At 30.9% G+C, this 137,418-nt stretch overlaps 6 protein-coding genes, 2 long non-coding RNA genes and 1 other non-coding gene across 12 annotated transcripts; 5 read left to right on the top strand and 4 right to left on the bottom strand.

Annotated features, from left to right (window-relative positions):
- Window positions 1-824: 824 nt before the first annotated feature.
- On the top strand, window positions 825-7,380 carry LOC114178232 (lysine-specific demethylase JMJ25). 4 transcript variants are annotated; one of them, XM_028064028.1, is made up of 13 exons: window positions 825-1,736; window positions 1,840-1,985; window positions 2,749-2,854; window positions 2,946-3,078; window positions 3,170-3,233; window positions 3,323-4,049; window positions 4,270-4,593; window positions 5,188-5,745; window positions 5,821-5,893; window positions 5,975-6,060; window positions 6,440-6,559; window positions 7,015-7,059; window positions 7,149-7,380. In XM_028064028.1, exons 1-12 carry the CDS (start codon window positions 1,053-1,055, stop codon window positions 7,018-7,020), a joined length of 3,027 nt encoding a protein of 1,008 aa, XP_027919829.1. In that variant the 5' UTR covers window positions 825-1,052; the 3' UTR covers window positions 7,021-7,059; window positions 7,149-7,380. The 4 variants fall into 4 exon arrangements, with proteins under 4 accessions (XP_027919829.1, XP_027919828.1, XP_027919827.1 ...); XM_028064027.1 differs by having other exon boundaries at window positions 7,143-7,380; XM_028064026.1 differs by having other exon boundaries at window positions 7,015-7,380.
- A 13,011-nt stretch (window positions 7,381-20,391) lies between these two features.
- LOC114176404 (transcription factor MYB102-like) lies at window positions 20,392-22,091 on the bottom strand. Its single transcript, XM_028061447.1, has 3 exons — window positions 21,727-22,091; window positions 21,478-21,607; window positions 20,392-21,394 (listed from the first exon to the last, which is right to left on the bottom strand). Exons 1-3 carry the CDS (start codon window positions 21,857-21,859, stop codon window positions 20,575-20,577), a joined length of 1,083 nt encoding a protein of 360 aa, XP_027917248.1. The 5' UTR covers window positions 21,860-22,091; the 3' UTR covers window positions 20,392-20,574.
- Window positions 22,092-42,669: 20,578 nt separating this feature from the next.
- Window positions 42,670-47,096, top strand: LOC114178740 (vesicle-associated protein 4-2-like). Its single transcript, XM_028064801.1, has 7 exons — window positions 42,670-43,133; window positions 44,693-44,763; window positions 45,028-45,109; window positions 45,210-45,322; window positions 46,220-46,297; window positions 46,524-46,643; window positions 46,739-47,096. Exons 1-7 carry the CDS (start codon window positions 42,863-42,865, stop codon window positions 46,799-46,801), a joined length of 798 nt encoding a protein of 265 aa, XP_027920602.1. The 5' UTR covers window positions 42,670-42,862; the 3' UTR covers window positions 46,802-47,096.
- Window positions 47,097-67,901: 20,805 nt separating this feature from the next.
- LOC114178020 (sugar carrier protein C-like) lies at window positions 67,902-71,143 on the bottom strand. Its single transcript, XM_028063693.1, has 4 exons — window positions 70,931-71,143; window positions 70,486-70,808; window positions 68,632-69,261; window positions 67,902-68,527 (listed from the first exon to the last, which is right to left on the bottom strand). Exons 1-4 carry the CDS (start codon window positions 71,061-71,063, stop codon window positions 68,060-68,062), a joined length of 1,554 nt encoding a protein of 517 aa, XP_027919494.1. The 5' UTR covers window positions 71,064-71,143; the 3' UTR covers window positions 67,902-68,059.
- A 24,856-nt stretch (window positions 71,144-95,999) lies between these two features.
- Window positions 96,000-98,595, bottom strand: LOC114178831. The gene is made up of 2 exons (XM_028064944.1): window positions 96,475-98,595; window positions 96,000-96,337 (listed from the first exon to the last, which is right to left on the bottom strand). The coding sequence occupies exon 1, from the start codon at window positions 98,172-98,174 to the stop codon at window positions 96,477-96,479; it is 1,698 nt and encodes a 565-aa protein (XP_027920745.1). The 5' UTR covers window positions 98,175-98,595; the 3' UTR covers window positions 96,000-96,337; window positions 96,475-96,476.
- An 8,031-nt stretch (window positions 98,596-106,626) lies between these two features.
- On the bottom strand, window positions 106,627-111,594 carry LOC114177272 (protein TRANSPORT INHIBITOR RESPONSE 1-like). The gene is made up of 4 exons (XM_028062547.1): window positions 110,335-111,594; window positions 108,447-108,939; window positions 107,388-108,177; window positions 106,627-107,217 (listed from the first exon to the last, which is right to left on the bottom strand). The coding sequence occupies exons 1-3, from the start codon at window positions 110,820-110,822 to the stop codon at window positions 107,422-107,424; spliced, it is 1,737 nt and encodes a 578-aa protein (XP_027918348.1). The 5' UTR covers window positions 110,823-111,594; the 3' UTR covers window positions 106,627-107,217; window positions 107,388-107,421.
- Window positions 111,595-121,779: 10,185 nt separating this feature from the next.
- LOC114179968 lies at window positions 121,780-123,327 on the top strand. Its single transcript, XR_003603556.1, has 2 exons — window positions 121,780-121,906; window positions 123,153-123,327. It is a non-coding gene; the product is annotated as an uncharacterized LOC114179968 (long non-coding RNA).
- A 363-nt stretch (window positions 123,328-123,690) lies between these two features.
- On the top strand, window positions 123,691-124,461 carry LOC114179969. The gene is made up of 2 exons (XR_003603557.1): window positions 123,691-123,852; window positions 124,102-124,461. It is a non-coding gene; the product is annotated as an uncharacterized LOC114179969 (long non-coding RNA).
- A 2,855-nt stretch (window positions 124,462-127,316) lies between these two features.
- TRNAA-AGC lies at window positions 127,317-127,389 on the top strand. The gene has a single exon. It is a non-coding gene; the product is annotated as a tRNA-Ala (tRNA).
- The last annotated feature ends 10,029 nt before the right edge of the window (window positions 127,390-137,418 follow it).

Genomic DNA, 137,418 nt, shown 5'->3' with positions numbered 1-137,418 from the left:
ACTTTATCAAACCATAAAAGATTTTGCAGCCAAAAAAGTTAATCTCTTCACACAAAAGAATGGATGTAAAGAGTTGATGAATTTCTGATATCTTATGATTTTTCAGTTTCTTTTATAAGCCATATGTTAAAAAAACTAAGATTGATTGAACTGAGTGGGATTATTACCAAAGGCAAAATTTTTCATCTTGATATTATACTCATTACTTTTATACTGTTTAAATTAAAACGATTTTTATACCAACTAGTCCAAGTTGTTAATAATTAAAACCTAGAATGTTAAAAGAAGACAATGATGAATGGCAAATTGCTTCTGATTTTTTTCCCTTCCCTCTTTCAAGGAAGTCATTCTTCACACAAAAGTGTAATACAAATCAACTTAAAAACACTGATCCTGTGCAAATCAAAAACTCAATAATTAGCTCATCCAAACACTACAGAGCAAAAGCAGAAACCTTTGTTATAGTTGTAAATAATCAAAGGCTGATACTAAACACATTGATCACTGCATAGTCCATTCATGAATTTAGGCACATAACTTTGATCAGAAGCAGGATGATACTATCATTGATACTATCTGGCGGTTGATTTCAGCACAAGAAACTAAAAAAGTGGAAATCTGCTAAAGGAATAATTACATAGTTTGGAAGCAAAAGCCGGTTATGAAACCAAGATAAAAAAATAAGATAAAAAAAATAAAATCTAGATTTTGACAGAAACACTTCGCATTCAGATTGAATGAGATGATAAGATCACAAGATTTGGATTAGTCCTGTTCTTTTCTGATGCAATCAGCGAAGATTAAGAGACCAAACAGGACTTTGCGATTGAAAATAATTACTGGAACATGCCATTGCCAAGGCCATTCATACTCACTGTTGTGTTTTTTGTTCCCAATAAATGACAACAAACACTCTCTCTTTGGGCCTGAAAAACAGAAAAACCCTTTTTTTCTCTTCCTCTGCGCTCTCTGCAGAGAAACACGGTTTCTCTGCGCGCAAAGGTGAAAAAAATTAAAAAAAATATCCCAATTCTCTCCGAAAATCGAAATCAATGACGAAAAAACCCAAGGCGGAGGGAGCGGAGGAGCCTTTGCCGGACCACCTCCGTTGCGGGCGCACCGACGGCCGGCAATGGCGGTGCCGGCGGCCAGTGAAGGACAATCTTAAGCTCTGCGAGATTCACTACCTCCAGGGTCGACATCGGCAGTACAAGGAGAAGGTTCCGGAGTCCTTGAAGCTTCACCGGAAGCGCAAGACGAGCGACGAGGAGCCTAGTGCTGTGGACAATGTCGAATCTAGGGCAAGGAGAACCTCGAGAATCGTGAAGAAGAAGCGCAGGCTTTCGGAGGGTTCCGAGTCGCTGGTGGCGGCGGCTCCTTCTCCCTCGAAGAAGAAGGCGCTGAAGCAGGGCGATATGCAGTTGGAGCTCATAAGGATGGTTCTGAAGAGAGAGGCGGAGAAGAAGAACAAAAACAACAAGGGCAAGAAGAAAAATAAGAAGAAGAACAAGAAGAAGAAGAAAAAAGAGGAGGAAGAGGAATTGTGTTATGGTGCAGGGGAGTTGAGGAGGGAATTGCCGAATGGTGTGATGGAAATCTCTCCGGCTTCGCCGACTCATGATTACGACAATGTGGCTTCGCATTGTGACGTGAAAGTTGGTGTTGATTCTAAAACTGTTACTCCGCGTTACTTTAGGTCCAAGAATGTTGATAGAGTCCCTGCAGGGAAGTTGCAGGTGTGTTTTGCCGAATATTATTTGCACTCACAGTTCTAACTAACTGACAAATTGTGATTTTTGTTTTGGGAGTTTTGAATTTTTTTTCTGTGTTCTTCTGTAGATTGCGCCGTATGGATCGAATTTGAAGAAGCGTACCAAGGGTAAGAGGAAGAAGTGTCATTGGTGCCAGAGAAGCGAGTCTTGCAATCTCATCCAGTGTTCGAGCTGTGAGAGGGAGTTTTTCTGCATGGATTGCATTAAAGAGCGGTAATGAGAATGAGAATGAACCTTTGTGAAATTATCTGTGTGTGCTTGTTCCAATGTTTGATATTGTGTTGAATTTTTGCTTTGCTTTGTTGGTATCTCATGTGCAAGGTTCTTTGTCTGCGTTATGGGATATTTATGATTTATTTCCATTTCAGAAGTTTCTGATTTTGATTCTTTAGAGCCTCACCAGTGATTAACCTTTTGAGGGCATGCTGAAGCATGAATTTGAGACACGTGGTTTGATCAATTAATTGCCTAGCTAGAGATTCTTCTAGTAATTTGTAATGTTGTTAAATAACCATTGTTGCACCACAGTAATGTTATAATTTGGCTGTTTTTGACCCTTCCACCTTGGGTAAATTGAATGAAGGCCCGCTATGGCAGTGCCATAGGCCGCAATGGCATGTTTATATGGTTAAGTTTTTGCCTTCCACCATATTCTGCCATTGATATTTCCACAGCTTATCCTTAGAGCAAAGGATGCCCCTTTTTATGTAGTTAAGATAGATGTGCGTGAAGTTTATCCCTCTCAACGGTGTTTAATATAAATCATTACAATTTACAAAGGAAATAACAGTTTCATGCAAATAGAGTCATTATTTGTTTTTGCTGATTTTAAGAAATGATAATAGCAGAAGGATCAATAGTGATTACTGCTTACATGTTTACCAATATAATTCCTGTTTTCTGTTCCTTTTAAATTAGGAATCAGGTCATAATCATAATATGAGAGATTTGGCAATGTTTTTCTATACAAATTTAGGTATTTGGACACTCAAAAAGAAGTTAAGAAGGCATGTCCAGTTTGTCGTGGAGCTTGCACTTGTAAGGATTGCTCAGCAAGTCAATGTAAAGACAGTGAAAGTAAGGTCTGACATCAAACATGAACGCTCTTCTGCTTGAATAGTGTTTCATTAATAGCATATACTGACACTTCGGTTTATGGCCTGTTCTTTTCAGGAATATTTGACTGGTAAGAGCAGAGTTGATAGAATATTGCATTTTCATTATTTGATCTGCATGCTCCTTCCAGTACTAAAGCATATAAGTGAAGATCAGAATATTGAGCTAGAAACAGAAGCAAAAGTTAAAGGTGTAATTTTTTTTCTTCTAACGTTGATTTTTTCTGAAGCAGCATTTTGTTTATTATAAAACATTATCTTAGATGGTTTTGTTGGTGACAGGAAAAAATATTTCTGATATTCAAATCAAGCAGGTTGAATTTGGCTGCAATGAGAAAAATTATTGGTAAGTTTTCTTCTATAGGGTGGGTGCTGTTGAGAAAAGTGATGTGATTTTTTGGTGCTTCTGGTTGACTAATGTAAACCTTGTCCCAGCAATCACTGCAAGACACCCATTTTGGATCTCCATAGAAGCTGTCCGAGCTGTTCATATAGCCTATGCTCAAGTTGTTGTCAGGAATTCAGTCAGGGAAAAGCTTTTGGAGAAATTAACTTATCTACGTTCGATCGACATGATAAAATGAAAAGTAGCAGTGCTAGTGAGAGCCAGACTTTGGACGAGAAGGCCATATCTAGTGGCAATTTAACTGATACTTCAATATTGACTGAGTGGACCAACTGTAATGGCATTGATAGTCTGTCATGCCCTCCTACAGAGCTTGGTGGTTGTGGTAATAGCCACCTTGAGTTGAGATCTGTTTTCCCCTCCAATTGGATCAAAGAGATGGAAGTAAAAGCAGAAGAAATTGTTTGCAGCTATGACTTTCCTGAAACTTCGGATAAAAGTTCAAGCTGCTCATTGTGTTTTGACACCGATCACAATACTAACAGATACAAGCAGTTGCAAGAAGCAGCTTTAAGAGAAGATTCCAATGATAATTACTTATTTTGTCCGACAGTGTTGGACATAAGTGGTGATAACTTTGAGCACTTTCAGAAACACTGGGGAAAAGGTCATCCTATATTGGTTCAAGATGTTCTCCAAAGTACATCAAACCTCAGCTGGGATCCACTGATCATGTTCTGTACTTATCTTGAGCAGAATATTACGAGATATGAGAATAATAAAAATGTACTTGAATCTTGTTTGGATTGGTGGGATGTAAGTATACCAACTAATTGTATATTATATGTGTCACAATTCTTTTAAATTAATTTTTTCAACTGATACTGTTATTTGTCTAAAAAGAGTCATAACTATCTTACAATAATATTTTTTCATTTCAATGCATTTTTATATTGTGGACTGAAATTTTGTTTATAGTTATTATTGATGCCAATGAACCAAGTTGCAGTTGTTGAAAGTGTGTTATTATTGGCAGGTTGAAATTAACATTAGGCAGTACTTTACTGGGTCTGTAAAACGCCGTCCTCAAAGAAATACTTGGCATGAGATGCTCAAACTAAAAGGGTGGCTTTCTTCCCAAATATTCAAAGAGCAGTTTCCAGCTCATTTTGCTGAAGTAATTGATGCTCTACCAGTTCAAGAATACATGCATCCCTTGTCGGGCCTTCTGAATTTAGCTGCAAATTTGCCACATGGGAGTGCAAAACATGATATTGGACCATATCTCTATATTTCTTATGCCTCTGCTGACAAAGAAACTGATTCTGTGACAACACTCTGCTATGACCCATATGATGTGGTATGTGTTCTTCCTTATTATGTTACACTTCATTTCTTAAAATATATATATGATGGGATACTGTCCTGCACTTTGACTCGTTAATTTATGAATTTAAACTCTATTTTGTTGAAGTGATTTCTGATATGAATTAAGCTTCTTTTGAAATTTCCTTGGTGAAAAAAGTGTATTTGTGCATATATCCTGTCATGAGAACTTAAAGTCGATCTGATCTTTTGTAGCATCCTCATGGCATGTTTGCTTCGTTGTCAGTTCTTTATTACAATGATAATTCTGTATCTTATATATATATGAAACGCTTTCTCAATACAAGTTGTAGTGAATCTTTTGTTCATACAGTTGTCCATATCCCACAGTTACTGCTTCATTTGTGTACTTAGTCTAACTCATTTATAATCAATTTATTAGGAATTCTTCTATCTATATAATATGCATTTGACCTTTGTCTCTGGTACTGACCTGTGCCTAGGAATCATAAGTTGTAACTGATTCCTTTCCACGTTCTCTCAAATAGCCGTTGCTTGCACTTAGTTTGTGAAAGGAATGTTGTGTTGATTCTCCATGATGTTTTCTGTGTTTGATTTGTGATTCCAGGTTAATATTATGACACATACCACAGATGCCCCCCTCTCTACAGAACAACTTACAAAAATAAGAAAATTACTGAAAAAGCACAAAACTCTGTGTCAAATGAAGACTATTGGTACTGAGGAGCCACAGGAACAAAAAGTGAATGGAATGAAATTATTGCATGTTGAAGAATTGGAGCAAAGAGGCTTGCAGAGTATGGTTGAAGAAGGAATGAACTTTTTCAGGAGAGTCAATAGAACGTCTTGCATCTCAAGTGAAGCTAAAAGAGTTTCTAGTCAGAGCATGGACAGCAATGTTTCCCAGAATGGAGACTGTGATTTCTTTTCTGAATCTGATTCCGGACGCACTTTACTTCTCCTTGGGACTGTTCAAACCAACGAAATCTCTAAACAAGATATTCCTAGAAAACCCTTTGAAAGCTCAAAAAGACATAAAAATAAGTTTTCTGAGCATTTGGGTGCCCAGTGGGATGTCTTTCGCAGACAAGATGTACCGAAGCTCATAGAATACCTTAAAAGACACCATGATGAATTTTCTTGTACCCGTGACCATCTCAAGAAGGTAGGTTCAAAATAAGACAATTCCTAGGAAGAATTTTGATTGAGTCGATGATTATTCATTTTCTCTTTGCTGCAGATGTTTCACCCAATTCTAGATCAGAACATTTTTCTTGATAGTACTCACAAAAAGAGACTAAAGGAGGAATTTAGTAAGTAAACATGCTTCTATTTGTTTGATCATTCCCTACAGTTGTAGATAACTTTATTGACCATGCCTGTCACGATCACAGAGATTGAACCTTGGACTTTTCAGCAACACGTTGGACAAGCTATCATCATTCCTGCTGGATGTCCATACCAGATCAGGAATTCTAAGGTGTGCATTACTGTAAAATCCACTCTCTTGCTAGCCTGAAAAGCAGAAGCCTTGTGGAATATTGCTTGTTATTGAAGTCGATTTCCATTTTCTTGGACTTATATTTTTAATGTTTTGAAAATTCCTTTCAATGTGCTATGTTAAGCTGCACCATTTAGCAAATTATTTCTCAGAATATATGAATATATTATAGGCACTTACATTTATACAAATTTGTAAGGAAAGCAAAAGGATGTTTGCTTGCACAGTAATAATATTATAGTGGCTTTCTTTCGTACGATTGCTGTTGAATTATAACATTATCTCAATATTAGTTTTTGTATCCCTTTAACATACTCTTATATGAATGTACGACACACATTTGTTTCTTGATCTGCAGTGTTGTGTTCACGCGGTATTGGAATTTGTGTCCCCTGAAAACGTTACCGAGGGTATCCAGTTGATTGATGAGGTGAGACTATTGCCTGAGGAGCATAAAGCAAAAGCAGACATGCTGGAGGTAGATCTTGTAATGCTATCATTTATGAGTTCCTGCTTTCTCCTATTAGTTGCATTGCATAGAATTGACAAAGCCTTTCTCTTTTTGGCATCCATGAAAATAGGTAAAGAAAATGGCGCTTCATAGTATGAATACAGCAATTAAAGAAGTACGTCAACTTACAAGCAAAACATGATTGCACCAGCTAGAATATATTATATGTCCCCCTTGCACTAGGGATCTCATGTCTCAACCTCACTTGCATATCTTCATTCTTGTATAGATTAATGCCCAGACACATTAATATCTAGTTAGGTACTTATTAAAATTATTAACTTCCGTCTCATCTCTTTATTTTCTGCTCTCAACTGAATTTGGAATAAATTTTATGGTTTGTATATAATTCTTAAAGTTTATTTGAAGCGGAATGATATATTTAGAGTGAGAAGAAATTAAAGTTTAAAACTTTTCAGTAGTTTTAAATGCAGGTAGGTTGATCTGAATGCAAAGTCATACCCCTGGTATGCTGCTTAATATAACTATGGCGCCTCATCAATTAGTTTAAAAATGCTTAAGATTTTGATTCTTCTATTCTGTGTTTAAGCCGCAGTTTTGTTTGGAGACTGTTACGCTACGATTGAAGTGACATCAATTTGGCGCAGTTCTGTTTATATCATTTAAATTTTGGTAGGTCAGCTCTTTCATGTGGGGAATATGGGCTTTTCAGAATCTATTACAAAGGCCATATTTCTTCCTGCATAACTTTAACTTGCAATCTTATAAATTTTTGTATTTCAAATTGTGTAATCTGAAATATTTTGTAATTCAGAATTTGTTGTTTATTTTGTATTTTTGAATGTATAATTTGAAATTCACAAATTTAAAAATAATAACTGTATTCTGGATTACACAACTGTAATACATTTATATTTTAGATTATATAATTTGAAATATATTTTTTATTTTTATATTTTGAAATGTATAATTTAAAATACAAAAAGTTATATTTCAGAATATATATTTCAAAATGTAAAAATTTATTTATAGAGATGTAGGTTGAATTGTGGAGGTGCATGAAGGAATGGATTAGAAGTAACCTTTTTTGTGAAACTGGATTTAGTTTGTATTATGATACTGATACTGATGTCAATCATATCAGTATTCCATACCTTAAGACTTCTTTTCGCATGAATACAAAGATTTCCAGTAACGAAATGGAATATATAAATATATAAACAATCGATTGGGTTATATATATATATATATATATATATATATATATATATATATATATATATATATATATATATTTAATAAAAATAATTATTATTAAATTTAATTTATAAAGAAAAAAATTAACTTTATTAATCACATCATATATAAATTTTCACAAATTTAACACTCACATTCAGTCAAATCGTACTATCTTTCTTTTCTTTTTTATAATTCAGACAACCTCCTCTTCATCCATAAATCAACGTAAATTCACTCTCTTCAATTCACATCGATCCAAATCCAGACATAATATTAAATATACTATAAAGTTATTTGATTTATTCAATGGAGTAGCTATTTTTCTTTTACCTAATAGTCATAAGAAGAATATCAATGCTTTAATTTATTTCAGTTTTTCATTAGCATTAAAGGTAGTTTTGTGGCATTTTTAAAGTAGTGTAGTTATTAGATTCCTATTAGAGACACTTATATAGTTTGCCAACTAAATGATGACTGTCATCATATCGTTTTAGGAAATTAAAATACAAGTTTTTGGAGTTCCATTCCATATCAGTTGCTAAGTACATAACACGTTAATGCTAAGAATGTTGTATTGAAGTTGAATCAAGCACAAAATCTCTCAATTTTCAAAAATAAATTTAATTTAATTTAATTAATATTCATCGCATCGTCTAGCTTCAATAAAAAGCTGCACAACAGAAATATTGAACAATATAAATTAACAAAGGATAATTAATTTAATACTATATATACTTGTTAATCAAAACTTTATCTTAAATAATTTAGCCATATGCCGTTCTGGACAGAGATGGCAAATAAACCCGTCCCTGTGGGTATTGCCCGAACTCGTCTCCGTTTTGACGGGAAATTCCCGCATTGACTGGGTATGGGTATGGGTATGGGGAATCCCCGATTTTTTCAATTGAGTATGAGGATGGGGATGAGGATATACATATCTCCCATAATACTCGTCCTCGCCATATCTCTATCCTCGTTTAAATTATTAAAATATTCACAATTAATTAAATAACCATATATATATATATAATTATGTTAAAATGATGTATGTTAATAAAAAAAAATTGTATTTCTAACATTTGAATATTTCTATTATTTTTTAATATTTTTATTTATTGTATATTTTTCTTTCACATGAGAATATTTAATACTCTTCATTTAAGTTTTTAATATCATAAAAATTTCATTTACTAGGTAATATCAAAAAAATTACTTATTATTATTATTAGTTTTTGTTTCATTTGAAGAACTTTTTTGTTTCGCTAAAACAATTTTTGTTATTTCTCAACCATTGAGTATATATGTTGATATTTGAAAATTTTTCTTAGATCTCTAAGATATTTTTCATCTTATCATGCCCTTAATTATACATTTGTTTTTCTTTGTGCAATTCCTTTCAATAGTCTCCAAATTGTTTATAAGACACACATTTGTTAATTTTTTAATATTTTTGTTTTTTGTTTACTTTCATCATGTAGAATACTATTTTGATATATTTTATCTAATTACTTTTTAGGTTTAATTATACCTTTAGTCCCCATTTTCGTAGCAAAATCTCAATTTGGTCCCTCTATTTGTCCCTTCCGTCAGTGGTACAGTAACATCGTTAAAGGGGTGTCACGTGTCAGTTTCTGGATTTTTTGATTTTTTTTTTTTGAATTTTTTTTATTTTTTTGATTTTTTTTAAAAAATAAAAAATTTGCCACGTGTCAAGCTGTCGTGTCGTCGTGCCACGTGGTAGTGATAAAGTGATGTGACAATGACAATGACACGTGTCACTTATATGACAGGTGTCATTTCCACTTTCTCAATTTGGTCCCTTTATTTTAATTTTTGTCTCAATTTAGTTCCATTTTTGTAAAAATTTAACAACTTTGTCCCTCTTTAAATTGAAATCAAATTTAATTTCTATATAAATATACACAAATATTTCTATCAAAATTGATATTTCAAGTAAATATTTTTAACAAAATTAAGTTTATTTAATTAATATTTTACATTGAACTTTACTTAAAATTGTTTTAAAGTTGTTAATAGATAATAATGTTAATAAAAAAAATCATAAATTATATTGATATTTTATTACATCATACTTTAATATTATTTTTTTATTTGAATTTATATTTCAAATAATTGTATATTTTTAAAATGTGTAAAGTTCAATAATTTGTACACAAATGTTTGAATTGATGTAAAAATAACAATTATAAAAACTTTAAAAATAATTTTAATTAATTCATGTAACAATGAAAAACATATAAATTTAAAATTTGAAAACAATTTTAAGTAAAGTTGAATGTGAAACACAAATTTAAATAAACTTAGTTATGTTAAAAATATATAATAAAAATATCAATTTGAATAAAAATATAAAATTTAATAAAAATATTTGTATAACATTTATATAAAAATTAATTTTTGTTTCAATGTGGAGAGAGAAAAAATTGGACTATTTTTACAAAAATAGGAACTAAATTGAGACAAAAATTAGAATACAAAGACTAGATTGAGACTGAGAAAATGACATTTGTCATAATATTGACATGTGACATTATCACTGCCACATTACTTTGTCACTACCACGTGGCACGACGACTGTTTGACACGTGGCATTTTTTTTTAAAATTCAAAATAAATAAATAATAAAAAATTCAAAAAATCCAAGAACTGACACGTGGCACCTCAATTAACGCTGTTACTATACCGGTAATGGAAATGACTAAATTGAGATCAAATTTCCTAAAATAGGGACTAAACCGAGATAAAAAAAATAGAGGGACCAAATTGAGATTTTGTTACAAAAATGGGGACCAAAGGCATAATTAAACCTATTTTTTATTTTCTAACTCATTACAATTATAATTGAATTTTTTCACTATAATTGTATAAATAATTTTTATTTACTAAAATATAAAAATTTAATGTAATTGCTATGAATATTTTTTTTATCACCATCTAACATATATTGGAGTTGAAAAGATACAAGATCTATGTTAAAATTTTATTATGTTTATTAATGTTTATTATTTATTTTTTGCGTCATTTTGATCAAGTGATGAATTATAACTTTTATTAGTGTATAAAAAAAGATTCATTATAATTTAAGAAATTGAAGTAAACAAACATTTAAAATAAAATATATTTTAATTTGAATTTTTTTTTCTTTTTATATTTCTTTTAAAAACTATTTTTAAATTTTATCAACTAGGTTTCATTAATGTTTGCAAATTTAATAAATGTTTTGGTTCTCATGAAATTTTATTTGGTATTCTAATATAAAATATAAACGATTATAATTTATTTCAAAGTATTTGATATCGAAGAAATAACTATCATCCTAATATTGAATATTTAATAATATTATATTTCCTTTACCGTAATTTTTTATTATTTTATAAAAATTATTCAAAATTAATATTAAAGTAGTAAGAAAACGGGTACGGGTATGGGTACGAGATTATACCCGTTACTCGGTGGGAATGGGGATGAGACAAAAGTTTGATACCCGTTGGTTTTGGGTATGGGGATGTGGATGAATTTTTTTTACGGGAATGAGTATGGAATAACGAAACTCGTCTCCGCCCCGCCCCGTTGCCATCCCTAGTTCTGGAGTCAGTCATGTCATAAAAACTTACCCTTCTTTGGATCCGTTTGGTTAAACTTTTTTTTTTTGATAAAGCTTATTTCAAAAGTAGAAATAGAAACAATAAGTGCGTATTTCTTTATAACCAACTTGAAATTGTTTTTCCTAAAAAATAGGCGTAGTTAAAGAAAGAAAGAAAAAAACTTTTAATTAAAGAAAAGCACCTTTTTTTTACTGTAAACAAACACAGCTTAACTTTTGTTTGTATGAGAATCATTTAAAAATAAAACCCTTAACAATATTTTTTTAAACATTAACAAAGACACTCTTTATCCTATTCCTTATGCTAGTATCTTTTGAATGAATGTGCATTTTTTTTCCCAAATAAAAATTGGTACAATTCAATAATCATGCGATTAATTAGTAAAATTTTATAAATATATAATTGTTTTGAGACAAAAAAGTTTGTCAATTCAGGGAACATGGAAATAGGTGGTAGGGTGGTAGCTGTAGTTGTTACATTGACCTAATGGTGCGTCATTAGCAGTTATCGAAGTGATTTTGGACGTAATAATTTAGACTTGTGCATGTTTTAACCTCACTTTTGTTTAAGTGTCACAATATGATAAGGATAGAATTGGTGCTACAGAGTGTAGGTAACAGGTGTACTTTTTCTAAGACTACATGTTTTGTTGCACGCAATCTTTTAACTAATCAAAACAGGTTTACCACTCAATCACTTCATTAAACTAATTATTGGACTGATCGAACTCTACTCCGTAATGTCGCATTTCTAATCGGTGGATTGCGACAAGGTTCGTTCTTCAAATCAATTTCATTTTGATAAATCCGCCGAAAGTTTAAGTGTATTTTTCTGGAATAGTCGCTTCTTTTTTGCGGGTTGAAAATTCATATTCCGACTTTGAATTATGATTATATACCACTTTCATTTCTGAACTCTTCAAAATAAACCTTTTGTAAATTGTATATTAATTAATCAAGTGGTGAAAATATAAAGCATATGGTTCTTGTTAGACGAGTATTTACCGATATTATTAAAAAAATTTATATTTTTTGTCAATTTTGTTTTAATATATTTTTTAGAAAATACTTTTAAATTTTGTTATGAATTTTTTTTTGCAGGAAATTGTTGTAATTTTTTTTTAAAATATTTTATATAAAACACTTTTCACAACAAATTTTATAGTTTTGCAGAAAATAATTATTCACGGAATAATTACCTGTCAATCAAGACTTTTAGAAAAAATAGCAAAAAAAAGTCTTCTCTTGCGAAATTTTAATAAATTTGCAAAAACATTTTCATGTAATATGAGAATATTTAGTAATGCATGTATTGAAACATTATAAATGTATTACAAAAATAAAGGGTTGATTTTAAAAATGTTATCATAATTCAAGAATGAATCGGTATAAGTTTATTGGTGTATAGAGTATTTGGTTAGGTGTGTGTTATCCAAAGATTCACAATTTTATTCAGAAAAAAAAATTGGGTTAAATTTTTTTTTTATTGTTTAAACTTTGACATCAAATTAAAATTTGTGTTTCTAAACTTTACAAATGGATAAATATGGTTCTCCTAACTTAAATGTGTTACATTGTTTTGACTCTTAAACGACAAATGTCGTTTGAGCACAGTTTGACACATTATAACTTAAATGTCAACTTGAAAGGTTGTTCTACATGTAAAAAATTAATAATTTTGAATTAGGAGTACTATATTAAAATTTGAAGCAAAGATGAATTTTTAATTCACATCATAATTTAGAACTACAAATATATTTTAGCCAAAAAAAAATTACATGAAATTTAGTTTTTGTTAGAAGAATTACATGTTAAATAATAATATTTTTATCGAGTATTTGTGTACTTAGATATTAAGATGTGAAATAATGTTAAATTTATGGTTTGTTCTAATACAAGGGTTAACTTTATGAGAGGTTATTTTTTTATTCTGTGATTCGTAACATCATGATATTTTATTCAAGCTATGTAAATGCTAAATTGAAGAAACACTTCCTGAATTGGAATCTCACTTGTCTAAAAATTATGGCGAATTGAATAATTTGTTTGTGTAAAGTGATGATGATTACTATCACTTTCACTCCTATTATGACCCCAAGAGGAGTGTTCCTATATATGTGTCGATGCTAGCTAGCCGTTTTGTCTGAAGTATTCCAACAGGAAAAAGCCACTAAATTATGCATCATGCCACCATTCTTTCTTTCTTTCTGTAATCTGACTTTTGTATCAATGATCATCTTATCCACCCAGACCATGTTTAAGTGCGGATTAGGTGGACCTTTTTATTCTTTATAATGCAAACTTTGACCATTCAAATCTGGTATCTGGTGTTTGATCTCTTTTGAGTTTGTTTTCAACCTGGGGGTGGCTTAATTATTCACACAAACTACAACAAGTCTTTTACTTTGGACTTTGGATCTCTGCAAATTGAGTTACAATATTTTTATGCATATTGTTTGAATTTTTCTCCTCGATGTTTAGTGAGTGTGAGTCTGTCAATGATATTATTATAATATACAATACTTTTCTATGCAAATTAATGTCTACAGTGTCTTTGTTTGAACTATCAGTTGACATTCAAAATAATTGGAACTCAAAGAATCAAGCTTTCCCGCGTACCAATTCCCCCATTTCTGACTTTCTACACATGAAAATACAGAAATTAAAATATGACAAATTCAAGTTCTATAAAGGTATACTCACTCTCCAAAACCTTAATTAGGTTTTCGCTTTTACACAAATGTTGAACTTCTAATGGAGTGTTATCAAAATCTGACCATGCTAAGATTATTCGTTATTACAATTTGAAATCGTTAAAACTTTTTGGGTAATTTGCCTGGTTCCAACCCCGTAATGTCTGAAAAGCTTTTGCTTCTCCATTGACAAACCAAAAGGCAATTGGTATATTGGTAGACAAACTTCATACGCAAAATGTTAAGAGTGAAAAGTGGGGAAGGATAAACTAACTAGGAAAAGACATATTAGCACGCAAAATTTTGTTCTCTTAATTTTTTTTTTCATTTTAATTTAGTTATTTACTTAACCTAAAGCAACATAATAATTTTAAGTAGTGTAAAAAATTTTACATTGATCAGAGATTAAATAATTTTATAGTATATAAAAAAATACAAATTCATATTACAAAATTCACTTTTTAACAATAGTTATAAGTTTGAGTTTATCTTATTCATATTTGTTATTTGTTGAATCGTGTTATCCGACAATCCATTAATATTTAATCTCATACTCGATATATATATAGATACGAAGAACTGCGTCGGAAACCACGTATCCCCATCATAATTTATCACTGGTATAAACATAAGCAGAATATAATAATAAGGCTCTAATAGAGAAAGTTGGGTGCGAAGGCAAGGTTTTCTGGGAAAATTGCACATTTTTTTTCTGGAATATATGGTCACCTGAACATTTCATCTGAAAACAGCTAAAGAAAAGACAAGAAAACATCGAGTGATCATTACAAGGGAAGGAGGTAACATGGGAGGAACTTAAACAAAGACATAAACCCACTTTTGAGTTTGTTTTCTGAACTAGCTTTTTCTTTGGACGGTCGAGAAAGAAAGCGATAGAAGGTCACGTAGAATTTCACAAACCCTCTTCTTTCTTTGCTTCATTTCTATTTGGTCGGTGGCTGGTCCGCACAACCGTATGCCCTTGTCTTACGTAAATTATTATACAAATTCTATTATATTTTCATATTTAATCTTGTTTAATGACACATTTTATTATTTAAATCTTATATTGTACTCATTTTAGTTTTGAAAAACTAAATATAAATGAACTTAAGACTCTAGGAAAACATATCTGGTGAATGAAGTTTTAAGATTTTGAATTACATATTTACTTGTAAGATATAGCATCTGGAGATAGTCTTGGAATGTACTAATATTTTGTGTGTTTAATGAGTAATGTGGTTTGGTTTTGGGACAAGTTGAGAAAGGCAAATAGCATAGTTGAAGTTTCAACGATGAATAGGAGGAAAATAAAAGCTTGTATACGCAAAAATGACGAAGAGCTTACATGCAGAGGCTTGGTGACCTGCGGAATCGGTAACCCAGCCAGAATGAGAAGCTTCTAATCCTGTAGGTGACTCGTGTCAATTTAATGCCAACCATATATCTTCAAAATATGTGGCTGAACGTATGTTTGACCAAAATATGTTCCATGAGGAGATATTAATATATTGGTATGTATAAATCTAACTTCATTAAACTCACTTAGTTAGATTTAAAACTTTATTTCGATAAAATGTTATCAAATATATTTTTACTCAGATTTATTACATCTATAATATCATTTATTACTATAATTTACTTTTCTTTTTTTCCTTTCCAGATTGAATATTCTTCGGTTCACTTGGTGCAAAATTTATTTTATATAATGGTTATTTATACCAATTATAATCTACCTTTTATAATATTTTATAATAAGTGACGTAGTAACAGAATTGTAAATAGATAACACTATTTATGTTAGTCGTAGTTATAACTGATATAGAAAGTGGGTACTCTGACTAGGGATGTCAACGGGGGCGGGTAGGGTACGGGTAGTAGCTCTTCGTACCCTACCCACTAGATAAATATCCGTTCCGTACCCATACCTATATTCGTCGAGTATTCGTTATGCGGGTATCCGCCTATTTTTTTCATATCCGCGGGTATCTATGGATACCCGCGGGTATTTACAAAATTATTAAAAAATAAATATTTAATCATAAATTCAAATAAAATAAAATAAAATACATCATTGTCATAAATTTTAAATAAAGTTCAAATAAACTCAAGTTCATACAAGTCCAAATAATTATGAAAGTATATATAAAATGGCGTTCAACACAATGAAAATTCTTTAATTAATGTTTTGATCAAAAAGTTCACTTTCTCCAATTGATTCCTAAAAAATAAACAAAATAAACAAATAATAAACCTCAATTGCCACGTGCCAAGTATTCTTGTTTTGATTCCATCATTTGACAACAAACATACCATAAACGTCATTGTCTATATAGGATTTGATGTATATGTCCAATTTCAAATAAAGGAAAGAGAAGAATGTCAGGAGTGTACTTGGAAGAAGACAACGTACCAATACTATTGAAGTTTGAAGAATGAGGACAGAAGACAAGATGTGCAACTTAGAAAAAATTAGGCCATAATATTTTTTACTAATATATATATATATATATATGTATATACATATATATATGTATATACATATATATGTATATACATATATATATATATATATATACATGTATATATATATACATATATATGTATATATGTATATATGTATATATGTATATATATATATATGTATACATATATATATATATATATATATACATATATACATATATATATATATATATATATATATATATGTATATATGTATATATATACATATATACATATATATATAAGGGTACTTTTGTGAATTAAAGTTTAGCGGGTACGGGTATCCACGGGTACGGATACTATGATACCCGTACCCGCCCCGTTAACATGCGAGTATCAAAAATACCCGTACCCATGGGTAGCGGGTATCCATTTTTAATATCTGTTTCTTACCCATTGCGGATTTTATCCGCAAATATCCGCGGGTACAAATTTTTTTGACATTCCTAATTGTGACAAACTTTAACAAATAAGAAAACTTTCTATACCAATTATAGTTATAATAGAAAGTTGAAGCAATGACATTTTATAATAAAGAAGAAAAATTTCTATACTAATTCTAGTTATAACCAGTATATAAAATAGTTTCTCATTTTTTTATTTGTAAACACAAATGCACACTAAGGGTTCTCATATCCCTAACCATCATTCTCCTCTGTGTTCTTGCTCTCAGCATCCTAAAACATAAACACATTGCCTTCCTTCTATTTCCCTCTCTTCTCTCTCTCTCTCTCACACACACACATTTCTTAAGACTCTTCAAATAAAATACAAAATGATGTTAGTAGTGATGTTGCATTGGAGTGTTTCTATTAGGTGGAATAAATGGTGGACCATTTTGCAAAATCGAGATCAGATCATCACGAGGGGACGAACAGGGTGAAACTCACAAGTTACAAAGGCGATAACGTGAATGAAAATGCGTTTAAGGAGAAAGCCAAAATTTCTGACCCCGAAAGGATGATTAGAGCATATAGTCAATCTACTGCCACTTTGAATATTCTATACTAATTTTCACTTTAATTGGTATAGAAAGTGGACTTTCTATACGAGTTTTGGAATTGAAAGGGGAATCTCCTCCATTGTTTCTAGGGGTAGTCACTGTCATATCGTTTTATGTGGACAGGGATGCTAGTTTTACCTGCCCCACGATGGACGCCAATGTTCCGGTCTCAAACAAATAACCAAACCAGAACGATAATTTCTTTATAACTTTGGCTAATCACTTAAAAGCTTTCTTCTCTGTTTATCTCTAAATCACACTATGTTTCTTTTTTCTCCTTTCGTACCTCTCTTCCTATCCCAAGATTTCTAGTATATATAGGGCAGTCAGTTGTGGAATCGTTCTCTACTTTCGATATTTCAGCTAACCAACTAGCCCACTATCTTCTCCTGTAATCCCGCATGCATATTGTTCCTAAAATATAGGGATATTTTAAAGATATTTTAAAAGCACGTTGTATTTGTTGCATTTTCTTTCTGTTCCACGTTTTCTTTTGGGCTGTTGTTGGACCATATCACTGGGTCATCTGCCTGTGTACAGACACATTTTTACAATTTGCCCGAGTTGTTCAACTTCCATTGGACGAGCTATCTGACTTACCATTGGATGAGTTATCTGACTTACCATTATGAAAATCTTTGATGAAGTGTGTATTACTCGAAAAACCAAATCGGAATCCGATCTGGAGGCGAGGAGGGTACAACGGAATACAGACTATATATATATATATATATATATATATATATATATATATATATATATATATATATATATATATATATATATATATATATATATATATATATATATATATATATAATTTGTGTTAAAAGTTTGTTAAAATTTTGTAATGTTATATTAATCGATAGAGAAAGAAAATAAACTTTAATAATTTGTAATCGATTAGGGTGATTTTCTAAATAGATTTAATTTTGAAAAGTGTTGTGTGACATAAACGTGTTATAGGTTCCATAGTCAAAAGACACGAAAATGTTGGAAAAATGAGCTGCAGGGTCGGTCCTGTTGAAGTAGAACACGCTGACCAGCCAAACATATGTCGCCACTACTTCTTGTTTACTTAAGTTCTCCTGTTTGTGTAGTGTATTATTTTCATGCAACACATGACAGCTAAATAAAAGATAAACGTGCATTTTGTTATATTCTTTAATTAAACACCCATTTTCAACGAAAAATTTCTTGCAAATTAAAAGATTGAATATATACATTCTTACTTAAATAAATGTGGATTATATTTAATTTAAAAGAAAAGGGACGTGAGAGTGGATAATAAGAGTGTCCAGTTGCTGAAGGTACCAAACCGGTTCCTTTCCGTATAATTGAGGCCACGTGTCCCCACTGATGATGCAATTAATAGTATCTCGTATGTTCTAACCTTCCTAAAAAAACAATAGAAAAAACAGCACAAGATGCATGCCATGATTTTCAATGAAAAGCAATTGATCCTTGTGTGGTGGGCCACGTATGCAAGGTGTTTCGGTCAAAACTCCCATACGAAACCATACTTTATCACTGCTTTATTCGTTGTCACTACGTGAGAGGACAGGTACCTCATACACGTGTCATGGACAGGTGTCGTCCTCTCCTGCTCCGGCCTCTCTCTCCGCTCACTTCGCCGCCATCTTCAATCTCTCGAACACCAAACCTTCCTTTCCACGCTCAAATCTGCCTAATCTCCCTTCACAATATATTATTCAAATTTATTATTATATATTGGTAGTTTTTCATTTGTCTAAACAGCCATTTGTGATTTCTATTTTATCTTTTTATTACAAATCAATTTTTAAATATATAATCATCGATTTTAATGATTAAAAATATTTTTTGAAATTAATTTTTAATTAAAAATCAATTTAAACTCCAGTTCATAGTAAAAACTATTTGAAGTACCAATTTGCAAATCAATTATAATTTTTTATTCATAATAAAAATTATTTTAATTATTAGTAATTTTAAATTTATTAATTGATATGTAAAATTATTTTTAGTTACTAAAATGCCATTATTTAGAAATTTTATAGTAGTGTTTCACCTTTACTTCAATATAAATACATGAGTATAAATTAGTGAAAATTGGGTAAAAAATAATGATATAATTGACTAAAAAGATTTATTATTTTTAATCTTAAAGAAGCACAAATAAATAGAAAAAAAATGTTAATTAGAAAGCAAAATGGAAATTTTAATTAAAGTTTGTTATGTGAAATTTTTTTATATAATCCTCTAATATGAATCAACCAACATCTTTGTATACCAAAAAATCATCCGTCTGTACATACCGACAAATAAACATTTTTGTTGATAAGTATAATTGTCAATGAATTTTAAGTCATCATTAAATTCTACCGATAATTAAATTATCGACAATTTTTTAACCCTTATTTATTTATTGTAAACTAACAGATTTCGGTCTACACTAACAAATTTTGATTGTGAATAATTTCAGTATTTTTACAGTGCTATTTCAACGTAATCAATTATTTAGTGTTAAAAATGTAAATATATAAATATTAAAAAAATCTTGTATAATAATGTTATTTGGCTCGAAAAAGATTGATTACGTGTTGCTTTTCCTTTTACTAGCATATTCAGTGCATTGTTTATATAATCCGATGCTAAAATTTGGAAGAAAACAGAAATATACAGTAACACAGCAATCATAGAAACTTTTTAAACAACAAATAATTGGGAGAGGATAAGGACCTTTTTATTTACTACTACTTCCTAACACATAGAAAGCCTCAAAGAAGAAAGTAGAAAGTCAACTATCAATACCATTAAAAACATAGAAAAATGTTACATGTATGAACACAATCCCTCGTTGCAATTATCTAGCAAACCCAGATAAATCAATGCTAGTAGGAATTAATTAATGAATCATTTGGTTGATCCATTTTTGTTTGACATGATTGTTTCATTCTGTGAATGCATTAACATTTATATGAACTCATTCACACCTAACATGTCTGGGATTTCAATTAATCTCAACAAGTTGCTGCTGACATAGCTTTCTATCTCATCCTCAGTACTGCTACTTCCATTCACGTACGTCGAGTTCGAATTTAACGGCGTGGGGCTTGACGAAGGCGTTGACATAACTGAAGCAAAGCTGAAGTTCTGGGAATGGTTATAGGTTGAGGATTCAGAAGGGTCCATAAGATTTGCGTCATAATCAGAGCCATGGTAGTTATAGCTTGGTAATTGAGCAACATAGCTAGCATCGATTCCGTTGCACTGTAAATCGCTTGGTTGAGAATGATGTTGGAAGCAAGAGTCATGGAAAACAGAAGGGTATTCAACCAGGTGTTGTTCTTGAGCGAAAGGCATCGACAATGAAGAACAAGGGGGGTTCATTGTATTGTCTAGTGTTTGACATGGTTGTTGAGCAAAGTCCTGGGTTTGTACGAGGTGTTGTGGGATTTGGTTAATTTGTGGATCAGAGAGGAAGCTGTCTTGGCAATTTTGTGCACACATGTTGAGGTTTTCACGATGCTGAGAAGAAAAGAGCGATGAAGCAAGCTTTAAAAGTTCAGGGTTCACCATTGTCTGTGTACCGAGGAGTCTTTGGATGTTCATGTGTGTTGGACCATAAAGGGATGAACTTAGGATGGAAGAGAGGTCCAAAAGATCAAGCCTTGGCCTATGCGTCACAGGGTCAATTCCCATCCTCAGAAGCCTTTTTCTAATGTGTGTATTCCAGTAATTCTTGATTTCATTGTCTGTTCTTCCAGGCAAACGAGAAGCAATAGCTGACCACCTACACAATCCAAAAATATACCATGTTACAAAACCCTTATTTCATCACTTCAATGAAGAACAATGTTTAACGAAGAGACTTACTTGTTACCAAGAATGCTGTGTAGTTGGATTATGGTCTCTTCCTCTTCAAAAGTGAATCGACCACGCTTTATGTCTGGTCGGAGATAGTTTGTCCATCGGAGTCGACAACTCTTGCCACACCTCTGCAACCCTACTCAGCAAGAAAAAAGCAAAAGCCGTTTATTTTAGCTCAAGTACAAACAAAGTGTACAACAAAAGGCAAAAACGTAAACTTTATTATGTTCCTTTTTGTTACAAAACATGACATACCAGCATTCTTTGGAAGTACTCTCCAATTGCCGTACCCATGTTTCTGAATGTAATCAACAAGTTTCTGGTCTTCTTCTGTTGTCCACGGTCCTTTCTTGAGACCATTTTTGTCACAACAAGGTGATCTACCCATTTTCTGGTGTTTCTTAGTTTTGAAGTTTGCGTGATGAAGAGAGGGGGAAAATAGAGAAAGAGTTAACTGTGATGTTTTTGTACGAGACTCAGAGGAACATACTTGGGTGTTGTATAAATAGCAATTAAGGAGAAGAAGAGTAAGAAGAAGGGGAAGTCAATTGGATTTGGTGCCGGCCTCTGTTATCTCTTCTGCTACGTGTCTCTTTTTCGTATCGTTTAATAAATTTTCTTTACGTGTTTTTTTCTTTTATTTCCTCCATCTTGCATTGTAAATCAAGCGTTTACTGAAAAAATAAAAAATAAAAAGAACATCTTTACTTTTCTGCACACGTTGAAATTTGATGGTTGTTTTCATATGTGCGCTTCGTATTCGTACATTTCTGATTTACTTCTAACATTATCGAGGAGTCAAACCATCGTTTTCAGCAAAGTGTGACGCTTAGCTTTCTAGATTCATATTAGCTGTAAATCAACACATCGCAGGCCACGTAACCCCCAACAACACATGTCTTTCTTTCGGATACCATGTTGTAGAGGAAATCTTCTTATTTACTTCTCATTTATACTTAATTATATAAAAAATAATTACTCAAATGTATATTTACATGTATATGTGTGATTATTGTTGATTAATGCTGTAGTGAATCTAGTCTATTATTATAAACAAGGTCTTGTGTTTGATATATGATGGATGGAAAACTTGAGTTAATAGATCCAAAATATATGTTTTAGAAATGAGGAAGTTAAGTTTTAATTATATAACCCAAATTTCAGGTTACGATTCTTTTGTTTTTTTTTTTAAAGATGGAAACATTTATACTAAAAGTCAAATCACCCAAAAGGCAGTTGCGTTTTAAAAACATTTCATTTAAAAAGATACCTTTAAATTGAAGTTTTATTTTGAAAAAAGTTAGAAATATTAATCTTCCTCTAATTTATACAAGATTAAAGCATGATTTTATTTGTAAAACAAGATCGTTTTGAATCTGTAAATGTGACATCAGTTAAAATTTTTTGTAAAATAGAACGAAGTCATCAAAATTTACGATAGTTAACAGAGCTTAAGTCTAATTTAATTCTATAAAATTAATCTGTAAGATAAAGTTTGTACCTTATTATTTACCCTATTCCTATTTTATAAGTACGAATTCAAAACATTCCTGTTTTCTTTTTAAAAAGAAAAACTTAAAATATGACATCAAGGTACACTAATATATAGTGATAAAAGCCACCATTGACGTTGGTTAAAACGGAAGAATTGTTGGTTGATAAATGCATGGCAACGTGCATGCGTGTGTCGAATGAAAATGCTGTAAGTGGACATACAAATTCAGATGTTGCAATATTATCTCTTGTACACATTAATATTACAGTAACAGAAAAAAGGTGAAAAAGAGATGTTGTATAAATTATTATATACATAGATGTGCATTAAATGAAAATTCCTTAAAACATGTTTTTCTCGTCCATTTTGTCATTGAGTTGTAATGATGATAATATTATAGTTGAATGAATATTTGAAGAGAAGAATTTGTGGTGTCGATCACCGCCCCTTATAGAGATGTGAGTGTGTTTCAGGCGTAGTCAAAGTTGGGGTTGTGTGTGTTTTGACTGTGAAAGTTAAAAAACACGTTTTAATTTATTTTCTGAGTTCCCAGTCTGAACTGGAACAGAAAGAAGAAGGAATAGTGTGCAGGTCGGAAACGGAAGAGAGCATCCAACAAGCCTCACCTTTTTCAACAACAAATCAATCATTTAAGAACTCGTGGTTTTGTTTGCTTATGCTATTCTCAATATTTTATAATGAAAAAAATTATTACTTATTTTTCAAAAACTCTCTACAAAATGTACAAACATATTTTAAAAATCAATCACGCGCGTAATTCATTGCACATGTTCCTTCGCTGTGTTATTTTCATACCTCATTATTTAAGCCAACATTTTTAAAAGCGCATTTATTCTTTTCAGGGTATGCCTTTATAGTGGTAGGGTACTACGTGCCATGAATTTCAATCGAATCGAGTTAAACCTTACAAGTTTTTATTTATATTTATTCTGAAATTATTTTAAACGTTAAAACAACACATATTTATTGTTTATACCGAAAATTGACTTCTGATCTCGTATTTGCCTGAAGTTGAACTTTTTAACCTTTATATAGGAATTATCTTTTTTTTCTAACTTAACAAAATAATTATCATAAAAAAATACACTCAATTTAGAATAATAAGTATTCACATATTTCAATTTTAGTATTAAAAAAAGTTCAATTATATTTTAAGTCATTGATAAATTTGGAAATTTTTAATTGAGTTACTCATAAATTAATTTTTTTGTCTATTAAGTACTAAATAAATTTATCAAGTATTTAACAAATTTTTCAACTGTTTTAGTTTTTTTTGTCTATTACTTTTTATGCTGTTTTGCTTCAAAGGAACTTGGTTTAAACTTCAGATTTTATAGAATGATAAAAAGAGGACAATACAAAGTTAATAAGACAACAATTCTTGCAAAATATAGTTGTTTGTCTTTCCAAAGTGTTACTTTTTTCCTTAAACTTCATGATAATGGGATTCCTCGTCTTTATTATTTTAGGATTGGCTCTTGTGGGTATTCCCATGTATAAAAAAAACGGGGAATAATAGTTTCTTGTGATTTACTACAATAACAAGTTTAGTATTGATACTAGTTTAAAGCTCATCAACATACTTATAATCACTAATGGAATATTCAGTTAACAGGTAAATTTTCAGGTTTTTTTTTTTCAATTCCGGACAATTCAGTTGGCATAATTACGGAAATAGGCGTTTCTTTTAAAAATTACAATTATAGGCAAAACGTGTGGGGGCTGGACGTTTTTTCATGAAGAAATCGTTAGGCCCCGTGTGTTTTTGGTTCAAATCGGGTCAATGGGTGAAATCGTGTGGGAGTGGACGACTTTAAAAAAGAAATCAATCGTGAGGGGGCAATACGTTTTCACCTGAAATCGTGTAGAGGGAACGTTTCTTATTTGTCATCGATTATCTTCCAATCACTAACACAAAAAAGTCTTTTAACGTTCGATATTTTCGACCTTTGACGTTTGCCCAAACACCGACATTGTACTGGGTGATGTCAAAATAACGTCAGAAAATAGAGCAGACATCACTTAACGTCGGGGCAATAGGGGTCCGACGTTATCCAACGTCGGGGCCAAAAGCAACAGACGTCAATTTTTGCGCTAAATGGAGCTAAAAAACAAAGCAATTTAATTTCTGTTGGACTCTGACAGACGTTAAATAACGTCGGCCATGGTAAGCTCAAACGTTAAATAACGTCTATCAGAGCACAACCAGACGTCAAACTGCTCTGTTTTTTTTTGAAATTTTGTTGTTTTTACAACATTCCCACACTTGAAAATCAGTAAATTCTCATAACAGTTTCATAATAATTTCAGCACAATTCTGGAGTTACAGTTAGATCTAATAACACTTAAGTTTCAACATATATTCTAAACTAATATAAATAACACCAAACTAAAAGTTTCAACATGATATTTTTATACAATAAAGTTTTTGAAAGGAGTTCTAATTCCTGTGGTATCAACTCCATCTTTCCAATAGATATGTTGCCCACTCCTTTTTTAGTGTGTGGATAATGTCATCTGGTAGAGGTGATGGATTCTTGAACTGCTGAAAAAGTAATACAATTTCATTATGTATGAATATCATTCTTTAAAGTTTGATATGATTTATAACATGTGAAATATATATATATATATATATATATATATATATATATATATATATATATATATATATATATATATTATTACCTCTATCCATTCATCTTTAATTGCAGCTCGAATGATTGTTCTTATCTAAGATATGACATAATATCCACATTTCCATGAATCTTCTTGCTTGTTACACTAAACATTACAAATAAAATAAACACATATCAAAGTCATAAGTTGACATACAAAAATTAATAACTTTAAACTGAATGAGTTCTAACCTTTGGATATAATACTTTAAGTTGTTGACCTCTAGGCTTACCCACAATTCTAATGAAATTTTGGAAACATAAAACATATGTTAGTTTTTATAACTAAGTAGATACATAGGTTAGGATTGAAAAAAAAGTAATACTTACTCTTGTAACATGTTTTTGAAAGCAGGTGGAATCTTCCTATGGCATAAATAAAACCATACAACTGTGCATATTCTTGGAATGATGACACATAGTTGCCAATGATACCTACCATCAATCACAAGTACTTAGCAGAAATAATTAATAATACTTAATAAAATATTACTAGCAAAAATACCTACGCATCAATGTATGACGCAAAGTAGATCTCTCTATTTGACTCAACCATCCATGTTTGCAAATAAAGTTTGATGTGGTCATGTGAGTTTCCCGAAGGTTGAATGATTTGAGGTTCAATGAATCCATAGATGGTAGATCGACCTTGGTCCACAATGAATCCATAATAAATCTACATACATAAAATAAAAAATAATGCAACAATAATATTAAAAAATCAAATACAATTAGTCCAATTTTACAAATAACAATAAATATAATTTTATTTCGTAACTTTACAAATATTATTATAAAAATTCAATTAAAAAAAGAAATAGGCCAAAAAAACTAAAAAAGCAATAGTCCAAGATAAAAATTATAATTGCAAATAAAAAATACAAGCAATTATATACGTACAATGAAAAAGAGATAACAAGCAAAATAATCTCAAAATGATGCAAATGGGGATGAAAACACATAATATTCGGTTGAAAATGCCTAAAATCAATCCATAATCAAATCTCAATCAGTTTGGTGGTGAAAAATGTTCGAAACTCACCTAGAGGAGGTCAAAATAATGGTTGCCGACGGGAAGGATCGCGAAACACTGCAAATGGGGATGAAAATGGAAAATATTTGGTTCAAAACACCTAAAATCAATCCACAATCAAATCCCAACAAGTTTGGTGGTGAAAAACGTTCGAAAATTATCTGGAGGAGCTCGGAATGGTGGTCGCCGACGGAGAAGCTTCGCAAAAAATTGGTGGCGCGACAAAATAGTTAGGGTTTTTGCGTTTCGCGCAGAGAAAACCCAAAAATTGACGTCGGGGCTACGTGGTTAGACGTTACTTAACATCGATGCAGAGGGGGTCAGACGTTAAATTAAGTCAGGGCAGAGTGGGTCAGACGTTAAATTAAGTCGAGGGCAGAGAGCTCAGACATCAATTTTTACATAACGTCGGGGTACTGTGGGTCAGACGTTAAATTACGTCTATGTTGGAATGGGCAGACGTTAAAAAAGTCAAATAATTTACAAAAAGGCCACCGATCATTTTTAACGTGGGACTTTCTCTGGGCAGACGTCATATGGGTGACGTTATAGGGCTTTTTTGTATTAGTGAATATAATCGATTACTGCATGCGTTGCAGTGTTTCTGGGTTTAATGTAATCGATTACGAACATATTATAATCGATTACGCCTTTCGCGTGACGACTGGCCGGAGTAGCGTGGCTGGAGGCGAGACGCAACGGTGGCAGCACAACGATGATGGAAGAACAAGGGGGGCTCGCGTGGTGGTGTCACCAGAACAGTTGCAGAGAGAGATGAAGAATATGCAGCGCGCGCGAGGAAGAAGAAGAGGGGTTCGTGTTTTTGTGCCCTAATTAAACTATATGGCCTCAGTTCAGTTGATAACCAAGGCATATAGTGTTATTTGGCCCCGGTTCACTGCCACCCGAGGCCAAAGACGTAACGGGTAATGGCATTTTTGAAATTTCTGGCCATGTTTTTGGCTTCGGGTCTGTTCGACCGAAGCATATAAGCACCTTTTGGCACCAGTTTTATTTAAACTGAAGCCTATAACACCTTTTGACTTCGGGTTTTACTTGAAACGATGCATAAAAATTGTCTGGAATTACAAAAATGTCACCACGTCATTATATGCTTCGGTTTCTTGCCAATCAAAACCTATAAGATAAGGTAAAAATATAATTTTGCACCAGTGTTTGTTATGTATATTTATCATTATAATAGTATAAAAATTGTAAATAACAAAACAGAAGTCATCATAAATCATTGCAATTTTTCTATAGTCTATTTGCATACCGATTGTAAAACAAACTGATTTACTTATAAAAAAATCACGTATTGTCCCCTTGTTTGATTTATTTTAAATATCTTTTATATTTATCTGTATTCCTTTCTTTCTTATTATATAATATATTTTTTCCTTTCTTTATATCTTCCAGACCAAATGCATTATCAGTAAACAATATAAATCTGATTTCTAGGGGCCAAAATATGAGAGAAAAACCGAATTTCTAGTTCAAAACACTTAGTCCAATGTCTTAAGTGCTTTACATCTTATCGTGTTTTATTTCAAAGCATATTTTAATCATATTATCTATTTCAATCATTTTGACAATACATAAATAAAAAAAGGGAAATACCTAAACGTCAGATTAAACTTTTGACAATTTTCAAAGACATGAAAGAATGTGAACATAAAAAATTACTCTATACGTTCATATTTGTCTTCCCTACATACTTAACTTTAACCCTAGTCTTTAGGTCTCCTTTCATTTTTTTATCTTGTATCAATTCATCTCCAAAAATACAATACAATACAATGTAAACTTTTACTTTAAACAACTTTGATTTACTTAAAATAATCGTGACACTTTGAAAATATGTATATCTTTTAACCTACTTTTAACCTATTTCCATAAAACTTTTTCTTCCACGTTCAATGTAAACTACATAGATACATATATTATTCCATGTTACGGATTATATATTCTGAGTATATCATAAAAGTTCAGAACATAACCTTTTTAAAATATGATTAACGTAAGAGATGAATATTTTTAACATTGTTTGAGTTTAGGGAGACACCTAATTTTGTTTGCGTGGTGCACTGAAATAGCTGAAAATCTGAGACGTGTCGTCAAAGAAGAAGGTGCACTCGCTTCTCCACTCCCAACAGTGAGACAAGACAACGTCATACATTATCATATGATTTGGAAACTGCCACGTGACCAAATCTAACTTCTGAATGCCTACGGAACAGGGAAAATCAAATAGAAAAAAGTTTTGTGTTCTCAGAGTCTCGTGATGCTTATCAAAATCTTAATAATTTCTACAAAATACCAAATTATTGTTTTATAATTAATTGGTCACGTCTATTTTTGTGATTTGTCTTCTGCCTATTGCGGTGAAGCTGGCGTCTATGACCTCAATTTATTTGAAAAACCACTCACTTTAAAGAAGAAATGTTTGTTTCTTTATGTTTTTAAAATTATAAAATTACTGTAATGGTCAATGGCCTTCCTTTTAGACGTTGATGTTCTTGTTTCTATCAGACTTTTATTTCGTATTGAAACTCCAAAAGATGCCTATAGGTAATCCAAAAGTGTGTTCGTCTAAATTTACCTTATTCTTTATTTTTCTTTTCATGTTAGCATGAACAAGAAGTTATCTTGGAAACCTTGTCTCATCAAACCTTGCCCAATTCACATAAAGGCATACAAAAGTCAAACTCTAATTTAATCATCTACGGAAATTTTCACCCCATATTTCGTCCAGTCATCATTTATTTGTTTAAACACCACAATAAAATATTAGAGTTCTTAATTTAATTCATGATTCATGATCAGTCCTAATTTACCTTTAAATAAATCTTTTTTTAGAGAGTGTCAAAGGTCGAGTCAAGCAATTTCGGATTGAAGGTCGGATCATGTCATCAAAGGTTAAAGATTGAGTCGAGTCATCTCAAGTTGAAAGTTGAGACAAACTTAAATAAAGACAGGTAGACCCGGGCTAAAACGGGTGTCAAAGTGAGCCAACACGACTTACACGGGTCAACTCACCATGAGTTAAGTTAAAAAAATGACCAGTTCAATCCCGCTCATCTTTTGTGAGCCAAAATTTTGCGAAGTGGCCCGACCCACCACGAGTTGGTGGGTTTGCTCACTTACAATTTTTTTTTACAATTTATTTTATATATTTATTGCATTACAATAAAATTTAATTAACTCGATTTATTTTTTATAATAGTGAAATCAAAATGTTCACCTAATTCTCATAGTATTATTATAAAGATAGTAGTTAAATATTAAAGTATTAACCTATATATATAGGAGTGGCAAAACGGGTCGGCCCCAACGGGCTATCCCGTCAGTCTTTGTTAAAAGGGATGGGTTGGGTTGAAGATTTCAACCCAACAGCCCGTTTTGGCCCGTCCCGTCAAGCCCGTCAATTTGACAGGCCAAAATACGTCAGCTCGTAGGCCCGATTTTAAAAAATAAAATAAAATAAAAATAATTAAAAAGATTGTTTTTTATATTATATAGTTAAAAACATTAACAAATCAATTAAAAGTTAAAAAAATATTATATTTGATTAAATATGTTTTTAATATTAATTTATATGTATATATAAACAAATTTTGAAAACAAATTTAAAAAATTAAAAAAAAAAAAACTGACGGGTCAACCCGACACGTTAGCTCGTCTTGTACGGGACAGGCTATAATTGTTAGCCCATTTTTGTTTGATGGGTCAACTTGGTTTTACCCGTTTTTTTACGGACCACAGACGAGTCGAACCAAAATAGGTTGTGCTGACCTTTTTTGTCACCCCTACTTATATAATTTGGCAAACAAATAAATCAAACATTAAATTATTTAAATGTTATTAAGCAACATTTTAGTATTTAAAAATATCAAATTGTGAACCTATATAATTAAAAATAGTAAATAATTATAATAAAAAATTATAAAAATAATTAAGTGTTGTTGGTAGGTTGTGGGTTAACCCGTTGACCCGTGGATTAAGTAAGTTGTGTTTAATTCAATCAGCTTTTTTACAGAAATGAAATTTTATCAACCCAACCTGGCTCAAACTCGTGGTGAGCCGGGTTGGCTCACAGGTTGAACCCATTTTGACATCTCTAGGAACGGTCGAAAGGAGTCAGTCCAAACCGAAAGTTGAGATAAGCCAATCCGAGATGAATGTTGGGACAGGCTGGTCCAGACTGAAGGTCGATATGACCCAAGCCGAAGATTGGTACGAATCGACTTAGGCCAATGGTTAGGGTAGGTTGGCCCAGGCCGAAGCTCATAACGATCTAGACCAGGCTGAAGGTTGGAACGGGTTGAACCAAGCTGAAGGTCGGAACGTGCCGGTCCAAGCCGAAGGTTGGGACATGTCTGTCCGAGACAAAGGTCTGAATGGCTTGCACTAGGCCAGCCTGGGCCGAAGGTCCAAACAGGTCTCCCTAGGCCAGAGGTTGGGACAATCTTATTTGTTCAGAAGGTCAAAACGGATCACTCCAATACAAAGATAAAGAAAGTTCAACTCGGACTAAAGATTGAATCAGGCCAAAGGTCCAAATAAAAAGACTCAGATTACATATTGAGACGAAACAATTCAGACTAAGATTAAAACAGGTGAGACCCTGAAAGTCGAAATAACTTGTTCCGAACCGATTACGATATATTAGAATACAACTTTTACTTGTTAGTAATCCTTTCTAAACTCTCGCATGCTCTCATTATATTACTATTGAATTTGGTTCTCATTATATTACTATTGAATTTGCGTCTCTAAGTTATCTCAATTGTTGTTACAAATGTACGTTTATACAACAAAAATATTATAAATTCATAGAACACTTTTAAATATATGGAGAAATATGCGTATAATATTTCTCTTTATCAAATCAAAATTCTCATTTAGATAAATGGTAAATAATTTTAGTCTTAAAATATATTCCATTATACAGTATATGACGAAACTAGATACTATAATAAAGTTGACAAAAATTTTAATAAATCAATCAGATTAATATTGTTGAATTTTGGCTTCAACACTGTGAAACAAACTTATGCCAAGACACGTTTCGTTCGAGAAAAAAAAATTTAAGTTTTTAGTCTCTAAATTTTAACGTCAAATTGAAATTTGTCTTTTGTCTTAAACTTTGATATATTTTAATTCTTAAACTTTAAAAATAAATAAATATGTCTGAAATGTGTTTCCTAGTATATATTGAAATAAAAATGTGTCAACCGGTATAAAGAACTCAAATACTACCACGAAATGTATCTGACACGTTAAATTTTTTTTAATGTAACTGAGTTGAAAGGACTATATATATCCATTCATTTTTAAAGTCTGAGGATCAAAATATATCAAAGTTTCAATTAATAATAAATTTCAATTTCGTATCAAATTTTAAAGACTAAAAACATACTTAATCGAAAAAAAAACATAAACCTCTCTTCATCCACTTAATCCGACATTTATACCTATATATTAAACAAATTTCTCTTTTTCTTATATATATATTTTTTCCAATTTTATCCTTTGTAACAGTCATTTAAACCTAAAATAATTACATTTTCATTTTTATTATTTAGATGGTTGTTAATTTAAATTTTGTTTGATTTTTTTAATCTTTTAATTAATTATTTATTTAAATTTAAATATTAAATTATTTATCTATTATTAAAAAAGTAAATAAACATGCAAGCCACGTAAAAAGAATTCACTAAAAGTCATATGTCCTATCCCGTACTACATTGAGGCGTGAAATGTGAGAACTCTATGAAGAGGAAAAAGCGAAGTTGAAAATTTTTCTATCAAAGCTTCGTGGGAAGGTTTGCTTAACTACAGACACATGGACTTCAATCTAAAACCTAAACTACATGAGTTTAACAGCTCACTTTATTGATGAAGATTGGAAGCTGCATAAGAAAATTTTGAATTTTTCTCAAACAACAAGTCATTCAGGGGAGCTCATTGCTAAACATGTTGAAGCTTGTTTGAATAACTGGGAGTTGAAACGAGTCCTTAATGTCACTGTGAATAATGCTACAGCAAATGATGTTGGGGTCCAATACCTCAAAAGAAGGATGTTATCATGGAATTGTCTTGTCTTAAAGGGAGAATATGTTCATATGCGTTGTTGCACAGATATATTAAGTTTGATTGTGAAGGATGGGTTAAAAGAGATAAAAGATTCAATTTCAAAAATTCGGAGTGCAGCTAAATATGTGAAATCTTCTCCAGCTCGATTTGCTAGATTCAAGGCTTGTGTTGAACAAGAGGGAATTTCTTATAAAGGTCTTGTTTGTCTTGATGTTGAAACCAGATGGAATTCAACTTATCTAATGTTAGAGGCAAGCTTGAAGTACAAAGATGCGTTTGTCTTGCTAGATATGCAAGATAAGAAATTTGGTGCTGAAATGGCCAAAAGTAGTGGTGTGCCACTAGAAGAGGATTGGGAATATGCGAGGTCTGTTCTACCATTCTTAAAGATGTTTTATGACTCTACCATGCGCATTTCTGGTTCTTCTTACGTCACTAGTCATATGTATATGAAGGAAGTGTTTGGAATTGGTAAAAAGATTCGGCAATATTCTGAGAGTAGTGATGTAACATCCCGGTCGGATATTACTAATTTAAGTAATAAAAATTAAGAAATATGATGAAAACATCATTTATTATACTTCGCTTCCCAAAAACGCGGGAAATTTTAAAACGTTTATTAATCGAATGTTATCCAAAAATCCATAATTTATGAAACTCCAATACAGTATCCAAATTCACAAATCAATAGGACACTATTTACAAATTTCATAAAAACAATAACGGTAAAACTCCAGTAAAAGCTTTTCCCAGTTAACCCTCTCTCCGATGCTATGCCTCATCAGCACCACCTGTAACATCATTTGCTCACGTGTAACGCATTACACGATCATCGCCAAACACAAGCAGATAGGGTGAGCTCATAAATAATTAAACATATAAGTTAATAAAAAAGTCAAGATACACCCATCTATTTTATTCTAGTTAATTCTTGGCCCAGACCTTAATCCCCAAGGCTTTTCAACCTTCACAACAAATAAATAATTAGCCTCGGATTCAGGGTTTATGATGCTCACACGAACCTGCCCGCTCGTGGTCTTGCCTCTACGAACCTCCCCGCTCGTAGTCCTGCTCTACGGACCTACCCGCCCGTAGTCCAACACACGTGATCCACCAGCTACGTACCTCCCCGCACGCAGCATCTCTCAAGTGTGAGCACGGAACATACGAACCTACCTCGCTCGTATCCCCACACGAGAGTAACATGATATGAACCTCCCCGCTCATATCATCACGTGTTCACCACCATCCATGAACCTACCCGCTCATGGCACAGCATCCCCTGATCCAAGTTTCACAACACAACATGATAAAGAAAACAAGCAAAGCACACCACCCTACACAAGGTATATACTCAAGCTGGTCTTAGGATTCCAATGCTTCCACGAACCTGCCCGCTCGTGGTCCAACTCTACGAACCTCCCCGCTCGTAGTCCAACACACGTGATCCACCAGCTACGTACCTCCCCGCACGCAGCATCTCTCAAGTGTGAGCACGGAACATACGAACTTACCTCGCTCGTATCCCCACACGAGAGTAATAAAATATGAACCTCCCCGCTCATATCATCACGTGTTCATCACCAGTCATGAACCTACCCGCTCATGACAACATCAAGCATATCCCAGACCAGGACCCACACCACAAACCATGCAAAACATATCACAATGCACCCTACCACTACACCATCACCTAGCGTAGCCTAAGCGCCGCTAGGCGAAATGGCAGTACAGACCGCCTGGCGGTTCCACATCACCGTCGGGCGCCACAACTTATAAAACATTCTTGTTTCATACTATCGCCTGGCGGTTCAGTCTACACCGCTAGGCGCTACACCAGTAATGTGACACTACTGGTTTTAGGTACTCTAATTCATTTCCTAGAATTCAACCATTTAATTCTCAAACATCCAGAAATCAACATACACATTCATATATTCCAAATTACAACATCACAACACATATGCATCTTTCAAGTATAAGCACACATTCCTCTCTTTTATAATTCATATATACTTACCTCTTAAATCAATTCCAGCACACATTTTATTTTCCCCTTCTCATTTTTCCCAACCCTTTGCATGCTTACAATTCCATTACATTTAAAGTATGATTATCATGTTCCCATACTTTTCCAAAAACCCGTCATGATCATGCAACACCCGGTCATAGTGATATAATCAATTGTGGCCTTATTCCCACACTTATAACATCTTACGTTCGAGCTAACATATATAGGTTCATATATTCAACATGTCTCAACAAGCACTACCAAAAACATACTCATCAATCATGCATCAATATATTTATATATATACATTCACCAATCAAGGCCATACCAGCACTTGATCACACTTAATCATCCATTAGTAATCATACTATTAGGGAATTCAACAACCAATCATGAGTGACGTATATCTCCCTCTTTAGGCATCCAATTTGAATCTCCACCGTTCAAAGTGAAGAACAACATGTTGTGAAACACCTTACAAAATTTCACCCAAATCGGACGGTTAACGAAGCGGGAAATACAGTTTTACGAAAACTGCGCAGACCAGAAAAATCGGGGGCGCCTGGCGGCATGAACTAGCGCCGGGCGGTTCCTGTTCCACGAAAAGTACGAAAAACAGCGTTTTTCATGAATCAGACACCACGCTTCACTGATATGGCGCCTAGCGGTAACCAACGTGCCGCCAGGCGGTTCCTGCTGTTCCAGGAACCCCAACATTTTTCTTTGCACCTGCGAATCTCAACCCTTTCAGAACAACTCTGAGTTCAACCAATTTATGACTTTATAGGATACGATTCCATCTTTTAGGATTACAATTCATTCTCTAACACTTCCCATACCCGAATTCATTCACCCTTTCCATTTAGATTAGTGTCATTTTCGAAATCCCCAATTCATCAACCCTAAGATAACCTTCATGCAATCTTCTTCTATATTAAACCCCAATTCCACGAATTTCCAATGAAATACTATGTTTAATCATTCATAAATATTAGAAAGCAATTTCTCCTTGATAACAAACCTCCCAGAACCTGTGAAACATCAAAATCGAGCCAAAAGTGGCTCGCGTCGCCTAGCGGGTATTCGTCACCGCTAGGCCCTTCATAAAACCCAGAAAACTGGGTACTCTAACATGCACCGCCTGGCGGTTAAGCCCGTTCCGCTAGGCGGTTCCATCTCCAGAACCCCCAATTACCCAGAAATAAGATGAGTCGCCTGGCGGGTATTTCTGGAAAATTGTAGAAAATACGAAAATACATGAAATAGCAGAGTACATGCATTCAAATTCTCATACATTTCATACAAATAAAAACAATAAATAAAAGATTCGGTTCCAGCTCCCCTAACCTCTGATCCTCGCTCCAAACACGGATTGCACGTGACTTTTAATTCAAACTCAGCCTTGCTCTTGCCTCACTCTTCCACAATGGTTTCCCACTCCAATTCTCCTCTACAATTCGTGCCAATCGCCCAGAAGTCTGTGATTTCGTATGCACTCCCCTGTCTCAGACCCTTAATCCTTTAATTATCCTCTCTCACTCTAATTCATTCCACCCTTAATTTCACTTAACCTTTTAAAACGAAAATTACAATAAAAGTGTGTGTTAATGTCTACTTAATATCCCTCACAGTGTATTTTTCCAGCACTCACGGCTGCCTTCTTGGCTACTAGGTTTTCCAAACCTTTTCACATTCATGCCAAAGGAAAAATTGGCAAAAAGAAATTATTTAGTTCTCAACAAGGTTTGAACTCACACCCATGCACATACCAAACCAAGGCCAAACCATTCAACCAATCCAAATTTCATGATAACTCCTACAATTCTAGGAATTTATCATCACCCCATGCATTCAATATATAAACACACAAAAACACATAATTTAAATAACACCCAAGTGGCACACATAGGACTCGAACCCAAGTCCTCACACACAATAAAGTACTCTCAACCACTTAAGCTAGTACTTTTCCATGTCATAGTTCCTCACATTAATTGCTTTAAATGTTTCTATTACCCACCATAATTAAATAATTATTTAAATAACTATTTAATTTTCTCGGGTCTTACAAGTGATGTGAGCATAAGATTGATGGCAATGAGGATGAAGGGTAAGTATGACAAATATTGAGAAAATCCCAATGAAATTAATATCTTATTATTGATTGTTGTTGTGCTTGACCCTAGGAGTAAGTTGGATTTTGTTAATTACTTCATTGACTATATATTTGAATCTAGCATGGCCAGTGGATTGAAATCAAAATTATTGTCATCTTTAAAAACACTTTATGATCAATATCAAGGGGTTGAGGAGGGTTCTCAAAGTAGCCAACAAGAATCTCAACTAGATGATGAAGATGATGATCCTCATGGCATGAGCTTCTACCTAAGAGCTACAGGACGTAGATTTGATTATATATCAGAGCTTGATAAATATTTGAGAGAGGATCTTGAACCTTATACAAAGTCAGTTGAGCTTGATGTTTTACATTGGTGGAAGGTTAACTCAACTAGATTTCCTATCCTTGCAAACATGGCTTGAGAGGTGTTAGCCATTCCCATCTCTACCGTAGCATCAGAGTGTGCATTCAGTACAGGAGAAAGGGTGGTTAATCCTTATCGTAGTTGCCTAACGCCTAAAATAGTGGAAGTACTTGTTTGCACACAAGATTGGTTAAGAGGAACACCTTTCTCTATACTTTTTAATGAGGATCTAAAGAGCTTGATGAATTTGAGCAAGGTGAGTTTATATGAAAACTTTATATACTTTTTAGTTGATATTTTTAAATTTATTTTAAGTTTTCAAAAATGATGAAATAATTTTTTTTGTAGATATAACTTCTCAAGACGAAGTGGGACCTTCAAGTGCAATTAATTTAGATGATTGAAGATGTATTAAGATGTATTAACATTTTGATGTTGTTTATGGGAGAACCTACTGGAAAACCTATGTCCTGTGTATTAAGATGTATAAATATTTTGATTTTGGTGTATTGAAGTATGATGCATATTTCAAGTATTATTTCCTAAGCACTTTCAAATTATAAACTTTATATTATTATTGCGTATTACAATCATATGTAATTAGTGCAATTCGGTTCAAAATAGTGTAATTCAGTTCATAAATAGTGCAATTCAGTTCAAAATCAATGCAATTCGGTTCAAAAATAGTATAATTTGGTTCAAAAATAGTGAAGTTTATTCAAAATCAATGTAATTCGGTTCAAAAACGGTTCAAAAATAGTGTAGTTAAGTTAAAAATAAGCGCAGTTCAGTTCAAGAATAGTGCAGTTCAGTTAAAAAATAGTGCAGTTCAGTTAAAAAATAATGCAGTTCAATTAAAAAATAGTGCAGTTCAGTTCTGACATAGTGCAGTTTATAAAACAGTTCAGTTTATAACAGTTCAATTCAGTTCATATTATAGTGCAGTGCAGTTCAGTGCAATGCAGTTCAGTCCAATTTATTTAAAAAAAACTATTCAGTTTAATTCGTCCGAACTATTTTTCAGTCCAGTGCAGTTTATGCGAACTGTTTTTTAATACAGTGCAGTTTTTGGTAGTTCAGTGTAATTTGATTTATTTTGCCCAACCCTAATCCTGTGCATGCGCCGTAACGTAGTTACCTGGGTGAGTGTAAATACTTTTACTAATACACAACTTTTCTTTGTTATGCCAAAAACGAAAAAGGAACATAAACTCCCTAAAATTTAGGGAAGTTTGTACAGTTTACTCAATAAACTTTTATGCTGATAAAAAGTTAGTAAGAATATTTTTTTCCAAACATACATTGATATTATATTAATAATATATGAAATGGATTAATCATCATCGTTATTATTATTATTATTATTATTATTATTATTATTATTATTATTATTATTATTATTATTATTATTATTATTATTATTATTATTATTATTATTATTATTATTATTATTGTTTCACCATTTATAAACATTTAGTTCAGTGAGAATGTTAATTTACCTGTTAGAAGTGGTTTTCGACCGAATTTTTATTTTCTTTAATAAGGGGAATAAATCAAGCTCCAATAAATTAATTGAAAAAAAAAAGTCAGATTTCAATTCGATTGGACCTAGCCTAACAATGCAAACAGAAGCAAAAATACAAGACTTTTGCTATTTACACTCCCCTGTGTTAGTAAATACAGTTTACTTTTATTTTTTTCCTAAAAAAATAACCTTTTGATACCATCTATTTAATTTTTTAAAGACAAAATTTTTGCACTTCTCATATTCATTATCTTTTATACCATGTTTTTGAGGTCTCATCTCTGTTATTCTTTAAACTCCTCGTAGTTATATTTCTATTTTTTTTTCCTACTCAAAATGATAAAATTTCATCATAATCAAATAAACCTTAATCTAATATAAATCCGTTTAAACAAGTAAAATTTTATTTCAATTTTTCAAACATTTTTCTTAAATCTTTTTAAGCAGCGTAGAGATTATTGTATACGTTAATGTATATTTCTTAAGTTTTCCAAGTCTCATATTAACTAAGAGAGAAAATATCTCAATTTATATATTAATACCTAGGTTGAGTTTTTAAGATAGCTACAATGCAACGAATTTGTACATGTAAAGGTTTGATTAGTCTGTTTACTTGGAACTTTTTTTTATTCATAAAAACTATTTTGAATTTTAAAATTACTTTATTTATAAATGTTTATATTTTACATACATTTTAAAGTGAACTAACTCGACTCATACATATCGACTAACTCCAGGTCAAGTTAAAAAGGAGTGAACCAAACACAGTTATTTTTTGGTGATTCAAAAATTTTATAATCGAATCAATCCACTACAAGTTAGTGGGTTGGTTCACTGACCCATATAAAAGAACAAATATTTTTTTAATCATAGTCAAATTTGTAGATGACAATTTTGTATTAAGTGAATCCGTTTTTCATCCATAATTGAAAAAAGTTTCATTCTCAATTTGATCTAACTCGAATCCGTGGTGAGTCGAGTTCACCAACAAATTCTAACCCGTTTTAACATATTTAACGGAATCTTTAAAATGTATATTTAGTTATCAACTTCAATTGATAATATTTTAGCATGGATCATCATTATCATCACCATTATTATTATTATTATTATTATTATTATTATTATGCAATTTTTTAACTATTTCATAGACACGTTTAACAAATCAACTTAATTTCGTATTTGTTAAATAAATACAAATATATATCTATCTATATATATATATATATATATATATATATATATATATATATATATTTGTGTTTTACAAATATATACAAAGTTGTTTTACAAATGAAAAATATGAGTCATAAATATATCGTGCTGTTTTGTAAACTATTCCAAAAAATAACTTGTAAATTAAGCAATTCTTGTACATGTACACTCTCAATTCTTTGTATCTTAGTATTTTCTTAAGTTTTTAATTTTTGCTTACAAAAGGATTGCGACTTTTCTTTTTCTTTCCTTGGCTTTTTGAGTACCCTTTATTTTTCTTTCCCAAGAAGAGAACTTTTATTCCTTTTTGTGATTTTCACCTGAAATTGGATAAAAGTCTGTTATAACACACGATTAAGTTTCGTGTTGGTAGGCGTAAATGATAAATATTTGCATATATATTTTTTATTATCTATTTCACTTTCTTATTTTCTAAGGAATCTAATTAAGTTGGTTAAGCAATATATGAACTATTATTGTCCTAGTATCCATGCTTATTTTTTATAAATGAAATAAAATTTACTTAAATCCCTCACTATTAATCTAATTTTTCCTGTAAACAGTTTTCCTTCGTGTTGTAGTACTGGATTAAAAAGTGCATGTTTATAGTATATTTAGCATTTTTAATTCAACATTAAGTAATTTTACTCGATATAATATATTATAATTAAATTATAAGCATGGATTTTTTTTCTAGAAACATGGATTCAGCATTAAAAAGTGCTAAAAAGTTGCTAATGTATTTTTTTTCTAATGATAATATTAAAGCTTATAAATAAATATTATTTATTTAATATTTTACATAAATAAATCACTAACATTATTATCAATGATGAATTATATAAATTAGAAAACATATTAGTTTCTGATTTTTTTTCTGAATTTTAGAAGACCGAATGATTAAATATGTAACCATATTTTTATAAAGATGCAAATTTCATGTTTAGAAAACTACAGAAAATTAAAGTCTAATTATTATTAAAAATATAATATAACTCTAAGGATGTATTTGCATTCCAATGATGAATTTAAGGAGATGATGAAAGGAATATGAGGTTGTTTATTTTAAGGAATGGAGAGATAAAAATGAAAAAATTTGAAGGTAAAATTTATAAAAGTTTATGAATGATTTGATAAATATAATAGATATAAAATAATATTTTAATAGATAAAATTGTTAAACGACAGCTTTTTTCCTATGGAGTGTTGAATACAGCTTCACCCAGCCTTCAGCAATGACAGAGACTTCACAATACAGATTCTACAGATGCAGGAAATCTCTTTGGTCGAAAATCCATGCATTACTGCATTCACATTTACAAAGCAAAAAAAGTAAAATGCAGATTTCAAGAATGCAGGAAATCTCTTCAGTTGGCGAATCATTATACATGCATTACTGCATTCACAATTAAAATTTCACAGTTAGAAAGTAAATGAAGGTAAATTTGGATTAAAAAAAATGATAGGCATTTAAGTAAAAAAATACTTGCTAAGTTGGAATTAAATAAAAATGATGGACATTTACTTAAATGGGTATATGTTATGCTGTTTTTTCCTCATCATCACTTTATTCATACAAGGATTATAATATTTCATTCTCTTTCAAATTTATCCATGCAAATCATGTATAATTCATTCTCTTAAACAGTAAACTTCTAAAAGCAAATATAAAATAAGTCATATATATGATTAAGTAAAAATAGTAATATATGTAATGTTTATGGAGAATAATAACAAAATAAATACAATGTTAACTCTTATTCAATAAAATCATACTACCAATGTCAATATATAAGATAAATAAATTTGATTCTATGCATTCATAAACTAATGTATTATAAATATTTATAGTAAGTTGTCCTAGAATGGGAAAGTTAAACAAATAATTTTTTGAATATAGAACGTGAATATTTATTTTGATGTGTTTACATTTATTATTTTGTAAATGAAAAAAAAAGTATATTCTTGATACTAATTATAATCTATTATAATATATATATATATATATATATATATATATATAATTAGTTTTTTAAATAATTAAGTTTTATATTTCTTTTTTCATATATGGGGATAAAAGAATTATGTGCGATTAAAAAAATACGTTAGTTAGATATATAAGCATCATAAACCGTAACGTTTACTTATGAAAAAATCAATTTAGTGAATTTTGAATACAATGACTGAATTAAAATAATAAAAAATATACAAGAAGTAAACAAGTTAAATTTTGTAAAGATCTTTTTCAAAATGGATTTGTCACAGAGAAGGGGAGAAAGTTGAAATTAGAAATGTGGGAAATATTTTTCTTTTAATATTAATGAATAAAATATTGGTTTTGAAATTTCTTATAATTTTAAAATGAAATCTTATTTGTTAGAAGAATGAAAATAACTTAATAGGGTGGAATAGACGAGAGAAGTCAACCCATAACGTGTAATAAACACTAACTACTACTCGCGTTGCTTCAAAAAAGGACCCCACCATGTCTTCTGCGCTCTTGGCTTCACGTTTTTCACTCTTCCACTCATTACACTGTCCGAACCAACCAAACAAACAAACGGTTAAAGAAGAAAAAAAAAGGGAGACCAAAAACGCGTGGACGTCAAACGCTTTTCGCCACTACATTTCATAATTTTCCTCACATCCGCGTCTGTAACACTTTTCACATTTTGAAAACAGAGCCACAAAGAGAAGACGGAGTAAACGACGGTGTTTACAACCTTTAACTCTGTCATATCTCGACTCAAAGTCAATCCTCTTCTTCCTTTTTTTTTTCTCCAGTTCATCTCTGAGCGATTACCGTTTCCGGAACCGGAGAGGACGAGAGCATGGCCGTAGCTGATCCCAAGCCTCACTCCGAACCTAAGGTCTGGAACTTCTTCAAGCTTCCCTTTCGCCATTCCACCTCCGCCACCACTACGACGTCCTCTTCTGCTAACCTTCACCTCCATCACCACCATCACCACCACAACCCTAACAATCTTCCCCTCGAGGGCTCCACTTCCCACACCTCCAATTCCGTTTCCTCCGTCGCCAGATCGCTTCTCCCAACACGACGCCGTCTCAAGCTCGATCCCTCCAACAAGCTTTACTTGCCCTGTATAAATTCGTCTCCCCCTTATATGGTCGTTTTTCTTTATGTGGCTCTGCTTGCATGCAATAATTGCTTTCATCGTGATCTAATTTGGATATTTGGCTTTAATTTCTATTTACTGTTTTTAATTGCAATTTAGTAAAGGTGGTTTAACGCTTTAATTGGACTCTGCCATAAATGGAAGTCTTTGGTTTGGGCGAATATCATTGCCCCATACTCTCGGCGTTTATTTATTCTGTGTTGCATGTAGTTTTTAATGATGTACTTTCCTTTCTTGCTCGTTCATTTGTGGCTTGTTAGGTAACAGTGTTAGTAATCACAGTCCATTTCTTTCCGAAATTGAAAGCGGGCTGGAGATGAAATTTGGGGAAAGGCCTTGTTTGGATAATTTTTTACGTGGACATGTTAGAAGTTCATGAAATTAAGAATGTAAATGAATCGAGTTTCTTTCCTGAGAAATCGACTTGTGTATTTTTATTTTGGGACTTGAAAGTAGTAAAATGAGATAGCTTATGTAAAAAGAATTATGTACATAAATTGGTTTTAGGTTAGGGGTATAGATGGAAGTTCAATTCATTTTACTTGTTTATTCCCCTCTCGTAAGGACTTTTGGAAAAGTTTTTTCAAACATGACACGATAGTAACAAAGGTAATTATTCAATGTTGATAGTTGCTGGTTTTGATGGTGTTTGAGTATGCTTACCATCTTTTTTTAAGTGGATAGCGGTATTCTAGGGATAGAAACTATGTATCTATAGTTTATTGCTTAGGTAGAAAGTCAAAAGGTGAAAGAATGTCCAAGAAAAGGTTTGGCATTAGTTCCAGGGCTAGTTTTGTTGATTTCAGTGTTGAAGATACTTATGATAGAAAAGAAAGTGATCGTTTTTCCTAATTTCAATTTTTGTTCCTTTATAATTGTTAAGTCGTTTTCCTTCAAATTGCTTTGACAACAATAGGCTAGACTAGAGAAGTGTTCATCTTGAATTCACAAGTCTTGCAAACAAAATAGATGTGAGATGAATGCCAGAGATGAATTGCTTTCTGAAGTTTAATTACTTATTAGTTTTTCTGCTGCTCTGAGTCTTGCATTTTCACTGTATTAAGCATTTCATTTTTAATGGTAGTAACAATCTTAATTTCCATGCAATGGAAGTTATTAGGTGCTGCTACCGTGCTACCAAACATTTTCCTCTCTTGAAAAAGTTTCTTTTTGCATTTAGATGTCAAATATAACCATGCTAAAAATTTGCTAATCTTTGATACCAATCACAAATTACATGTAGTGGAAAGTATCAATGGTGTGAGAATCATAAAGTTTGAATGTAATTGGTCAAATTAAGGAGATACAGGAGAAAAAAAGTTTGAAATTCTCTTTGGTTCTCTTGGCTTCTCATGTGACTGCGCTTGTGGGTGCAGAAATATGGACACACAGAGTTCTCTTTGGTTTGGTGGCTTTCAATCTATTTTTTCATAACCTTTTTATTCCAATATTCAATTTGATTGGTTGATTTACTTATTGTTATAATACATAATTTGTTTCTTAGTTTCTTGCTATATTGTGCAGATGAGCCAGGCAAACAGGTTAGGAGTGCCATCAGGATTAAAAACACCAGTAAATCTCATGTAGCTTTCAAGGTATGGGGAAACATGTCCAGCTATTATTTGTTCCTGTTTTATAAATTAATTTTCTTCATTTGCAATATCTGAAATTTTGTTGTCTGAGGTACTTCCATGATGTCTTTGAACTCAACTATCAATTCCTGCTGTTACTAAGTTACAGTTTTGCAGGAGAATAAGTCATTAACTTATTGAGTTCACCTATTAATCTATTAGTAATAGAACTAGGCTATCTATTCTAACAAAAATTCTTTGTTTTCCATTTAAAATATGCATGTTCAGTTTCAAACAACTGCTCCCAAAAGCTGTTTCATGCGTCCTCCTGGAGCCATCCTTGCACCTGGTGAGAGTATCATAGCCACAGGTAAATAATATTTTATTTCTGTCTATATCAATTCTTAAAACAAAAGATCATCGTAAATACAAGGCCTGGTTATCTTACTATTTGTGTTTTGGTTATCTAGTGTTTAAGTTTGTAGAGCAACCAGAAAATAATGAAAAGCCTGAGAAAACTGGACTCAAATTTAAAATCATGAGCTTGAAGGTGAAAGGTTCAATTGATTACGTCCCTGAACTGGTTAGTTAATTTTGTTTTGGCTGAAAACTTACTATTGCCATGAATAAAGATAAAATGTTGGTGCTATTGATTTTAGTTTCATTACTATTGTTGTATGCAAAGTATCTATTTTACTGCAATAAATTGTTTGTTCTTTAGGCTTAGTTATATATAAATGGAGAAGGCAAGGTTGTCAAACTCTCAAGTTTACTCTTAAACTCTTGCGAGATTTCGATCCTAGGTAGATGAAATGAGTTAACTCACTATCAAACTCTTTTTGTGAGTTCACTCGGGTAAATTCTTTAAACTCATATCAACTCACATAATCTTTCGAGTCAAGAAGGAATTAACTTTGAAATCAATGTAATTTTCCCCCTTTAATGACCCTATGGGGACAATATTTTATTTGGACTCAGTATTTGAAGAAATTTGAAATGCTTTCACTTTAATAACTTCTTTTTTATGAATTTATATATGTAGATTCTCAAGTCTGGGTGTATGAGAGTTCCATGAGTTTATGTAGATTCTCAAGTTTAGCAACCTTGAAAAAGGATGTATATTCTCTGGTTTTTGTTAATTATTCTATGCATATAGATTTTGTCCTTTTAATCATTACAACTAAATGGCCTTTTAATAGATTCATGTGCATAGTATTATGAGCTCTGGAGGTTTTTTGTATTATGATTAATAATAAGAAGGCTCACCTTCTCATCCATGTTTGTCTGTCTCTCTCTCACACACACACGTCATCCAATTCTGCACAAACAAAATTTTAAGTTCTTCTGTTGTATATGCTCATTTCATTTCAGTCACTCTAGCTTCTCAAAATCTCTGCTTCATCTGAAGATATCTTCTATTCTGTTTGAACTTATTCATCTGTATCTAAAATAATATTGTTTTTTTGCTCCCTGGAATCAGTTTGATGAGCAGAAGGACCAAGTAGCAGTGGAGCAGATTCTGCGAGTTGTTTTTCTAGATCCAGAGCGTCCTTGTCCTGTGAGTACTGAATTTATTTTCTTCACTGTTAATTTTTGTATTTTGAGCCAATGTTAATACTAGTTACACATTTCCCGTTTTCTTCACTTGTTTCTTAGCATATCCATTGCTTTACTGTGGATGAGACATACAGTATCAACTATTGATGTTTGGTATTTATGAGATGTCTGCATATAATGTAATAACTGATTGCATGCTAACAAGGGTCGATTTTTTTCTTGTTAAGGCTTTGGAAAAACTGAACCGACAACTAGCTGATGCGGATGCTGCCCTTGAGGCACGTAAGAAACCTGTGGAAGATGCAGGTCCAAAAATTATCGGGGAAGGGCTCGTCATAGACGAATGGGTATGTTTACTTAGCTTTTGATTAGAAGTTTTCCTTCAGTTATGTTACTTTTGGTAAATGTTTCATCTGTTAATAACCTATCATAATGTTTTCAGAAAGAGAGGAGAGAAAGATACCTCGCAAAGCAGCAGGGTGAAGTGGTTGTAGATTCTGTATAGGGCGTTGGTCTGAATACCTATAGGAAATGATATTGCCGCCAAGGAAAATGTTATATTAAGAGGAACAATTATCAAAATTACAGCTTTTTTTAGAAAATTTTCAGGTGAATCGCAAGTGTACTTTGGTGAAAACTATGCGTGTGTGTGTGATCTGATCAATCTCTATGTAGATAAATGTCTTTTTGTTTTTAGGCTCTCTTTTTTCCGTGGGAATAATTTTGATGGATTGATGTGAAATAGTTCTGTTCAATTTCTCATGTGATCAATGATTTGCTCTTGGTCTGTTTTGCTACGATTTCATTCGGATGTAGATGTGGCTGAGATTCTCGACAACTGAAGATAGTAAGATATTGATCTTAGTATTTTCGTATTGACCATAAAGTAGGTAATAATGTTTCATCGTATCTATCTTATGTACTTCGTAGTTGGCAGTTTTTTCGTGTTTTTCTTTCAAAAATAAATTTTTTAAAATAAAAATTACCTTTTGAGTATGCCCCTTCCGTCTATTAAAAACATTAGTCCTTTGTACTGTTCTGGGCTTGACGTTTCGGGCTGACACATCTTGAGACATTGGTCAACTTCGTACATGAACCGTTATCGGCAGGCAGTTTCTTCCTACACCCCTATCATAGCTTCCGAAAATTTTTATCCGGACTGTGATGAGTGTCTTCCGGAAAAGGTTTTCTAGAATTGACTTAATGTGTTCCGGAAAGTAAAATCCGGGGTGTCAGAATAAATTTAATGGGAGTGGAGGAAGAAGTTGCTTACCGGCATTAGACGAAGCCCCCATGGATAAAGGGACTGTAATGGTTTGAATATTAATTATAATTTCTTGAGTTAGTTCGTACTTTATTCCTCAAATTTAAAATTGGTCCTTTTAGTTTTCATAATTTGAAAATTGTTTGAGCCTTCTACCTTAAGTATAGTCTAAAAAAGTTTGATTCTATGATTTTATGATAACTTAGTTCGATCTTACATTTTTATCATTAAATACCATATTGGGCGTTGATTTTCCTTGTGAAGTTTTCATGTTAATACCACAACTATTGCTCATCTTCATGTGTATTTATATGTTTGGAGGCACTTCAAGGATGATAGTTGGACCTTTTCTTAATGCCTTTTAGATTTGGATTGTCATCATAGATTGAAGTAATATTCCTACTATTATCAATGTGAGGGGAATTTGTTATGATATATAATGTCTTCTTCTTATTTGTTACAATATCTAATATATTCATTTTTGATACGATATTTAGTATTTTTATGTTTCTACTTCTTTTTCTTCCTCCTTCTCTTCCTATTCAAATTAAGTTGGTGACGAATTTTCAAAAATTCAATTACCATTGAATTTTAAAAAAACATTCGTATCGATAAATTTATCAATAAACTTTACCACGACATGATTACAACTAAAACTAAAACTTTGACATTCATTTTACTAACTGAAATATCCATTGATAATAAAAATTATGAATTTCCAATAAATTGTATTGATAAATTTTATCGACATATACATTACTTGTAAATATTTTCATTAGTAATTAAGATGTGCTGATATATTTTTTTTGTCAAGAAAATTTTGTCGTTAAGATGGTAATTTTTTGTAACTTTTTTATGATTATTCATCGAATCACTATATTGTAATATAATTTACCATATTAAGTTAAACATAGAAGTTTTTATTTTTTTATATTATTTTATAGTCATTCGATACATTTAAAAAATAATCAAATGTAAAATTAGTTTAAATCTTGAAATTATTTTGTCTGTATTTTAGTAATTTCAATGTAGAAAAAAAGTCAATACTAGTAATACTCATAAAAGACATACTTATCTTTTTCATTCATTCTCCTCTCTAATTATCAAATATTGGGAATCAGATAAACAAACTTAAAAGCGATATATATATATATATATATATATATATATATATATATATATATATATATATATATATATATATATATATATATATATATATATATATATATATATATATATATATATATTTCAAGCAAGTTGTGCATAAAATAAATTGAAACCCGTATATAAATAAATAATCAAAATAAAAACAGTTACTCTTTAACTGAACGTGTTATTTTTCTTCTTCTTTTTTCACTATACCTTTTATAAAATTATTTTATCATTAATCAAACAACTTTTTATGAAATTTAATCTCAATGTCTATTTATTTTTTTTAACTTGAATCAAATGTATAGTAATTTATTCTCATCACCTTCTAAACGAGCAATTAAAAAACTCCTCAAATAATTTATAGCAAAATATTTGAGTATATACATAATTTTAAATCACATATAATCTTATTAATATTTTAAATTATTTTAAAAATATTAATAATTAAAACTTTGAAAGTCAACTGTGTGATTTTACTTCTTAATTATAAGAAAAGTTGTGAAAAATATTACGGCCGTTACGTATTACTGAGTTCAAGAGGATGACTTTGGATGAACATTTTTTTTTTTCACTCTCATGCTTCTTCCTGCACCCCCGATGTTTTTCTGGAACAGCGGAATATAAAAAAAAATTTGAAACAAGGGTTTCCGAATACTTTTTTATCCGGAAATACATTTCGTAACATTCAATCCAAAATGTATAAAAAAAAAAGTAAATTTTGAAAGACTGTCTCGAAAAATATTTTTGAATCCAAAAACATTTTCCAGAATATTTAATCCAAAAAATATTAAAAAATAGAAAATTTAGAGATTTGTATTATAATTTTAATGGAGGGACTTTGGAAAATATACATTTTATGGATGCCGAAAGAAAAAAGTGGGTGCAGGAAGAAACATCCCTCACAAGGTGTCTTTTGTTCACCTTCACGGGAGTGTTAGAAAAGTAAAAAAGAAAAAAAAAAAGGTCCATATTATGATTTTAAGATTATGAATCAGGAACATGTTTCAGATGTTACTACAATCTTAAATACGTTCTTGGGTTTGAAAACAGATTTTGGATTGTTTTATTTTGAAATATATATCGGATTGGATGATAATACATTTTCAGTTTACATAATCTAGAATCATGTTTCAAATTGCATAAATTAGAACTTATTTATGTATTACATATTTTGAAAATATATTTTAGATTGTATAATTAGAAATGTATTTTTAGATTATGTATTTCAAAATCATATTTTAAATTATATAATCCATAACACGTTTCTGAATTGTGTAATTTATAATATATTTTCAAATTTAATAATATATTCAAATTTGAATAAATTTTTGAATTATACAATGCTGAATGATTCTAATTCATGAATGATTTGGAGTTTTTCCACAATTACGGAGGTGCAGGAAGAAAGTATGGGTTTTCTGGGTTGTACTTTTCATTCGGTTGAATGGGCTTCAATTTGAGTCAAATCCATTTAGCACGCCAGAGGTGTCGAAAAGTTAAAAGTGGGTTATGTACAGTAATTTTTTTTTGACATAATTTTTTAAGTTTAGCATATCTACAGTCTCATTTTTGCCAGTTTAGAAACAAAAGTTTTTTACTTTAAAAATCTCATTTTTATTATAATTATAATTTTATCATCGTAAAAATGTATTTTATCACATAAAAGTGTTTAAATGAACAAAATGTTGTCGTAATATTGCTGGTTAATTAACTTACTTAACATACAAATAATTTAAGGTAATAAACTAAAAGTAATCAATTACAAATTTTGAAGTTGGGTTTAAAAATGGAAACCAGATTTGAAAACTCTAATCTATTGTGTTATATTTTTTTATTTTCTTATTATTTTAAAATGTAATTTTATATCTGGGTTGAATTAAAATTACATTTGCTTATCATGATCTTATTTGAAATTAAAATTAAAATTATATTATATGAAATGTGTATGTATGACTTATCGTAGAATTTATTAACAAAGTATTTGTAATATACTTTAATGAGAAATTATTGGTACTAAAAAATATGCAATCATTTTTTTTTGTTATTTTTTACATGTATTTAAGTAATTTTATTAATGGAATTAGGTTGTGATGTAGATTTAAACAGTGGTTATAATTATTATTTTTTTCAAAACTTAGCTAGCATTTTGGCATCATAGAGGGAAACAAATTGAATATTGATTATTTATACAAGAAACATATTAGGTGTTAAGTTTAATTTCACACACACACTAATAGTTACAAAACACTTACCATCCTTTGCTCTATTACATATTATATTTGTTGATTAGTACAAATAGATAAAGTTAGGAAGTTTAATAATTAAATGAAAAATTTTAGACGAGATTTGATGTAATATCCCATTCATGTCAAATTATATCATGGAACTTAAGATATTTATTAACTTAATGTTAATAAATAAGTGCAATCGGTATAGTTAAAGAAGCATTGGTATAGTCAAAGAAGCATCTATGAAGATTACATGACCAAAATTGTTACATAATATAATATATAATGTTGAAAATTGAATAGTTTATTTCATTTTTCATCGATACGAGATAAATGGTTAATCATCACTTTCATACTGTCTTGAACGAAACCAATGTATTGAAAGGAAAATATTTAGTTCAACCATTATGAAATAATATTTATCTACGTATATCTTTAATAAAAGTGATTTTATCTATATTTTAAGATAATAGTAAGTCAACTTCTAAAATTACTTTGTTTAGAGACAGATTTTAAGTTTTATTTAATTTTACAAAACTAATTTGTAAGACTAAATTTATACTTATGTATTAGAAATTGATTCTATTTTTAGTTAATGTGAGATTTATAACACTCAAATGATATAATGATATAATGTTTTTCTAAAGTTATTATGAGAAATAGGTTTTAGGTTGTTTAGGAGATTTTTCGTAAAAGAACATTGTGTAGGGCAATATGCGGTGGCGAACATGTAGTCCCCATGCAACTAAAGTGGTGTGGGAGGGCCCTAAAAAAAGATGGCATATGATACCTACATTACATAATCTCTATTAATTCCATTGCATTAATAAATTCCCCCTTATCCAAAAACATATCCTTTCAAATACAAAACTTTAATGAAAAAGATGGAGAAAGTGTTGGAGTTTCACGCTTTTCTCCTTCTCTTAGGAGCAAAAACCGTGACTCAATTCACTCATACCTTTCCTTTTTGTTTTCCGAGATTTTGTTCCGAATAATGAGATCATATATGTTGCATCATTTCACGCTTGTCCACCCAAAGTTCTTACAATCTCATCATTCTTATTATATAAAAGTTTCAAACAACAAACAAAAAAGTCCCCAAAAAGCATGTGAAACCTTTATTCCTGTTGCTCCCACTCAAAATATATAGGTTGGAAGAAAGTAAGAGATATAAGAAAATTATTTCTCCTTTTGAACCAAAATGTGAAAAAAAAAATGTCTAAGTTTTTTAATAGTTTGTAATTAATCACGAAAAAATATATATTTTTTGAATAATTTAAAGTAATATTATTAATCATAGAATTGTTAATAACAATAAATAAAATAACTCAACTTTATGGTCCTTGTCATTAGATTAGGAAAAAAAAAAGTGACCTAAGAATTTTCAAACGGGTAATCATTTAAACACCAAACTTTTTTGTTGTTGTCTTAGATGGTGTTATTAGAGTAGAGAAAATTTGGGAAAAGGTGATGGTTTTCTTTTAATTTCAAGATGAATGTATGGTACACTTTTTTTTAAGTGGCAGTTCCAATATTGCGTACTTTCTTATACATAGTTGATTACTGAATCAGCATTCAATAATTTGATTGAATTGATCATTAATTAATTAATTAATTGTGCTGAAACTTGGATCATATGCGAATAAAGTATCTAAATTAGTCTATGATGTTAATTGTGTATTATTTGTAAGTTTTTTAGTAAAGGCTTGTGCAAATGAATACTTAAATAATATTAATCTATATTTACATATAAATTATTACGTGTCAAATAAATATATAAAAAATTGCTACTTTAAATTTCAAAGTACATAGACCGGTTGACTGTTGCGTTATTTGTGCTCAGAAAATCCGATTTTAAAAAGTAAAAAATAAAATAAAATAATTCAAAATAAAACCGTAAGACTTTTTTGTCTTCAAATTGTAGGAATGAGCTTATAAACCATATCCATCAAGATTACTTAATTAATTGGAAAATGGTTTACTGATTACCCATTTTGACTACTTTTTTACTCTCTTATGTCGAAAATGGTTTTTGTCTTTTTTTTTTTTTTTTTTACTTTCAACAAATAGACTGACACGTGATTGAAGGAGTTAATGAAATTAACCTACCGTTAACTTTCTTGCTCATCTATCATTACTTTCCTTGCCGTCAAAGTGAAAAAAGAATCCAAAAGTTGTTTTTCAAAAAAACTTCGCAAACCCTCACATATCACTGTGCCTTACAGACCAAAAGCAGTTTTCTTCTCCATCGTGCCTGCGAAGTCCACCGTCCCCTTCGAAGTCCACCACCCCGAATTCAGTTAAGGTATTAGTTGCATCTGAAGAATATTTATTCAGTTCATGTTTCAATTTCCTCTCATATTTTTTCGTGTTTCATTTCTAGATATGTTATATTTACTTATGTAATTTTATCTATGTTTGTAATTAACCAAAAATGAACAAATTTTTTTCTTTGAAACCTTAATTTGACAGCTTTGGCTGTTGTAACGGTGTATATAACTTTTTTGGAACTGAGACCAATTTTTCATTTGTTGTCATCCAATTATATGGGACATATCATGTAGTATTTTTTTTTTGTTTTTTTTACTACATGGGTGATCCTCGAGATCGATGCTTTTGTGTAAGGAGCTAAAGAGCTAAACTAAACCCTTTTGCTTTTTTCATAGTTTTGACGTTTTTCCATTTGACTCTCTTAATTGCTATATTCATAAAGGATTATGAGCCCCCAAGTTTGTACTCTTGGGATGCTGTTGCAGTACATAATATTTGTTATTGTTTGGTGGATTTGTTTTCCTTTGCCTAACATTAGCATATGTACTGATACAAACTGGTTCAAACATTAATTTGCAAATCATTTTCCTTTTTAAAAATCATCACAAGATAAAGCCAGTTGTCTCTAAAGAATACATTTGTGAACGAGCCGTTGTAATCCTTTATTGATTTCATGGAATTCAATAAACTTTGTTTGTGATTTATGAATTGTTATAATATTGCTTGGATAGACGGTTGAATAATTAAATTTGAAGTATGTTGCTTGGACTAAGTATTTTTCCGATTAAGTTCCTTCAATGAGTTCACTAGTATTCAATATATTGATAACAATTGCATTGATGTAAGTTTCACTTATGAATTTGTGGTCACTTCAATTATGTTTTCAGGTGAGAATTATGAGTGAAGTTAGTGAAGGAAGCGATTTTAGTGGTGATCGGAAGGTATGCCATTTTTTAATTCATTTTGTTTTGAATGTGTCTTTGATTCAAATTGCTATAACTAGTTTTTTTTGTTTGTTGATCCAGATTTGTTTTAGGCATTCATGCCGAACCAAATTTATTGGTAGTTTGAATAAGAAATTAACAAATAATCAAAAGTCATTTATTGAGGCAACACCATTTGCATGGTTGGTTGAGTTGAAAGAGTCTGTGAAGATATTTAGGAATCTATTGAGTCTGTTAATTAGTCGGTGGGTTGAAAGGCTGGGGGGTTTGACATGGGTACAAAATTTGTTGCTTTTAGCTTATTAGACGTATGTCTTGGTTTTAGTTTGAGGGTAGTTGGTCAGAACATTGATTTAATCCGATAATGGTTAGATAGTCATTGCAAGAAGTTATTTGGACCTAACAAAGTTGTTGATGTTGAAATAGTATATGATTACCTATTAAAACATAGTAAACATCTAGAATTTAATGATTTTTGTAAGCTTTATCTTTTGTTAGGAATTTCTGAGTTTTTGTTGGCCAATCGTAGTGGCTGAGTCTTTTTTATTTTGTTCGACATTGTTCATGACATTTGTAGTATTGGAAATATAATTGGGGTGGTGTGTTGTATGAGTATTTGGTCGGAAGCATTTGTGAAGCTAAAATGTTGATAAGGGACAAACCAGGTTCAAAAAACTTCCATGTAATGGGATATGTTTACTTGTTACAAGTATCGTATCTTTAATTTAGTTGATTTTCCATTTCATGAGATAAAAGTAAGTGGTGAAGAGTTTTGACTGATTTTCCTTTAAAATGTTCTAGTTATGGTCGTTCAACCATTTTCTCATGTCCAACTGAAAGGAACAGCGTCCAACCACCAAGTTCCCCAGAATCTTGTATTGGATGGAAGTGAAAGTAGGGGACTATGTAATTAAAAGGAGTATTCATAGAAACATGGTAGGCGGTTTGACATGATTGATATTAAGTTTTTCTTAATTATGTGATTAGTACTTGTTGAGAGTTTTTCTGAATTCTTGCAGGTTGTTTTAGATTTTGTTGCCTCTGTTGAAGAGTTGAGCAATTACCTTTGTGAAAGAAGCTTTTGAGGAATTTGGACGTGGAAGTAAGGGTGGCAGAAAGGATGACCTAATGGAAGCTGTTGAACGACAAGAACAAATGCTGAGTGAAATGCAAAAAGAACTTTATGAGTTGAAAGCAAATATGAGTGACAGGAAGAAGCAAGGCCATGATGAGATTGAAGATAATTATTATGAGTGGGATGAATCTAGTGTTGCTGACAAAGGTGAAGAAAAATTTAGTTACATTGTTGAACATAATATTGGTCACAACTATTGAAATTATTAATTACCTGTATAACTGCAACACAACCGGCTGTTAAGGCTACTTGAATTTTGGGTTTTCTGGTAGAACCTTATGTCCATGATTCATACCACCAATCAAAAAGGTATGAACATAATCAACCCAATTAAAGTCACCAAGGTTGTCCATATTGTCTAAGATTTTGAAAGGCATATTGTTCACAGTCCTAGATGTCCTAGGAAAATAAAAGACAGAAAAATAGAATAACAAGTACAACCTACAAACACTCTGTACATCATCATCATCATCATCACTACTAACATAGTTCTTAATCTTGTTACTTATATCTCAGACTGAAATAGGTTTGTTCTCAAAAAGTGAACCTACTAACCCACTAATTTCACTATCAAATGGAACAGATTTAGCAACCATACTAAGACCTAAGCATATACAAACATCATATATTGATAAGCGAACTAAGTGTTGGCCAACACGAATGAATTCCCCATCTACAACCTACTGATTCAAAACTTCCCTAACCAAAGGGAAATTTATTTCCAACACCTTGTCCAGAGACAAAAACCATCTAAATGGTGTTTCTTCAATCTGCTTACGGTGGGTCGTTTTGAATACATTGTTTACTTCAACAATGTATTTTGTATCACAACAATGCACGATCCTCATCTATAATACATGACAGTACAATTTAGTTGAACAATTAGTAAAAAAAAATCATTTAAATGGTCCTAAGGAGTGAAAATTGACCTGGGCATCCCTCTCCATCTTGGTCTTCTTACCCTTATTCCATGAATGCGGAAAAGATTTCACTTCCCTTTTCCCTGCCATATAACTAATTGAACTATTAAACATTTGTAATAACCTAAGACCAAAATAAATAAGTAAGCACGAAAAAAATGTTACATAATATTTTTAATTATCAATAATATGCATACTATTGAATTTATTCAAGTAAATTAATGGGATAAAAAAACTTATAATCTAAAGTGGAAACCCAGAAACATTATAATCTAAAGTAGAAAGAAAACTTCTTCTAAGTCAACCAAGAGTGGAAAGTACAAAAACATTATAATTTAAAGTAACCAAGTAATAAAGCAAGAAAGAATAAACATTTAATGATCATCCAATACATAGGTCTTATCTTAATAAACTTTTCTCTAAGTTTTGCGTATAAGTTAAATCAATTTATGCAGATAAGCTCTCAAAAAAGATGGACTACAGTATACTTATACAACACTAACAATTGAGATTTTGTATAAAAGTTTAAATTAGATTATCTTCTTTATAAAAGGTACTGCATTATGAATGACTAAATTAGATTAAGTGGAAGGTATTGCATTATGAATAAATAAATAAATAATAGTTTTAAAGTAGTTCTATTTGGGAGTATTAAAATCAATATTTTGTTTTTTGTTTTAAAACTACATATATCAAGTTATGGCTTACATATGGATTTCAATTCTCTGATGATTCATGAATTGGTATAATTTCCTATCACTAAGAATGCTCTAAGGCTTAGAATCATAGAAAATGAGTAGATTACTTGCTAGTCATAACTGCTACTATTTGTTCTATTACAGTTTCGTCAACTGCATCAATTATGGAGGAGCAACATCAATTGAAGGTATTGGGATAAGGATGCTAAGCCCAACAGTTTTAGAAAGGACTAAGAGAAACTTCGACCAAATAGAGCCAACATGTATGCTCACCTTTACTCTTAATTGTCTTTATTTTACATTATATGCAATAGTTCCTCAATTATTTTGAACAATTAAAAGGAGGGATAACTTAAGTAAAATACTTGTGAAGACAAATGCACCGGTCAAAATTACTAGAAATCATCCACTCAATATTACAATTTAATAACATACTACCAATAAATAACTAGATTCAACATAACTATTATCATGCAAATCTTAAAAGAGTAAGTAAATAGTGAACTAAAACTACCTAAGCAAGTATAAAAAGGTATAAGGACTCTAAAAATCTATTTCTAAAAATTGAACCTTAAAAAAAAATTTCACTACCTTGACTTCTACCAATTTTGTCATTTCCATCAAACGTAATACACATGATTTTTTCAAAAAATTCATTTCTGTAATGTTGCTAAGAACTATACTTGATCACTATGACTATCTTTTTGGAAGCAGATTACTATTTGTGATAAAATCCACCATTATTAAAGATAAATTTTTCAATGCCACACCAAAACGATACAACTACGACCACCAAAATCTGAAGTTCAAAAAAATCAACATAGTAAATACTCACCGCTTTTTGCTTCATTAAACCACAACGTCAATGCTTGGGGAAAACAAAAAATTTTACCTTTAACCAAACGAAAGAAAACCTTGCAAACAAAGAACACTGTGATGACGTCTAAGAAGACTTTGAACGAAAAACAAGGGATGAAGAGACCAAATGTTGTGCCTATCACTGCATGTTCAAAACCCCCTTTCACTGGATTTCATCGGGATCACTTACCATTCACAGAATGGAACAAAGAAGGTACCTTTCGATGTTTCGGGGTGGTGGATTTTCGAAGGAGACTACCGGCACAATGGACTTCGCACGCATGGTGGACTTCGAAGGGGACAATGGACTTCGTATAGAATTGTCAAAACGAGTCAAGCCCGACGGGCCAGCCCGTTGGCCCACAAAAAAAAAGCGGGCCGGGTTAGAAAACAGAACTCGTCAACCCGTACCAACCCGACCTGTCTAGCCCATTAGACCCGCAGACCTTCTAAGTTAAAAAAAAGTGCACATGCAACATGTGGTTCAAACTGAGAAAGAACACCCTCTGTTAAAATGCAAAAAATGTTATAGATATTTATTTACGCCAATTAAATTTAGGAACACGTTTCATTTGGAGTTATATATGTACACACCTACAACATTTAGTTCAAGTATAAGTTTTTTAGTATTTTATCTACACTAACCAATAATCATAAGAAAAGTTTTGCTTTGTTTTTCTTTTTGCAGGTGTGAATCTTCTTAAGTTTTACATATTTATTAAATGATTGTAATATTTTTCCTACACTAAATATTGGGTAGAACTACTTTCAAGTTTTTTTTTTTTTTTTTTTGCGGTAAACATTTCCATATGTAAAAGCATGTAGGTCTATCTTTATTACTATCTCAGATTTTGTCATTACATTAATTAAAACCAACATTGTTAACACAAATAGTTGATGAAAAAAAAATGATTTGATAAAAATTAAGACAAAGATTTTTAGACCTCCAATTTTTTTTTTTTAAAAAAAAGCCAAAGCTGGTCTGCGAGCCAAGTTTGATAAACGAACCCATTTTTCATTTACGGGTCAACCCGGCCCAGCCCGTTTATGATGGGCCAAAAACGGATAGAGTCAAAAACGAGCCGGGCTGGCCCGTTTTGACACCCCTAACTTCGTAGGCATGGTGGACTTCGCAGTGATGGTGGACTTCGCAGGCACAGTGGATAAGAGAACTACTTTTGGTCTGCGAGGCACGGTGATATGCGAGGGTCTGCGAAGTTTTTAAAAAAAATAACTTTTGGATTCTTTTTTCACTTTGACGGCAAGGAAGTCAATGGTAGGTGACGGCAAGAAAGTAAACGGTAGGTTAATTTCATTAACCCCTTCAATCACGTGCCAGTCCATTTGTTGAAAGTAAAAAGAAGGTTAAAATACCTTTTTGGTCCCAATTTTCGTCAAGTTTTGTCAAATAAGTCCTAATTTTGGTTTTGCGTTCAAATAGGTCCCAATTTTCATCAATTTTGTTCAATTAAATTCTTTTTTGCTAACACTGTTTAAATCATTAATGACCATGAACAGTGACTACCACGTGTCACTTCGTAATTATTTTGGATTTTTTTAAAAAGGTATTTTAACCTAAAAAAAATAAATACTATTTTCCACGTAAAAGAGTAAAAAAGTAGTTAAAATGGATGGTCAGTAAACCATTTTCTTAATTAATTAAGGTGTGATTAAGATTAAAGCAGCTGTCAAAGATTTGAGAAAATTATAAAAGGGAAAATTGCACAATATTTTTTTTTTTTCATAACTCGAAAAAAGAAATCATGATATAAAGATTGTGAAGACTCAAATGAGATGCGGACACGTTTTTCTTAAATATTGTTAACATTAAATCTTCTAATATAAAACTTAACATACATTAAATAAATATGCAGGTCTCTTAAATATTATGAAATTTTTAAGTAATATAAAAATACTTTACAAAAATCCTTGTCATTTAAAAAATTATATAAAAAAAGAAATCACTACACACTAATCTTGATATAGGATGATAAAAGAGTTGTAATGAAGTCTCGAATTCGTGGTTTCACAGATTTGGATTTCTATTTTTGTATTTTTTGAAATGAAATTTTTATTAAAGATTTAGATTTAATGCCTTTACTATATATATATATATATATATATATATATATATATATATATATATATATATATATATATATATTATGTATATATATTATGTGTTTAATTGATGAGTTGGAAAAAAAGAGAGAAAAATAATCATCACATTCACCAAAATTAAATGAAAGAATAAGTAAAAAATAAAAATAAACTATAAGATATTTAAAAATAAAAAACAAAATTAAAAATATTTAAATTTATATGATACCTAAAACTTAAATAAACTGTAAATCTTTAACTTTTTTTTACTCATTTTTTTTTTCAGTTTTGGTGGATTAGTTTATTAGCTTACTAAGATTACAAATGATGACTTGTTCACCATTAATTGTCAAGCCAAACTAAGATAAAGTAGTCTAATCTCAGTTTCATCCTTATTTTATATGACTCCACACTTTTTGTTCGTACTTATTTTTCTTCTTATATGATGTGAATGAAAAAATAATGTCCTGTTTGAAAATGAAGAAGATATTAAGTCATTATTTACTTATCTAACTCTTATTCTATGGATTTTCAAGTTAAAGTAGATGTTATCATACTTAATGCCAGGTTTAATTATTCGGGTAGTTAAAGTTTGGTTAGAAAATTTTATGTTGGTCTCAATTTTGTTTTTTGTTTTTTTTCCATTTGTATATTTTTTTAAAGATTGACTCAATTATGTCATTTAAAAAAATAAAATACTAATAGAATGACATGCCATAACTCAATTCGTAGTATTTTTTTTTTAATTTTCTTTACGATTTTTATTTTTGTTTTTAACCTATAAGGTATCGTGGTGTGACATGTGACACTATCAGTGCCACATGACACGATAGTGTTGCATGTTTTAATGAATGTCAAATGTCATTGTTCTATAAGCATGATCAATGAAAATACAATACTATATTTCAATAATAAAATTATATAATCATCACTCATACTATATGTTAAAATTAAAGTAGACATAAGAAAGACAAATATCAATGTCTATGAAAATTAAATTACGTCTCAATAATTTTCATTACTTGAAATATATAGATTGATGTAAGAAGGACTTTATTCATAATGAATGCTTATACCGATATCTTTCATCTGCGATTAATCCACAAAGGAATTCAAAATGTAACTTTGATAAACATATGTTATAATAGAAATAAAACTTAAAATAAGAGGAAGGTGTATACCCTTTTTGTATTGCAAATGTTGTAAGTTTGATATTTTTAAAGATTTTCGGAGATTTATTTGTAGACAATATTTTTAGTTGTTGTACTCACATTTCCATCTTTGACAAAAAATTGGATTTTCAATCCTTTCTTTGTATTTACTTTATAAACAACAATATAAAATTGTTCATGTGTGAATACTAGATCTGCAAGGTAAAGTCCAACTCTTTTAAGGGATTATCCCGGATTCTTATTGATTATCATTACAAAACAAAGTGATATTAAGAATTGTCTTCTTTGAAATTTAGAATGCAATCCAAAATCAAAATACTTGTTACTTGATTAATGTAAAGCATAATAAAACTAGGTTTTATTGTTTTAATTCATTTGTTTTATATATAGCTTATGGAATAATGTTAATAATTCATGTGTTAGTTGCTTCAACCGAAAGAAGTAGTTTTTCAAAACAATAGATAATAAAAACTTATTTTAAGATTGTATTGTTTAAAGGAAGATTAAACGAATTAGTCCTATTATCTATTGAGAATGAAATGTTAAATGAAATTAATTTGATAATTTAATAAATAATTTTAAATATAAAAAAAAAGCTCGAAAAATAAATTTTAATAAAATGCTTCATTTTTTATATTTGCTTTAGGTCTTCCAAATATTTGAGCCGCCCTCATAACTGTAAGACCCACTTTAATTTTGTCCTAAAATTTAAGGGCCTCTCTTAGTCAGTTGGGCCTAAGACTGACCCATAGGGCATCCCAAAACCCCTAACCCTCTCATGTTCTGCCCACTTTGCAAAATCAGCCATCTTACTCTTCTTTTCCCCTCAAACAATGCTCTGCTAGGGCTCGAAGCTCATTCAGATTCAAGTCAACTTAACCTTATTCTCTGCTCCACCTCTTGAGTATGCTCTTGAAGCTGTTGGGTTGGTTGCCGTAGGTGCCTGTGCTTTCCACTAGCATCTGTCCAGGTGAGGGAAGCTATGATTTTTCATGCTTTTATAAATAATGTGTCTTTTTTTGTTTCTGTTGGGTGCTCTTGATAATTTGATGTGCTTTTGATGGTGTGAAAATAATCGATGTATTATTTCTGGATGGATTTTTGGCTTTGCATGCGTGAGAGCAGGTGAGGTCTGCTATGCTCGCCTAAGCGAGCTGTTTCTCGCCCAAACAGGAAGCTCTCGCCTAAGCGAGGAGCTCTCGCCTAAGCGAGAATGGCAGTAACTTGCCCATTTTAGTTTCGAGTGCTCGCCTGAGCGAAGGCCTATCGCTTGAGCGAGATGGGCTAGCTTGAGCGAGAACTCGAAGTACTCTATGTTTTCAATCTCGCTTAAGCGAAAGTTTTTCGCTTGAGCGAGAGACCCTGTTGCCTGAGCGAGATTGACAGTTGTTAAATGCTTGTATGCTCCCATGATTGATTTGTTTACTCTTTTAAAGCATGAAATATGATGCCAATGTTTTATACAACGTGCTTGTGTTTTCTTAAATTTTTGTTGTTTGGGATTTTGTGTTTTTACATGTTGAAACCATTAAAAAGCTGTCAGTTTAGCTTAAGCGAGGGATTTTAGCTTAAGCGAGATCAGTCTCACTTAAGCGAGAATTTCTAGCTTAAGCGAGATCAGTCTAGCTTAAGCGAGACCAGTCTAGCTTAAGCGAGAATTGCTGCAGAATTTTAATTCCTTACTTTAACTTGAACTTGTGGATTGATTCAATTACTTTTAAAAGCATGAATTGGGCGAATGGGTATGAGTAGAATGGTTTATGGTCTGTGATTGATAAGTTTAACATGACCTTGGCATGTGACTTGTATGAGATGGTTGGTAATCAAAGTGGCATGGTGTCGGTATGAATTACACTTCTATATTCATGAATTGGGAAGGATGATTTGGAATGGATTCAACATGGAACATGTACGAGGATGGATTATAAAGGTTGGCATGAGATTTATAAGCATGATAAACATTACTGTTTGTTTGAATATGTATAGTATGTGGTCAGTACGTAATTCCTTGGAATCTCTAGGTGAGATTTTAGGGTCGTGCTTCAGTGGTCGGGACGTAATTCCATGACCCCTGTTAGTGGGTGTCCATGGTGGTGCCCCATCTATATAATTTGGTAAGGATTCAAGGTAAGGATTGCATCCTGAGACTCTAAGGAGTCAGTTAGTCTCACTTAGAGCGAACTAACTTTTGTGGTGAGAGTAGCAGGAGGCCTGAAACTCATTAAGGGCTAACCTTGTGTGTGGGGGATTGATTCATTATAACACTTGTAACACATGGTTCGGGGGTGAGCAGCTCGGGGGTGAGCAGAGGTATCCACCACAAGTGCAAGCATCCGCTGAATCTGACCAGGTTATATGTATCCGGATGAGTCGAGTCGAGTCTTAGTGTATTGATTGGAAAGTCATAACCTGCTTGGATGATGTATGCATATTGGACTGTGAAAGTATATATGATTGCATGATAAAATCTTTTTGGCTCTAGCTTACCCTTACTTTTGATTGCCTTGTATGTTGTTCTTCTACCTTTGCGATGATCATCAATTTATTGATGGGAGCAGATGCGAGAGGCACTCGAGGTCAACAGGGAAGAGATGATTCCGCTGCATAGTCTACCTGGGCTGAACTTCATGTTTTATTTGGGCTTTTCTTTAGGGCTAAGGAATGTGTATTGTTTTACCCCTAAGGCTTTATTTCGAATATCGGCTATCTCTTACTCCTTTTGGGTTGTAGGCTTTGTAGTGAGCTTTAGTATTTCCTTCTAAGTACCTTGGATAACTGTAAGGAGTGACTTTATACTCCGCAACTACTCTTTATATTATCCGGTGTAAGATTTCATTTAATGATTTTATTATTTAAATGGGATGTTACAATAACATGTTATTATTAATGTGATGATTTTTAATATATTTTTGTAAAATTTTATTTGCATAGTATATTGTAATTAATGCTTTGTAATTTTATATTGTGTTAGTATATTTTCTAAATTTTGTAAATAAGTAAATTCTAAAAAAATAAAAATAATGCACTATGAGTATATACCAGAGATTAAAAGAATTAGAAATTAAAATTGAAAAAATAAAGAGTGTCTCGTTGACCTAAATGTAGACTTAAAAGAAATTATGACAATTAATGCACCAATTAAGTTATTACTTTTATAAGTTTCAAATAATCAATTAATGCAGTCTAATAGAATAAATTTAAGGAGAAATACACTATTTAAAAATTAAATTGCCATTCCAGAAAAGTTATCATAGTCCTTGTCTTCTAGATGATCTTGATTTAAAATAAAATAAGTGGTTTTTTTTGTACAAAATATTTATATAAGATGATAATACACTCTAATTGAAAAAAAAAATACTAATAGGACGACATCTCACATGTCAAATCATAGTAATTATTTTAATTTTTCTTGCATTTTTTTTGTTTATAACATGTAAGGTCTCGTGGTGTGACATGTGACATTGTCAGTGTCACATAACAAAATAATTTCACATGTCTGTATGAATGTCAAATGTCATTGTTTTATAAGCATGATCAATGAAAATATAACAATATATTCAATAAAAAAATTATATAATCATCATTCATACTTTATATCGAGATTAAAGTAGACATAAGAATGTCAAATATCAATATCTATGAAAATTAAATTAGGTCTCATAATTTTCCATTACTTGAAATATATAGATTGATATAAGAAGGAATTTACTCATAATGAATGCTTACATCGATATCTTTCCTTGCTATTAATCCACAGAGGAACTAAAAACGTAATTTTGATAAACATATGTTATAATATAAATAAAACTTAAAATAAGAAGAGGTCTATACCTTTTTTGTATTGTAAATATTGTAAGTTTGATACTTTTAAGGAGTTTCAAAGATTTCTTTGTAGGCAATATTTTTAGTTGTTGTACTCACATTTCCATCTTTGACAAAAATTTGGATTTTCAATCCTTTCTTTGTTTTTACTTTATAAACAGCAATATAAAATGCTCCATGTGTGAATATTCACTAGTGCAGGAAATAGAAATGACAGCGGTTATTTCCAGCTTTTGGCTTCGGGTCCGTAACCGAGGCATATACGGCCGAGGTAAAAAGGTAGTACTTTATGCCTCGGTTACAAACCCGAGGCATATTTAATATTTACTGCCTCAGTTTTTTCACAACCGAGGCCTAATGGGTAAACCTAATTAAAAATAAATAAAGCTTCTTCTTCCAGCAGCCTCTTCTCCTTTCCCCTTCAAACCACCACAACTTCGATCTGCCACCGCACGCCCCCATCTCCTCTTCACCACGCCACCGCGCAGCTAGCTTGCCGGCGACACCAATCGACGCCGGAGACGTCGCCATCCCTCTCGACGGCCCAACCACTTCGTTCTCACGCACACATCGACCCTAACCCTGAGAGCTCGTCTCCTCACCGCAATCGGCAACAGCTGTCGCAGGCGACACTGGTGTCCACCATGGTCGTTGACGACGAGAGCCTCGAGACATGCGACCTCCATTCTCCCTCTTCTCAGGCGCGACTCGGTCTGCTTCCGCGCGAACCCCAGGGCCTGCTTCCGTGCGTCTGTTTGATCTTTTGAGTGCAGGTTGAAGGTGATGGTTATCAATGAGAATGCCGCGGGATTGGAATGGGATGCTGCAGGATTGGAATGGAGAATGACTTTGAGTTTGAAGTGAAAACGTGAATGGAGGGGATTTGTACGTGGGTGCGCTGCTGCTACAGTGAAGAAATTGGGGTTTTTTAACCCTACGAAGGGATACTGCCTCGGTTATTCGAAACCGAGGCATATTCTACACTTACTGCCTCGGGTAGGCGCTGAACCGAGGCATATATTACCACTACTGCCTCGGTTATTACAGAACCGAGGCATATTCCTTCAGTCAAAAAAAAAAATTCAAATTAGGGGTCAACGCAGTGGTCAAAATAATTACGTGTCTCTACTGCCTCGGTTAAGAGAGAACCGAGGCATATTGCATCAGTGAAAAAAATAAATAAATTAATTTAGTGGTCAACGCGTTGAGTCAAATTTTTTTTAGCTATATGCCTCGGTTATTATGACAACCGAGACATAAAAGTTGAATTTAATTACAAAACTGCCACCGCGTGCTTTTATGCAGCGGGTCCGCATGAACCGAGACATATACAGCGTTGTAAAAGCTCTAAAATGACTAGTGATTGGACGTGCAAGATAAAAAGATTCTCCTCGACTTTTATTGATTATCATTGCAAACTAGAGTGATAAATCAAAAGACACTAAATTTATTCTTGATATTACAGAAGCATAAATCACATTTTTTTTCTAACTCATTAACTTGCAACATTGTGTCATTACAAAGACCTTTTACTTGATTAATGTGAAACATATTAGAACTAGTTTTTATTCTTTTTTAATGCATTCGTTTTATATATAGCTTATAGAATAATGTTGTTAATAATTCATGTGTCAGTTATTGCAACCAAAAGAAATTTCTCAAAGCTAAATATAATAAAAATTTATTTAAGATCAACAATGCTTTAAGAAAGATTAAACAAATTAATCCTATTATATATCGAGAAAGAAATGTTAAATGAAATTAATTACGACAATTTAATAAATAATTTAACATAAAAAAAACTCAAAAAATAAATTTTAAATAAACGACTTTATTTTTTATGTTTGTTTTAGACCTTTCAACCTGTTGAGTCGTCCCTTGATAATATGTTATTATCAATGTGATGATTTTTAATATATTTTTGTAAAATTTTATTTGCATAGTATAATGTAATTAATGTTTTGTAATTTTATACTCTGTTAGTATATTTTCTAAATCTTGTAAATCAATAAATTCTAAAAAAATAAAAATAACACACTCTGAGTATATACGAGAGATTAAAAGAATTAGAAATAAATAAAAATTGAAAAAAATAAAGAGTATCTCGTTGACCTAAATGTAGACTTAAATGAAATTATGACAATTAATGCACTAACTAAGTTATTACTTTTATAAGTTTCAAATAATCAATTAATTGAGTCTAATAGAATAAATTCAAGGAGAAATACACTATTTAAAAATTAAATTTCGTGCATTCTAGAAAAGTTATATATCATAGTACTTGTCTTCTAGCTAATCTAGTTTGATTTAAAATAAAAAAAAGTGGTTTTTTGTACAAAATATTTATATAAGATGATAATACACTCTAACTGAAAAAAGTGAGTGCATTAGCGTAAGCATAAGATACATTTATATTATTTTGTTAAATATTTTAAGCCAATAAATTATATTTTTGATTTATGAAAAACAAATTCTATTATGATAAAAGGTATTTATATTTTTAGTTAGTGATAATTTTGTAAAGTATTATAATATGATTTAGAAACAAATGGTGAAAATGATGGATTGAAAGAAATAATAAAGAGATCTATTTTAAAAAATATATTTGCTAAACTGTTTCACATGGGAGTTATTCATTTGGAGTTTAATGAGTTTATTTTAAGAGATTTTGGTTTGATTAAGAACAAAGACGTTGTTTTTGGATGCAAACAAGGCAACGGAAAACTTTCAACGTCTGGTGTTAACATTTGATTAAGACGGATAACTGAACCCGGCATGTGTGTCGGAGATCATAATATTTTATACTATTATTCGTGATTCTTTGTGATCACTCTGCAATCCAAAAATTGCTTTCGATGGTCAATGATGATGAATCAACGGACTTCCCCATTGCTCATTTATTCCTAACTATTGGACCCTTGTCACTGACATATCATATGCATAGTTTCCAACACTGAGGAATCCTATTGGATGAAGATGCACGAGAGAGAAACAAAGTTGTTCAAAGTATACCAATTTGTGCAATTGCAAGAGGGAACTTATGAGAAAAATAGCCCTTTAATATTTAGAATCAATTCCAAACATGGACATTCACATTGACACTACACCAACCAATAGTATGATTTTCCAACAAAAGAAAAGAAAAAGAAAAAAAAAAGCTAGTCATTCAGAAAAATAAACAGTTCATGAAGAAGAACTACACTTTTATAGCCCCTTTGCGCATCTCAACACCATTGGCATGATCTTCATGATCAACGAATCTGGACCAGAACGGGTGTGCCCTCCAGACCTGGCCCATTTCTTCAATTGGAATGCCCTTGGTTTCGGGCAAGAAGAAGAAAATGAAGAATGTCATCACCAACACAAAGAAGGCAAAGAAGATGAACAAGCCAAACTTCATGTGGCAGAGCATTGTCAAGAAGATTTGCGCTATCACAAAAGTGAAGAACATGTTCACGGACACGTTGATACTCTGAGCTGCTGAACGAATCTCCAATGGAAAGATCTCACTGGGCACCAACCACCCTAGAGGACCCCATGACCAGGCAAATGCTGCGACATAAATGCAGATGAACAGAACCACAACAACTGCATACCACTTTGGCAAATCACCAGGGTTCCCGTCAATTCCAAACTTGGCTCCAATAGCAGCAGCAACAACAGCCTACACACACACACACACACACCAATAAAGCTAACTTTTTTTAGTACAAACACCAAGGTCAACAATTTTCATTAAGTACATTGAAGATTTAAGTTAGAGGGTACCTGGCAAATGAGCATTTGAACACCGCCTTCGAGGAAAAGGGCTCTCCTACCCCACTTATCAACACCGTAAATTGAGACACAAGTTGCGACAACGTTGACCACACCAGTGATCACAGCTGACATTAGAGCAGCATCGTCCTTAAACCCAATGGAGCTGAACAGGACAGGGGCGTAAAACATGATGACATTGATTCCGGTGAGTTGTTGGAAAAATGGAATCAACACTGCCATAGTGAGGTGGGGTCTGTACTTTCTTTGCAACAAGTTCCTCCATGGGTGCTCCACTTGTCTCGAAGCTTCACTGGCTTCAACTAAATCATTGAACTCTTCGTCAACATCACTCACACCACGGACCCTCTGAAGCTGAGCCCTGGCTTTCTCGTGATCACCCCTTTCAATCATGGAATTGGGGGTGTCTGGAAGGACCAGTGATCCAACTGTGATTATAAGGGCAGGGACCATTGCACCGCCCAAACTCAACCTCCATCCCCAACCACCTTTGATTTTCGCAAAGAAGTAGTTCAACACATTCGCCACAAGTATTCCAACTGTGATCGACAATTGGAACCCAATGTTCAATGCTCCTCTGTATTTGTATGGAGCCATCTCAGACAGGTAGAGCGGCACAGACTGGTAAATTAAAATTAACTTTCATCAGTAAAAGCTGAAATAAAATAACAACATTGATATACAAATATTTTTACTGATTCACATGTTGTAATGGAATTTAATTAAGAAAAAAAAAGTGTGGGACCACGGGTTCTTCTCAACTTGTAAAGTTTATTAGTTGGAAAAGTAACGTGGAAAACAAAACCTGGCAACGGAAAACTGGAGTAAGATTTCTATTTCTTAAATTCAATATATTTTTTTTAATTCAACGCCGTGGAAAATAATGTAAAGGAACGTGGGAACAAGAAGCGAGGATGACACTGGCGAAGAAAAAAGTGGAAAATAGTTAAGCCACTATTAGTAAATTAGTGGAACCAAGCTCCATTTGTGTCATACTAATCCAGCTATCGCTCTCAACAACACATGCTAAGTAAGATTCTTTGTTTATCATTCAAACAAGCCCAATCTCCTATGTTTCAAAAGGGATTAATAAAAACAAAAAGCAGAGTCACAAGTAGCCGAAATCATTCACAGTTTCATACGTAGGGTAGAAAAATAGCCCCAAAACAGAGTGAAGTAGGGAAAATGAATAATTGGGAAGTAGACGACGACTTTTTGAATCAATAAAAAACTACAATCACATCCAATGAATGCCTGAAAATTGAGAAACCTAATATTAACTACGTGTCACCAACTTCCTTTTCTACAAAAGGTTTTCTCTTTCTGTCAGAGTAAATGAGACGTATGATACATTCATACAGAGTTCTATTTTTTATAATAATTGCCCCTTTCTCCAGTGGTAACTAAGCATGAAAAGATGAATCAAAATAAATACTTATCAGATCTGGGAAAAGGGTTATGTTCAGAGTCAAGTAAAACAGTGCACAACGGACAAATTAAACGACAAGACGTCGTAATGCTCAATTATCGAGCAAAGAAGTGCACAAAACGACGGGCACGAAGGAATAGTGTCTGGGACATGGTCAGAATGGTTTCGTGTCTTAAAATTTGAAAAAGCATAGATTTTGACTTTTCTTCACCACAGAGAGCGAATATCGGAGACATACCCTTCCCCGTGTTGAAATTCAGCAAAACCAAAAATAAAAACAAAAATATTTTTGCCAGAACAAAAGAGGAAAAGAAGAGTTTGTTGGGTAAATAATGGAAGTTTTAATTAAAAGGGTTTGAATTGACAGCGACTCATTTACTTAAAAAGTGAAAAGAGAGCGTAGAGATTGAGAATACCTGATTGGCGAAGCCGATACCGAACCCGAGCAAGATCCGACCCACGATAAGCATCCACACGTGTTTGGCGAAACCGTTTATGAGAGCACCGACAAGGAAAAGCAGGCCACCGAAAAGCATGGAGAGCTTCCGACCATACCGCCGCGTGATGGTGGAGGCAACCAGCGACGACAGCAACGCCGCCAGGTACAGCGACGAGGTGAACATCGTGAGTGTCTGGCTGTCGTATTGGCAGTACTGGTTCGTCGTTTTGTCCAAGTTCTTTTTCCGGTACACCGATGGGAAAAACTTGAGCAGAAACGGATCCATGGACGTGACCCCACCTGATCATAGTCCCACACGTTAAAACAAACAACGTTACACACTGACACGCAGACATACATCATAAGCCAGAACAAACCGCTACCGCTAACATAAAAAGTGCCGACATGTGATTCATGCGTACCTGAAATTCCGATATCGTAACCGAAGATCAAACCACCCATGGCTGCAACTATGCATGTTACTGTGACGAAGGGAGTGAGGCTCCCAGGGTACGCCTTGCCCCCTCCGGTGCTTATTCCTCCCACCGCCGGCATTTTTTCCTATCTCTTTCTGAACAAGACAGAGAAACTGAAGATGAAGAAGAAGAAGAAGAAACAAGATGGAGCTTTTGATTTGAGACTGGCAAGTGTTTATATAGCAACGGTTCCTTACTTTTAATCATCGGATGAGCTGTCAATGATGATATAATGTTTACATATGTTTATCTATAAAATAAATATTTGATTAAAATTTTATTTAAGATATGTAAGTTTTAAGAAATTGTTAAGGTAAGTGGCCTCGGGACAATTAATAAATACTTATTAATTCATTTATATCATCTATTTTAGACTAATTAGAGATATTTTCTACTTTTTATATTAATTCAGTGTTGATTATATTTGACAGTGATATATTATTGTTACTAAATGGAATTAAATTAGTTATGACTCAATTATGTTTCAGTGAATAAAAACTTTTTTTCATTTTTTGCTCATATTTCGTCGAAGGAATATTTTCTAAAAATAATTAAATCATTGAATACAGAAGGAAAAATATTTAGTACTTGCCCTGCTATCAAATTTTCTTTCCATAGATTACTGACTAAATAAAAACCGTCATTTTTAAATGAAACACACAAAATGTATTGTAACAAAAAAATAGTTATTATAAACGTTTAAGAGCCTGTACATAGGCTTACCTAAAAAAAAGATCCTTATCTTATTTAAGTCCTCCACATAAACTGTATCGTATTGATTTTAAAATGATATAAGATTATAATAAACTATTATCTATATTTTTTGTTTAGTAGATAATAAATAAAAAGATGGAACATATCTTTTTCTTTTGTTTCAAATGGATGGGAGCATATCCAATATTTCCTTAGAGCTAGAGATATAAAGACATCTCGAACTGTTAATTATTCTCATGAATCAAATAGATATTTTTTTGGATTGTAAAATGAATTTAAGTCAAATAGTTTGAATAAATGCTTTTTTTTTTTAAATCCAAACTGAAATTGTTATTATATACACAAACTTTTCTTTTTACCCTTTTAATAACTATTTTGAAGTTCATTGTATCTAAGACGACTTTCCGTATAAAACAATTAAATATTTGTAAATGGATTTTGCCAAAAGTTATTGTAGTTTTTATTATTGTACGATATTTATACATAAAGATGATATTTATATTTGAATTTTAAAACTTTATGTATGAAGAAAATAGCTTGTTGAGAAGAGCATTCTTAAATTATGTTGGATTCACTAACAAATATTGAAAAAGAAAGACAGCATTGGATGAGTCACAAGAGTTAAAACAAAAGGGGCGAATGGATTAAGATTTAAAATCCTTTATTGAGAAAATATTGTTTTACTTTTAAAGAAATCTCTTTCCCCAAAATGCAATCCCAAATCAAGTTTTGAAATTTTGTAAGTTGAGAGTTGGTGAATTTCACACGTCAGATAATACTCAGATTCTTGGAAGGGCTTGAGTCTGTTGAATGCGTGTAATAAATGGATTGTATTTATTATAGGGATGTGGATTAATTTCTTTTATCTGCGTTTAAATTTGTACATAAATAGAATAAATTTTCTAAAACGTTAGTGTGTATGAGGTGGGGGGTATAAAAAAAATTAAAGGAATATACTAGTGGATGAAACAACCGGTGGGTATTATATGTAAAAATATCTTGTATTTGTAGATTTTTTTAATCTACAGAAAAATAGATATAGATATATTAAATTATTATATTGTAAGATATTATTTACAAGATATTTTGTTATATCATGAAGATATTTGTTATTATTTTGAAGTAGTTGAATATTCATATTTTGTATTTTTATATCACACAATAATACCTATATAAATTATTTAAAGATTGAAAGACATATATAAAAATATAATTGACGAAAGAAGGTTGAGGAATAATAAATAAAAGAAAAATAAAATTTGGGTAAAAGAAAATGAAGGAGTAAGTGTTTTATGGATAATGTTGGATTAATGGAGTGGCAGTTGGTGTTGGTGGGAACAGTGGGTGTTTATAGTAAAAGTGAGGATTAGGATGCGTGACTTCATTACCTTTACAGCAATGTTAGACCAATGAATCTTCTTCCCATACTTCATACATGAGAAGAATGTGGGGTTATTAATTCATATCTTTTGTAACTTCTTTAAAAAAATAAAAAAAATAGTAATAAATATTAAAACTGTTTGAATATTCGGAAATAATTTTAATTAAATTATGTCAACGATTAGATATAATAAATCAGGTCCAAAAGATAAGAAGAAACTAAAATTTGGGATAAACTATCAAATAAACTAAAATCAGATAAATTAGTTTTAAAGTGAGAAAAAGATTAGAATATGAATAAATTAAGTCAACTGGATAAATAAATTGAACGATAAGATGAAAATAAAGATATCCAAATAACTACACTCTTAATTGAAATAAGCAAACTTAACAATGGTACATTTATATGAAATGAATGTATTGCCTTTTATGGTTTTCGTTTTCCAATTTCGTATGAATTTTCCCCTTTATGGTTTTCATTCCATAATAATTTTTGAAGCTAAAAATTGATTACAAAATTAAACCTTTTCACTAATTTGCAACCAAGTAGAGTAAATATATGCTATCTTTCATTCCTTTTATAAAACCAATTAACTAAATACATCTATTAATAAGTTAAATCCTTTAGTTAGCAAAGACAAAGCTTATCATATAATACATGTATTTTACCAAAATTATCCCTACATAAATTAAACAAATTATCCATTTTCTTCTTCTAATTATTATTATTATTATTATTATTATTATTATTAAAATTTAATTAATTCCTTTAATGTTTCTCGTCATTAATGTATTGACTTTTCTTTTCATTTTTATATACGAGAAGTGAATAATGAAAATAAGATCTAACGGACATAACTGATATCGTTAAGTGTGTGAAGAAAACAGCATTTTGGGTGCTTTAGCAAAAGTAAAAGGAAACGAGAATCTGTGTTGGGAAAAGAAAAAAATTCTCTTAGGAAGCATCTAAAAAATAAGATGTGTACAAAACAAAAGTAGATTCAAAAGAAAAAAGGAAACCGATCCCAACGAAGGAAACAGAGAAAAACGAAATGGATAATTTCCTTTGTCTGCACATAGTTATGCTTTTGCATTCTCTTATTTTCTTCTTCTTTCTAACTCTTTCCCTGTTCAAGACAACCTTCTCTTTAAGCTTTCTTCACTTTGTAGCTTCCCTTCTATTTCCTATCACATTTTTCTCTTTTTTGCTTGCTCCTTCTTCAGTTTATTCACGCACTAACAGAGCTTAATTAGAATCATTTTACCAAAAGCTATGTGAATGCATTTTCAAAATACCCACCAAATAACATTATCCATTCAAACACGGAAGGTTCAAAGATAGTATGTAAGCGTTTCTAGTGCACAGGTCCACTTCCATTGTTAAAGTCACCCGTTTCACACGTGTGTTATTCAATATTTTAATATATTCATTGAAAATAATGTATATTTGTATTTATTCTTAAAATACCATTTAAATTGTTTCTTTATATTATAAATAAAATTAATTAGTAAGAAAAAAAAATGAATGAGTATAATTAGTGGGATGGTAAAGAGACAGAACCGCGTCATGTGATAAGGTTAATGCAGTTGAATGACAGCATTGAGATATCGGTGAGAGCGATAAGGTCGAAAAAGGTCAACGGCCCAAAAATATCCTACAAAGCCACACAGAATAAAATAAAATAAAAATGTAACAATGAAAGTATGAGGAAATAAATTTAATAAATGTAGCAATGCAAAATGTCAAAGTGCATTCGTATGATTGAAACAATTACAAATATTATGGAGGAGGATAGGTCATAGAACATGGACCTATAGCTGGAAATTCATAAAGAATGTATCAAGAAGAGGATTAAACATAATTCATGCTTTGACATCTTAAATTGAATGTATAATTTATCGATTGTTATAGACATTGCTGATTTATAATTCAAAGTTTTCGGCCTAGAACAACCAGGGTCTTTTTTATGATTAAGTGATAATAATGATTCTTTTTATCTTAATATATGAATAAGATTTGTATGATGTGGATTTTGGCACTTGCTACTTGTGTTTTTATTATATTTTATTTTCACTGTAAATTCACACTGACTGACATAGTAGATTGTGACATAATCACAAACTGACACAATCATAATGTCACGTCCGTTTTATTATCTATAATAATATTCTACATACGATTTTAAGTATTAAATAACGTTTTTACTGAATATTGAGAAATAGGTTTATTTTTTATTAAATATTTTTAAAAAAGTGGCTGCAAGATTTGTAAACAAAATATGACATTACTTATTTATAAAAAATGTACTCAATGTCAGCTCGATATATATATATATATATATATATATATATATATATATATATATATATATATATATATATATATATATATATATATATATATATATATATATATATATATATATATATATATGTATTTTGTTGTTTTGACCTAATTCTTCTACATTTCATAGGATTTGAAACAAAATTCTACGATATCTAATTTGTCTATATTGTCTTAGTTTTCTATTAACTTTGTTTCCAAATCAACCACTTAACGATTACAAAAGGTTACATTGATTTTTTTATGTGAACATAACATGATATATAACAATATTTTAATTTTTCCTTCTTAATTAATTTTATTCAATTCTCTAAATAGTTGGAATTTGTTTTCAAAAATATATGAAGTGAGTTGATAATTGATGTTTATGTATGTTTTTGAAAGTATCTAGGGATTAATTTTGGAAATTTTTTATACTTCTTTAATTTTAATTAAGTTTCAAGAGAGGTGATTCAAAGGAGGTGTTGTCATATCTTGAAAGGACTCAAGAGATGTGTTTATCGGTCTTTAGATTTTTTTTTTGCATTTTCACTAGGTCGTGGTAGTTGTAATTACAATACTCTAAAGATAGTGAATTTGGATTGTCATTCTAACATTAAGGTGACTGATAACAAAATGTAAGGTTGTAGTATTTATGTTTGAGTTGTTAGCAAAAAGGATGTCACCATTCCCCCTTTAAAGCTAAAGATTTTGATGGATACTACAAAATTAAGGGAAGCTCAAAATAAAGATATAGAGTATTTAGGGTGTCAAGTCACTCTGGATAAAGAAGAAGCATAAGAGAAATTATCAGCCCAATAATCTCTCTTCACAAGTGAAATTATTCGTTGACTATATTTTCTCCTAAAAATCATCTTTTCTACAAAGAATAAAAATTGATTTTCGAATTTATTTGATTTTATTTGAATTAATTAAATTATGTTTGTACTGATTTTCAAAAATAAAAATATCTTTTGAATTGAAACTGATTTTTAAATCAAGTATTCTTTGACTATATCTTCTCCAGAAAATCATATTTTTTCAGAGAATAAAAATTGACTTTCGAATTTATTTGATTTTATTTTTGAATTAATTGATTTTTTTTTAAGAAAACTCAAGTTAAATAACCCAATTTGAGAAAGAGAAAAAAACAACACACTACTACTGAGTGAAAGCACGAAAATATTAATTAAGATTTTTCCTTTGTTATTCAAGTTGGTTGAGAAAATTAGAAAATTCACTATGAAATGAGCTGAGTGTTGAGCATTTTGTCTTTGTACTCTTACTTTCTAGATAATAGTATTCCAATTTTTTAATTGTAATTTTCATCCTTTATTTTGTATAGAGGAGGTGTTTCATCCTTTATGTGATTCAAAGAAGGTGTTGTCATATCTTGAAAGGGCTCAAGAGAGGTGTTTATCTGTCTTTAAAATTTTTCTTTTGCATATTCACTTGGTCATTGTGGTTGTAATTGCAATACTCTAAACATAGCGAATTGGGATTGTCATCATTCTCACATTGAGGTGACTGAGAACGAGATGTAAGGTTGACTATACCCGAACCAATATAAAAGTATAAATTACTGTGTGAATTTCTTTTTTCCTTTACTTATTTTTTATGCTTTCGGTAACACTCTTAATTAATAAAACAAAAATAAGGATTCTTTTCAACTATAGACATCAAGACAATTTTTTTTAAAACATCAATTCAACCCCCTTCCTGATGCCATTTGTCTAACATGAGTATCCATCAAAATCTTTAGCTTCAAAGGGATAGTGGTGACGTCCTTTTTGCTAACAGTAATCTTGACGAGTGAAATTGGATGTTCATTTTTATTTTTATTGTTAGGAAGCATTTGTGAAGTTGATATTGTTTTTAGACTCCTTTGTACTTATGCTTGTTGTGAAATTGAAATTTGGTATGAATTGAGCATTTGTAATCACTAAGGAGCTGCTTAGACTGGACTGAAAAGATTTTACTAGGTAGAATCTCATTCTGCAAAATTAGGCAAACTCAGAGGCTCAATGATTTGGTAGTCGCTGAGTGATAATTCACTCGTTAAGCGAAACCAAAGTCAAGAATTTACTAATTTGGGAGTCGCTGGTTGAGTACTTACTTGCTTAGCGAATTAAAAGTCAAAGAGTTGATGGACTTTATTGTCGCTGGTCGAGCATAAGCTCGTTGAGCGAGTTTTAGAGGAATTTATCCATGAGGAGCTCTAGTGATTCACTTGTTTGGCGAGCCATCCAATTGTTGGTTGAGTGAACTTTTGTGCACTTTTCCCCTAGCAAATGAATGATCTCGTTGAACGAATGCATCAGAGTCTAGCATTTACCTTAGTTGATAGTTTTTTAGATGTGTGGTAGCAAGTGTGAATTATTGATTAGAACCAGAATGATGTATGAAAATGAAATATGATGTAATTTCTAGAATCTCAATGAAAGATTTTATGTGATGGTATTTTAGTGTGTACATTGACACAAAAATTCAATATGATGTTAGATATTTACAGAAACTATATATATATATATATATATATATATATATATATATATATTTATTTATTTATTTATTTATTTATTTATTGAGGATCAATTATATCTTAGCATTTATTTAAAAGATAACACTTTGCTTGAATTAAAATTTTGTATTTACGAAATTATATTTCTAATTCTAAAAAAAATAGTTGTAATAGTTAATTAGTATTAGGTGTATCACTATTATTATTCTTATTAATTTTAGATTAAGTTGTTTGATTAATTAATTAAATATAATTACATTTTTCAAGGTCAAACATTAATTACCTCTTCAATATATCTATTTTTTTTTATAAAATTTGAATTGTTGAATTAATAATTATTATTTAATACATCGACATAAAATTATTAATATCATATATATTTACATTTATACAAATTTAACTGTATTAAGGAATTAAATTTAGTTACATTTTTCGAAAGTCAAACATTAATTTCATTTTTAATCTATTATATATTAATTAATAAAATTTAATTAATCAGTTAATATTAATTGTTGATTTAATAATAATTATTTAATATTTAACTACTATTTAATTCATCAATATGAAATTATTAATTATTAATACCATACATATTTGTAATTATACAAATTAATTCTTTCTTTAATTAATTAAATTTAATTATATTTTATAAAAGTCAAACACTATTTACCTTTTTAATATGTAATATATTAAATGATAAAATTTTATTCATCATTTAAAATTAGTGGTTGAATTTCTAATATTATTTAATACATCAATCTGAAATTATTAATTATTAATTTTATTATGTTTCAGTAGAATCATTATTTATTATATTCATAATTTAATTATTATTTTATATTATCTTAGGTGAAATGTGTAGTTATTTTTTATTTTATTTATTATATACAAATACTGTTTACATATAGTTCAAATCGATTAATATATGCTTTGATTTCTTAGTTCTTTTATATCGAAAATAAAAAAGACAATAAGAAATTGAAATCTCTCAAAGTTAAACTTGCTTTTGATATGTTAGCAATAGCCCTTATATATTTTTCAAACACTATTACACATAACATAAAAAAGTTCATCACATATTTCTTATGAAAATTAAAAGATGTAGTAATTTCTATAATTAATTTATTGAATTTAATAAATATATAAAATAAAGATATAGATTCTGAATGAATACAAAAGTTATTATATGTATAGGAGTGCCGAAGATACACAATCGAGAGGGAAGCTGGTATATACTCAGCCTAGTATGCATGCATGAGTGTTCAAGAGAGCAAAGGTGGAGGACTGACGCAACGAGGGACTGGGAGTATCTCGTATAGGGAGGATGAGTATATCTCGGTCCATGAGGCCGATTACAGCACCGCCCAATTAGGGACAAGTCAAGTCTTGGCCATGTACAAGGGAATCTCAGTTGGGATGCGAATGTATAACAATGCACTCATGTTTCAGACAATTACAGTGGGACATCCATGAGAGGATATTCATTGTTTATTATTATTTATAAGAGAATAAAAATGATTGTAAGAGCAATGAAGTCATGATCGAAACCAGGTAATACAAAGTAAGGTATAGTATTCAAAGGTAAGCACGAGTAACTCAATTGAGTTTTAATATACACGCTCTATTGAAGCATTACTGACTTGAGCGTCGAAGTGCATGCATGTACCCCACTCCTGGAGTGCGATCTAGAAGTTACTCATAGACAAGTTCTAGAAGAGAGAGGCAGAGGGAAGAAGACTCTTGAGACAACTTGGTTCCGACTAATAATAATTTCGATCAAGAACATTTTGGTGTCCACCGTGGGGTGTGACAACTCTCCTTGCCCTTAATTGGGGGGCTTGTTCCGGTACACCTAATAAATCTCACATCGCTTATGAGTCGCAGTTTATATACTCCTTCCTCCCTCCACCCTCTGAGGTGCCGTTTAAGGACAAAACCGTGATGTAGCTCCATGTTACTCCAAAGCGGACAATACCTCAAAAGTGGTGGTTGTTCCTAATAATGACTGCCAGACGGACTTGGGTCGGATCGAAACACTACCTAAATAGATATTGAGATTTTTTTTTTAAATACATATTGAATAGTGTTCTTTGTGATCTTATCCATGAAAACTTCAAAGTGGAAGAGTCCACGAAGGAGGCCATTTTTGTGTGCGGATTGGGCAACACCCCCTTCAAACTTATTCTACCTTCTTTCGGACTCAAGGGTCACCCCTTTTAAACATTTTTGGGTGAAAAAGAACTAGGAAAAAAAATATTTAAATAAGAAGTGGAATTGTAGAAATTCTTATGAACAAGATGCAATTAAGTGTACATGCATGACAATAGTTAATAAAATCGTTCAAGTGGCTTCAAAATATTGTAACACGTGTTAATTTATCATGATTCTTTTTTATTAAAAACAAAAAGTAGATATAAGTGTTATTAACAAGCTTAGTCAAAATTCAGAAATTTACAAGGTACTAAAAAACATTTAAACCCTTGTACAATAACTATAATAAGTTATATTAGAATTCACAATTATATATTTAACCCGAGCTATCTACCATAGAGTATTGTTGGAATGTGGAAGTGTTTTTAAGGTCAATAAATTGTTTTGATATTAGCCAGATTTGATCTGTGTTAGCGTCACATTTACATTATGTTCAATGTAAATGCGAGGTAGCTATCTTCATAACGTTCACGTATATGACAAACAGGAGAAACAAGGAGAAAACTATCACGAAATGTTACGTTTTTTTTATATTGGACTTGATTGATGTATATCATAACTTTTTCTTTTCTTTCAGCAAACGGTGTATTCACGTTGTTGCGGTCGAATAACATTTAATTTTTTTTAAGGGAGAAGGAATACGACTACAACATTTCAAAGATACCTCAGAAATCCTATCGTTACTGACTAATTTATTCAAAAGTCATGTGCAGATATATCCAATAATACCAAACTATTCCAACTTTATTATAGCTTATGCTCTCAACTTTTATTTTGTCTTTTCACGGGTTCTTCAAGTTTTTATTGTTTTCCCTGATGGATAAAACCCCATATTATCACACTATAATTAATAACTGAAAATGGTAAAGACTTTTACCTCGCATTTATTATAACATTAATTGCATTCATCCGAACATACTTGAATTAACTTAAGCATCGGTGATTAGGATTTTCTTAATCAGGATTCAATTGTTTTTTAAACTTGATTAGTAACTTGTTTTACTTTAATTTGCAGATTTGGTTCTAATGTACCCACCCGACCGATTGATCCGCGCGTGCTGTCGAAAGCCACATATTTATGTTATGACGACAAAGTTTTACTGTCATGGATGGACCATGGGCTCTCGGGTTGTAAGCTCCCTAAAATCATTTCGGAGAAATTGTCACATCAACAATCCACGGAATTATACGGATATAGTGGACGGTTTTCGATCACTTATCTTTGACTGTCTGACCGAGGGTCTGGCTAGGGATGTTGATAGATCATACCGTACAATTACAATTAATTACATGATATTAATTAAAATATACGGTGAGCACAACAATGTATATGACAAATGCTTTTATATTCGAGTTCCGAGTCCTTAGGAGGGAATTCAGGACCATGCATCCCAGGAATTAAGAATTAAGGGAATGTACCATGATGAAATTAACAGGTCACATTTACATTACAACGGTACAACATGGGCATTGGTACCACAATAACTACATATCCATTTTATTTATTTTTTTTGCAAATAATTACATTGCATTGAATTTCTTCAACATACTATTGAGAATCATGTCATATATGGTACAAGGTTAAGTGTAGGGTCCATACTGACAAGAATAAAATTGCATTAGATTCTTTCAGATCATATGAATCAATGCCCTCTGAAATTTCTTTGCACTTCCAAAATTAGGCCAAGCCTCAATCTTCTTCTTCCATCCTCACTTGTCACAACTCTCTTTCAAAGCCATCACAATCCACCATATTTGACTGCATAATTTTCTCGAAAAGAAATTCAAATCTCATGTCGATTAGAGACAACATTAAATACAATTCTTATTTTGTTTGAATTTTAAGTCTAAAACTCAATCTTATAAAATATGTTTGTAAAAAAATAAATTTTGCATTTAAAAAAATTAATCAACTTAGAATCTCTACCATATTTATTTTAAAAAAATATATTTATATGCAGTGACATTGTCTGATATTTATAATTAAGGTTTTGGGTGAAACAAACTTACTTTGTCAGATAATTCTACTTTAATATATATAGAAATACCTACATTTCCAAATCCTGCAAAACCCAATAAAAGTTATTTTCTGCTAACTTTGCATGTCTTTCTTCTGTGTTCATAATTGGGTCACCCAATTTGCACAGTTTCTGTTGACTTGACTTCAAAACTTGCAACATGCAATGCAAGTGGAGATGGCCCATCATAATGTGGAAAATAGATTTTGACAAAATGAGTATTGGTTTTGTGATCATAGTACTTTATTGCTAATTGAGTATGATTTCCACTGTAATTTATAAATTTATCCTTTAAAGATGTTTGCTATGTTTTTAATTAGGGTTTGTTATGACAACTAGGACAATAATTATGCATACTTTTGTAAAAAAATCACTTTTGGCTATTTTTAAAATTTTTGACAGCTAACTTCCAATAAACATTTAAAATGTTATTGAATTATATTCTGTATAAAATTATGAACATGACTTCACAAAACAATTATGAAAAGAATTATGCAACTACTTATGATGAAATATAAGAGTCACACCACAAGGGAAAAGTAGACACAATTTCTGAGAAGGATATTTTTAATTAATGCCAGCAAGATTTGTTTGTGACTGTGGAATATTGGGTTGTTTACAATTTTTCTAACATATCTCTCTAAGTAGTTCAAATGGACCACCTTTGACTACTATGTTTTCTAGTTTGTTTGTTTTTTTTAATTGTTTTTTCAACAAATAAGAGCATTGAAATGAAGAAAAAAAAATTGAAAAGTAAGCAGTGTTTTAATAAAATTGTATTAATTGAATATTTATTAATCAATGTATAAAACTATTAAGATTACAGTATTATTTTAAAAGGGAGATAACACTAATGCACAAATGTGATCCTCTTTAATAATCCGTAATTTGATTTAGATGTCAAAAATACATTAAAGTACAAAAACATTGTACACTACTTCTGTCATGATTCTTTGAAGTGGCATTCGTAAAATTAAAACAAAAATGAGATTTAACCAATGTCATTAACAATAAATGAAAAAAAGAATAGAGAGTTAGTAAATTGTAAAACAAAATCATAAAAAATAATTTTTTTCTTCCATAAAGAACAATATGAATTTGTTTTATTTTCTTATTAAATTATTTAATATTCAACATTTTTTTAAAACTTATTTATTAGTGTATTTTTTCTTTGATAAATAACTAATTTATAAAGCAAAACGCAACTGGCCAGTAGTAGACAGAAAGAAACCTATGGTCGTCTTCAAACCCGTACTTTCACATGCTTCCAACTAATTGTTAAACCTACAAGTTGATTGAAACAGTCAAATGGAATATTTTTCTGAAAACAAAATATTATTTGTATTATTATCCAATTTGTTTAATTTTTTGTATTTTTACTTTTGTATTTTTTTTTCTCAAACAAAATACTCTTAGAATAAATTTTGTTTTCCATTTTTTATTTATTTCTGTCTATCTTATTTTCTCTATTGTACCAAACAAATTATAATCTAATCTATAACTAAATAAGGTGTGAATGTTTTTGTTCCGGAAAATATAGAGTTTGAAGTGTAGTCAGACTAATTTGTAAATTATAAGTTATTTATAATTAAAATAGTTTTTATCAGCAATAACTGATAATTAAGATAATTTATATTATGAATTAGTTTTTGAATTGATTATTAATATTATTTATTAAAGTTTTGACTATAAAAAATTAATTTCTAAATGATTAATTAGAAACATATTTATTGATTAATTTTTTTGGTAGTGAAAATCTTACTAATTAATATTAGTAATCAATTAATATTAAAATTTATTTTAGTTACCCATTTAACCATTAATTATAATTTTTTATATATATTAGAAACTACTTTAATTATTAATAATTTTTAGTTTTGTAAATTGATATCTAATTGACTAATTATTTTTAATTACTAAAATTGATTATTGTTTAGATTTTTTTTAATATTTAATTTTTCTCTCTAATTTTCACATTTTTTTAAAATAAAAAGTTAGCAGTCGTGTGAAATTGATGGAACTAAAATTATATTCAAGTTTAATTACTTTTAGTATTCTAATGTATTATTTTAATAAAAAAGGCTAGTAATTTGTTATTATTCACATAATACACAACTCTTTTAAAATTCGAAGTCAATACATTTTGTGTATTCAATTGTATTTTATGTATATTTTAAACTAAAAATGGTTCATAATTAATATTGACTTTCAATCCATCTCGTCAACGTGCCAATGAAAATTAAAATAGTATAGTTTTGATATTTTAACAAAAGAAAAAAAAATTATTACTAAATATGTTTTCGATATATATTTATGATAATATCTATAATTATATACAGAGTGAATTTTCTTGTATCCATAGTTTTAATATTATCTTTTAAAATATAATTATTTATTAAATTTTGTAAGTTAATCATTATTTTTATAAGTTTTCTATAAAATTGTTTATTTTCTATCCTTTTTTATCTATTCATTAACAATTATTTTATCATCTTTTTTTATACATTTCACTTTATTTTTAATAAATATAATTTTATTTTTTATATTAACCTAATAATATTAAAATATTAACACATATTAATATAATATTATTTATATTTAAAAAATATGTAAAACAAGTACATAATGCCTCTATTGTACGATTATATAAATTGTAAAAATATATGTGCATAGTTTTAATATATGCATGTATGTGTAATTTTAAAATATAAATTTATTATATTTTGTATATAAATGATATTTGAGGAAGAAAATCTAAACAGAAATAAGCCAAGGAATATATGTATATAGACTACTTATAAATATTTTATGAGAAAACATATTTTGAAGAGAATTTACATTATGTGATTGTTTATATTTAATACGAAAAGAATTTATATATCAATAAGATTAATTTTTGAATGACTTGTTGATATAAAACTCTTTATGAGTGCATTCAGCTTTCTAAGAAATCTAATTTTTAGTAAAAAATGAATGTCAAGTGGGCCCAAGAGAGAGAGTTTTGAAAGTGAAAATAAAAGCATGCCCCACAAAATGGCTGAACTCAAAGATCATACGAAGTTTCCTGTGTTCCCCACTCACACTTGCGATTTGATGCAAAATCACAAATGAAGCCAATAAACCTTAACTAACACGATGCAGACAACCTGTGCATTATTACTTCACTCATAAAAATATATTTATTTGTTTATTTTTCCCACTACTTTTAATATTTTTTATAGTTTTACCTATTAATACTTAGTATAATAAACAGATTTTTTTTTACGAGAGTAAAAAAATATTACAATGTTTTCTAGCATACTTGTCAATGTTTCATTGATGAAACACAATGTGTAATACCAAAGTAAGACATATAATTTTTGTACCTAAAATCCAAACTATGCCACATGCATGACAATTTAGAATTGAGAAAAAAATTCAACTTTTTTTCTCGAACTAATACTGTGTCAATTATTTACCGAACATTGTTCACTTAGACCACATTGAATTAATTATTCATCAAAAGTAACATAGTTGACATGGAGGCTACAACTCAACGACCTAGAATTTTAGTTAATATATTTTTGACTTAATTAAGTTTTGAAGAAAACTTATAGTTGATTTTTTATTAAATTTTTGTAATATATTGAGTCTTCAAAATTGAATTTTTACATACATTGTTATGAATAATAATAATTTCTATTAAACAGGTCATTACAATTTTTAATATTAATTTATATTAAATTATTCAACTTTGACTATTATTATTATTATTATTATTATTATTATTAAATTGACTTATTCATTTATTTATACACAGTTTACTATATAAAAATTTGTCCATTATGCTACTTGCATGTTTTTTTTATTAAAACAGTGCCATTTAGAAAAACAATCTTTATCAAAATTATAATGTAGGATATACAATTAATTTAAAGTTAACACAATAAACTTTTAAATTATAAGAAATATACTTTCAAAATGAATACTGTTCATTGTAAACATAAATAACAGAGGTTTATCTATCACTGAAAATGATTATAATATATATTAAGTAGTGAGATTTAAATATTATTTGACCTCTAAAAAATAATTGATACTCCTTCTCATTTAATTCAAGTGATTTGGAAATTTCTGCACATTAACTAAATATAAGTGAATATTGAGGATGCAACAAAATAGTATGATACTGTAAAACATTTACTATTTTAATAAAATAAATTATATATGAATTTTAAAATATTTATTATTTTCAATAAAATAACATTAGCTACAGTTCTTTTCAAATTATAATTATTATCTTAAAAACAAAATTCTAACAGGCCTACAAGTCGCTCGGTCCAACCTATTTACGCATTGGGCCTATAAGCTAAACGGACCGAGCCCAAAATAACCTCGTTAACATAGCAACTACTTTTTTTAACTTCACTCAGCTTCTGTTTTAGGTTATTCAAACTAGTATATCTGGGTATTACTTATTTTATCACTTTTAGATACAACTTTTTTAAGTTAAATTTTCATAATATTTAGATCTCTTAAAAAATAGAGTAATTAGTCATTAATATACAAAAAATCATTGATAGTTATCTTAAAAAAATATATGACTTTTTTTGTTTTACTCCTTTTAAATACTTTTTTTAGTCTATGTAAATATGTTACTTTTCATTTTGCTTAGTCTATATAAATAGGTTATCTTATAAATTATCAATTTTAGTTTTCGTCCTTGCAAAAGCAATTATCAATTTTATTTTTCATCCATGCAAATCTTTTTTTTTACGTGAAACAAAAACAAAAATAAAAATAAAAATTAGAACCAAAATCACTCAGAAATATCTACCAAACATGCTTTTTCAATAGGGGTGATAACGTGAGTTTGGCCTGGCCTGACCGGCTAGCCTGTAGGCTTGCCAAAAAAGCATGGGGTAAACTGAGATATTTAATCCACTAACTTGCAAAAGCCCGACCCACATAATTTGTAACCATGCAAGCTGGCCGACATAAAAAAACTTGCACTTGTGTATATTGGTTACTTTCTTTTGAACTTGTGCAAGAACGTTATAAATTCTTGTATGAATGAAAAAGACAAGTGTTATGTATTTTTGAATGTGATAAAATGTAAAGAATACATCATGTATGTCAAAGTACAAATATGAATATAAAGAAAATGTTTAATTATCAATTTATCATTCAATTATCCAAAGTCATTGCTTAATTTTATGAAATTGTTAAATTTTATCAATTTTTAAATATTGAAAGTTTTATCATAAGATTTTTTTGAAAAAAATATAAACGAGTCGCTCGCAAACCAAAACTTATGTGGGGCGGGCAAAGCTTTTTCAACCTGCATTTTCAACGCACAATAAGCCAAATGCGGGATGGACCTAAATAGACCGGATCAACTTACATTATCACTACTACTTTTTGAATATAATTATATCTTAAGGTTAATACACGTACAAAAGAATTAAACACAACAATAAATTTAAAACTTAATCGCAACATTACATTTTTCAATTAGTTTCTAATAAGTTCCAAGATCCCAATAAATTTGAAAATTAACAATATTTTTTGATAATCACATAATTCCGTTAACAATCCTGTCATCTAATTAATATAAAAATTTATATCTAAATTTAATTTTATAAACAGTCAATAATTAAAAAAGAATTGATAAAAAATGCATAAATTTGATAAAATTTTAATTGAGATCATTTTGTGTTATTATCTGAACGCATGCTTGATTGTGATCATAAGTAATCTCTCTTTTTGTCATAATTGTTTTAGTTTTGATAAGTATAATATTAATAGTTACAATTTTGTGTTTGTCATAATTGTTTTAGTTTTGATAACTATAATATTAATAGTTAGTAACTTTAGTTTTAATATATACTCTTTGTTGGTAATTTTTTTGAAATTGTGTTGGAATATTTTATGATTTTCAGGTTTGAAAAATTTATAAATAAAAACAAAACTTAAAAAGAAAAAAAAGCCTTTGATGTTTGAAGGTGTACTCAAAGAACGTTAAACTGTATAATAGGACGTTCTTTGACGTCAGTTAATGCGCCAATAAATGTCATGCTACCCAGTTTTAATCTAAAATGACACCAATTAGATGTTGGTATTTTATGGCATCTTTCGTTAAGGGATGTATGACCCCACCAAAGAAACTATATGTTGCAATAATTTCTAGCTAACACAAAATCATAAAATCTAACACTTCAACAATATATAGGAAAATTATTTTTTTACATTTTTATCGACAAACTTGTATTGTGGAGAATCATTACTAGAATAACTGCACTATCAATGGTCAGACATTGACATTAAGAAACAAATATAGAAGTTAATTTAATAATTAAAGAAACTTCACTACTTATAAACTGCTATGAACTCCTCCTATATGACAGTTCACAAATCATATTTAATTGAAATACAAACTATGCATTGCACCTGGTGACAACATATATTATGCAGATTCCATATGCTTTTATTATAAATCAAATCCAAAAACAATAATGGTCCTATTCATTTTAGGCTGTTGCGAAAGTAAGGCCTGAAAAATAATTTCTTTTAGCCCCTACTATACCTTTTTTTCCTTCTTATATTCATAAGTGTGGAAAAGTCTTAATAATTCATGGCTCACAAATAACAAATCTATACTAGATTATAGTCTAAATTTAAAAAAAAAATGTAATTAAGATTATACAATTCAAAAAAATATTTGAAATAGTATTATCTGAAATATATTTCTAGATGACACTCTATAAATATATTCTATATTATGTAATTTAAAAATTTAGAATATATTTTTAAATCTTAGAATTATTTTGTATTATGTAAAAAAATACATTAGTAGAGTATTTTAAGATCTAAACATATATTTAGAATTGTGCAATTCATAATAATTCTATAGGTTACGAAATCCATAAATCTAAGGCACATGCATTTTTCACCATTTCTAACACCTGCACCAAGATCCTGAAAAATCATAAGGTGCAAAAAGAAATTGCTTAGAAAATGTAAGAACTATTCAGTTTTTTTTTTTGTTAAGCAGTAATTGGAGCCCATAATAAGAACTTAACCCAAATGATTTTTGTTTTAAAACAAAACAAAATATTTGGGAAGCTGAAAGCCCGAAGGCAAGGAATATATGGGCTGAACAGAAACTTAAGTCCATTTCCAAACAGCTGTCTATTGCTTTTATGCCCACAAACGTTATTGCTTGTTATTAGTTTTTGGAGTTTTCTCTTCTTGCACCTCCAAGATTTTTTCTAAACATAGACATAAAGAGACACCCGAAACACAGCCACACACATATGCACAGAGAGTAAATTAAATCAAAAAAAAAAAAAACTTAAATTTTATATTAGAAAAATATTTATTCTATTTTAACTTTTTTTAATTTTATTTAAAATTTAAGTTTTCTATTTTAAATGTTTTTTTTTATTTTTTTGTTTTATTTATTTTTTATATTTTCATATGTCATAACATGTACTCTACAAATAAAATAAAATACTAATATATATATATATATATATATATATATAATTTTATTTTTATATAGTGTATTGGAAAATAAATATAAATATAAAAATAAATAAAACTAAAAATTATTAAATTTTAAATTTAAAAAAATAAAAAATAAATGTTTTTAACTTTGTTTTTATATAATATATTAAAAATTAAATAAAACTAATAAAAATTAAAATAAAATAAAATTTAAATTAAATATAAAAGAATATATATATATATATATATATATATATATATATATCCGGATGTGTAACACCCAATTTAATTAATAACGCTAAGTAAAGGAATGTCAGCGAAATAGTATTAGAAACAAAGTCCTGGAGTGTAGACACTACTCCTCACGATTATCCAAGAGAAAACTCGAATAAGAAAAAGGCACACTACGATGCCATAATAAAGTATAAAATATAAATCAACAACAGAAAGAATTTTAAGCCTAAAGACCAGCAGTACACGGGCCATAGCCCTAAAGGAAAGTCCAAGTAAACTTAGATCCAGTCCAAGCAGACTATGCAGCGAAACCTCCATCACCTTGATGATTACGGGGAGTTCTCACCTCTGCTCACATCAACAAGTTGATGATCATTGCAAAAGAAAAGACCACACCACATAACATACAACAAACAACAGAAAGGTAAGCTAGAGCCAAAATTAGTTTTATCATGCAATCAAATATACTTTCACAATCCAATATACATACATCATCCAAGCATGTTATGACCTTCCAATCAATACACTAAGACTCGACTCGACTCATCCGGATACATATAATCTGGTCGGATTCAGCGAATGCTTGCACTTGTGGTGGATACCTCTGCTCACCCCCGAGCTATGTGTTACAAGTGTTACAATGAATCAATTCCCTCACATACAAGGTTAACCCTTAATGAATTTCAGGCCTTCTGCTACTCTCACCACATGAGTCAGTCCGCTCTAAGTGAGACTAACTGACTCCTTAGAGTGTCAGGATGCAATCCTTACTTTGAATCCTTACCAAATTATATAGATGGGGCACCACTGAAGCACGACCCTGAAATTCCACCTAGAGATTTCAAGGAATTACGCACTGACCACAGACCAATCATGTTCAATTAATCAAGTAATGTTTACCATACACAATATCTCATGCCAACCTTTACAACCCATTCTCATTCATAACCAAATGTTGAATCCATACCAACTCATCCTTCCCAAACAATGAATATATATTTGTATTTCATATCAATACCATGTCTCCTTGATACCAACCATCTCATTTAAATCACATGTCAAGTTCATACCAAACCCATCATCCACAATCCATGAATCACATCACTCATGCATAATCATTTATCACATGCTTTTAATATAACAATTAGATTCAAGCCACTAATAACCATTCAGGATAAGAGAAACAACCAAACTACAACGATCTTGCGATAAAAACTGCTCTCACTACAGAGCTCTGATTCAAGATCGGACCGGTCAAAGTCAAAATCTATGTGTTAAGAATCAGCTGTTAAAATATCAGCTCGATCCAATCGTTAACGAAGTAGTAACTTACATTTTACGAAAAATGTGCAGTGTTGTCAACAACACAAATTCAGTGACCTTGCGATAAAAAATGCTCTCACTATAGAGCTCCGATTAAAGATCCGACCGATCAAAGTCAAGAATTATGTGTTAAGGATCATCTGTTAAAATTTCAGCTCGATCCAATGGTTAATGTAGTAGAAATATTCATTTTACGAAAAGTGTGTAATGCAGAAAAAAGAGTAGCGCCAGATCAATCAAACATAATCGCACACCATACATCTTTATTCGACCAACAACCTCATTCAAGCATCACAGCCATACAAATAGACCAAAAATCGGCAAAATAACTTTAAATACATAAACCCTAGCTTCCCTTACCTGAAAAAAACTAGCAGAATATCCCGACACCCAAGCAAGTGAGTACTACCGACCACGTAGTAAATTTACGATCTGTAAAACAGTGGAATAGATTCAAAATGGGTTACCATGGTGAACCCTAGTTAGAATCATGATGACAGAGCTGGAAATGAAAAAGATACGGTGGAGAATCAACTTACATGGATTGAAGAATGGGGTTGAGTTAACGCAAAGAAGGGTAAGACCCAAACCCTACAAGAGCTTCTGTGGAGAGAAAAGGGAAAAGCGATAGCACTGATTTTGGCAAGTGAGTGCAGAATGAGGGGCCTTGGCTGCTTTAGGGACCTTGTCACCCTATGGGTCAGCCCTTAGACCTATTAGATTAGGGGCATCCCTTTAAAACTATGGCAGAAAAAAAAGAGAGTTTTACGGGATGTCCACAATTTTAATTGAAAGTCGACATTCAAAAATAATTTTGGGTTGATTTGTGTGATTTTGCTCAAATGGTAAAATGGTAGTTTTGGGATTTGAAAGATTTTTAGAGGTAGAAAAGAAATTTTGGAGATGCAGAAAAATGCCACTTAGTTTTTAAGCCACGTAACATACAAATTAGTATTTTAGTTTCCCATAATGTATGAATAATATTTTATATAATTAAAAATTATAAATGAGACTTATTTTTATTATACAAATTATGTTGTATTATATCTAAAATTCATTAAAACTTATTATTTTTAATATATATTATATTTTGGATTTATCATAAATACTTTAGCTCTAAAATAAATTTTTTATATGTTTTAAAATCATTGAAACTTAGTTCAGATATTAAAATAAAATATTACAGCTTAAAAAGCTTAGCTAGGTTAATACAAATTATAAATAAATAAAAGAATGATAAAGATTGTTTTGTTAATTATGCTGATAGTTTGTAGAATAAACATCTAAATGAGATAAAAATAATAGAATATTGAAGATGTTGAGTCCTGGTAGTGAAAATTTCATTTTTAGTTGTATACTGTGATTTATAATGCAAAGAGTGGACTAATTTAATTTAGCAATTTTTCAGCAAGAGTTATTCTGTGATTGAACTTGCACCAATGCACTCATTTTTCTTGTCTAAATCAACCAGTATGGTCCAAATTTTGTTAAACAAATAACATACAACGAAAATACATTTTTTTTTTATATTTTTTAACAAATTGAATTCAATACAAACTTACAATGTAAAATTTATATTTTTTAAAAGATTAAAGAATATGCACAATAAGAAAAATATTTCAATTTTTATCTTGTATTTATGAATAATGGATTTCAAGAATTCCAAAAACTAAAAATACATCATATTTGGTGTTGTAACTAAATTTCCTTCATTTTTTAAATATTTTATTTAGATAGAGTAATTAGAATATACTACATCTAAATTTTTTGTTTAAATTGAATTTCTCATGAAAATTTAATTTAAAAATATCTATTTGAAAATTAAAATTTATAAAAATTATAGTTATATGTAAATATTAAAATAATATTTAACAATTTTTTTCATTATATATATGTGTATATAGAATATAACTGACAAATTTAGTCCAACTCGCAAGACTTGTCCATGATCAGCATGAACTGGAGTAAAAAAAAAACTCAGGACCAAAAAATCCACATAAAAAAAGTTCAGGGGCCAAATGAGCAACAAAAGCCAAAATAGTTAGTCTGGATCAAAAATCGAGTTAAGTCGTTTCAGATTGAAAATTGAATCGAAATGACCCACATAAAAGGTTAAGCTAAGTCAGTCGAGCTAAAAAATCAAGTCAAGCCAAACCAGACCGTTGGTCAAGCTAAATGAACTGAGTTGAAGAATCAAGCTGAGCTAACTCGATGAAAGCACTATTGTCGTGTTCAATCACACTTGAATCCAACATTTCTCTGGTTAGTTTTTCCATCTCATGCTTTTGGAAATAGGGGTACCTGTAAGGTCTCACATTTACAAGATTAGTGCCTTGGAAGAACGATGTTCGATGGTTTGTTGATCGTTATGGATGAAGCGTGTTGGGTGTGTAAAAAAGGTTGGCAATAGGTTCTGGGTAAGGTGATTCTTCAAAGGATTGTGGGATTAAGGGTAACGCTTGGAGATGAAATATTTGTGCTATGTCTTGAGTTGTAGCCATATGTTTGAATTGGATTGCAGTTTCCTCAAAAGGATTAGGTTTAATATGGCCTTTTAATTGTACCACCTTATCATCTTTAATGATTTTCATGGTCAAAGAATCATAATTTGTTAACACTGGCCCAAGAGATTTCATCCATTGAATCCTCCAAACTAAATCAGCCCCTCTAAGGAGTAAGGCCAATAGGTCAACTTGAAATTGATGTGAGTCAATTTTAATCCCTACATTTGGGAAATGAGAATCACATTTTATCTCTTCACCATTTCCCACCATCATTGAGAAAGGTTGGATTGTTTGCACTTGTAGGCCCAAAAGTTTTGTTATTTTATCTTGCCTAAAATTGGGATACTCCCACTGTTCACAAGAACGACAATTAGGCTTTTTCCAATTACACCTTGAACCCAAAATGTTGGAGGGGTTATGTGACCCATCAAGGAATGAATACTGATTTGGGCATCTAGTGGGTTAGGAGAAAGTGATGGGTCAGATCTTGGATTTACATCTTGCTCAAAACATTTTAACAACTTGATGTGCTCGTCATCAGCCGTGGAAATTCTAGTGTTGTAATCAGAAGATGAAATCTCTTCTGGCATCGGTGCCCTGGTGTAAATCGTTCATCACAATAGTAACAAAGTCCTTTTTCCTTCTTATGAGTTTGTAGGTTCATGGGGGTGAGCTTGTGTATCGAAGAATCAATGGGTGTAGGCAACAAACCTTTTGCGATTGTGGATGCAATTGATGGTCCTGCCACTCTTGAAGTTGCAGAAGATGTGGCTTTAGAAAGCGAGTTTGGTCAGAAAGGGATAACTTTACGTCAAATCTCTAGTTTGGGACTAGAAATAAACAGCTCAAGTAAAAGGGCATGGTTGAACCATGAACGTGATAGCAAGATCATTGAAAAATGACGAACCTACAACTCTCTTAATGAAAGCACCAAATGATAAGATTCAGAAGAAAGAGGAAGGAAAGCCAGATAAATAGAAATAGAGAGAAGACGGAGAATGATTATTTTTCCTTGCCTTTCATAGTCAAAACAAAAGACATATATAGTCTATTAGGGAATTAACTAACTTGTGCAAAACAAAAGGAAAAATAAAGGATAATATGTCATAGGACCTCTGCAAAACTAATAGAATATATATCCTTCCAGATTTGCTATTGACCAAGTAATCTTCCAACTATTTGAGTTGTTTCTCCTTCCTTTTGGGCTTCACACAGTCACTATACAGGTGCAAAACAAATCCTCATCTTTTGAACATATCTAATAGCGTGTCATAGTTTCCGTGTGGTAGTTTTGTTTTTCTCCATAACTGCAACTCTCCAATATACTCTCCAATAACAATAAAGAAACAAATGTAACCTTTGGGTTAGGGAGGAGGGGTCACTTCCTTTTGCATTACGAAAACACATTTTTCCTAAGATGCTATTTAATCTTCTGATTTTTGGCACGAGAACTTTATAATTTTTTTGTTAATAATACGGGAAAAGTTAAAAGAAAAAAAGATAACTTTGTGCGTTTGGTGTAACGGTCAGCAAAATTTTTATTTATTTACCTATAATCCTTTCAAGTAAAGTCACAATGACATTTTCACCGAAAAATAATGTTCAATGTGAAAGAAGAACCTCCAATGCATGCAATTAACTGTTTAACACAACACAATTTGCAACTGTCATAATCCAACACTTCAACTAAAAGTGACTATTCCCCGTAATTGAATTTAGAACAAGTCAAAGTCTATAAAAAGTAACAAAATGTGTAGTGTACACCAGTCCCTGTAACATTCACTATTAAGATGTTGTTAATGCCATATTTATTAGTTCAAATAATTTATTCAAGTTTGAATGTTGAACCAAATAGCGTTCCGAGGCTTCCATCAACACTTTCCAAGATCAGCCTAATCAGTTTGCATAGCATTGGTTGGCACAAACAACATGAGAAAGAACACTTTCCAACCACCATCACAACCAAACCAAGATCATAGATTTCGATTCATTCACGGAAGCCAAGTGTTAAATCTTTTACCCAGTTTTAGGAACTTGCACTTTCACTGTATCACTATTTTATAGCTTGAAAGTACTAAAAACAGAAGAATAAACAAAGGGTGGGTGATGGGGGATCATTTTGTTCCCTTATCTATAAGAGTTCTCGGGCATCATGATATTAACAATTGGCACTTGCCACGTGCAAATTCTTCATCAACCACTATGAAGTAGCTATAGCCAAAAGACAGTGCATGCTACAAGACAAAGTAATACAGATGGAAACTTCATCTATCGCTATCTTCTTTATATAAATGCCGGATACAGAAAAGAAAGGCTTACACTACTCACATGCTTGCCAAACATTGACGTCTTCACCATGTGGTACCACAGTTCACAAATGCACACACTAATGTTTTTGGAACATTGCCGAACAAAAACTTAGGTAGGTAGGTAGGTATGTGAATGAGAAATTAAGAATAACAGTATGTAACTAGTAATTAATTACATTCTTCATTTTCTTTCATATAATATAATTCTTTACTTCTTTGGTACAATCTGCCATAGCCAATGGCAGAGTATCCTCAAGGAAATCTACAACAACGCTTTTATGGTATCACTTTTCACTACACCTGGTTACAATCTCAACATAAAGCTGTGCTATTCTTGTTCAAGGTAAGGCCAATGAAACAAAACAGAAAGCATATCAATAAGGTGAACACAAATTAGCAAAACTTGTAAGGCACTTATGTAAATATACAGTTAGAAAAAGGGTGAAGGAAAAAAAAATGAATTACATTCATGAGTGCCAGATTCCATTCAACATACTGCGGAACCGGTTTGTGGATAGCTTCTTCACAAGTTTCTTGGCGTCAGAAGAAACTTCAGCGAGTTTTTCTATGTTTTTTGCATATTCAGAACTCACAATCTTTTTCCTCCCACTAGTGCAACTCGATAAGGACATTAATATAGAGATTAAGAACTTTTTATTACCAGAATTCCCCTCCTCAGGATCAAGCAACTGCAGAAGAAGGGTAATATTATGGTCATCCTGCACGAATCGCTTTCTGTTCCTAGGAACCGTAACCATGCCAGAGAGTGCCTCAGCTGCCATTTCTCGAGCTTCAAAGGACTTTGCATTAAGAAACTTAACAAACTCTGGCATAAACCCTGCGTCCCCCATTGCTTTCTTGGCCTCCTCAGATGTTCCAGACAACCTAAACGCCACTTTCAATGCCAATTCCTGAATCGAAACCTCCCCATTTCGAATGTAGTATGTGAGTTGATCCACAAAGCCATAACTCATCAAAACACCCACAGAATCAGGTGAAGAGAAACACAAATCCTCAACAGCCCTCATTGTTACCTCCCTGGTTTTACAAGAATAAGACCACTTAGGATGCAAAACGCGCAACAGAGCACGAATCCCTCCCTCTCTGATCACCATCTGCCTAACCAACTCATCCCCAGAGGCAATACTCAAAATAAACCCAATCGAATTCACCTGAATCGCTTCCTCCTTCGACCTCACCAGCTTGATGAAAGTTGACACAGCACCCTCATCAACCATAAACCTCTTAATCTCCTCAACACCAACCAGATTCCTCAACACCCCACAAGCAGGTGCCACCAACTCACCTCCACAATCACCACCACCACAAATCTTCAACAACACACTGACCCCCCCATGAGCCGAAACACACCAAGCATTGTCCGAATTTTCAGTCAACTTCACCAAACACCTCGCCGCCGCAACCTTCCCCAAATCGCTCCCACAATCCAGAACCTTAACCAAAGGAGCAATCACCCCCGCCCCAACCAAAGCCCCTTTGTAAGAATCAAACCCAGCAACCACAGAAACCACCTTAGCACTCTCCTCCTGGATTTCCACCTCATTAGAACCCAAAAACCCCACCAACAAATGAACCACGTCACCCACGTCAACAACCACCTTCACATACTTTTCATCCTCCACCACAACTTCTAGGAGGTTCCGCAACGCCTGTCGTTTCATCCCCAAATCTCCAATCTTCATCCTCGTCGTTAAGTCCCTCACGTAGAACCTCATGTCCTCTTTCGACGCGCCAAGACTCGGCTTTGACACAACCAGCGCGAACCCATTTGTTAAAATCCCCTTTTTGTATATCTCAGAGAGCTTCCTCGCGTGCCCATCGAGCTTCGCGAACACCACGTCCAAATCGCTCTGCATCAGAAGCTTCCCGCTGTAGGAAACATCCACGCAGCGCCGACACAGATCGTGGCATTCCGTCGCGGTGGACGCCACCGCCGCCACCAGCCGCGAAAGCGACGGGCTCTCCCCGGAGTCGCAGTTCTCGGCGGCAACTAAACCTCCGTGAAGCTCCTCCAGCTTGTTTCGAATGAGCTGCCATTTCCCCGCGAAGACACGAATCGAGTGCGAGAGAGTGAGCACGGCAAGGATGAGCTCCACCGCTCGCCGCAGACCCAAAGCTCCGGCGAATTCTTCTCCATCACCCATTATTGTTAATCCTCAGTGGCTATTGGGAAACCCCATTTCCCGGAGGAATATTCCGGCGCAATACGTTACAAGTTCGGACTCTAAGTAACCAACGATCTTATGATATCAAAGAAAATGGAAAGAAAGAAAGAAAGAAAGAAAGAAAATTTCACTGCGACACTGTTCCTGCAAATCTATGCTTATCCTTAGATTGCAGTTGATACAGAACGGGTCCAATTGGACCGTAGTATGCGAATTGACGGAAATACCCTTGCAGTTTGAGTTTGGTTTATGTAGCGTTAATATGCAATTGTGACATTGCAGTTGGCACAGTGTTGGGAAGTTAGAAGTGTGTTAAAAGGAGACAAGAGAGGCCCAGAGAGGTTGTGTCTAGGAATGGCTATTTAGACGGAATCATGTAGGTGGTAGTTCATGTTTCTGAACATGGTTTTGTCCGTATGTACATTCAAAAAATTATAATACTTCAACATAGGACAAACAAAAGGTGAGGTAGAAGCAAGGCATGAATTACAGAACTTGGTAACATTTTAATTATCATTACTGATCAGTTATTATGGTTAACTGTTACTTTGTGTTGGCATATCCATAACATAACCCATAGTTTGCTGCAGCTACTCATCATCATCCCCTTCTCCTTTCACTTTCTTTAATCAAAAGTTTTACATAATTAATGCACTCTATTATGGTATTATTACGGCATAAAACTGAAACATGTGGAGATTGTATTCAAAGGAACTTTGAGTCTTTTGAGTGTTGATCTCATGAAATTGGGTTTTTGGACTACTTAAATGAAGTGCTGAATAATTATTATAAATTACAGAGTATTCATGCTCATAAGCTTCGTTAACAATTATTATAAAGTAGGTCTTATCTTTTTCAATCCGTGGACCCGGTTAAATAACCATGATGCAATTTCAACTTTGGGTACACTACTAAATTAAACACAACGTCAACATTATAAATTAATCAACCAACTTTTCAGTTCGGCTAACGATTTCAATTAATAAGATTTTGAAAGCGGGCCCTAGCATTATCCTGCAATTCATTACATTCAGAATACTCAGTTTCTAACAACTTCAAAACTACTTAAAAATAACATAATAATTCTGTAAAACGCAGAAGACACTGAATTTTAATACACACATGATTCATAACATAACTAAATTCTGCCTCTTCCGACCAAATTTATAAGTTACTATTATCCTTTAACGTGTATATATATGACTTTTTATCAGCTTGTGTTCATTTTTATTGAAAAGCACAGAATTTCTTACAACTGCAAATGGATTTGAGGCCCCAAGAAAAAAAAAGAAGCAATGAGAGCGGAGTGAATTAGTACTGAAAGAGTAGATGGACCACAGTTTAATTAGGACAGAGCTTTAATTACGTGAAGAAAATAAAAGGTGATAGCTTTGAATGCCCTTGGAATGGAAGTGACACACCCCACCATGTGAAAACCTTTGGTGGATGCCTTGAGCAAGCAGTGACCTTTTGAATAGGAAGTGGGGAGTGAATAACATAACTAATTCAGAGAAAGTTGCTTTCTTTTCTAACACTTTTTGTGCCTTGTGAACTCATAGAACACAAGAGTCCAACAAAAGCCAATGAGGGGAACCACTACCATACATGCAACTCCACGTTGCAATCAAATCCAATGGTGTCTGCACATATCTCAAAAAGTGTGCACAGTTTCGAGACACAAAAGAGGGTTCACGAGAAACCATGATCAATAAAAGTTCCAAATGGTAATAACTCAGGCTCAAAGCAAAAGACTAAAGCTGTCCCTTGTCATCACAATCCCTACTAAAAGCATTAAAATATTGACTTTCACTACGTGGGATATGAACTTTCGCAGAATTTATGGGTGTCTGTTGGAAAAAACAAGAAGGGTAAAGATGATCAAGGTGAATTTTTTAAATCTTAATACAAGACAAATTGGTGTCTAATTTTTTACAAACACTGTTAGATTAAGGGTCAAAATACCATTATTCTGCTGGTCACGGATTTTTATCTTCTGGAATGTGAACAATGCATTGGAAACTATGTGTTCATTACTTTATATATTGCTTCATATAGTTTATAATTGCAATCAGCACATGCCTCAATTCAGGGGTCAGCATCCCTTATGTTGCATTATGTCACTCCATTAATGGAAGCATGTGGCATCTTTTGCTCCCATGTTGTTGTTTCGTTGATATGTGCACTCCTACAACTTAAGTTACTTTTAATCAAACTAGATCGATCTAAATTATAGTTCAATTTTAGCTTGTAATCATTATCACTTTCATAAGTTTTGTCTCAAATTTACTGTGGAGTGAAAAGGGGTAATGGCCAACCTTCCCCCATTTGAGTCAAAAAGCACAGTACCATTCTTTTTTTTTTCGGTCTTTATAGCCATGTTAGGTGTAAAATGCCATTCATATGCGAAAGCCATGCCATGGTGGTGCCTTTGAGTGGGGAAGAAGCGAAATTCTAGACAGTAGAAAAGTCTGAAAATGTCTTAGCTTTCAAGAGAAAAGTAGACAGAAAAAAAAAATAACAAATTGGGAAACAGCAATGCCACAGAAAAGATTGCTTGCTGTGGCTACAATAAATTGTTTACAATACGAACAATATGTCAATAATCATTCCACGTATCATGGAACATGGATTATACAAAAATACGTTAATTATTATCATTATGAATCTGTTTTTGGGTTCAAGCAATCGAATTTGGTTTGAAGAAAACGCCAATGATTTGTAAAACAATAAAAATGCCTTTTCTTAAGGGTGTTGCTCAAAGCTTTATAATTTTTGAGCACAACATTTCCTTGTTTCTTTTGTAATATGATAGCGTAAGTATGTTGTCTCTTCGGCATTACAGTTTCTTTACCCATCACTTTCAACCATTGAATATTTTAGGATAGGAGAACAATTATGAAAGAACAGCGTACAAGGTTGTTGATAGCAACATTCTTTAAATCCAATAACGGATTTTTTTTGTTTTCAAAACTCTCGCAGAAACATTAAACAGAGACAATAACAACCTCATCATCATTTCCTACTTTAGTTTTGCTTACACAAAGTCCACAGTTGCAAGTAACAAGCTAATGCATATAATCTATTCAAAACAACACGCTTTTTAACATTTCAACTAGAAAACCAAAATATGCCAATCATGTGCGTTGATCCCAGATGAATCAACCTACATTTTCATAATTTACTCCATAAAGTTTGTGTCTTCTCCAATTTCATTGTACAGATATAAAATTTGACTCAACGAGTTCAAGAATTTTGTTCAACAACCTTGTAATAGATCATTGATTTTAGGTAAAATTGAGACGATTTGATTTGTTTGTCAATGTATGAAAATGATACACCAATTTAAAATAGTGTAATTAACAGTTTCTATATTCCTTCACTTTTCACTTTTCACATGTACCATTCATAAATAATATATTTTAGCATTTTAATTATGAAAGGAAACATCCATTCTCCACTTCAACCCCACATTATAAAAATGATAATGCATTTGCATATTTTAATAACTCAAAATTTTCGTTTGGCAATTACTATTAGGGGTGTCGGTGTGTTTTGGATTGGCCATGTAGATTGGTTAAAAATCTTAATCTGTCTTGTCACAGAATAGACAAAAAGGCTTTTAATTTCTTTTTCAATTTTATTTTTAAAAACTAATTCAATCTTATAAATATTTGTTAAATTTTTAATTAATTACTTAATATTTTTAATTAAATAAATTAAAATAATTATTACTTATCTTAAATGATTCTATTAGAACTAATGATCAAAATGTAATTTGCAAGTAATAATAATGTTATAATATTATATATATATATTATTTATTGATAAAAAAATTAATCTTTTAAAATTTCTATTACTTTAATTTTTTATTTAAAAAATCAAGTTAGTAGTTTCACCTATCAATTTGATAGATGATATAAAATAAATAATAGCATCACACTTTCACCAATTTGTCATAAATAGATATAAGAATTTTAAATTCATACTCCTCTTTTACTTTGTGTTTGTTTCCAAGTATGCATTGTTACACAAATGAAAAGAGCACACACTACTAAAAAAAAAAATCATGATCAAAATTCTTGAAAAATACTCAAAATTCGTGGATAATATATTTTTCCCACATATTTTTCACAAATCAAATCCGTGATGATATCTTTTTATTTAAGCTAATTGTTCCGAATTATTTTTAGTTAATTTCTACCAATTAATTTTTATTTAAAATTAATTTCATAAATTAACTTTTTTATTTTAAATAATAACTAAAAATTTTATTTTGAAATATATAGTTTAAACTAGTTAGATTTTATTTTAAGTTAATTTTAACAACAAGGATAATTATCTTACAATTTTATAAATTAAAATATTTTCTTTTATTTATCAAACTCATTAAATCACTTACAGATTTTCATAAAAATTTTCTTCTTCACTTTCCACTTTTTTTTGTTTAATCCAAACATGTTCACTCTTCACTTTATTTCTTTTCAAATCTTTTTTATTTTACTCCCTCAAATTCATAATATCCACTCAAATTCATTCTAATATCCAAACAAAAAGACTAGTTTTAAATCTTTAAAAACTTTTTATGGATGCAGTTAAATTTTAAGCATGTTAATAACAATAAATAGCTATAGTTGATATAAATTGGCCCATTTAAATGGGTATGGGTAGTTGTTAAGGTATTGACATGGAAGATTGTTGTAAGTGTGTAGTTGACAAAGAAAAAAGTAATTTTTTTATATTGCTTGAAAATAAAGTTGTGGAAATTACTGTTTGTAAATATTATGTAAAAGGGTTAAAGTAGTCAAAAATCTCTATTTTATATTAATATATATTTTGGTTGATAAAAAAATTATAGTTGATCAGACTGTTAATTACTTGATATGAACATATAAATAAGTGTTATTAATTATTTTTGTTAGATAAAAATTGCTCAGAGTCATATAGATGTAACGATTGAAAACTGTATAATAATTTATGATGAACAACACATATAGTGGTGGTATTTAAATTTATCATCACTGTCATTTTAGCTAAAAGAACAAAAAACAAAGGATCTTTTTCTATTATTTTTCCTTGTTGATTTACTTGGCCTATTTTGGCATATGCGTGGAGCAAGCATGATGTCCAACCACTAAAAGCTGAGAAATAGTGAGTCCATTGAAAGAACAGCAAGTGGAACCCTAATTCCCCTTTTACTAACTTCACCAATTCCTTCGCTTTCATAACGACTATGGACCAAGAAAACGATGTGTTTCAGATCATGCATCGTCCTCTTCATAACCCTAATTATTACCTATATCTCATCATTCACAAAACTGGAAACCTATTTGCACAAAATTTATATTGTTAAAGATATTACACAAAAAGAAAATGGTACATATTATATATGATCTGTGATTGAAAATATGTGGTGGTTCCTAATACTATAGAATAATTTATTTGAGATGAAAGATGAAAACTACTTTTAGATTTTTTTTTTTAAAAAAGATGAGTTTAAAAACTAGGTTTAGTCATCTTACAGTCAAATTAACCTAAAGTTTAGACATCAACTTATGCATCCTCCCTAAACAAACCCTTCATATATAAACTGAATCAGTGCATGATCAAATGCAAATGCATGTATAGAAAACAAAAAACTAAAAAGGACCTCTTACCAAACATCACTTTCAATTTTTTATAGCCTTACATTGGAACACTCATTTTAGAATATAAAAAATTGTTCAAAATAAGTGTTTTGGAAAATATTTCTAAATCTAAAAATACATTTTGAAATATTTCTTTAGGAAATCTATTTTTATATTTTAGATTAAATATTTCGGAAGACATTTCCATATCTGAAAGTACCTGAAAAATATTAAAAATAAGAAAGTGTAGGAATTTTTATTATATTTTTAGTTAAGGATAATTTAGAAATTTCAACTTGTATGAGAGTGGTGGAAGAAAAAATGGGATGCAAGCAGCCATGGTTTTGAACAAAAGCCCAAGCTGAGTTACAACTATGTATATAACTAAAATGGAGTTTTTCTTCCTACATCCCCTTTTTAATTCCTGCACCCTCATAAATGTCCTTACTGTTTGCAATTTATTTGATCCTTTTGAAATTTTATTTTTAATGTCCTTACTGGAGTGCAATTTATTCGAAAGACCTTACGGTTAAGATATTTAACATCAATTTTAAAATAATCTTACAAGTAGTTCCTTAAGAGAATCTTATACATGTAATTAATGAATAATGTATTTACTGTATTCAAATATACAACTTATCTTGAACTGCTTCATTACGCAGGACAATTCACCTTCACTCTAAAGCAAAGAAAAATACAAAAAAAAAAAAAAAAAAAAATCAACTATGCAACACAAGTTACAATATTGATAATAATGTCCAAACCGTTCATCCTAACATAACCAATGAGAATTGGACAAGCAGAATAAGAATGTGTATTTTCACAGGGATAAAAATGTCGATTTTTTCTTAAATTTTAATGATAGAATAGTTATTAAATGATAATGAAAATATTGTTATTTAAGAATACACCATGATCAATACTCCTTTCATGTTTTTTTTTTTTCAACGTGTGTAATTATACTTTAAAGAATAAAAAAAAGTAAATAAAACATCACTATAAGAAAATGTCTTATCAGTAACCAATCTTAGTGACTAAAAATTGTTAGTCACTATAGTAACCAATTTAATACCAATTTACAAAATTAAAATTTATTAGTTACTAAAATAGTCACTAATATAAATAAAAAATTATAATTGGTCACTAAATTTGTCACTAATTAATTAGAGAGCAATTTAGTAACTAAGTTATTTTGGTAGCCAAAACTTAGGTAGCTAATTTTTAGTGACCAGTTTTCTTTGGTAGCAAAAACTATGGTAGCTAATTTTAAAAACCAATTTAGTGACCAATTATAATTTTTTTATTCATAATAGTAATTATTTTAGTAACCAATGATTTTTTTTATTTTGTAAACTTGTATCTAAATTAGTAATTATAGTAACTAACAACTTTTGGTCACTAAAATTGGTTACTAATGAAGTATTTTCTTGTAGTGATGTACTGTATCAAATGGACAAAAAATCAATTTAGAAGTATGGTTATAATTTTTAATATGTATTGACGAATAAATTAAAACAAACTTCTTTTAATAATGTTGATATAGACTTAATATTTATAAGTTGGAAGTGTTGATGCACTTGTATTAGAAAACAATGTTCTGCATGTCTTGTAATGTCAACTAGAAGTGTCTTAGTTAGGAATTCAAGTGTTAGTCTAAGTTTCATATTGATTAGAAATGAGAAAATAGAGCACTATATAAGGATAAAGACCCATAAACTCATTGTCTTAAGGTTTTGGGTTGAGAGTAGTGTCAATGTCTTATATAGTTGGGTTAAGGTTTTATTAGTGTTGTATCTCTCCAATGAAACCTCCTTATAGACTTAACAGTGTATGTTGTCTTATAAATTATCTACATTTTAATGGTTGAGTTAGTGTGAAAAACATACCCAATTTATTATGAATTGTCTTCGTGTGATTGTGAGACTATGCATGTTTAAAAGGCATCTCTGATAATAAGAAAATAAAAAAGAATAAGTTTGAATTAAATCGGTTCAGTAGTTTAAGTCAAACACAAAATGGAACTTATCCTTAACGAAGTCATTCATGGAATCAGGACCAAACAAATTATTCACCATGTTGCATGTCTTAACGATTTTCCGCAACCGTTCTTTGTTGAATTTAAGAACACAAGAATTGTACAAGAAAATAGTCACCAAAAAGAACTTTAACTTTAAATGTCGTCAGAAATTTTCATTTCATTGAGGTTGTGTTCCCAAACTAGGTGAAATGCTATTAGATTTAGATAAATAGAAAATGACAGAATTGAACATGTTAATTCTAACTTTATTTTTTATTCACAAATCAATTCCTTAAATTATTCGTTTTGCTTATAATGATCTTAGATTTTTTATTATCTATTCTACTATTCAGCTTTATTTTAAAAAAATCAATCAAATTTAAAATATAATAAAACTTCATACTTTTAAATAGAAATCATACTTTCATTATATTAATCAATATCATAGTTAAAAAGTATATATAAAAAATTATCATCTATCAATATCTTGATGTTTATATATAAAAAAAAAGTTATTTATTATATATCCTTATGCAATAAAAAGTAAAACTGGAAAGTTATCTCAGCAAAAAATAACAAATCTTAATCTTAGAAGTGAAAGAAGAGACAATAATAATAATAATAACCTTCCTTGTATTAATTAATAAATGATCTAAAGATGACAAGGAAACAAATATAAAAACCCAAAAAGTAGCATCTTAAAGTAGCATTTAAGAAAACTACAAGCTAATTAAAAAAAAAAAAAAAAAAAACCATTGTATACTAAACATTGATAACAAGGTGACACAAGTTTTTCAGCAAGAAAAGAAAAACACTAAAAATTAACTGAAAAGTCTAACCAAACATAGCCGTCCTTTAATGATCAAAATCCAAATAATTGATTTGCAAGTAAATAATAATGCAGCAAAAAACTATCCTATCAAACATGAATCTATTTCTGTTAATCTCATTTATTGCCATGGTTTCCTCCATTTTCAGATGGGAATGTTGCATTGTCTTGAATAGATATTACAATCAGAACAAAATAATGTCTTCAGTAAGCAGCAAAAGTGCACAGATTAAGTATAGACTTCCGCCAGGATCCTCTGAAATTATAAACTTCGTCCTTAATCAATGCCATGTTTTTCACAGTAATTGCTCAGGAACAACCAATAAATTAAGCTCAAATTTCTTGTGACTTCCTCGATAGTTTCATATTTCTCTCAGTGGGTCCAGCTACAATCATTAAGCCAATTATATAGGAAGTCTAAAGAAGCTGGATTCATGATGTACCAAGACAAAAATCATTGAACTTTCCCTTTTTTCCTCCCACCTTCCATTTTGCTGAGTCTCGAATAACAACAGTACAGGTTTTGCCATCTGCGATGGAGGCAACCAAAGGCTGCACATCAAAACGATTTAACATAAATATTAGTACAAAATACAAACTTCAATGTAGCAACCACTGAATCTTTGAAGTAAAAGCTAGTACTCGCTAAGTATTTTCAGTGGATTGATCATAGAAAACTATGCAGTTGGGAAAGAAATAATGTGTGATAGAGAGAGTATTACCAATGAGCTTCAAAGTAGAAGCGGAGATGGTATTTCAGAGAGTGAGAACAAAAGGAGGGGCATCCCTTCTTGGCCCAGCAACAGAACGATAGACATAAACCTTTTTAGCATCTTGAGTTTCGTAGGTTTCTTCGTTTATGACTTCAACATTCAACCTAGGCTTTTGCCTGGCCAACAGTCTAACCCCATACATTGTTACTTCACAGTCTGACATCCACAGGGACCTCATTGATTCATACTTCCCTAAACCTGCCAGAAGAGCATCGTTGCCGAATGGACAGTCCCTTACCTCCAGTTTCCTCAGCTTTGGACAGCCCTCGAGCACACAACGCATGCCCATATCGCTGCTTCCGGCGAAAGCCACTGAAAGAGTTTCCAAGTTTTTTCCATACTTTCCTATGTACTCAAAAGTCAGGTCAGTCAGATAACCTGATAATGCAAGCCTCTGGAGTTTCCTGCAAGTCTTCACAACAGATCCAAAGGCCTCGTCCATAGGATCTTGTGTCATGTAATCTCGCTGACCGGGGTGCATGATGCACAGTCGAAAATGAGTGAAGTCAGGGCAGTTTTGTACAACGGTAGCAACGGCGGCATTGGTCATTTGACGGCAAAAGTAGAGAACATAGTGAAGTCTGGGGCACCCTTGAGAGACTGCAACAAACCCTGATTCAGTAACTCCGTGAGCAATGCCCTCGTCAAAGGGATCTGCAGGAAAAACACGCAGTTCCTCAAGCAATGGACAGTGTGATCCCACAGCTTCTAGTCCCTTGTCTTCAACTGTGTCCACGACCTGTCAGTTATTTAATGAGTAAGATGCATGTCCCAATACATTTTCATTAGCAGGGAAAGGAAATTTGATAAATATCTGCCACCCCATGCACCATCAACTTGGAATCACCACCATGTTAAATTCAACATGCATTTTGCATAACATATTATCATAAATTTAAAGACCATGTGAGGAAAAGACAATAAAAACTTAAACTTTTGGGCTTCTGTTCGTGAAAATTCCAATATCAATGAAACCATGCGATGAAGAACACGATAAAAAAGACATACCCAGAGACGCTCAAGCTTAGGGCAGTGAACAAGGAGCTTAGCAAGATCATCACTGTTAAGAGGAGCATAACTAAAATTCAAGAAAGTTAGATTTGTGCAAGCAGGGTACAGAACTGGAAGATACTGTGCTGTAGCTACCCATAACCCTGAAAGGGTGTGAAAACTTTTACAATTTTTGAATGCACTTTCAAGATCTGAGGACTGCTGTGCCGTCAGCTCTTGTGAAAATGAGCCAGTACCAAGCTCACCTAACTGAGGAGCATGAACAAGAAGCCTTTGCAATTGTTCCAGTGTTACACTTTTGTTAACCTTCAAAGTCTTTAATGATTTGCACCTACTGACAAGCTTCTCAAGTGCATCAAAATTTACATCGTTGTGAAGATTGGCAAAGTTCAGTACTTCCAATGATGTGAAGCTTTCAGGAAAACAGCTCAACCAATTGCCGTTCTTATCTTCAATACCATTCTCTTGTATGTCAAGTTCAGTTAAATTCCTGCATCGCGTAGAATGCAGAAGATTATGTAACGCTCAAAGGAAAGAGTAAGCATAGAAAGTGATCATAATGAAAACAATACCTATTTTCCATTACTTGATATGGAAATACTATGAGTTGAGATTTTGAAATCCATAAGAACGATTGTAAAGGTACCAAAAACGATATAGTTTTAATTAATGTAATCAACAATTTTACACTTTGTATGCTCCCAGTTATAAATTTGATCTACTTACACAAGATCCCCAGCTAGCTTATAAATACTTGTAGTTAAGCAGCTGAACATACATTTTGAGGGCTACCCTATCACTTCATAATATACGTATGTAATAGAGCAAACACAAATTCTACAGAGTATTTAGAATCGCACTATAACTTTTAAAATGAAAAGAAAATATTATTTACTTAACATTAATAGAACACAGGCTATGTCCACACGATGCATAATTGCACTGTATTTAAGTGAATTCCAACAAAACCAACCCATGAATTAATGGGAAATTCCCATTCTTGAACATGCATTATAGAATTTGTCATAGTGAAATAGTCATATCAACTTTACTCCAGCTAAAGAATAAATAGCATCTCAGGCATACAACTATAACCAATCTTAGCAAAAGTCTATTCTCATACTGGGCAGCACAAATGAGAAGGCCACCTTCTAGAGAATTAAAAGTCCATTGATTCCCTGTGTCTTACCTGCTTTTTTTATGGTATATATAAGGAATATTACCATGCTACCACTCAATTGATGCTTAAATGTTAATTTCGTCATACAAAAAAATAAGTGGCCCTCATAGAAAACAGTTCTGTAGTGGGATTCTGTTACCAATCGCAACAAAATTCACAAACATCTCACCACTAATATTTCGCAACAAAGCAGAACATACGAAAATGCCAAACAAGAAGCCAATCAAGAGGGGAAAAAATGTAAAAGAATGAATTAATTAAAGCTTAGATAAAACTTGAAGGCCAAAACTGAGAGAAAATAGCTTTAATAGCCTGACCTATTATTAGAATTGGTTAAAAGAGGCAATCAAAACTGGAGAATCAAATCAAATTTGTAAAACTGTTAAAAAGTAAACTCGAGAATTAACTGTATAACATCATCCAAAAGTTAAAAGCAGAGATCTCATATCTAGACAGTAACATCACCAGATGAAAAGAAAGCGATAAGAGAAACACAAGCATTAACAGAAAACATGCCACTTCACCAGTGATTCGTTACAAGAACACCATTCTCTCCAGCAAAACAATCAAACCATGCATATTACAAAGAAAATATTAACAATAGCAAAATGTAAAATTAAAATCCTCAAAGAATCCCAAATTGATTGCATTTACTTGATAGGACCCAACTCACACAAGAATTTAGAGACAAATGACTACTCTTACTTGCAATTAGTGGCGATTGAAGCCAAGCCATCAGTGCTGAATCCGTCACAACTGAGAAGGGAAAGGGCCTTGAAATTGGGGAAAGAGAGAGACAGATACTCCAAGCTCTCATCAGTAACAGTCATCCTCTTGAGCCTCAGCTCTTCAAGCCAAGGGTACTTCTCAGCAAACACCACCAGCCATGAATCAATATTAGCACCCCAATTTGCAGGAACCAAGTTGAAGTCAGAAAAACGAGGTTTCCCTTTCAGTGTGACACTTCGAATGTTAGGAAACCTGCGAGTTAGGATCTCAGGAGACACAGAATAGCAGTTACCTATGAACACACTCCTCCTTGACCATCTCTCAGCGTCATACCACTCTTTGCAAACCAAAGAAACCGAGCTTTTGTCCTTCCGAGATTTTAACATCCCAAGAACTCTTTCCAATACCTCATCAGGAAAAGTGGAGTTTGATTTTGGATTCTCCCTCTTTCTCCTACTCTCCATCTTCAACTCAAGAATAGAGAAACAAAAAAAGAGCCAAATTTTCCGGCACCTTATGGATCAACAACGAGATTTTTAAGCGGCCACTTTGTCAAATTATGGTAAAGCTACCAATGAAAAAGGAAGACTCAAACAAAGTGAACTTAAGGAGCAGAAAAAGAAACAGGTACAAGGAAAAGGGTTTGCAGAGAGCAGCAAATTGTCAATGACAATAAATAATTCCCGAAAAGAAAGTGTAAAAGCAGTGAAAGAAAAGAAAGAAATTTGCTGAGTGAACTCTCCAAAGTTGAAAAAGAACCTGCTGCTATGTACCCTTCACTGTTGACTACAAAGGTACCTGCTTTCAGCCATGCTTTCCCTTTGAACACGAGAAAAACACAGAATTTAAGGGCATTCAGAACTGAAACAAAAATTTGGAGACCCAAATGAGCTTGATGGAATCTGCGATCCGTTAAGAGGTGGAAGGAGATCCAGAAGCTATATATTTTATATGGGTGTGTATGTGAGAAGAGGGAGGAGAGAGAAAAGGTTAGGTCACTGAAACTTGGGATCTTTTCCCCTGAACGGAAACTCTCAAATCAGTTCTAGCTTATGATGAGTGATGAGGCCAACGACCATAGGCACTGATCACCCACGGCGTATTATAACAAAAGTAGAGGATCAGAAAAAGACGGAAGAAATAAAGTTTTCATCTTTGAAGAAGATTGGTTGCAGTTAAGAAGAAGATAGAGAAAAGGAAAAAGATAAGAGGCAAGTGATTGAGATAATTAGTGATAAAATATTGATAAAAGTAGCAAGATACTAAGGATGTTTCTACTGTTCAGTGTGGGGTTTATTTATAGTAACCCATCTTCGTTCTTAATGATATTTTGGAGGACTAAAAGACATGGTAATGTTAACCGCTGCTCCTTAAAGTGTAATTAATAAGCATAATTAATAACCATAAATGTCATCATTAATTGTGATAATAAATAAATTTTGAGACTAATAAGATTTATGATGCACCGATACTTCAATTTAAGTCACTTACTGAGAAATCTTTGAATAATGATCAATTTTAGTGATAAAAAATAATTAGTTATTATATAGGGACTAATTTAAGTACAATTTTTAAAATTAAAAATTATTGGCAACTAAAAGAGTTCCAAAAAATTACAATTAGTCTATAAATTGATAATCAACATAATTTTTATTGTAAATTAGTTTATAAATTGATCACTAACATTAGCTATCAATATTTTGATTATCAAAATAATTGATTTTTAAATTGCTTAGTAACATTAGTTGCAAAGGTTTTGACTATCAAAATAAGTAGTTTCTAAATTGGTCCCTAATTAGGAAATTGGTCTCTAACATATTTTTGGTTACTAGAATTTGTCCTTATTTAAGAGTTTTTTTATAGTGGTACTTTTATGATGATAATAATTTTTTTATGTTGATAACTTCTGTACATATAATTTTAATTTGGATTCACACTAACAATCATATATTTATTATGGCTTTAAGAATTATTGTACACACTTCTTAATATTCATATATCGCGTATTTATCACGTATATCACGTATTGTATCCTATTATTTTCAAAATAAGCATATTGACATATCATATACGTGTCTGTCTGTATCTGATACACGTATCGTATCCGTGTATCATAGCTAATGAGTGTTACAAGAGTACTCGTTAAGGTGTAACCTATGATGTAAGGATACTTCAATTTAGGTCATGTGTCTGAAACTTTATGATATTTTATTGATATTTAGCAGTGAAGTATTTAATTTATAAAGTCGTAATATACTACTAGAAAATCTTTGAATGATGACTAATTTTAGTGACAAAAAATAATTAGTCATTATATAGTGACTAATTTAGGTACCAATATAAAAACTAAAAATTATTGGCAACTAAAATAGTTCTAAAAAAATTATAATTGGTCTCTAAATTGATAATTAAAATAGTTTTTATTATGAATTGATTTCTAAATTGGTTACTAACATTAGTTACCAAAATTTTGAATTGATTTGTAAATTGGTTACTAACATTAGCTACCAAGGTTTTGACTACCAAAATAATTGGTTTATAAATTGGTCACTAACATTATCTAACAAAGTTTTGCCTACCAAAATAATTGGTCTCTACTTAGAAAATTGGTCTATAACATATCTTTTGTTACTAAAATTGGTCATTATGTAAGAGTTTTCTTGCAGTTATACTTCTATGATGACAATAATTTATATTTTTTATGTTGACCACTTTAGTACAAATAATTAATTTCATTAATTAAAATAATATAAATTTATATAACTAATTTTATGAAGACAAAAGTGTCCTTTAAAATTTATAAACACTTTGACACAAAATAAACACTTTGAAATTCTTAAAACTTCTACTAGAATGCAAGAAAAAATATCTCTTTGACAAGGGAAGAGTCTCTCCGTGGAAGCTTAAAATATTTGAAAGATACAATCTTTAATTCTTGCAAAAAAAACAAAAATCTCTTTAAAATTTATAGTCATTTTCAAAAGTCTCTCATGTGAAAAAAATTCTCCTTTTTTCATAATATCTTTTGTCACACCTTCAAATTAATTTTCTTTTTTACGTTTAATTATATTTTAATTTTTAGTAATATTAAAATATAGTTTTATTATTTAATTAGTTTTTAACTTTTTATAGATGTGGATCAAATAAATTATTAATTAGAGTTGTATATCACTTATGGACATTTTTGTCCTTTCAATAAAATGAAATTGCATTTATGAGATTAGGTCAAAATTCATTTAATATTACAGTTAATTATATAATTATAACTCAAGACATTAATTATTAACCAATGTTCTTAGCTCGACACGTAAATAATTATGGAAAATGCTAATCAGGACAGTGGTTCAGGGTAATTAATGATTTTTAATTTTACTATTTTTACATTGAAAACTAAAATAATTAATTTCATTAATTGAAATAATATAATTTTATATAATAGATTTTAGGTATAATTACTGATTTAGACTCCTAATTTTTTGGTTTAGTTTAATTTGGTCCCCTTTATTATTTGTTGGTTCAATTTAGACCTCCAATTATTTTAAAAGGTTCAATTTGGTCATTTATGTTAAGTTGAAGTTAACACTGTATCCATATATTACATGTGTCAAGTTGTGGAATTTTCATTACTTTTAAATTTTTTAATTTTTTCTAAAAATATATAAATTGTCACGTGTTAGATTACCGTCATGCCACGTAGCAGTTTACTGTCGTGACACGTGACAATGGTATTAGTTATTTTCAATTTAGTCATCTATTTAAATTTTTGGTTCAATACCCATACTTTTTAAAATGATCAAATATTGTCATCTCCAATTTGAGACAAAATTAGTAAAAAAGTTTAATTATAACTTATATATACATGTTAAAATATTTTTTTTTTTGAATTTATACATCAAATCAATCCACCTAAATATTCAAATTATTTTATTTTTAACAAGTGTACAATTTTTCAAGTGTAAAAAATTACAAGGGTAAAAGTGAAAAAAATAAAATAATTTGAGTATCTAGGTAGAATTTGATGTATAAGTTCAAAAAATTATTTAACATGCATATATAAGTTCTAATTAAGTTTATTTTTTTATTTTGTTTCAAATGGGAGATGGTAAAATTGGATCGTTTTAAAAAATAGAAGTACTAAATTGAACCAAAACTTTAGATAGAGAGCTAAATTGAAAATAACTACTATTACGTGTCACGACTATAAATTGTCACGTGGCACGACATTAAGCTGACACGTGACGGTTTATATATTTTTGGAAAAAAAATAAAAAAAAAGTAAAAAAGTAAAATAAATAAATTAAAAAAATTGTAAATTCCACGGCTTAACACGTGTCATGTACAAACACGGTGTTAACTCTAACTTAACGTTGATGATCAAATTGAATCTTTTAAATAATTGGAGGACTAAATTGAACCAACAAATAAATAAGAAGACAAAATTGAACCAAACTAAAAAAAAAGGAAACTAAATCGGTATTTATACCTAAATTTTATAAAGACAAAAGTGTCCTCTATAATTTCTAAACAATATCTCTCACATAAAATAAACACTTTCAAACTTCTAAGGTCTTTACTAAAATGAAAAAAAAAAAAATTCTTTAACACTTGAAGAGTTTCTCACCGGAAGCTTGAAATGTTTTAAAGTCTTTAATTTTTGCAAAAACAAAATCTCTGTGAAATTTATAGTCTTTTTCAAATTATGTTGTTGTGAAAATATTGCACTTTCATGTGAGAAATTTATCCTTATTTTATAATATCTTTTGTCACTCCTTCAAATTAATTTTTTTTAAGTTTAATTATATTTTAATTTGTAATAATATTAAAATATAGTTACTTTATTATTTAATTTTTTCTAACTTTTTATAGGTGTGCATCAAATAAATTATTAATTATGATTGTATATCACTTATGTGCAGTCCTTTAAATAACGTAAAATTATATTTATGAATATTAGATCAATATTCATTTAATATTACAGTTAACTGTGCATTTTTATAAAATTTTAGACATATTAATTATTCTTAACTAGTGTATTAGGACACTGGTGAGCAGAACCCTTTATTTTATAAGTCATGCTACTGGTTAAGAATAATTAATGCAAACTAAATTTTACAAAGATTCATAATTAATTATGATATTAAATGAATTTCGTCCTAATAATTATTAAAGTAATTTTACTTTATTTAAATGAAAAAATACCGGTAAATGTTGTACAATTGTAATTAGTATTTTTATTTGATGTACATCAATAAAAATTAAAAAAATAATAAAATAACTATATTTTAAGGTTACTAAAAATTAAAATATAATTAAACATAAAAAATTTAAATTAACAGAAAAACCAACAAAAAAAAGTGTTAAAGATCTTAAAAGTTTACAAAAAAAATTAAAATATTAATTAAATAATAAAATAACTCTATTTTAATGTTGTTAGTATTTTCAAAGAGATTTTTTTTTTTGTATTTTGTAAAAATTAAAATCCTATCTTTCAAAAGTTTCTCTTCACATCCCAAACTTTCATTCATAGACTCTTCAAGTGTGAGAGACATATTATTTTGTGTTAAACAGAGACCTTAAAAATTTTAAAGTGTTAATTTTTTGTATAGGAGAGATATTCTTTAGAATTTTCAATATTTTTATCTTTGTAAACTTTGTTATATGAATTTATAATATAATTAGTTAATAGAGTTAATTACTCTATATTTCAACGTAAAAATAATTAAATTAATGATCATTATTTATACCTTAACGAGTCTTCTTATTTTATTTAAAAGATAAAAATATTTATAACTATTATTAAGTTGTAATTGATAATTTATTAATCAAATAGTAATATAATTTTAACGGTAGTTACAATGTAAGTTAATAAAATTATATTAAAAATATGAATATTATAATACTGTTTTAATTTAAAGGAATTGGAAATGTTAACACTATGAAACTCTTTAAGATATAATTAATAATTTTTTATTTTACTATATTTATGTTAAAATATGAAATAATGAATTCCACTAATTAAAATAATATAAGTTATAATTATTATACAATTGTAATTAATTTTTATAAATAAATTTTGCTCTCAATAATCATTAATACAATTTTACCTTTTATTTATAGGACAAAAATGTTAATAAGTGTTATAAAGTATAATTGATAATTTATTTGATGCACACACAAAAATTAAATAATTAAATAAGTTTAGATGTTAACACTTTATCACTTGACAGTTTATAAACTAGGTTGCTTATTATTTTTTGTTGCTTTCTATGTTAATTTAAGTTTAATTATTTTTTAATTTTTAACAACATTACAATGAAATAGAACGGTTATAAAGAAAGAGAAACGATACAACAATGTCAACAATGTTAAACTTATCTTATTATTTAATTTTTTTTTTGTGTATCAAATAAATTATTAATTTTAAAATCGAGATTATGTTGAGTAGTGAAGGATTCATATAATGGTAAATTGTTGGATCGTATACTGATAGTAAATTTTACTTTTTATACAAACATAATGTATAGAGTTGTCAAAATGGATTGAACTCGCAAGCCAATCCGGCTCACCATGGATTTGGGTCAGGTTGGGATGAATTTTTTTTACAAATTTCAATACGGTTGATTTTTGACCCAGCTCACTCGGGTTGAAGGTGAGCCAGGTTGGTGCAAATAAAGGGTCACACAAGTGTTTTTTATTAAGTTGGACTTTGCATTTGGGTCATATTAGGTTGTTTTTTTAACCCAACACATAGATATTTTGTATTTTTGTGATTTTGGTTTGTATTTGGATTCTATTAAAGTTTATTTAGATTTTAATTATAATTATAATTTAGTTTTGACTAAAAAATAAATAAATAATTGTATTTTTTTTAATTAAGTGAATCCGTGAGTCAATCCATTTAATCCACCAACATGTTGGGTCGGGTTCGAATTTTTTTGGCTCGCTAATAAGTGAGTCGGGTTAGGGTTGACTCACTAAGTGATCAACTCGTAATGGGTCGAGCCGGATCAGGTCGGGTTACCCGTTTTGACATGTATATCACCAAACATACATACATGAAAATAAAATTAATCCATTGTCAATAATTAGTCAAACATAAATTTACAAAATTCATCACTTATTTTGCTTTGTGAGTGAGAAGTGTAAGGCCCTGTTCTTTTCTGCCTTTAAATTATAGGGCTGCCCCAAATTTAATGGGCCTAAGAGCTGGCCCAAAGGTTAAAACTGATCCTAGTCTGCCCTAATGCGTACGCTTTCACTCTTTCAGAAACCAGCCGTCATCCCCTTGCTCTCACAAGACGCTCTGCTAGGGTTTCTCCCCAAGCCTTCTCGAACTAGCTCTGAACCAGTCCCTACTACACGTAAGTGCCCCTTTCTAGATCATATGAGTTCCATTGTTGTTCATTTGCATTTCACAGTTAGGGTTTCGTGTTAATCCGCCCCTTTGTCCCGTGTACCTTCTGCTTTTAGCTCATCAGTGCGTTCTTAGGACTGCAGTGCTCGCGGTCGTGCTGCCAAGGTTCTGTTAACCCTTTTTCCAGGTACGGGAAGTTAGGGTTCGAGTCTAAGTTGTGTTTTTATGCCTGTTCTTGAGTTTGCGAATCGTTTGTATGGGATAATCGTTGTTCTCGATATGTGAGATGTTTTGTGTGATTGGCTGGGTTGATTGATGCATCTGTTGTAGGTGAAGCTATGGCGAAGACTGATAATCTCGCCCAGGCGAGTCAGACTCGCCTAAGCGAGTCTGGCGGAGGCTCGCCCAAGTCTCTTTCGCCCAAGGTCACCCAGGCGACCAGCTCTTTAATTTTGAGCGAGCAAACAACTCGCCCAGGCGAGAGGGATCTCGCCTAAGCGAGATCCCGCGTTGTTTTCTGTTCCTATTTTGAGCCCTCGCCTAGGCGGAGGGGAACTCGCCTGAGCGAGACTGTCTCTCCTGAGCGAGACCCTTCAACCTGAGCGAGGTGTTGGGCGAGACAGCGCTGTGTTTGGATGTTTGTTTATTCCTGGATGATTGGTTTTGGTTTGGGTATGAATGTTATGATGAGGGACATGTATATAATGGAGTATGATGTATACGTAGCATGATTCATGAATTATAAATGATGGGTTTGGTATGAGTATCGGCATGTGAACTAAATGAGATGGGTGTTATTAAAGTGGCATGATAATGAGATGAGTTGGATCCCATGTACATTGATGGATTATGATGAGTTGGAACGAGTTGGACCTGGAAATGTGAAAGGTAATGGCTTTAAAGGTTGACATAATGAATGTATCCTTGAATGGTGAATACTATTTGACTGTATGATCGTATTTTGTCTGTGTCAGTGCATAATTCCTTGGGGTCTCTAGGTGAGACTTTCAGGGTCGCGCTTCAGTGGTCGAGACATAATTCCATGACCCCTGTTAGTGGGTGTCTATGGTGGTGCCCCATCTGTATAACTAGGTAAGGATTCAAGGTAAGGTTGCATTCTGACACTCTAAGGAGTCAGTTAGTCTCACCTAGAGTGGACTGACTCCTGTGGTGAGAGTAGTAGGAGGCCTGAAATCTTCTAAGGGCTAACCTTGTGGTGAGGGAAATTGATTTATTGTAACACTGTAACACATAGCTCGGGGGTGAGCAGAGGTATCCACCACAAGCGCAAACATCCGCTGAATCCGACCAAGTTATATGTATCCGGATGAGTCGAGTCGTAGTGTATTGTTTGGAAGGTCGTAATATGCTTGTGTGACATATATATGATGGACTGTGAATATGTATTTGACTTTCTTGATGCAATGATTTTGTATGCTCTGGCTTACCCTACTTTTGTTGTTGTGTGTTCTGCTGTGTGGTACTCTCTTTCGCGATGATCATCGACTTGTTGGTGTGAGCAGAGACGAAGAACACCCATGGACAATAGGGAGATGGTAATTCCGCTGCATAGTCCGTGTGGTTTGGACTTTGGTTTCTGTTGGGCTTTTCTTTAGGGTTATGGCCCATGTATTTGTTGTTCTTGGATTTGTATACTTTTAGTCAATCTGTTATCCTGTTTCTGTTGGCATCTTGGTGTGCCTAGTTTTGTAGGGGTGGCGTTAAGAACCCCAAGACTGCATTGTTATACTATTTTATGTGTGGCGTTTCTTTTAATTATGCGTACTAATTAAATGGGACGTTACAAGAAGTAACTATGTTCTACCAATAAAACAATAATTGGTTTACTCTGGGGGTAGAAATTAATCAAATTTTAAGGCAGCATAGATGTTTCATTGTATCCAAAATTTGTGACAAAAAAAAGGAAAAATTTAATTATATTAATTTTTAATCGAGTGATGTCGTGGTGTTACACAACTTTGTATTAATTTTGAATTGGAAAATAAATTTGAATAATAATTATATTAAATTTTAATTGGATGAATTTCTTTGTATTAATTTTTAATTAGAAAATGAATTTTAATAATAAGTGTATTAGTTTTTAATTGGATGAATATGGTGACAACACACATAGATTGAATTCAATTATCGAGGAAGGTGAGGAGACAATGCAACAGAAAATTTAAAGAAAATGTTTATATGATTTTACAATTTTATAGGTAATCTTACCAATCATTCTGTGTTACAATTATATGTGAAGTCTAACTCCTAAACCCTATATAAAATTTAGGATATTATTATTTTACTATTTAAATCTCAATTTTGACTACTTGACCTGAATATCATTAATGAAATGTTTTCCCTTTAAATAAAGTAAAACTATATTAATAATTATTTAGGTTGTAATTCATTTAATGTCATTAATTGTTTTCTTTTTATATTTTTTTAAAAATATTTTTAAATTTTATCAATTAGTTTTGATTAACGTTTGCAAATTTGATAAATGTCAAAACAATCAGAAAATGAGTACGAGTATATAGTCATTATACGATGAGGATGAGACAAAAATTTAATATGCATTAAATTTGGGTATGAGAATGATGATAAATTTTAAGTATGAGATAGTAAAACTCGTTCTACCTCGCCCTGTTGTCATACCTATTTATGAGATAGGTCTAAAACTAGTCTTTTAAGTTGCTATAGCACACAATTTGTAATAAATAAATTTATTAGATTATATAAAAAAATTAAATGAGTTTTATTGTATAAATGAAATTTGTCTCGTTTTAAAAAATATATTACTATATAATTGTAATTTTAAAATTTTTGAAATTATTAAAATTTTACTGAATTTTTTGATATTTCTATTTATTTTCTGAAAGTTATATAGATTTTTTTTTTATTTGAACAAGTTATTTTATTTAATTCAGTTCATCTAATAAATATTAATTAGATTAACTTTTTATTTTAAAAAAATATTTTTTAATTTCTCAATTTAAACTACGGTTACTTTTTATCCTATCATTTTCACCCAGCATCAATATAATGAAAATACATGTTATCTCTAAAAATATCAATCATTAATAAAATAGAATAACTTTTGAAGTTATTATAATAATAATAGTGATTCAATTCTATTTCCCTATTTTCAAAACTGAAATATTAATTATTTCAATTTATACTAACATTAATTGTTTTTCATTTCAACTAAATAAAAAACTAAAATTATAACTCCATTTATACTAAAAGTGATGTAATAATATTTTTCTATGCATAATGAAAATACATAATAATAAATAAAAAGAAATTAAAAATAAAAAATACATTAAAATATAATAAATAATAATAAAAGAAAATCAAATAAGTTTCATATTAAAAGCTAGTTAAAGTAACTTCTTAGTTAGAGCTTCCTAAATTAAATTACTTTAAATGCTTATCACACACTTGGTCAAAATTGATTAAAATATCTTATAAATAAGTCAAATAAATTAGTAATATTAGCTTCATTAAATACACTTGAAAACTATGATTTATTTTTATTTATTTGATATATATATATATATATATATATATATATATATATATATATATATATATATATACATCAATTAATAATATTAATATCTAGAATTTAGTTAAAATGTATTAACTGTTTAAAAAATTACCTTTTTGGGTAATAATATATAATACAAAAGATATATTTCTACGTTTATAATAATTTCAAAAGTTATTTTAATGTTTTTTATTTTTTTTTATCATATTTTGTAGAAACAACATGTATTGTCTTATCCAGGTATCGAAAATTAATTCAGCCGGATTTAAAAATATAAAATCTAATTAAAAGATGGCATATTAAATTTCGTTCTTTTTTTAGGAGATTAAATTATTTGATTGTTTGGGAATTGAAACTTATATTTATTATTTATTCAACTTTTTATTAATACAATATTATTATGAATTATTATCCGTTGTTGTGAAGTTCATTTTTTGTTTTAAAAGTTTTGGACCTGGTTTTATTAGAAGGTTTAAGGTTAGTCCACTTGTCTTCCAAGATCCATTTTTGCTGCTTTCTTATTTCCCATTTTGCACCCTTAAAATAAAACATCTCACTCTTTTGTCCCATGTTTGAAACCAAAGCTGAGCTAGGGTTATTGAGAAATCCTCCTCCAAGCTAATAAAACATTCTTCCTCCAAGTAAGTTTAACACTAAAACTTTGTGTTTTCCTTCTTTTCCATTTCACTTGCTTTGGTTCTGTCTTGAGTTCGTCTCTAGAGCCTTATTCTCGTTCTTGTGTGCATAATTTTCAAGTCCTTAATATGTTTCTGGAGTTGTGGTGTTGTTCCTGTTAAAGCTCTCTTCCTGCAAGTCTATTTTCTAGTTTCGAGGTAAAAGAAGCTAGGATTTTGCACGTTTTTAAAATATTTTGCTTGTTTTTGGTTATGTTTTGCGTTCTTAATGCTTGGATGATGTTTGTGATTGTGTGAAAATATATTGTTTGTGTGGATGGCTGGATTTCTACTGTTGCATACAGGAGCAAGAGATAAATTGTTATTCTCGCCCAGACGAGAATCCTCTAGCCTAAGCGAGAGTAGCAGAGAACTCTCTTTTGTCTTTGCTCGAGTTGTCGGTCAAGCGAGAAGGTCTAGCTTAAGCGAGAACTCACAGTGATGCACTATACCTTCTGTTCAAGTTCTCGCCTAGGCGAGGAGAGTCTAGCTTAAGCGAGGGGACCCTGTCGCTTAAGCAAAACCTCTTAGCTTGAGTGAGAATGGGGCAGATTAGCTTTAAACTATGTGATTTTACTTATGGATTGATTGAATTACTCCTAGAAGCGTGAACATGTGACTATGCATGTATTATAGAATATTTTGAATTGAAATTGTTGTCCTTGGTATGAAATGAGAATGGATGTGTGAGAATATGTATATGATATGTGCTTGACGTAATTCCATGAGTCTCTTGGGAGACTTTATGGTGGTGTTATGGTAGTGTATATAATTAAATAAGGATTCAAACAAGGTTGTATCTTGACACTCTAAAGAATCACTCAAACTCATGTAGAGTAGACTGGTTCAAGTGATGAGAGTAGCAGGAGATCCTAGTCTCTGGCAAGATAATAGACTTAGATGATCATGGAATAACGTTTTGCGTGGTAGGGTGAAATCCATTGTCAGTGGCTCTGCAAAGCAGTAAAGACCACCACAAGTGCAAGCAACCAATGAATTCATTCTCATTACATGTATTTGGATAATCGAGTTATATGGTCTTTTATTGTTTGCTATCACATTTTTTGTTGTGCTTACTGATTTGCCTACTTATAACCTGTTTGCATATATGTATATCAAAATAATTTTTTTCCTCTAGCTTACCCTTTCTCTCTGTGTCTATTTCTTGTTTTGTTTTCCTTTTTTCAATTATCATCAATGTTGGTGTGAGCAGATGTGAAAACTTATGGTGATCGTGTGGACGGTGGAGATGCTACTATTTAGTTAGGCTCCCTAGATTATGCTCATTGTGAGCCTTTCTTCTTAAGAATTGTGTTATTTGTGATTCCATGCTCCGTGGAGCATTCCTTTTGCCAAATTGATTTATATTTTGAGATACGTTTATGACATTGTTTTGTGCCCTTGATCTTTCCTTCCGTTTCAGTATATTTTAGATAATTGATACTTTATTTATTAGAATTATCTATTAAATGGGATGTCACAATTGTGATTCACTTAAATATGTTAGTCAATTGTTAAGCTTTGAGAACATGCATGCTTTAAACTAGAAGTCCTTTTGTTTTTCAAAAACATAATTCTCTCAATTCTCTTCTAATCATCTAAGCAATCTCTCTTCCTAGTGAAGATTCAACATTAGGAGTGATCAGTTTGGAAATTCTACCAAAATTCTCTTTCATTTTCTTTCTTTAAGTTAAATTTTTTGCTCATTACAATACAAAGTAATATGTTTTTTCCTCACATGCAAGCCTTTTTAGAGTGCATGTTAGTTTCCTTTGTTCTTAATGAAACTCTGTTTGTAGTTGATTCTAGAATTCTACCTTGATAGTTGAATCAAGCCTTTGTTTTGTACATAGAGTGATGTTTCGTGTGATACTATGAAAAGGGGCAGAGTCGTGATAGTCCAATTCTTTAAGGTAATGAAAGCTAACCATTTAAGTTGTTTTAAGTAGTGATACTGACAATAGAAAATTGAATTTTTTAAAGGGAAGAACATTTGATATTATATATATATATATATATATATATAAGATTTTATGCACCATGCTAAAATTGTCTGCAGAAAATTTGTTGATTTTAATGGGCTGTAGGGAATTAAAAGTTTAAATTGTTAGTTTGCATATGTTTTGCTAAATAATTTGCTAGAAATTGTGTTTTTGAACCAGGAGTAACAATTTAGTGTGGATTAAAGATGGTATTGAGAGAGTTCGAGCTTGGGGTGGAAATTTGGTATGGAAAGATTTCAGATGGATGATACTAGATAGAAATTTGAGAAGTAGTGCTCATCTTATACTGTCGAATACTGACTTGGACAATTCATAAAAACAGAGTTGGGGGTTTAGACAGATAGACTTTTTGGAAAGTTCTTTTGAGAAAACTTTTGTAAACACTATTCTATGTACTAATTGAATATTCTTAGAGAGTATAAGACACCATGTGAAGATTTGGCCCAAGTCATCACCATGGTTCTTCAGAGCATTGTATTGTTTTCATCAAGTATCAAAATTATTAATCGCTTTCCTTAACTAGATTGACACTTCTATACTCAAAATGTTCTCTTTACAAACTGTACCTTTCATAAATTACTCTCCCTACATATAACAAACTTTGATCAACGATCACACCACATAAAAAAGTTAAAGTATATATATATATATATATATATATATATATATATATATATATATATATATTTTGCGATAAGTTATTTTTAGCCTAAACCTTAGTGTACTTATAAAATTGATTATTATCAAATTTATAGATGAATTTTTTTTTTAATAATTGTGTATGTTATGTTTATAATTAGAGAAAGAAATATTAAGTAAGTAACACTACAAGACAAATGCATAAACGATAATGACATAAACTTAAAAGTATTAAATAAAAAATTATAATTTAAGAAACCATGATTTTTCTAATATACTAATATGTGGCCGTGCATACACACGAGTTTTTTATTTTTGTTTTTCTATAGAATAATAATATAATTATTATTATATTTATCTAAATAAATTTAAAAATTATATATATTAATATTATTAATAATTATAAATTATAAATTTTTAAAATATTATAAATTTATTTAGTAAAACTATTTAGTACAACAACATTTTTTATAATTAAAAAAAACACTTATAATAATAACAACATTATAAATAATAATAATAATAAACTAATGATAATAATAATAAAAATATTTATACTAAAAAATAATGTGAATGTTAATACTAATACTAATATTAACAACAATAATTTATAACTATATATAAAAAAATGTATCCTTTTTATGTTTATAAATTTATCCTCTTAATTATTATTTTTAAATTTAAATAATTATTCATATAAAAAAGTTACTTTTCAGTTTTATCATTTTATTACTAGTTTTAGTAATTAATTTTTAAATTTAAATAATTACTTTGATGGTGAGATAAATCAATAACAAAACAAATAAAAGTGCAAACAATTGAGATATGTTCCCGTAATAAACAAAAGTATAATGTATGTCTAACTATAATAACAAAAAAAAATAATATTAATAAAAATAATATCACTATAATAATATCCTATAGTGATAAAAATATTAATAACAATAGAATAATAATAATATCACTATAACAATATCTCGTAGATAATAACAACAATAATCTATAACAATATATAAAGAGGATTCCCTCTTTTGTGTCCATTTTAAAATACCAATTTTACCCTTTAAAATATAATTATTTATTAATTTTTTGATATATTTCACTTTATTTATCAACTATTATTCTTTATTTGACTTTATTTTTAATAAATATAATTTTATTTTATATATTAATTTAATAACATTACAATATTATCACCTACTAATATAATATCATGCATATTTAAAAAATATGTACACACAGGCGCGATAACGCCTGTGTTTAGCTAGTTATTACTAAAATCGTTTAATTAATGTATGAGCAAACTCGTCCAATGTATATTACAATATTATTCTAATTATTGAATAGACAAAGTCGTCTAATGTATATTAATAGTCTCATCAAAATTTTCTATGAAAAAGCTTGTCTAATGTATGTTGTTAGACTCGTTGAACAAACTCGTCTAATGTGTGTTGCAAGACTTGTCGAACAAACTCGTCAAATGTGTGTTGCAAGACTCATTTAATTGTGTATGACGACCTCACCTAATGCATCTACTATGTATTACTAAAATCATTTAATTAATGTATGATCAAACTCGTCCAATGTATATTGCAATATTATTCTAATTATTGAATAGACAAAGTCATTTAATGTATTAATAGACTCATCCAATTTTTCTATGAAAAAATTTGTCTAATGTATGTTGTTAGACTCGTCTAATCAATATATGAATGACTTGTCTAATGTGTATTGCTAGACTGGTCTGATTGATTCACCAACAACTCGTCCAATCAAAGTATTCGTAAACTCATCTAATCAATGTATGAAAAGAGTCATCAAATATCTTTTTTGTTACACTCTTCTAATTATTGTATCTATAATCTCGTCTAATGTGTACTATTAGACTCTTGTAATATTTTTTCTTATACTCGTCTAATGAGGGTATGGAAAGTCTTGTCTAATGTGTACTTCTACACTCATCTAATCAATGCTCATTTAATCAATGTATGTTTAATGTATGTTTTAAGATTCATTTAATGATAAGTAGTTTTTTAGCTTTTACCTTTTCTTTCAGTCTTACTAAAATTAGGGTTAAGTATGTTTATAGTATCTGCCAAAACGTTGACGCGAATTTAGAATTCGTCCATGTCCAAAGTTTTTATACATTTGGTCCTCAAACGTTAAACATGCAGTGATAGATTCCCCCTAAACTAGTTACATCAACTATTTTTGGTGTGTTAAATGTGTTTCATGCAAGCACTTTAATTATTTACATCGTTTGACACGTTTTCGCTCAGTATTATAGTTTTAATAAGTATATTTTTTTGTTCAAATATATATTTTAAACCTTAAAATGAACTATTAAGTAAAACAAAAATCCTTCTTAATATAGGTAGAAAAGTTACTACAATAAACGAAAGAAATCCTTTGAGTTTCAAGAAGTGGATAATGTTTTCTTAAAAGTTACATCCATGACTAGGGTTGGTGGAGCTCTAAAATCCAAAAAACTTTCACCTAAATTTATTTGTCTTTGTTTAATCCTTGAATAGATTGATTTTGTTGCATGCCAAATTGCTTTGCCTCCAAATCATTCAAAAATGTCTTTCATGTGTTCTAACTTCGTAAAAATATTAATGACTTTCTTTATGTTATATAACCTAATATAGTACAAATACGATAAAACCTTACATATGATATGTTTCCTGGGAGGATTGGAGATTAGAGGATTAAACAACTTCAAGAAATGGACGTGTGGGGATGTAGCTCAGATGGTAGAGTGCTCGCTTAGCATGCGAGAGGTACGGGGATCGATACCTCGCATCTCCATCTTTATGTTTTTTTTTATATGAAAACTATTCATAATACGTTTAGAATGTCAATATGTATGTAAAAAAGTAAAGGGTAGATTGTTTAAAAAAAAAAAAAAAGATATAACATATGTAAAGATATACAAATCTTTTATTAAAACTATTTTTTTGTTAATTTATTAATTTTAGTAACTACTTTTTTGAGGTGAAATATTTAAGGATAAATCAATGACAAAACAAATAAAAAGTATAAGTAATTTAAATATGATCCCGTGATTAAAAAAATATGTGTTAAGATCGAACGCTTACCACCACTAGGCCAAAAGTTATAACAATTAGTTAGGACACAACTCGTTTTACTTAAGAGCGTAACAATCCAAGCGCCACATTCATTTATGATTCGGCCCATTTGGCCTCTTCCACGGCACAATTGATGCCACATGCAACAATTTTAATTTTTCAGTTTTACCCTTACTTATCATTTTAAAAATTAATTATTTTATAAATATTTTACTTTTAACCGTTATCCTAAAAACCTCTTTTGTGTATATATTTTATTTTTCAAATTTTACTTATTATTTTAAAAATTAATTATTTTATAAATACTTTACCTTTAACCGTAATTTTAAAAACTTCTTTTATTTTTATGAATTATTTTATTTAACAACTATTTTAAAAATTAATTATATATTCTTAAAGTAAAAATTATTAATTTTAACTCAAATTTATATGAAATTTAAAAAAATTGCGAACACACATGCTGCGCGCAAGTATTTTCACCAGTACTAATAATGAAAATAACCCATAATAATAATACTAATAATAATAATAAAAATATTATTAATGATACAATACTACAAACATTGATGCTTATATTAATGTAAATATTAATATATAATAATAACATTGTTTATAATAATAATATCAATATTACTACTAATACTAATGCTACTGATGTACTCATATAAATTAAAATAATATTAATAATATTAATATTAATAATAATAATAATTTTATTGATAATAACAATAATGGAATAATAGTAGTAATTGTTTCTAGGAATTTTGTTAAATTAAACTACTGTTTTTAGGAATTTTTGCATAGTACTTTTTAAATGTTTGTTAATTATTGAAAATCATTATTTTATAAATTAAAAAATAAACATAATCTAATAAATATTTTATATATAACAGTGAATTAAATATTTTTTAATTTGATTTCTTAAATTAAACTATTATTTTAAAAAATGTTTTTAGGACTTTTTTGCATATGTAGTTTCTGACATCCCATTTTAATAGAATAATCTACTAAAATTTCGCATCACATAATTATAATATAAAAGAGCACACGACATGAAGCATACATGTATTAACTATTACAGTTATCCATCATATACTCGGAAAGAAAGTTTAGGCACACCATGATGTCATAAAGAACACAAAAGTACTATTGTCTTACAAAAGACTATTGATAGAGCAAGGAATTTAAAACTAAACACAGTTCTTCAAAAGGGACTCGACAGTGAGTCACAACCCAGACCATGGGAACCACCCTACACCACAACATCCTCACCTCCCTGAGAACCTCCAGGGGTTTCCACATATGCTCACACCAATAGTATTGGTGATCATTACAAAAAGGAAAACCAAGCAAAAAAACACACACCAAGAGAAAGGGTAAGCTAGAGCAAAATTTTTTTTAATCATGTTATAGAGCAAATCAATAGTCAGATCATATTATGCACAGACAAAACAGTAGGCACCCAAATCATGTGAAAGCAAACAATTTCAACACTCTGTGACTCAATATCCAGATCATACTCTTGATATAGAATTCTAAAGGAAGTATGCACCTGTGCTGGTTTCTAAACTTTGCAGAGTCTAGACACAAGGGGTTATCACCCAACCGCACACATGGTTAATCCTCTAATGTCTTGGGCCCAATATGTCCCAAGACTAGGACCTCCTGCCACTCTCACCACATAAATTATTTTATTCTGTGTGAGCGTGAATAATTTTTAGAGTTCAGGATACCTTCCTTTATCTAGACATCTCCTATATCAAGGTATACACTAACCACCATCACCAAGAGTTTCCCTTGAAACTCTTTTACCAACAAAATTCACATGCCATATCTCTCATGCCAAACCACACCACCAACCATACAGTCATGTTTTCCATTTCATACACAACATAACAAGATCCCATTCAATTTCATGCTTTATAAATGCCTACCAATGTCCAACCTAACCAAGTCATGGCTCATTACATAACACATTATGCAAACGATTTGGGATTTTAGAAATAAAACTACAGCTTGTGTAAAGCTCCAAAAATTTTGTATTTTGATTCAAATATTAGAGGATTGAATCAAGAACCAAATGCAACAAGAACCAACTTAATTGAATAACTATAGAGGAAGTTATGCACCAAACAAGTAACGAAGGTCAATGTTGTCAACAACCAAACTACAGGGACCTTGCGATAAAAACTGCTCTCACTATAGAGCTCCGATTCATGACCCAACCGATCAAAGTCAAGAACTAGGTGTTAAGACTCAGCTGGTAAAATTTTAGTTCGATCCAACGGTTAATAAGACGGGAAAGTCAATTTTACTAAAACTGCGCATATCAGAAAAAAGACACAATCGCCTAGCGATCAAGGCACTCGCCCAACGACCGCCCGACACTTCAGAATACGAAAAATAACGTCAAATATCACAGTTTCATGAAAATACACCAAAAATTAACGTTTTCCCCAATCATGTCTCATATTCCACAAAACACTAATCAAACTTAGCCAAACGAAACAAGAACAAACAAAACAACTTAAAAAAAGTGAAACCCTAGCTTCCCTTACCTTACTCAAGCTTAGCCAAACGAAACAGGACCCCAAGGAGAGCACCACAGCTTCAGAAACAGATTAAGGAGCTGAAAATATTGGCACACGAAAACACAAGAGGGTTATTAGGATGAACCCTAGGCAGAGCCACAACAAGACAGTTGAAATAAGAAGGTTGGGGTCTACTTACTTGGAGATACAAGTTCAGGCAGCTCCAAACCAAGAAGATTCGCTAACTTGAGGAGGCAAAAAAAAAAAACTTGTGCCCTAGCAGAGTTGATGCTCAAGGGTTTAAGGAAGGGGAGGGATATGTTTTCTGTAAAATGAAGCAGAATGAGGAATAAGGGGACTGTAGGAGATCTTGGGGGTCCCCATAATAGGATGACTCTGGACCCTCTAAGAGGCCAGGCCCAAATCTTCTCTTAAAACATAATTCAAATAAAAAGGGGGTTTCACATAGTTTCTAAATATTTTAATTTTTATAAAATAAATTATATAAAAGTAAACGTAATTAAAGAAATGTCTAAAATATTATAATAATTATATTTACTTTTAATATGGATGGTTAAGGTAATAAGTTATTATTTTGGAATTAGGGAATTACAGTAAAACCATCGGACAACAAAAATGGAAGAACAATAAGATAGGACAAATTCGTTATTTAAGGATTTGTTTCTGTACAGTAAAGCAGCCAAAATAAGGTGATGGATTTTAGAAAAGAACCCTCTTCAACAAACAAGTTTTTTTTTTTTTTATAATAAGAAGGGTATTTGCAAAATAGGAAAAAGTGAAATGACAAAAAAAACCAAAAAATATGACAGATATCAAATTATGACCACTAGGTATTTATGGATTTTCAATTGTATTAACTTTTCTTATAGATATAGTAGAAGTAGATTTCTAAATAAATAAATTATATATATTTTTTTTTGTGGTGATGAGCTTAGTGGTGGTGGTTATGGGATGGTCCTAGTGATGGTTGTGAAGACCGATGGAAGTTGATGATTCAATAGTTAGAGGTGGCGAAGGTGAACACATTCTGTTTTCTTAGTTTGTAAAATCTTTAATGCACTTCCCGGTTTTCATAAATCGCTTTCTAACATGGACAACTTTCGTCCTTGTGACTTGATAAAAAAATCTTCTCCCAACCACTTCCTACCCTTTGTGAGCGTCGCAAAACTCAATCACATTGTTCTCCCACCCTGTCCAAGTTCACAACCTTTCCAATGGATTCCATCACGATTTCCACGTACTGACCTCACACACCGCCATGCATGACTTGCACTTAGCACCTACAACGCCTTCACCCTGACCCTTGACCCTTAATCAGATCACTTGAGAACCCCGATTGTTGTTGCCTCTACTTGAATGCATCTAAAAAATTATAATGACAATTAGGGATTAATGAATCGAAGAATATAAAGAAGAGAAAAAGAAGAAGAAAAACTCCAAACAAGAGAAAAGAGAGAGTTGTAGTGAGGAGTTGACTGCCATTTGCTACCAAGAACATTTTTTTTATGAAGTATATGGACGAAATTGGTATACATACTTTAAGGTAAGGACGAAATATAATTTTAATCGATGATTTGAAGATGAGTAATATATATATATATATATATATATATATATATATATATATATATATATATATATAAAAGTTCAAATTACATTACATTTGATATACAATATAATTAAAAGTTTTATATATGTTTTTATTCCTCAGCTTTCAGTGAAAATTGAAATTAGTCCTTTTTCAAAACTTTGGCCTAATTTAGCTACCCAACTTTAAAACTGTGTAAATTTAGTCTTTTTAACCATATTTTATTAAGTTTATTTAACGTTTTAAATGCATTTCATGATAGCATTTGAGTTGTTTACATTGTTTGACACATTTTTGTTTCAACGTTAGCTAAAAAATTATCATGAAACACATTTTTTAATATATTTAAATTTTTTTTTTACTTTTTAGATTGATTGTAAATGAACCTCGTTCCTCTGTGTATGCATATACATGTGTGTGAGAGATATATATGTGTGAGAGAGACTTGTAAAATGCAATTAACGATTATTAAAAAAAATGAGGTTATTGATTAAGTATAATGTGAAAATTGTCTGGTAAGACGTTAGATTTGATTTGATTTTTCTTGTAATTTGTATACATACAAATTTGTTTGAAGCAAAACCAGTGAGAAAAGATGGATCTCTATCAAACGACATTGATTTGGTGTAACAAATGCAATTGTGATGAATATGAGAAAAAAGAAAATAAAATTCGTTTTGAATATATTCTCATCCACCTTAATCTTTGACGCATACCAAAGAAGAAGAAAAATAGTAAAACTTAGAAACATGGCCAGCTGAAGTTCAAAAAGGTTGACGTCATGTATCAAAATATAAAAGATTAGGGTACTGAAAGTTGAATATTCTTCCATTAAAGAAAGAAAAAAGATAGTGAGAATTGTGACATATGCAATGTGAGTTCATGTGGGTGTGGTGGGGACTTCCCTCTCAATTGGATCCCCCATTGAATTAGGTAGGGTTAGGTTAAGAAAGCACATGCACCCAACCTTCTTTCGATTTCTAGCTTCTTTCCCTATGGGAAAATCCATATCATAATTCATATGTATATTTCTTTAGGGTAATTTTTTAGTGTTGTCAACGATCTTGAAGCTAAAATCATTAGCAGATACTCATCACTAAACCAAATGTTATCTCTACCCATTTGCAAGTTGAACCACCACCATTATATATGATGGTCAATATATTGCTCTATATATCCTTGCTATCAAATCAATCTTTTGACTTGTTCTAAGGATTACTTTAATTCATTAAAGCACTATAGGCAACGCAAGCAGTGACAAGGAAAATATGTGTTATCAGTTAAGAAGTGAACTTTGAAGATACTCTCTCACGTCAAGGTAGTAGTAAACTTTAAGTTTAACTCAATCTCACACAACCGACTTGTAAGATAATATTTGTATTTACTAATATATTATGAAATTACTTTATCTCTAGTCGATATGAAACTTTCAACATTTTCTTTTTCATTGAGAAATTGGTATCATGTTTTGTAGTTATGTGTAGGTTTGAGAGAGAAAGAAGTTGGTAACAATGGAATGACATCTTCACCAACACAACGGGATAAGGTTGAAAGCTAATTGAGTTGTAATGGCAAGTCTAATTCCAAATCACTAATGTTTGTTTGCAATCTTGGTGGTTGCAGAGTCCCCAATGCTTTTTGAGTTTGGTGTAAAAGATAAGGTATGAAAGGGTTTATTGGATCAATTTCTTGACCTTAGCCATAAACACCAATAAGCTTGAAAACAGTAGCACGTACAAATTATTGAAAAGTAAAGGTTATGGTTCACTTTCAATTGAATGGACCCCTACCCATTTGTTCCCCAAAGCTTAAGAACCCCATGTTCTTCTACTTCTGCCCAACTATCCCTCTTTCTTTCAATCCATATCATATCCAATACAATGTCATTTAGTTTCAGGGATAACACGTGGACATTCCTCCATCTCCACCTTTCTTATTGCTGTTCATTCACACGTCTATTTTCTGTGCTCTTTTATCAATTTCAAAAGGCTACTTGCATATTAACAAAATATGTTGTGTGCAATTATGTGACAGTGCTTATGATAAGAATGTCTTAATCATTACTAGTAATTTATTTAAGGTATATAAAACAATAACTACCAGAGTTCTTGTTTGGTGAATCTTGTGTCACTAGTGTTGCTTCAGGTTTATCTCACAATCTCAAGTCATCTTAAGGAAAAGAGTGAATATTTGGAAGGTTTTGTATGAAAAATGCTGTGCGTTCAACGTTGTGAATAATGGACCATGTTCTTTCGAAGCCAGCCATGTAGTCTCTGCGATTTTATATTGATTTGACGTTAAAATTCAAAATACATGCATTGGAAACTCAATCCAAACACACGTGTTGATTCCAAAACTGTTAGTTTAATATTTAAATTTGGCAGATACCAAATAATTACTATTTTTGTCTTTCCTTTTAAAGAAAAATAGAGGAATTCTTTCCCTAATGGGTCTTTTAGGGGCCGAAGTATTTTCCGTTGGAAGTAACAGTGTAAAACTCTTATTTTGAATATTTTTTTAATATAATTATATATTGTACTTAAATTTGAAATTCTTATATAAAGTCATTAAAAGTTAAGAAATATAATGATATTTTGACTATGTTTTTATTTATTTTTAATCTATCATTCTAATCATCTTTAGATTATTACATCACACCACTAAAAAAATTAAAACAGATAATTGAAGGATAATTGTAATAATGGGTTAAAAATGGATCACAATATCATTATAAGTTTATACACATGATTATAATTTAATATATTTAAAAAACAAGAAAGTTGTGAGGGCATGTAAGTTTGTTCTGGTTCCAAGTTTAAGCAATTTTAAATCAGAACCTTTAAGTTGTTCAGACGTTTGGATAATCTTTCTATTTATAGCTAATAAGGTTGTAGATTGAACAACAATTTATATATCTATGAATTTTTTATGATATAAAAATATATGAAATTCTGGAAAGATGATTTAGGTTAGTTTACTTAAAAGATGGAAGCATTTTATCTTATAATATTTTTGAGAGTATAGGGAATTTGTTATAATTTATCTATCACTATAGTTTAGTGTTTAATTGTATATTTTATATAGTCTCAAATTCCTTGATCTATACCTAGACATTCTTTAAACCCCAACCTAAAATTTGTAAGAACCTAGAAAATGACATTTTAAAAGTGATAATGGTTTAAAAATAGTGAGACTCGATTATTTTAATATTAAAATGTTTTAGTATAAATAGAATTGTTATAAACGAGTTTCATTATTTTAAAACACACCATCTCTCTAGAAACCACTTTTCTAGAGTTCTCTGACTTCTCTCTAGAGGTTATGTCTCTCTGGTCGTCTGATTGAAGAACCGAGACCGTAGGATTGATCCTCTCGGCGAGCTCTTCAAATTGGACCGATCAGTTTCTCCGTTCGCGTAAGTTGAGTTTCCGCTCTCATTTTTAGTCTTTTCTGTTTTCTGTTGCATGCAAGCCCTCTTCCGCTTGCATGCGATGTTTTAATTATCAGTATGAGTCTCTGCTGATCAGTGATCATAACAGTATGTCCTGATCGTTCTTGTGATGTTTCTATGTGTAGATAGAGCATCCTGTAGAGTTAGAGGTGTTGAAGTTTTTAAGGCGTTGACGTTTATAAAGTTGTCTAAACAGGATAACAGGTAAGGGAAGCTAACTATTTTACTTAAATTTCGTATAGAAATCATTCTGATGACTTTGAATTGCATGATTGAGTGTTGTATGAGTGCTTAAACTGTGTAATTGAGTGTATGATTGGATTGTGCTAGATTCATGGACTGTTGCATGTGAGAACAAATTGGGAATCTGGTATTTTCGCCTAAGCGAGCAGGTCTCGCCTGAGCGAAAACACCAGAAACTCATCCCCTGTCTCTGTGCGAGATCTCGCCTAGGCGAGCCAGTCTCGCTTGAGCGAGAGTCACTCTCGTCTAAGCGAGACAACTTAGCCTGAGCGAGAATTCACCCAGAGTTTAGGTTGTTCTCTGTTTCAAGCCTCGCTCAGGCGAGAATGACTCGCCTAAGCGAGAGAGCCCTTTCGCCTGGGCGAGATCTTCTAGTTTGGGCGATTACCTCTGCAGCTGAGTGTTATTTTCCTTGTTTCTAATGGATGAAACTATGTTTAAATGTTAAAATGTGAACTTATTTATGATATGCATGAATTGTTATGACTGATAATATGTGTGGTGAAATTGCATGAAGTTGGAATATGAGAAGATGTGGTTGAATTAGGATTTCAAGGGAAATTCTAAGAGGAATGTGTTAGTGTATGTAAGGACATAAGGACTCCGTATGGGTTGGTGTCCTGAAACTCCAATAATCATTCATGCTTAGATAGAGCATAATGGATTATGTCGTGAGGAGTAGCAGGAGGTCCTAGTCTTTGGACTTGATCAAGTCTTAGACGCGAAGGGGACTTACCCTGTGAGCAGTCGGGTGATAACTCCTTGTGTCCAACTCTGTAGAGTTTGGGAACCGTCACAGGTGCAAGCCACCCAGTGATCCAATGTCGCTTACATAATCCGGATATCGAGTCTAAAGTAATATATCTTCATTGTGGTTGTGGTGGTCTATGTGATTCTGGTGAAAATGAGAAAGATTGCATGATTTTTGTTTATAATTGAACTGTATGATTATTTTAATCAGATTAGCTTACCCTTGCTTGTTGTGTGTTTGTCTCGTGTTGTATGTTTTTCTTTTGCGATGATCACCTATTCGGTGGGAGCAGATGTGGTTGCAGTGTCAAAGGTGCTTCTGGAGGATGAAGAACCATCGTTTTAGTGTTGAGAAGGAGGTTTCCAGTAGGAGCTTTAGCAGTGGTCAGTTTAAGTATAGAGCTTATTAGTTTAGTTTAAGTGTATAAGTGATATATTTTTATAGTCATCTCTTTTGTAAGACTGTATTAATATATTATGTACACCGAACTATCTGTTTTAGAACTATGATGAAACTCCCTATTTTTATTAGTTTTAAGCTGCTAAAATTGGGATGTTACATTTATGGTATCAGAGTAGTTCGTCCTTAGGATGACCTGAAGGTTGTGGGTTTGTCATGTCTTGTTTGTGTTAAAGTTCGAGTTCAGTAGAGTTTGTCTGCGAAATCGAAGTATTAAAAACAGAAAATGTCTTGATAAAGTAATGAGGGTGCACACTCATGACTAGATCAAAGATTGTTTTCCTTTCTTAATTCTAATGATTTGAGGAAAGAAGAGTGATAAACAAAAAGTTTTGGCTATCAATAGATGTTTGAGTTTTGTTTTCTGTGTCCATGTTGGTTTTGTTGCACCTCTATGGTTTGTGTTTAGTGTTTATAGTGATAGAGGAATGCAGATTCGAGGTCAACTTAACCTGCTTACCTTTGTGAGGGTTGGATGTAGTTTTTGAGACAACTTTTTACCTCAAGGATATAAGTTTGTTGTATGAAGTAGATCGATGAGCAAGGAAAGTTAAGCTTTGGGATAGTATACTGGATAAAGATGTTAAAATTTTGCTTCAACGTTTAGACTAAGGAAGCTTCAAGAGCAGGCTCACGAGATCGAATATCACAAGTTTCCCAAAAGGAGTTGAGTTCAGAGGTTAGAAATATGGAAGATATCAGTG

Source organism: Vigna unguiculata, chromosome 3, assembly GCF_004118075.2.
Source record: "Vigna unguiculata cultivar IT97K-499-35 chromosome 3, ASM411807v1, whole genome shotgun sequence".
In the NCBI taxonomy this organism is placed as follows: Eukaryota; Viridiplantae; Streptophyta; class Magnoliopsida; order Fabales; family Fabaceae; genus Vigna; species Vigna unguiculata.
Note: the sequence above shows the minus strand (reverse complement) of the source record. Positions and strands in the feature narration are given on the sequence as shown.

What these genes read in the sequence shown, in the direction of transcription:
- LOC114178232 (XM_028064024.1), top strand. Translation starts at nt 1,053, where the DNA reads ATGACGAAAAAACCCAAGGCGGAGGGAGCGGAGGAGCCTTTGCCGGAC. An exon ending in TCCCTGCAGGGAAGTTGCAG is followed by an intron (nt 1,737 to 1,839) that starts GTGTGTTTTGCC and finishes GTTCTTCTGTAG; the next exon opens with ATTGCGCCGTATGGATCGAA. An exon ending in AACAGAAGCAAAAGTTAAAG is followed by an intron (nt 3,079 to 3,169) that starts GTGTAATTTTTT and finishes TGTTGGTGACAG; the next exon opens with GAAAAAATATTTCTGATATT.
- LOC114176404 (XM_028061447.1), bottom strand. Translation starts at nt 21,859, where the DNA reads ATGGGTAGATCACCTTGTTGTGACAAAAATGGTCTCAAGAAAGGACCG. An exon ending in AGTACTTCCAAAGAATGCTG is followed by an intron (nt 21,608 to 21,726) that starts GTATGTCATGTT and finishes CTTGCTGAGTAG; the next exon opens with GGTTGCAGAGGTGTGGCAAG. An exon ending in CACAGCATTCTTGGTAACAA is followed by an intron (nt 21,395 to 21,477) that starts GTAAGTCTCTTC and finishes TGGATTGTGTAG; the next exon opens with GTGGTCAGCTATTGCTTCTC.
- LOC114178740 (XM_028064801.1), top strand. Translation starts at nt 42,863, where the DNA reads ATGGCCGTAGCTGATCCCAAGCCTCACTCCGAACCTAAGGTCTGGAAC. An exon ending in CAACAAGCTTTACTTGCCCT is followed by an intron (nt 43,134 to 44,692) that starts GTATAAATTCGT and finishes TATATTGTGCAG; the next exon opens with ATGAGCCAGGCAAACAGGTT. An exon ending in GGCTCGTCATAGACGAATGG is followed by an intron (nt 46,644 to 46,738) that starts GTATGTTTACTT and finishes TAATGTTTTCAG; the next exon opens with AAAGAGAGGAGAGAAAGATA.
- LOC114178020 (XM_028063693.1), bottom strand. Translation starts at nt 71,063, where the DNA reads ATGCCGGCGGTGGGAGGAATAAGCACCGGAGGGGGCAAGGCGTACCCT. An exon ending in TTACGATATCGGAATTTCAG is followed by an intron (nt 70,809 to 70,930) that starts GTACGCATGAAT and finishes GACTATGATCAG; the next exon opens with GTGGGGTCACGTCCATGGAT. An exon ending in TTCAAATGCTCATTTGCCAG is followed by an intron (nt 68,528 to 68,631) that starts GTACCCTCTAAC and finishes GTGTGTGTGTAG; the next exon opens with GCTGTTGTTGCTGCTGCTAT.
- LOC114178831 (XM_028064944.1), bottom strand. Translation starts at nt 98,174, where the DNA reads ATGGGTGATGGAGAAGAATTCGCCGGAGCTTTGGGTCTGCGGCGAGCG.
- LOC114177272 (XM_028062547.1), bottom strand. Translation starts at nt 110,822, where the DNA reads ATGGAGAGTAGGAGAAAGAGGGAGAATCCAAAATCAAACTCCACTTTT. An exon ending in TCAATCGCCACTAATTGCAA is followed by an intron (nt 108,940 to 110,334) that starts GTAAGAGTAGTC and finishes TACGCGATGCAG; the next exon opens with GAATTTAACTGAACTTGACA. An exon ending in CTAAGCTTGAGCGTCTCTGG is followed by an intron (nt 108,178 to 108,446) that starts GTATGTCTTTTT and finishes AATAACTGACAG; the next exon opens with GTCGTGGACACAGTTGAAGA.